The 144,179-nt window shown below is 39.4% G+C and overlaps 6 protein-coding genes across 13 annotated transcripts; 3 read left to right on the top strand and 3 right to left on the bottom strand.

Annotated features, from left to right (window-relative positions):
* Positions 1 to 38,972: 38,972 nt before the first annotated feature.
* On the top strand, positions 38,973 to 40,286 carry gpr101 (G protein-coupled receptor 101; the record flags this gene model as incomplete). Its single annotated transcript, XM_079839260.1, has 1 exon — positions 38,973 to 40,286. One exon carries the CDS (start codon positions 38,973 to 38,975, stop codon positions 40,284 to 40,286), a length of 1,314 nt encoding a protein of 437 aa, XP_079695386.1.
* Positions 40,287 to 42,374: 2,088 nt separating this feature from the next.
* Positions 42,375 to 57,759, bottom strand: tm9sf5 (transmembrane 9 superfamily protein member 5). 2 transcript variants are annotated; one of them, XM_079839061.1, is made up of 18 exons: positions 57,455 to 57,759; positions 57,150 to 57,217; positions 56,962 to 57,055; positions 55,475 to 55,602; positions 55,110 to 55,239; positions 54,597 to 54,724; positions 54,216 to 54,327; positions 54,057 to 54,136; positions 53,841 to 53,946; positions 53,496 to 53,537; positions 53,087 to 53,219; positions 52,682 to 52,801; positions 52,414 to 52,471; positions 52,159 to 52,318; positions 50,042 to 50,193; positions 49,838 to 49,949; positions 49,411 to 49,582; positions 42,375 to 43,761 (listed from the first exon to the last, which is right to left on the bottom strand). In XM_079839061.1, the coding sequence occupies exons 1-18, from the start codon at positions 57,590 to 57,592 to the stop codon at positions 43,694 to 43,696; spliced, it is 2,001 nt and encodes a 666-aa protein (XP_079695187.1). In that variant the 5' UTR covers positions 57,593 to 57,759; the 3' UTR covers positions 42,375 to 43,693. The 2 variants fall into 2 exon arrangements, with proteins under 2 accessions (XP_079695187.1, XP_079695188.1); XM_079839062.1 differs by lacking the exon at positions 53,496 to 53,537.
* Positions 57,760 to 58,190: 431 nt separating this feature from the next.
* Positions 58,191 to 64,957, top strand: rbmx (RNA binding motif protein X-linked). 3 transcript variants are annotated; one of them, XM_079838398.1, is made up of 11 exons: positions 58,191 to 58,280; positions 59,127 to 59,253; positions 61,047 to 61,153; positions 61,347 to 61,512; positions 61,673 to 61,789; positions 61,888 to 61,999; positions 62,255 to 62,389; positions 62,464 to 62,555; positions 63,091 to 64,025; positions 64,655 to 64,756; positions 64,831 to 64,957. In XM_079838398.1, exons 2-9 carry the CDS (start codon positions 59,145 to 59,147, stop codon positions 63,393 to 63,395), a joined length of 1,143 nt encoding a protein of 380 aa, XP_079694524.1. In that variant the 5' UTR covers positions 58,191 to 58,280; positions 59,127 to 59,144; the 3' UTR covers positions 63,396 to 64,025; positions 64,655 to 64,756; positions 64,831 to 64,957. The 3 variants fall into 3 exon arrangements, with proteins under 3 accessions (XP_079694524.1, XP_079694523.1, XP_079694522.1); XM_079838397.1 differs by having other exon boundaries at positions 64,188 to 64,756; XM_079838396.1 differs by having other exon boundaries at positions 63,091 to 64,756.
* Positions 64,958 to 65,179: 222 nt separating this feature from the next.
* On the top strand, positions 65,180 to 114,870 carry arhgef6 (Rac/Cdc42 guanine nucleotide exchange factor (GEF) 6). 4 transcript variants are annotated; one of them, XM_079839144.1, is made up of 22 exons: positions 65,205 to 65,481; positions 66,947 to 67,030; positions 71,048 to 71,132; positions 81,931 to 82,052; positions 90,110 to 90,314; positions 90,404 to 90,474; positions 90,578 to 90,672; positions 90,807 to 90,902; positions 91,142 to 91,264; positions 98,477 to 98,615; positions 98,719 to 98,778; positions 103,055 to 103,201; positions 104,034 to 104,120; positions 105,272 to 105,353; positions 106,376 to 106,491; positions 106,581 to 106,760; positions 107,216 to 107,236; positions 110,644 to 110,737; positions 110,927 to 111,013; positions 111,118 to 111,217; positions 111,310 to 111,364; positions 111,458 to 114,858. In XM_079839144.1, exons 1-22 carry the CDS (start codon positions 65,317 to 65,319, stop codon positions 111,578 to 111,580), a joined length of 2,337 nt encoding a protein of 778 aa, XP_079695270.1. In that variant the 5' UTR covers positions 65,205 to 65,316; the 3' UTR covers positions 111,581 to 114,858. The 4 variants fall into 4 exon arrangements, 3 of the variants coding, with proteins under 3 accessions (XP_079695270.1, XP_079695269.1, XP_079695271.1); XM_079839143.1 differs by having other exon boundaries at positions 107,216 to 107,248; XR_013818198.1 differs by lacking the exon at positions 107,216 to 107,236 and having other exon boundaries at positions 65,180 to 65,481; positions 110,631 to 110,737; positions 111,458 to 114,870.
* cd40lg (CD40 ligand) lies at positions 113,425 to 119,136 on the bottom strand. 2 transcript variants are annotated; one of them, XM_079839162.1, is made up of 5 exons: positions 118,874 to 119,136; positions 117,401 to 117,535; positions 117,238 to 117,259; positions 116,774 to 116,845; positions 113,425 to 116,625 (listed from the first exon to the last, which is right to left on the bottom strand). In XM_079839162.1, exons 1-5 carry the CDS (start codon positions 119,048 to 119,050, stop codon positions 116,240 to 116,242), a joined length of 792 nt encoding a protein of 263 aa, XP_079695288.1. In that variant the 5' UTR covers positions 119,051 to 119,136; the 3' UTR covers positions 113,425 to 116,239. The 2 variants fall into 2 exon arrangements, with proteins under 2 accessions (XP_079695288.1, XP_079695289.1); XM_079839163.1 differs by having other exon boundaries at positions 115,083 to 116,625; positions 117,401 to 117,538; positions 118,874 to 119,117.
* A 5,920-nt stretch (positions 119,137 to 125,056) lies between these two features.
* On the bottom strand, positions 125,057 to 138,766 carry tmtops3a (teleost multiple tissue opsin 3a; the record flags this gene model as incomplete). Its single annotated transcript, XM_079838181.1, has 4 exons — positions 125,057 to 125,251; positions 131,578 to 131,811; positions 134,172 to 134,500; positions 138,394 to 138,766. 4 exons carry the CDS (start codon positions 138,764 to 138,766, stop codon positions 125,057 to 125,059), a joined length of 1,131 nt encoding a protein of 376 aa, XP_079694307.1.
* Positions 138,767 to 144,179: the final 5,413 nt, after the last annotated feature.

Raw genomic sequence — 144,179 nt, 5'->3', positions numbered from 1 at the left:
TGTTTAGACTGCAGCGAGACAGACCCCCTAAAGAAGGGTTTAGCCGAGGCCTACAGGCACAGGCAGCAGGCAGACTCCTTTTAGCTCACGAAGTAGATTAATAATGAATTAAGGAATAAACCCTCCCCCCACCCCAACATACACATCCCCAAAAAGACACGCATGCTAATGCATTCATTATTTATAATGTGTGTGCACGACTGGGGCAAGATGGCCACATCTGAGCATGTGAGTGACAGAGAAAGATGAAGGGTGCACGATCACCCCCGGATGGAATTCCCAGGCTGGCGAGGAGACATCCGCCAATTGTGCAGCATCTCTGGGATTTCCTGGGTTGGGTTTGGGAGGCGGGGATGGAGTGGGCAGCCGAGTTGTCGGGGGGAGGGATGGATTAAACAAATAAATACATGATAAGAAATGATCATGCTGGGGTAGAAGGGTTAAATGGAGACAAAGAGGCTAAAGGAACAAGCAGGGGGTTAGAGAGGGTTAGACTGACCCAGATTTACTGTCTGGACTACAGACCAGGTCATGACATGTTTGTGTTTTTTTTTTTTTAAATATAGTTGAAGATAAACTTGATAAGCGTTACATTTCATTCATGTTAAAAACCCTTAAGTGCAATGCATAATGTTTCTTGATGTCTGTGTAAGGAAAACGTAAAGGAGACGGGCAGCCCTTATAGCAGCATCCCAGCTATGCTCCCATGCAGAGTATGATAAAGTGATAAGATAAAATCAGTGCCTAGACTTCAACAGAGCCTTTTGCCATCAATATTCGCATAGATATGGAGAGATCAGGCCTGCAGACCTCCATCATCTCCATAGATACCTGTGGGTCTTCAAATAACTGGAAGCAGCCGGCTTAATCTGGCAAAATGTCTTGAAAAATCAGTGGAATCTCTCAAAAGATAAGCATGAAAAGATCTGGAATGGGTGCTTGAAAAAGTAATGCTCTTCCAGTCAAACCGATCAATTCCAATTGCACTAATATTTTTTTACATTAGTCACTTTTAATGCACATACAATTGTTGTATGGAACATATGCATCTGCTGATGTTATAAATAAACAAATTAAATTGTGTTTGTTTGTTAACTATGGTTAAACAGCAATGTGACAAGGAAAGAAAAAGTTTATGACAAGTACAGGAAAAAACACAGTCAGCTTTTAATTTACAGTAGCTTAATAATGCAGTTCTCAGAAGTTACCACCTGAGGCCAGACCTCACACAAGGACACCGGCATTGTGCAAACATTGCAACATTTGTTTCACACAAGGTGTCCCACTAAAATCTTTTATACCCAATTTTACCACACAGGAAAATCCATAAACTGGAAGTGTGTCAAAATAACACAAGAGATTGGATTTTCCACTGTTCAAAGACAAATTTGGCCCTGCATCGTCCCTGGCCCTCTTATATATATATATATATATATAACAAATACAACAGCATCCTTATTATGTCGGTGACTACCACAGTGTGCACCATCTTGTTAGCTTGTAAATGCTAAGCCTATCTGAAAGTGCAAGAGAGGTGTTTTGCAATCTTCACTTTCTGCTTAGACTGCTGGACCTCTAATCAAGACCAGAACACGCTGATCTCTTTCATGCATGTAGCAACAGTGTTTACAAAATTGCCAGAAACTTTTTGAAAAATGATAGCCTAATGTTTTTTTTTTTCTTGTATCTTTTTATTTTTCAATGGATTAATAAACTGTGGAAGACGTTTTCCACCTTGGAGTAAAAAAAAGGTAAAGATTCAGCTACATTTTGAGATACAATTGTCACATTGTGGGATATAAAGTCTCATTTACATAAAACAAAGTCACATTTGCAGTATATACAAGTGATACTATGAGATATTACCAAGATATAATTGTGAGATATAAAATGATGAGAAATGAAGTCAGAATTTTAAAGGGATAATTCACCCAAAAATGAAAATTGTGTCATCATTTTTCCAAACATGTGTGAGTTTCTTTGTTCTGCTGAACACAAAAGAAGATATTTTGAAGAATGTTTGTAGCAAAGCAGATAGAGCAACTATTGACTACCATAGTATTTTTTCCCTACTATGGTAGTCAATGGTTGCTCTATCTGCTTGGTTACAAACATTCTTCAAAATATCTTCTTTTGTGTTCAGCAGAACAAAGAAACTCATACAGGTTTGGAACAACATGAGGGTGAGTAAATGATGACACAATTTTCATTTTTGGGTGAACTATCCCTTTAAGTTACATTTGTAGGAAATAAAGTCACAATTGTGAGTTATAAAATCGCAGTTGCCTTTGTTTTACTCTGAGGTGAAACTTCCATAATAAAATGTAACACAACAGCGATCATTGATGAAGTGTACAGACATAATTTAGTTGTTGTAATAAATTACAGATCAATCTATCCTGCACCTTTGGTTGGGATGAACGTCGAGCACTGGTCCCGTGGGCTGCTAACAAGAAGGCCAGTACTGTAGAACATACTGCCAGTACCGCAGCTGCAGAAGGTCCAAGCGGCCAAGTCTTTGACCTACCACAGGGAGTCTGAACAAAACACTCGGAGTGTCCTAGTGACGCAGGACCGCCAACCTTCTTCTCCAGAGGCTTTCATTAGGTTTCAAAGACTTCCTGGTTTTAGATTACTGCGAAAACACGCGACTTCACTGACCACACTCTACAGGGCACCGTGAAGCCTGGCCGGCTGAAGACACAAGCGCACAACCCCGCTGTGAATCAGGAGGATCCCATTTACGCCGCTATTTGAACAGAAACGCCACACAAAGACAGGTGTGATTTTCATTACGTAACCTCTGGTTGGAGCGAAACCTTCATGTTCAGGGGACCAAAGGGGAAGCTATTAAATGCCACAATGCTGCACGACGTCAGTCGCCAACCTGGCCGACCCATCCACCTTTACAGTGGCACCTTGTCAGTCTTGGGAAAAGCTCATAGCACCATTCATCAACCAAGATGTAAGTCGATGAGTAGGCCCAAAATTGACCCCTCTATCCAATTATACCCACATTGTCATGACAGAAGTTCCTTTAAGACTTCTAAAGACATGTTAAGAGAAAAAGGCCTGCCGTTTCTCTCTGAAATGAGACGTCCATTCTCGGCGGCCTTTAGCATGAGAAAGGCGCCTCCCTGCATGCATAATTCTGCTGAGTCATTGTGATGTCCTTTCTACTGGCTGATGACAAAAAGCGCCAGCACGGGGGCTATTGTCATGGACGCATCCATCTGCATCAAGACCATTAGAGGATATTTGCACTTCCTCAGTGCTGCAAGCCCAGTGGGGTTTTGACATTCGACAGAAGGCACTGAGCTATACCCACAATCTCTTCAGGTGCAGAATGGGGTAGAGCGAGGGGCAGCGCTCCTGTCAACCTCTGTGACGGACGCACGAGGAGAGGCAAAAGTGTAGGGGTGATTGATGTGTGAGGGATCTCGACCACTCTGTGTGGGATCCGCTCTCCTGTCTTTGTGTTTCTGCATGTTGGAGGGAGTTTCTTCTTGTTGAAGTCTGTGTATGTGGTGAAATGAATTGGCGAGTCAAAAGAGCAAAAGAAAGGCGAAGCATCCCACACACACACACACACAGACATACATGCAGCCAGACTGACAGATGGAAGAAGTGTGTCTGCACCAGAGACCGACCACATGAATTTTCAATTCATACAGTACTTGCATATGAATATAAAGGGTATCGATGCATATGGAAGACAGGTAGAGAGCAAGCCAACGTGCTAAGATTGAGTTAAAACTTAGAGTAAATGGATCAATGATGTACAAGAGTGTAATATTGAAATTGGAAAACTAGTTTAAAACATTTATCGAGTTCTTTGTATTCATGTTGGTTTCATTCATGGAAAAAAAATAGTGCCAGAATAATTCTGTAAAAAAACAGTACAAATGTGAACCTATTTACAGAAAAACGTGTTCATTTCAGTTTAAAACTCTAATTTACAACAAAAAAGGCCACACTGCTACAAAAATCGGTTTTATACCTTTAACATATACCCACACCATAACACAAGTGGTAAATAGAACACCACATGAAGAATCAAAGTTCATCACAAACAGCTTTTCCACAACCTGAGGTAAATACTAATATATAGAAGGTGGACAGCATCAAACACAAAACACCATTAACTAATACAAAAAACATTAATTAGACAACTAGTTGAAACATAAAACCCTGATAATACATAACTGACAACAAAAACTATTAAGAAACACAATTATTTCAATGTAAAATCATCAAATGTGAAGTGTCAGGGAGTTCTGGGAATGTCAGTTTATGGGTTTTTACTGTAAAACAGTTTAACAGTGTTTGAAATTTAAGGTTAGATCTTACCGTTTCAACCTTATGTTTAGGAAATGTACATTATCCAATTAACAGGTTTTTACAGTCTTTTTTTACAGCGTTGTTTTAGAGTCTTATTGTCCTGGAAACAAAGTCACAAGGACCTACAGGGGTCCTTCATTTCAAAGAAATTATAATGAAAGATTATGCTGAACTTCCTAGTTTTACATGAATTCGACATTCAAAACATCCTCATCAAAGAAGATGTGTGTAATTTTTGAACAAATAAGATAGGACAAAAAAAGTGTCATTGACTCAAATGCAGCTTTGAGACTCAAAGAACGTGAAAATGTGATAGTTCCACTCATGAGTCCCATGAAATTTTTGCTTGCACACTTGTTAAATTGTGATCCCCTGTACAAATATGGTCTGTCAATCCACAACTCGCTGCATGTAACTTATATCCCTATTGTTGTTTTTCCACTTTTGGAATTCTGGCAGCTGGAGATAAGAATCTTGATTGAATTAAGTGCTGCTCGAGAAGCTCTGTGCTGCGTTGTGCCAGTACGAGCGTGTCTGTGTGTGTGTGTGGTGATGCCAGCGGGCAGGGGGTACCTGTGGGCCGGCTCCTACTGGGACTCATTTGGAGCAGACAGCTCTCAATGTGTTCATTAGGACTGTGATTGGGCCTCACTCCTGTGGGGAGGACCAGCCTACCCAATGCTGAATAGTCCTGATTGTGCTCAGCATAAACTGCCATCTGTTTCAGTTGAGAAGGGAGAGAAAGAGAAAGACAGGGGAAAATAGGGAGAGGGGAAATAGAAGTAGAAAAAAACGTGGTAAATCTTATATGACTGAATTTTTAACAGTTTGATCAACTTATAAAATCACAAATCTCTAATTTAAAAGAAATAAAAGATTATAATTCGGTCATCATGTCACTCATTCTGTCAATCACCCTGTTCAAACCTGTATGCTATTTTATTTTTCCATGCAACACAAAAGAAGTCCCTTAGAAAAATAGAAAGGCTGTTCGTAGTGACGATCGCTTTCAAGACAAAAAAATGTCAAAAAAAGTCACACTTTTGTTTTGCAAAACACGTGCTGCTATTGAGGTAAGGTTATGGACAGGCTTAGTGGTATGGGTAGGTTTAAGGTCAACAGTGTAATTATAGCTGTAATTACAGAAATTAATTACAGATGTAATCACATGCAGGTAATTATTATAATATAAGTACATACAATATAAAAACATGTATATAATAAGTAGGCTACATTGTATCAAATTATTCATATAAATGTTAGCACATAGTAGTTAGACACCTATTGTACTATAAAGTGGGACCAAAAGACCTTTCTGAAGTCATACGATAGTTTTGTGTGAGGAACAGTCCAACATTTATTCATTGTTAATCTTCCTCTCCACCGAAGCTCTGAAAAAATAATTTTGTATCGGCAGTGGGATTCGAAATGGTTCAATGGACAGAATGCAAATTTCAGAAATTAAGGATTGGTTCTCTTTCAGTTCAAATGACCACGCCCTATGGGAAGTTAAAATTGAAATGACAGGAAGAGATCAGTGTGTTTTCAGTGCTATTTTTTTTTTTTGAAGAAACTCTTATTTTAATATGTAAACCTTGAGATTGTTCATCTAGTTTTTCTTACTCTTTCCTAGGTATAGATAATTTAACGTTTAAACATAGGCTATACTTACAAAATACGGATAAAAATATAGTACAATAAACTGAATGTCTGTGTGTCTGACAAGAGCAGTCCCCTCCCCTACGCATGTATGTACACAAACACATTCACAAAGATAAACCGTGCTTTCCGTTGTAGACTATAATTATCACATGATGCCTGTGATGGTACGCAATGTCACTCTGTCTTTGGATGAGACCCCCCTGAGAGAGGGTATGACAGGCCACATAGATTGATCGGGTAGAAAGTTACTGTAAAATAGAGGTTTGCTCTCTGTCCCACCAATCGATGCCAGCAGTGTAATGTAGGGTTCACTTACTCTATGAGTCCAGAATACAGGTCAGCCAAAGGGCAGCCAATTAACCATTCGCCCTGCTTTAAAGGCAGCCATGTTTTCCCAATTACCTTCTTTCAATAAAAAAAAAAAAAAAAGTTTATCATGGTGATGACTTATTTTTAATCCCTTACCCCTTTACATATAAAAAAAAACATTTTGTATGTTTATTAATGTGATATAACAGGTTCAACAAAAGTTAAGCTCAATTCCCAGCATTTTACTTTTATTATTTTATAACAGCCCTTGCACATTAATTCTTTATTTAAAACATGTATAATTTTAACTTTAGACCTGTTTAAAAAAATCTCTTGGTAACACTTTGGGTCCTATCATACACCCGGCGCAATACGATGCCAGGTGTGACGCGTGTTTTTTGCTAGTTTCAGACCGGCACACTTATCATTTTCACGGCCAGCGCCACGTTGTTTAAATAGCGAATGCACTCGTGCCCATCCATGGGCGTGCTGGTCTGTGTGTTCAGGTGCATTGTTGGCGCAGTATTGTCTGTGTTATTTAAAGGGTGAGTTAATAATGTTTACCTAAAGGCGGGTACACAACGCACATACTCTCTGTTTATTACACACACAGGGACGCACAACAGCACACAAACATTTTTAAATATTAAAAATAAAAGGATTCCTCTCTGGAGAAGCATTCCGTCTTTCCGCTTGCACATTCCGCCATATAAATAGCGAATCCGCCATGGTGCAAGCACAACTGGCCTTTAAAGCACTAGCGTAGCTACGGGTGGGCCTGTACATTGATAGCTTGCCCATCCTGTCAGATCCTGGGAAATCATTTTTTTTTAATAATACCATTTTCTAACGTTTAACAATTCTTCAATAATTATTTTAAATGTGATTTATTTTATAATGCATTAGAACTATATTCTAATATTTTAAAAAAATATGGTAATTTCGACTTTTTTGTTATAAAAAAAAATTCTAAACTGCCATTTATGACACATTTAAGAAAGAAACACGTCTTGACAAAGATGTCAGGACGACTTGTTTAGAACAGACATAAGCCATACAAGGTAAGCTACTATTGGCAGGTTTTTAGTCTGGCCCGCTGTAGCATGGCTATGCAATATTTGGATGTAATATTTGTGAGCAAGTGGTTTTCTGAAATGTACATAAGCCACATGTACTGCATTAGCAATGACAGGTTGTCGATACAGGACTCAGAAATTGTGATTTCTCAGTGATATAATTTAGTTATCATGACAGGGTTGGATCTCTCTCCTGCTTTGATTTTGTTTTCAATTTTTTCACGCTGCAGCTGCTCACACCTGATCGCATGGAGCTTAGTGTTTACAGGTGAAGTATTTTGTTTCTGCGACACTAGTAGCACCTAGCAGAATTTTAAAAATAAAGCAACCTTGTAAACGGTCCTTCCGCGCGTCGCGCTTAAACATCCCAAACACAGCTCGTATGGGGGCTTGAGAAGGCATCAAAATGTAGAAGTATAAGACAATAGACAATAAAAGGTCCAACATATGAGGAATACTTTTAACTGTGTTGCTATGTTTCAATCGGATTTAAAATTAAGGGGTAATGCGAATTATTCCGGCCTCATTAAGAGACATCATTAGGTACAACCCTTTTGGACCTTGTACCTGGCGTGCCGACCATTTTTTCCATTGTTAAACTAGCAAAAGTGGATTCGGACACGCCCTAAACCTGTTCCATGTGCTTCAGACCATGCGCTCAGATTCTTAAAATAGGGCCCTTTATTTTACAGTGTCATTGTTACATATCTGTTACATGTACTTACCATAGTAATAGCAGTAAATTATGCATAATTACAATTAAACCCTCAACCAAATCCTAATCCTACACTAACCTTATAGTAAGTACATGTAGTTAATTAATATTACTGAGTACTTAAATATATAAATTACACTGTAACAATGACACTTTAATATAAAGTGTAGCCAATCACTTTTACAATCGTTTTAGGGTTTATGGCACTATATGTTACAGTATAGCCCCGTTTCCACCAAAATTACTCGGAACAATTTGTCCCAGGAACTTTTTTCCCAGGAACTCTTCCCGACTCTTCCTAAACTCCATTGTTGATTTGAATAGCAAACAACTCTTACTGCTCGCACCGTAACAGACTTTTAGGTTGAAATAAAATGCTGCGTGAGCTCAACCAATCAGCATGTTCAGCGCCCAAGTCCCACCCCCGAAAGTTCCTGAACTTTGAAAAAGTACTACCTCGCGAGCAGGGCTTTCCCAGTTCCTGGGGAAAGTTTGTGCGGTGGAAACACAGCTTATAGCCGCGTTTCCACCGCAGGAACTTTCCCCAGGAACTAGGAACGTTGGGGTGGTACTCGGTGTGTTTCAACCACAGGAACCAGGGTCTAAATGAAGTTCTGGGTAAATATTTCCCCCTCCAAACGGCCCTGCTCGCGAGGTAGTACTTTTTCAAAGTTACGGAACAGCGCTGAACATGCTGATTGGTTGAACTCACGCAGAACTTTATTTCAACCGGCATTTTTAAAAGTCTTGTGAGTTTCGTTCTACATTCAGTAAATATCAGTCTTGTTCTTTCTGTCCGATGGCGTGCGTTGTCTCAACAAATCACACGGTCAATGTCCGTAATAGCTGATAATAACATACGTTGTCTTATTTTAAATCTAGCTTTACGAGCTTTCAGAATACGCTTTATTATCAGTGCTCTTTTCCGCCCGTTTAGTTAATGACCTCTTTAGTAAACCAATACATAACCAGCAAAAGCAGCGCTGCTTGCATCTCCTCCATACTTGTTATTGTTGCAGACAGTATCGCACAAAAATGATTATTGTCCGTCGCTGACTGGGAGGAGCAGCCGTGCGCAGTCCCACGTCTCTCGACTAATTTGCCTAATCTTCACGGTACTTTAGACCGCAGTGGAAACGCAGACAGTAGCAGGTCTGGGGGGAAAAAAGTTCCTGGTACAAATTGTTCCGGGTGATTTTGGTGGAAACGGGGCTTTAGTCATGACAACAAATTTAACTCTTTCCCCACCAAACACGGAATTTTCCGTGTTTTCACTGTTATACGGGGCGCTATGACACATGTTCTGAAAGAGTACTGAATCTCCTGATCAAAACAGAGGCAAGGAAGGTGCAGAAACAAGTGATCTCATATGTAATCATCCGATCCAGATGTAGTCTTTAACAAAAACTTAATTTTCTCAGCTTTTTGCTCAAAATGTTTTGCTATTTATTAAACTTACCCATTTTCAAGTGTTGATAAAAAAGAATGTATGAAGCTAGAATAAAACAGTTTTTTGTTTTGTTTTTGGTTCTTTCGTTTGATATATTGCAGGTTCAGATATTCATACAACAAAATATTCTGGGGGCCATGTCATTTTTGTGAAAACGATCAAAAATGTTGACAGTGACTGGCAACTTGTAAAAAAAAAAAAACGCTGGCGGGGAAAGAGTTTAAGTTGTGATGGAAGTAGTTACATCTTTTTTCCGTATTATGATGTACGTATCCACGTGTAAAAGAAACCATATAGGACAGGCACTTGGTTCTGTCCAGCTGTTGTTAAATGGATTTTGACATGTGGACGTTGCACGCCAAAATGAATGTGAGCTTGCAGACAATTTTGGAGGGGTGTGGTTTAAGTGGACTAAATGAAGTCTGGCATACATCACTACAGAAAGGTCTGACATTTCAAGATCGAGTTATGACATTTTGACTAAAAATTACAAGGTCAAAAAAAGTTAAAATATAAAACATATCACAGATGAATTGTTCAAAATACGATCAATAAGATGCATTTAGAAAATAGATAAGGTGAAGTTTTATTTCATGCCGACTTTAAAGCAAAAAGTTAAATATTCCTGGTTTTCCTTATGAACACTGACTGGCTAATATAGGTGATTTCAGGTTTTACTGTGCTCGTATGGAAAATTGATCCCTGCACACACACATGCATCAAATTCCCATGCTATCCCATTTTGCCACTATTCAACTCTATTTGCATTCAGATACGTGCCTATCAATATATGAAGACTGAAATTTGAATCTTTCTTTCTTTCTTTCTTTTTCTCTGGCACTGCAGGGTCTTGGGAAAAAAGAAAGAGAGGGAGAAGAAGAGGGCCATGGCTTCTCATGGCTCGACTTTTTGAAGCGTCTTTATCGGGCCTAGCAGTGGCGTCCTGCGTGTCCAAGCCTTGCCTCGCTTTTTATCCTTTGTGCTGGCCAAGGTGTGTCAAATGCACTGAGCTTTTGTGCGGCAAGGAAAGACGACACATCACATTCTGTCTTCTGTCTCCAATGGGTGGGAAGGGGGGGGGTTGAAAGGGGGATACGAGGGAGACAAAAAGCCAACTTACAGAGGGCCCGGGCGCTTCAAAGCATGGTCGCACAAAGGCTTATGAAGCGTTACTTCATGCAGAGTTGTGCCAGATGTAATTGCGGGGTTCCCGAAGATAGAGAATCACACCCAACGCAATGCCCCACCCCACAATATCTTGAAAGAGCCACCGCTAAAAGGCGGTAATGCCATAGAGAGTGAAAGTTTGCTGCACTTTGATTAACCATAAACAACTGAGTAAATAAGCTATCCTTCAGGGCTCCGTTACAAATTTCCCCACTTGCTGACTGCAAAAGGTGATTTCACGCATCGAGCTTGATAGATGCCGAGTGAATGGAGGCCTCCGCCGGAATTCATAAAGGGGCAAAGCTCTGCGAAGTGTCAAACTATTTCATAACTGCGTCACACGTTTCTAGTATCAGCAGGATCGGAGTCTCTGGCAGCCTCTTTCAAGTTTAAATTGAACTTTTGACAGGCAATGATGTTGATTCATCGTTGATAAGCTGGCTCTTTGCTTGCTGACTGTGTGTGTCATGCGGGGACATGTAGGCTCCACTGTTCGAGATAAGCCTTACTCGTCTTGATGTGTCTCACGGTGGCCTCCTGCTGAGACGTAAGCGCATGTAGCGTGCATGTCTAAATATGTTTCTGGGCACAAACAACCAAGAGGAGGCAGGTAACTCGGGGGCACCGCACCTTGTTGTGCCCGAATGTCGCGTAATTGGAGATGACCCAATGATTGGCTGAGGAGACGGGAAGGGGCTGAAAGCTTCCAGATGAAGCTCTCCAGGGAAAATAAGGTGTTCCTGTGCTTGTGGCGGCAGAACTTCCAGGTCCTCGAATATGGTGATTTATTTGAATGCCTCCATCCGGCTCGCCACGGGTGGGCTCACAGACACTTAGGGCATGTCAGGTTGTTGGCACCAGGTGTGGTTTGACTCCATTATGCCATTCAGAATAGATATGAATGAGGAGTGAAGAAAGGTAAAATGAAGAACTTTTGAAGTGCTGACTTTTTGACTCCGCAGAGTGGACCACTTTGATTGTGAATTGAAAAATCAAATGCATTGGGAACTTGGGATTGCATTATGCATCATAATAGTAGTCCTTTGGGGCATCAACTTCTCTGCATAGCCTATTTCTAATAAACTGAGTAAGCCTTGTTGTTTTTAAAAGTGGTTCTGGTTAATGTGCAATGCAATTCCCTCACTCAATCACTGAAGCTACTTGGTGAAACGTGCCCTAAAAGTGTTGCTAGTGAGCGGCTTAATTACTTTTTGTCTGTGCTGGAATGAAATCTTCCCCTGATTTAAGTGGATATGAAGAAGTCCTTGTACATCCAAGCGATGTTAAATGGCACCTGGCAGAGTGGGAAAGGTCTAGCTCTCCTTTGCATATTAATAATGAGATGGCTATGAAAGAGAATAATTCATTCTCCTCTATGGCAGCACACACATGTAATAGCGCTAGAGCACAATAAGTTATACCGCTGCATCTCGGTCCTACACACACAAAATGGCAGACGCACCAAAAGGTGACATTGTATTGAGGGTATGAAAACAACTTTTTGGAGTTGTGAAAAATCTTGACATTAAAGTCGAAATGTGCAGTTCATTCACAAAAAGTGTAGAGTAGACAAATCATACATGACTGATTAATTGTTTTTTTGGCATTCTTCTGCTGCCAGCAACAGCTGGACATAGTGTGCCATGATCAGTAGGGGGGTTTGCTTACAAAGCTAAAAATGAATTTATTGATGAGCCCCTCTACTGGTTTTGCAGAGTGAGCATATTTTCTTCTTTTGGGGGCAGACAGAAAGGTCTGATGACCAAGAAGTTTGGAACAGCATTTTACCAGAGAAATCAATCAATCAATCAGTCAATCTATCCATGGCTATAAATGTTTAAGGATTTTTATTTATTTGTCAAGTCCACATTACAGTTCAACTATTTTAATTTAATTCTATTTTCATACATTCTGCAATGCAATTCTGCATTATATTTGCTCAATTCCTCAATTGAAAGTCAGTAATATAAAAGGCCTTCTCAATCTAGTTATGAATAACGCAGTTATGAATTCCCTAATGTCTAAAAAGGAGAGGTGAAAAGAAAACTACACCAAGCAATATGGTCCATAGGCACCGATTTACGTTTCTGCCAGTGGGTGTCCACGCTTAATTTTAGAGTTAATTACTTCAAATGAAATGTATCATCCTGCAAACAACAAAAAAAGGAAAGCAAAAGCTTTTGTATCAGGTTATGTTGTAATGCTAAATATTATGGTAGAATTGTGTGTATTACAACCCATCGGGACCCGATGTAAGATCCACAAATCAAAGAGGTTCCCGAATCTCAATAGATTTGTTGTTGTTGTTGTTGATTGGATAAAGGTAATGGGGAATATCTTGTGTTTTTACATGGGTGCTCGGCCATCGGCGCCTATGCTATGGTGGATGACTGCCTGTCCTGGCTCTTCTAGGTCAAGGATGATGCTTTAAAGCTACGTTTCCCCAGAAGGTCGGGTCTCTCAAAGACAACCCATAACAGAAAGCCTGCTTATGAGATGCTCTAAATAATAGAAACATATTTGAAATAAGAAGACACAGCTACCTATCTGCATAGGCACACGAATGAATGGAGTCCTCCACCAGAATTCATAAATAGAGAAGCTCCAACAACTTTCAAACAATTTTGAACTACTTTACACATTTCTAGTTTCAGCCAGTTTGGAGTCTTTGGCAGCCTCTTTCAAGTTTAAATGTAACTTTTGACGGGTAATGATGTCTGCCCCGACTCAGCAAACTCTGAAAACACACCCTCACAGATCACTCTCATGGTTTAGGCCTAAACAGTTTAGTCCGGTAAACCATCTTCTGTCAGTTCTTCCCAGCATATTAGTTATACACACTTGAAAATAAAGGTTCCAAAAGGGGCTTTTCACAGCTTTGCCATTGAAGAAACATTTTAGGTTCTCCGTGAAGAACATTTTTATAATCTAAAGAAATTTCTACTATAAAGAATCTTCTGTACAATGGACACGGTCCTTCAATGTTAAAGTTTCTTCATGGAACCAACAATGCCAATAAAGAACCTTTATTTTTAAGAGTGTATGTTGAGCTTCAGCTGCTTAAATGGTTGGCTACTCTTTCACAAATGTATGACATAACCACAAATGGATAAATTGTATGGCTTATTTAGGCTGGCAATCGAGAACAACAACTCGAGTCCAATCCGAACATATAAACAGTAGAAAATTAAAATGTCTTCAGTGTGGAACACGGCAATTAAACATATGCATACATAACATGTTGGGGCTGAAGCCTCCTGCTGGGAGCAGGCACGACAAAGCCTCTCTAAAAGGAATACCTCTGGGATCGCTAATGATTAATTAGCTTGTGTCATTAAGTGAAGCAAATGTCACCCAAACTTCCTAGGGAAGCTGTCACACCACGTGCGCTCGCTAAAACTCCCCAAGGGGCAGCGAGTAGACCCGCCTCTGCCCTGAGCGAACCCTGACATCTAGTGGCCACATGTAGAACTGCCGCGTTATTAACTGGTATCGTCGAACAAATACCTTGCTATTTAATTAATATGACGTGTAGGAGGTCACCTAGAATTGTTTTAAATCTATCTTCGTATAATTCGTATAAAGTTTTGAATTTTGTCAGTCAGTGCATTAACCATTGATTTTAGGCCCAATTGTAGGGTAGGCTATCATTGGATCAATGCCTGAAAACTACATTAGGAGTTTAGGTAGGCTACCACTCAGGAAGCTAGGCTACATATTTCAACAGTAAAGCAAACAGATACTTATTCTTACCCACAGCTCTATCCAGCATACATCCAGTCGGGCTGATCGAGGCCTAGGGCCTAAACGGATACAAACTCCTTTAGTGCTTCCTGTAGCATGGTCACTATTCACAACTTCCTGCTTTCTGTCACGTTAGGCTCTCGTTCTTGCTCTCACACCATTTTTTCCTCCTTCTCTGCTCATTCTCTGACCTGTCTGTGGGGCTGAATGGTGACTAGCGCTGCCTGTCTGACTCATTAGAAGAGGTCCAGCCAACTGTGCAAGAGAGGCTTTCTCTTTTCAACCAGTTCCTGAGGGGATGGCGGAAGTAGACAGGAGGAGGAGAGGCAACAAAAAAAAAAAATCACTGGCGATAAACACATTAACAGCAGACACGAGACTCCCCTGGAACGGTCTTAACGCTCACACACCCTTACTCGTACAATGGCACACCTGTCAGAGCATTTCCACTCAGTAAGCACAAGCAAAGCGCCCGGGCCCTCCCTCTGGTGCGCTCTACGTGGTGCTGCGTCTTCAAGAAGACTCTATTCAGTCGCCTTGCTTTCTCGGCTACGACCGTGAGATAATGGCGTAATTTCACCTCAATGTGCACAGACATGCGTTCTTACTCGCCTATGAAGCGCTCCCTCCTTTCTCTCACTCTCAAACAGACACTATCACTATTGTGGTTTTATTGTGTGTGTGGGGTGTGTGCAGTGTTTTCTTTGAGGCCAGGGTGGTCGCGCACACCCTACAGGAGGTAGAGATGGACACAGCGAATAGGGCTTTGATGGACTTCTGAGTGCTGGCACAAAGCTCTCCATATAGTCTTTATGTGTATCGGGGTGAAGGGTGACCTGCACTAATCCTGCTGATCAACCCTTTGGTGCTCTTCTTCTGGTGCTCTCAACTACAACATCATTATCACCGGTCTTTTAAAGTGTATTAATGCAAATAGCTAAAGTGGGTTGATTGGTTTTGATGTTATGTAGCCAGAAATGGCATAGTTCCTTTAAATATGTTCTTTTATTATTGCAAAGTCCGTGTAAATCTTCTGTAATGCCGCTCTGTCTCCGTCTGCGCTCATTGTGCTCGATCTGTCGTATGTTTGGGGCCCAGACCGACAGCAAGTCAAACACCTCCTGCTAGACCAGCCATGTGATGTGTATGTTTCAGGGCCGCCTGTCAGATAGGGAGATTTAATTAAAGTCTACTTTGTTCCTTTATGCCGTCTTTCCTTACAACACCACTCCTCTGAAATTAATTAGACCGGTGGTATTTGCTTTCCTCAATGGCTAAGAAGACACTTTATTTTTACACACTTGAGGTTTGTTGTTTTTTGTGGTCATTACCCTATTCAGTCTTGGCTTTCATGCAGCTCTGGCCTTGGCTAAAAAATAAAGGCCTTTGTACTGGCTTCGTGAATACAAGCAATGGGTCCATGGCAGGTAGCCCTCATAGTAAGTTAATCTCCTGAAAGAGCCCCATACAAGTAGTTTTAATGTCTTCCTTTGGCCCACTGAGGACTGTCATCAATCGAGCACTTCGCTCCTTTGTGCCGGTGGTCCGGTTGCATGAATGGGAAGCACCAGACTGTGACAATGGCTGCCAAGAGTGGCAAAGTAATCACCTTCCAGGGAAAACATAAGTAATCACGTCTAAACTGTTTGAGCATCCATACAAACAGCATTTTGTGATCTGGGAATGTGAATGGGAGCTTTTCTAATGTGCTAGTGCTTGAAGGGCTTCTGTTTGTTTATATGTGAGCACCAGAATCTTTCTGTCTCCACTCTCTCTGTGCTGGAGAGGAAAATGGTCAGAAAGTGGCCATCACATTTCATTTAGGATGATGGTAAAAATGCAGGGTAGGAGTAGGACAGGCATTTTAAAGTGGGGAGTTTAAAAACCCCACCAGTATATGCTACCATAAAGTCTTTCCAAATGAATTCAATATTTTAATCAATATTTATGATTACTCTGGATATTAAAGGGTTACTTCAGCGATTTAGCATTAAGCTTTGTATCAGTAGAAACCCAGTAGTATATTTGAATTATCATACTTTCCCCCCTCATGTCCCCCTGAGACGAGAGAATTATGCATTTTATTTCTCAGATGGCGCAAATATCATCATTTTGCATCATCTGAGGATTTTTTGGCCAGAGGCTATAGACTACAGCCAGTAGAAGGAGCTAGTTCCGCATGTTATCAACCCGCCCATTGGGGTGGGATCTCACTCACAGAATGTAAATGCGCACGGCCGCTCGGGCATTAATAACGGAGCGGTATCCTATGAAAGTTAAGCTTCCATAGGCATGATCTGATAACACGCCAGACTGGACACGTGCCGAGAATGACTGACGCGCTTACCTCAGCTCTTCGCTCTTGTGATGAATGAAATCTGACTCCTGCTGCATTTGTGTCGTGACTTTCGTTCGGCTCACTCCCACTTTATTGAAAAGACACGTTCAGTTTTAAATTGTAGTGTCTGTTCTCTAACTGAAAGAAATTATTTTATTACTATGAATATCAAAACGACGGTGGGGGCGGTGTAATGGTGGGCAAGTGATATAACCAGTAGCCGTGGCTTTGGGAGTGGCCTCGTAGGGCAGCAAAGCAAGTGCATTCTGGGAGTTGTTGTCTTTCATCCACATGAGACAAAAATACTTCTCCGTCTAGAAGGCACCAAATTCAAAAATAATTTCACATTTCTACTACATAAATGACCCGGTTTAAATACACATTCATCTTCCCAGCGCTGAAGTACCCCTTTAATCTCTGCGAAAATAAATGAAAGCTTCTGAAGGGGCAATATTACCGAAACTTCCTGTCATAATTCTTGACTTAAGATTTGACAAAGTTCTACATCCTAAGTGAAATCACCATGGTTATTAAAGTGCCCCAATTATGACATTTGAAAGGTTCCTATTTTTGTTTTGGGAGTCCCCAACAACATGGTGTACGAGCATGCAAGGTCAAAAAACACTTTCATTGTCTTATAATATGCATTTATTTTTACCTTATTTGATCAATGACTCCCAAAAGATTTGCTCAACGATAAATTTTTCAAAACCCCTCCTTTGTGTGACGCTAATCTGTGGTGATTGGTCAGATGACCCAGTTAGTTGTGATTGGTATACTGCATGTCGGAAACGGAACACCTATCACCATTACTGGATTATGGCTTATCAAGTGTTGAAAATGTTATACAGTGTATGAACAGACATGGCATCAATTTTGCCTTAGCAATTCGAGCCAGAGTCAGACGAGGAAACGTCTAGAGTTTCCAGACCCGACTGGAGCAGGGCCTTTTTCAATGGTAAGTGTCAATGCAGTTTATGGTACTTCAGGCCAATTGAACATGCAGAATCGGAGTAAAAATACCAAGTGAGGCTGAAAATGCAGGCAATATGCTAATGTTTCGTCTTGACGTCACAACGAAACGGTTTGAGATTCGTTTGAAAAGTGATTTGTTTAATTGACTCAGAGTCGACTCTTACTTTTGAGAGACAATAACTTTATATGCTCTGCACTTTCAGATTCACATTCACTTAGAAAGCTATGTTACACACTACATGAAATGTAATTTTCAAAAATCCATAATAGGGGATCTTTAAACACATAGGATTCTGAGTTCTGTAATTACAGCCTGATCACCAGAGGTGGCTTCTTCAAGTAGGCCTAAAATGCAGTACAATAAGAAGTTATCTATTATTGTTCACAATACAGATTCCTACACAAACCTTTGTGTAATAAAATCCTCTTTGCATTATTCAGTAAATAAATCTCTCTGAGAATAGCAAGGAGAGGAATTTAGAGAAAATGAGAGATGGGATTTAGTATATCATGGCTATATCATTTAATTCCACATAATATAAGGACTTATGAAAAAGTCAATTGTAACTCAAATAATCCACGCTATATGATACAAATAAAAGTTTATATCTTAACATGAATTGCATAAATAAGAAGGATCAGGCTAGGATAAATATTATTATATAACATAACCATCTGCTGTCATAAACTTCAGTTGCAATTCCTCTCTTAATACACTAGATGGTGATAAACGTCAAAAGCATTGATAGCTCATATAAATTTGCTAATACTATCAGTTTAGTCATCTTGATGAAAACATTACCAGAGCCAAACCCGATCAGTACCTCTGACATTGGAAAACACTAATAATAGCTAATAAATATTAATAAGTTGTATGTATTAAGTAGCCTTGGGTACAGTGAATGTAAAACAATTATACATGTGGCCCTTTAATGGGGATCTATTAAGCAAAATTCACTTTTACATGGCATTTGAACATAAATGTGTTGGCAGCGTGTGTACACAACCACCTTATAATGGTAAAAATCCATTCATTCCTCTTTTTGTAATCCCCATAAATCATAAGCAGAACTTAGTTTAAAGGGGTCATAGAATTACATTTTTGTACAAGTTAATATGATTATTTAGTGTCTAAATGAAAAGTTTGTAATTTCAATACTTTAATTAAAAATTCTCATTAGTATTGTAAGAAAACACTCATTTTACCTGGTCAAAACCAGCTCAGTTTTCAGCAAGTCATTTCAGTGTATGTGACTTTAAATGATAATGAGCTTTGCTCACCCCGCCCCCTCTGCTCTGTGGGGCGTTCGGTTCGACCCGACACAACAACACACGTGGAGTGTTGCCTTGACAACATTTGAGGGTATATTTTCGAGAAATAATGGCAACGGGAGTATCTGAGGACACATCTGAGCAACCTTATCAATTTGAACCGGAGTCGGACCAGGAACAGATGACAAACCCATCGAAGTTCGAACAGGACGTTTCTGAATGGTTGGTTAACGTCATGTCACTTTGATCTATCTTTGTACTGGCAGAGTAGCGTAGTTGCTTTGTGTTTACTGATGTGTTAGTTCATTGACAGATTGATGTTATGTTATAAGATTTTTTTTTTACATTACTTCTTAATCAGTAACAGACACCGTTATAAACCATCTACAAAAGTAAGCTTAGTGTAGTGTTACCACGTTAACTTTATCACCCGAGTACACAGTTTGTAATAACAAACATAACGCGTTATTCATTATAAACGTGGGATTATGAATTATATTGAGAACGTCATACACAGAAAGCATGCCGTAATGTAACTTACCCTGTAAACTTTAGCCTCATTCATCGTGAAGCGTGCAAGCGATTTGCAAAGATTAATATAAAGGTTAATAAAACGTTACACTCACATCTTCCTGAGGTGCAGCAGAAACACGATCCTTTTTTCAAGAGCAGCTTATTAGCAAAACCTGCTTTATACTGACGCTCGTTTATAAAGCAGTCTGCTGAGAAATGATTCGCGCAAACATTGACGTTGATCGGGGGGAATATTCCCTTCTAAAACAAAACTCAGCAGCCACTGGGTCTTCAGCGGTTCGGATTTAGGAACATCAAAATGACTGCTGTGTTCGTTATTACACCCAACAACACAACACCACAATCGCTTAGACGCCATTCTGCTCCAGAGTATCAACAATGGCGGACTGATGACAGCTCGCTCAGGGCGGGTCTGTGTTGAAACGCTGCTGTCAATCAACAATCTTAGGAGGGGCGTACACCGTGTAACGTCACACGATCAGACGGCTCGATTTGAGACAGGGGAAAATATATAAGGAGATTAAAAAAAAACACTGGATATATTTTTATCATTATAGGATGGTTGTGTACAGGCACTGCCAACACACATTTCCGTATAATCAACTTGTAAAAGTGCATGTACCATTCTATGACCCCTTTAATACTCACAGGACGCACTGAAAAAAAACAGCGTTTTGAAAATGCGCTCCAAAGTGGATAAAACTGAAAACACAGGTTTCACGTTTTAGAAAGAATTACTGCCAGAAGATTTACGCGATAACTTGATTATGCCTTGTTCTGTCTGTATCATCTCAGTGAGCTTTTATGAGCCTTTACGCATGCGCAGTAAGGTGAATTTAGCGTTTTCCGACGTTTCAGTGTGGACGAGAAACTTTTGGAAAACACTTGAAAACTAGTGCTAGTGTGGACAGAGATCATTTGGAAACGAAAACGCTGTTTTCAAATGTATCCGGATTAATGTAGATGTAGATTAGGTTTTGGTAGAGTATAACTGTAAAGGCTCTGCCCTCTTCTGGAAAGTGGGGTGGGGAACTGTTGCTCATTTGCATTTAAAAATACATGCATGAAAACAACATGTTTTTCCTTCCACTCAAAAATTTGCATTTACAACATGGTATAATAAATGATATGTGTGGTATTTTGAGCTGAAACTTCAGACACATTCTGGGGACATCTGAGACCTATATTACATTTTGTAAAAAGGGGCATAATCGGTCCCCTTTAAAACAATGTGTTAAACACATTATCTATCTATCTGTGATATTTGCAATCTGTCTGTTTGTTTGTGCTGCCTGACTAAGTGCGACATAACATTGGCTCAACAAATGTTGAGTGTGAGTTTGAATGAAATGGAAGATGAAAACATGTTTGATATTTCATCACTGAAAACAGTCATTATTACATCTAGTACATTTTACAATTGTAGTATTCATCCATCTATAGAATAGTATACTAGTATGGACTAAATCTAGAATGCACTGGTATACAATTTCTTTTAAGACCCAGAAAGTAAAAAATTCTCCATTTATTAGAAACTATCTCAATATTTTGTAGTATGTACTAGTTTTCAAACCTGTCCTGGAGAACTCCAAGCACTCCACATTTTTCATGGCTGTGTTTGAAATGGCATAATATCACACTACTCTTACTATTTCTGCAGTACACTGTGCTTAGTATGCACATTTTCTGTATGCACGAATCACCTACTATATTTTCCAGCATCTGCTAAATACAACTCAAGAACACTGAAATCGGGATTGATGCTGTGTTCGGAATGGCATACTACTATACAACTACTACTATATTGCAGTAGGCCTATTCAATGTGTATACTATGAATAGAATGTGAATTGTCTGTATGCATGGAATTCCCGGATTAAATCTGATACTGTTTCCCACAACGCAACACGCTCCATATGACGTTTCAGCTTTGTGTCGAGTGTGGCGTGTGTGAACTGGAGGCGAGGAATAATTATAAATGTAACACTTTTATAAGTACACATATACATGTTACTGTAAAGTACAAACTAGCTTAGTAGCACATCGTTAGTAGTAGCACATAAATTGTACTTTAATCCCTATGGCACTTTTCAATCAAGTCAAATCAAGTCACCTTTATTTAGCGCTTTATACAATTTAGATTTCTAAGCAGCTTTACAGTGATTCGCAGGAAAATAATGATTCAGTGATGCAGACAGTGTTCAATGCTTCAATAGAGAAGTCTGTTTAGTGTTGATTCAAATCTGTTCAATATTTGTGTAAAGTTCATCAATTAGGAAATGAGTTCAATTCGGCTTTAAAGCATCGTTGTTTAGTAGTATGATCAATTGAACCCCCACCAGAGGGATATCATTGGGAAATGAACGGAAACGCATGCTGCGTCACAATTCGCCTACTTATACTACGACCTAAAAGTATGCACTCTTTTTGCAAAGAAAAAGTACATACTTTTGAGTGTGTAGCATAAGAGTATGCAAGCTTTGGGACATGCTACTTCGTCATCTTTAACAGACTCTGTTGCATAGTTACGTGCAGCCCATCACTGTTTAAACTGCCCTGTCAATCATCGTCACAGTTAAAATCCTCCACATTCAATTAAATTTCCTACCGTATCGGAGAGAAATGTAGTAGCACGTTGATCTGCCATTCGTGGGTCTTTAATGCAGAGACTCTCCTCATGTGTTTGCAGGTTAAATATAATGATGCATTTAAAAGTTAATGGCCAAACATATCATTACAAAAGTTCACAATGCTGCTGCAGGTGAAGTAGAATGTGGATAATATTGAATAAAAATATATTTTCGTCAGGTTAAATACTGATAATTGAACACTAAAAGCCCTTAATCTAATGCTGCGTTCCAGGCATGTTTTTGAGGCCATAAATTACAACTTCAAACCACGACTCACGACTTTGTAGTGTTCCAGGCAAAAGTCACGCCAAACTGCCTGAGCGCAAGGAAGTATGCGAATTGGGACGCAGCAGCAGTTTCCATTGTAAGCAGTGCATCGTAAAACTGCGTAGAAGACTGGCACATGCTAGAACAAAATTGTTAAATAAAGTCAGAACTTTATTTAACAGTGCACCAACGTTGGGATATTTTTAAAAGTTGATTAAGACACATTTATTTAAGACTGTTTTTCTGTAATTATTAATTGTTTGTATTGCTCTTGTTGTTTCGGTTCTATATTACTGTAGCGCATTGGGTTTAAGAAAAGAGCAATAAATAAAATGTATTAATATTATTATTATTAGAACGAAATTGTTAAATGAGTGGCAGAAGAGCTGCTGTATGACTGGAGTTAATAGGGGACGCAAGTAAAACAAACGATTATCAGTTTAAACTAAAGGTTGGACTCGATATAATGTTCCTCCAGATCCAGTGATCCATGGATATTGACATGCAGCCAGGAATCGTGTTTTCCTGACATTCATATGAGCCTGATTTCGACATAAATATTTATCCCTGTCAGTCATCACAATTTCGAGAATTAATCCTGCATGTACAGTATATGCGGATGGGCCTATGTATTGAAGCGTGTATGTGGCCGCTTGTCAAGAATGGAAAACAAAAGTTTTATTCAAATTATTTATATATATATATATATATATATATATATATATATATATATATATATATATATATACACTCACCTAAAGGATTATTACGAATACCTGTTCAATTTCTCATTAATGCAATTATCTAATCAACCAATCACATGGCAGTTGCTTCAATGCATTTAGGGGTGTGGTCCTGGTCAAGACAATCTCCTGAACTCCAAACTGAATGTCAGAATGGGAAAGAAAGGTGATTTAAGCAATTTTGAGCGTGGCATGGTTGTTGGTGCCAGACGGGCCGGTCTGAGTATTTCACAATCTGCTCAGTTACTGGGATTTTCACGCACAACCATTTCTAGGGTTTACAAAGAATGGTGTGAAAAGGGAAAAACATCCAGTATGCGGCAGTCCTGTGGGCGAAAATGCCTTAGCTAGAGGTCAGAGGAGAATGGGCCGACTGATTCAAGCTGATAGAAGAGCAACTTTGACTGAAATAACCACTCGTTACAACCGAGGTATGCAGCAAAGCATTTGTGAAGCCACAGCACGCACAACCTTGAGGCAGATGGGCTACAACAGCAGAAGACCCCACCGGGTACCACTCATCTCCACTACAAATAGGAAAAAGAGGCTACAATTTGCATGAGCTCACCAAAATTGGACAGTTGAAGACTGGAAAAATGTTGCCTGGTCTGATGAGTCTCGATTTCTGTTGAGATATTCAGATGGTAGAGTCAGAATTTGGCGTAAACAGAATGAGAACATGGATCCATCATGCCTTGTTACCACTGTGCAGGCTGCTGGTGGTGGTGTAATGGTGTGGGGGATGTTTTCTTGGCACACTTTAGGCCACTTAGTGCCAATTGGGCATCGTTTAAATGCCACGGCCTACCTGAGCATTGTTTCTGACCATGTCCATCCCTTTATGACCACCATGTACCCATCCTCTGATGGCTACTTCCAGCACGATAATGCACCATGTCACAAAGCTCGAATCATTTCAAATTGGTTTCTTGAACATGACAATGAGTTCACTGTACTAAAATGGCCCCCACAGTCACCAGATCTCAACCCAATAGAGCATATTTGGGATGTGGTGGAGCGGGAGCTTCGTGCCCTGGATGTGCATCCCACAAATCTCCATCAACTGCAAGATGCTATCCTATCAATATGGACCAACATTTCTAAAGAATGCTTTCAGCACCTTGTTGAATCAATGCCACGTAGAATTAAGGCAGTTCTGAGGGCGAAAGGGGGTCAAACACAGTATTAGTATGGTGTTTCTAATAATCCTTTAGGTGAGTGTATATCGCCTAGACAGCGTGGAAAGAGCACTCTCTTTATAATCACTGAAAGCTGTCACTCATTCAATGTGTAATGACGAAGTAGAGGCAAGCGGATCCATCTGCAGAACTTTATTAACTCAGATAATGAAACAGGGAATCTCTGATATAAACCACAAAGGAAACACGTAGCAACATGCAGCGTGGCAAAACAACACTTCACAAAGAACAAAGAACAAGGCAGTCCAGATAAAGGGTGGATAATGATAAACAGGTGGATGTGAGGATAATGAATAGACAACCAGACAGGGCTGGGAACTAATGATAGCAGAGGGGAATGATGGGAATTGCAGTTCTAGAACTCCGGTGACAAGGAGTGTGTGAGACCGGAGGGAGGTGAAGTGACAGGTGTGCTCTCCGTGACAGAGCCCCCTCCCTGCGAGCGGCTCCGGAAGCGAGGACCTGGACGACGACGGGGTCTACCACGGGGTCTGGGAGCAGGACGATCTGGGTGAGTGTGATGGTAAGTGGTAAGAACAGCAGGGTCCAGGACATCCTGAGATCTGACCCAGGAACGTTCCTCAGGACCGCAGCCCTCCCAGTCAATCAGATATTGTAGTACCCTGCCGCGGCGTCTGGAGTCCAGGATGTCTCGTATCCGGTACACCTCCTCGCCTCCGACTTCAATTGGGGGAGCCTGCACGGAACCGCCCCCCTCTTGGACCTCCTCTCTCCTGGGAGCGGCAGCGGGTCTGAGAAGAGACATATGAAAAGTGGGTGAGATTTTATAATGTGCTGGGAGAGCCAGACGAAACGAGACCGGAGTGATCTGCCAAAGGATCTTGAAGGGCCCAATGAAGCGAGGGGAGAGTTTCTTGCTGGGGAGCTTTAAACGTAGATCACGGGAGGAAAGCCACACCCACTGTCCGGACCTGTACCTAGGACCCTCACGTCTCCCTTGATCTGCATGTAAACGAAAGCGGCGGATGGCACGTTGCAGATGGACATGAGCGGTATTCCAAGTGGCCTCACTGCGTTGCAACCACGTATCCACCGCAGGGAGGTCTGACGGCTCTCCAGCCCACGGGAAGAGAGGGGGTTGAAAACCTAGGACACATTGGAAAGGTGTTAGACCTGTGGCTGGCTTTACCAGGGAATTCTGGGCATACTCAGCCCAAACCAGGAATCGGCTCCAGTCCTGTTGGTTATCATGACAGTATGTCCACAGAAAGCGAATGAGGTCCTGGTTCAACCTTTCAACCTGACCGTTAGACTGTGGGTGGTATCCGGAGGTGAGGCTGACGTTGATATTGAGCTTGGAGCAGAGTCCACTCCAAACACGTGAGGTGAACTGAGGACCACGGTCGGAGACGATGTCCTCGGGGATGCCGAAAAGACGAAACACATGATTGAGAAGCTCCTCCGCAGTCTGCATGGCAGTAGGTAGACCCTTAAGGGGGATGAACCGACAGGACTTGGAGAAGCGATCCACGACTGACAGAACTGTGGTAAATCCCTGAGACTGAGGTAAATCCGTTACGAAATCCACAGCGATGTGCGACCACGGGCGTTGAGGAACTGGAAGTGGCTGTAAGAGACCGGCAGGTTTAAGGTGGGAAGATTTAACTGTGTTACAGATGGGACATTGATGGATAAATTTGATAACATCAGCCCGGAGTGTGGACCACCAGAAGCGGTTGGAGACTAACTGTACTGTAGCCGAGATACCTGGATGTCCGGCGCTGGGAGTGCAGTGAACCCATTGAAGTACCCGCTCACGGAGCTCGAGTGGCACGAAAAGGCGATCCACAGGACACTCGGGCGGTACAGGAAGAGCTTGTTGAGCCTCAGTGACCTCCGAGATGATATCCCACTGCACAGGTGCCACGATCAGAGTGGGTGGTAAGATGGTTTCTGGTTGGCTGATTTCGTTGGAATCCTCGAACTGACGAGACAGGGCATCGGCTTTCCCATTTTTGGACCCAGGTCTGTATGTGATCCTGAAATTGAAACGAGAGAAAAATAGTGACCATCGAGCCTGACGAGCATTCAAACGCTTGGCGGACCTGATGTATTCGAGGTTTCGGTGGTCTGTGAGGACGGTGAAAGGTTGACGTGCCCCCTCCAGCCAGTGCCTCCACTCCTCCAGAGCAGCCTTCATGGCTAGAAGCTCCCGGTCACCCACATCATAATTGCATTCCGCCGAGGTTAACTTGCGGGAGTAAAAGGCACAGGGAAACATTCTCGCAGGATTACCGTGACGTTGGGACAGAATCGCACCCACTCCAGTGTTCGAGGCGTCCACTTCCACGATGAACTCCCTCTCCGAGTCTGGATGATGGAGGATGGGTGCGGCAGTGAATCTCTCCTTCAGCTGATTAAACGCTGCAGTGCACTCAGGAGACCACCGGAAGCGCTTTCCCCCGCCTCGGAGAAGAGATGTGAGGGGAGACACAATGAGACTGAAGTTACGGATAAATCTACGATAAAAGTTTGCAAACCCCAGGAATCGCTGTAATTCTTTCACAGAAGAAGGTTGAGACCAGTCCACCACGGCTTTGACCTTGCTGTCGTCCATGAGAACCCCCTCAGCGCTGATGACATATCCCAGGAAGGTGATCCGAGTCTGATGAAACTCGCATTTCTGAGTTTTGGCGTATAGCTGATTCTCAATCAAGCGCTTGAGAACTGCACGCACGTCCCGTACATGATCGTCGAGGGTCTCTGAAAAAATCAGAATATCATCAATATAAACAATCACATTCTGATTCAGCATGTCACGGAAGACCTCATTAACGAAAGACTGGAATACAGAAGGACTATTAGACAGCCCGAACGGCATAACTTGATATTCATAGTGGCCTGTGGTCGTAGAAAAGGCCGTCTTCCACTCGTCACCCCTCCGTATGCGAATGAGGTTATAGGCGTTCCTCAAATCTAGTTTGGTGAAGTAACGAGCTGAGCGAAGCATCTCCAGAGCTGCAGGGACTAAAGGCAGGGGATAACGATACTTCACAGTTACCTCATTGAGACCACGGAAATCGATGCAGGGCCGGAGACTCCCGTCCTTCTTTTTGACGAAGAAAAACCCCGCGGATGCCGGAGATGTGGAGGAGGTGATAAATCCCTTAGCAAGCTGTTCCTCGATATACACTCTCATAGCCTCTGTCTCCGGTCGTGAAAGTGGATACACACGGCTGTGCGGGGGAACGGCTCCAGGTAGAAGTTCAATAGCGCAGTCGCTGGGCCGGTGCGGAGGTAAAAGTGAAGCCTCTCTCTCGCTGAATGCCTGGGCTAGATCGTGATATACAGCAGGCACACCTTGCAGATTCACTCTCTCACGCAAACTGTGGCTAGATTCAGGACCATGGAGAGCAGGCAGACAGTGGTCATGACAGAAAGGGGACCATTCAGTGATTCTCCTGTCGCTCCAGGAAATTAGAGGGTTGTGTCTCTCCAGCCATGGCCATCCCAAAATCACTGGATGAAGGGGTGAGTTGATCGTGTACAACTGAATTCTCTCCGTGTGACGAGATCCGGAGTTGAGTGTGAGAGGCTGCGTGATGTATTGTACCTCCCCTGTCCCCAGGGGGCGTCCATCCAGAGCGGCCACTGCCACATGAGACTCACAAGGAATGAGAGAGATATTTTTAGACAAGGCAAACTCCAAATCGATAAAATTACCAGTGGCACCAGAATCAATTAGAGCTCTTGTTTCACAATTATTTCCATTAAAATAAAATGAAACTTCGAGGGTTAGAGAGTTGAGAGACTTAATCAAAGGACTCACCGCAGAACTATCACGGGATCGGGATCTCACAGGACATGAAGCTCTCTGATGACCGACCTGGCCACAGTACAGGCATAATTTATTCCGCATCCTTCTCTCACGTTCCTCCGTAGTGAGATGTGTGAAGCCGACCTGCATGGGCTCGTACTCCGTGCCCGAGGAAGGATAGGCGAGCAGACTGGATGAAAGAGGCGTGCGTCGAGAGCGAATGAGATTATCGAGACGAATGGCCAGCTCCATTAGTTCTCCAAGAGACATCCCCTCGTCACGACAAGCCAGTTCCCCCTGCAGATTAGTCTTTAGACCCCTTCGATACAGCAGTTTAAGAGGTTCCTCTGTCCACCCCGTCTGTACTGCCAGGGTGCAGAAGGAAAGCGTGTAATCAGCCGCGGTGGAATCTCCTTGACTTAGTGCGAGAAGCAGTTCCCCTGGTTCCTTGCCGCCCGCGGGATGTTCAAACACCTCTCTGAATTGAGACATAAACACGTTATAGGAGGGAAATGTATGATGACCAGCCGACCAGAGAGCCGTTGCCCACTCCAACGCCCTCCCGGTGAGTAAAGAGCAGATGAATGAAACGCGGGACGCGTCATTGGGGTACAGCTGGGGTTGCTGGCTGATGAATAATTCACACTGCAACAGAAATCCTCTACAGGCAGCCGGTGAACCATTAAACTTCTCAGGTAGAGATAATCTGGGATTGTTTGAAGCGGTACTCACGCTTGATGGGAGGTGCGCAGGTGCAGCGGGAGCTTGAACTGAGTGAGCGTCCGCGCTCTGTAGAGTGAGAGCATGAACTGACTTGACAAGTTCCTCGGTGAGATTCGTCAACTTGACCAGCTGTTGTTGGTGTGTGACTAACACAGATGCCTGGGCACGAACCTCGGAAACAAGACTCTGGAAGTCTGCTGGATCCTGTGGTGGTGAAGTGTTCTGTAATGACGAAGTAGAGGCAAGCGGATCCATCTGCAGAACTTTATTAACTCAGATAATGAAACAAGGAATCTCTGATATAAACCACAAAGGAAACACGTAGCAACATGCAGCGTGGCAAAACAACACTTCACAAAGAACAAAGAACAAGGCAGTCCAGATAAAGGGTGGATAATGATAAACAGGTGGATGTGAGGATAATGAATAGACAACCAGACAGGGCTGGGAACTAATGATAGCAGAGGGGAATGATGGGAATTGCAGTTCTAGAACTCCGGTGACAAGGAGCGTGTGAGACCGGAGGGAGGTGAAGACGCGCGCTCAGTGACAGGTGTGCGCTCCGTGACACAATGAATGCAATCTCACAAAGTTCCGTTATATTTATCAGTGAGGCTGACGACACAATGAATCTCTTATTTACATAATGTCTACACTTAGAGAGGATTAGTGCACGTCCAGAACTCAGCACTGGACAAAAACTCGAGCGGTGAGTGGATTCTAACTTCAACACCTGTGATTGGCCAATTGCGTTGTAGAAATCAACAAACATGTCTGTGATTGGCTACTCATTACTCACCAAATACAGATACGCACTGGATCTTTTGACAACTCTTTTTCGCTAATAATATGCTATTATTACGAATTCTTACAGAGGATTACAGGTCCTAGACCAGCAGTTATGGGCAGCTTTTCCCTCTAAAAGCAATCAGTAGCAGAAGCAGGCGGCAGTGATCTGAGTGAGAAAATTACACGCTATTATCAAGTCAGTCTCCCTCGGTCCATAGGAGGGCACAGGGATGTCCATGGCTGTTCTGTTAGACCAGTATGTTATTAGAACCATAGATATTTACAGTATGGTTAGAACGTCTCGCATAGAATGCGCCTCGTACTTGAGTGACAGGTGGATTGCCACTATGGTCGAGCTAGAGGGGCGCTGTTTCAGCAACCAGGCACCTCAACTCCACCCACGTCCCTCCTCTTTGCCCATTTTCAGTAATCAAGGAGTGACGCGCTGCCAAGATGGAAAACCTACGGGTGAAGCACTGTATTTTTTTACAGTCTATGGAATGGACACATACACACAAAATTGTAAAAATAGCCTCTAGGCAAGTATTCTCTCGGTTATGTCATAAGTGAACAGTTGAGAAAGAAACTGGATGTGTGTCAGTATATTAGGTCCATGCATTCAGTCTTAAAGTGACAGCATTCAATATTCCTGCTGGTGTCGGTGTCATTAATGTTAATAAAATATAGAAAAATACAGCTTTAACAAAGATGAACCATTATTTACTACCTTACTAACCAATATACTGCATACGAGAGGGGATTTTCATGTAGTCCTTCATCACCATGTGATGCTCTACCATGTTCAAGAGAAAGGAATATAGTTAGGAGAGCAGTCATGAGAAAAGTGATGAAGACAGCTTGTAGGGCAAGTGAGCTGCATAAAATGTGAGTACCAAGCAGCATCTCCAGGTTCTTCCTTAAGAACCAGACCAAAAAGTTATGTGCACCCCTGCTTATAATGATAAATTCCTGCAATGATTACATGTAATGATGACCAATCTGTTTTGGAAAAATGTGCGCTCCATAGTAACGTATTTGCTTTATCTAAAACTTTGAATTATAATTTCGATGTTAGCTGAGTTGAGTCAGTCATATGAAATATTCTCTTGACTAATAAAACCATATTTATTAGCATATCAATAACTTTTTTATGCTGACAAAATATAGCCTATTTACCTAATATGTAGAGCATAACCTACCATAAATCTTAAGAGAAATTATTTGTGATGTTTTGGAAAACCGTCTTATAATTAGTTATTTTTTACCAATGTATAAGTGAATTCTATTCACTTGGGCTGTGCGATATAGAAGAAAAATGTGAAATGCAACACCTTTATAAATAATGCGATATTCAATATGCGATATGATAGTGCTTTGAGTGTGTAAAATCTATTTAAATTATATATTAAAAATTATTTAAGAAATGAGAATGATACCATTTATGTGTTTCACATTCTTTCTGGAATGTGACCAGCAGTGTTTTAGCAAAAATTAATGTCACAAATCTGACAATATAATTTTAACATCAATGTAAACAAACAAAAAATTGAATGCCAATATTTAAATACCAAAAACTCTTTTGCTTGACTTCGTAATGTATAGTTATATCAACCGAAAGAACAAGAACATCCAGGTAAACAAACACACCTGAACTAGGGGTGAACGATTATTTTTGTTATTTTAATGTATCTTTCTTCACATTAATTAAATATACACTGATACATAATAAAGCTACAAAGGTTATTCAGCCAAGAGCACTGAGCGATTTTCTCTTTTTCTTTTGTTGTTTGACAGGCAACGGCAGGTTTGCTGTATTAGCAGGCTGTCACTTTAAGACCTAATGCACGGATCCCATTGACACGCATTCGGTTTCTTTCCCCAACAGATATCGTTCACTTAAAGCATAACCGACTGTGTTTACATGAATACACGCCAAGACAGCCATTTTGACATAACTGTGAGTGTATTTGACAGTTTGAGTGTGTAACAAGACAAGAAAGAGAATTTAAGGGATCACACGCTTTTAGAAAGGCGGCTTGTGCGCACGTTTCGGTGTGTGTGTCAGACAGCGCAAGACTGCAAAGGAGTTGTTTTTTGCAAGTTATTGCGTCTAATAACTCTTTTTAATGTCAAGCAAGTCACATAAGTAAGAGTCGTGTGCCCAGTCTATTCTCTGCTACATGTGTCGATCTACAACGTACACTTTTCACAATGTTGAAGTAGCCTATTAAACTCATTCAGATATTGCGTGCCCTTGCGATATGTACATTTGCGATATTTCGATATATTGCGTATCCCTACTACTCACTTAAAGTTAAAAGAGGCTGCAAATCCAGTATTTCCAAATGTTTATTTTGCCTCCTGGTAAGAAGGCTGAACCATCTTGCTACCCCTTTTGTATGGCAAAGGATGAAGGATATCTGACAGGTTTTTAATGCTGTAAGAGTCTCCAATAGTGTCTTTATATTAAACAGAAAGAACAACAGATTCATCTCCAAACAAGAAGGGAAAACAGCAGGTAGCAGTCTTTCATTTGGCTTCTTAGTGTTGTAACAATTGATTAATGCTTGTAATGTAATAATCTGATTGGCCGAGCTGTGTTACAAGAGTGGTGTTTGCATTATTACAGACAGGCTGTGAGTCTATGAATTAGGCTAAGCGTGGGGATTTTAAACTCTTTTTGTCATGCTACTAGTTGGCGAAAAATGAGTTGGGCAATGTGAGTAGTGTGAATCAATGATTTATTGAATGAAGTAAGTTCTGTATAAAAGCAATATCACATTCGTAATTGAGATTACCTGTGGCCTCATACTTGATTATATCACACTCTATGAGTCTAATGTCAAATTTACACTGCAGAGGTGGCACAGAGGCACTTCTAAAATGGCATTTAGGTGTCTGTACCTCACATGCTCAGAGGTGTGTAAATGCATTTACACATCAATCAAAACTGTATACTCTGATACTAGGGGCTGAGATTGGTCAAAGCAGGCATAATTTAGCCTGGCTTTTATACAGCATTGTAACTTTATGCAGGATTTTGAGCAGGCTCAAAGCAGCCTTTGCTCGGCTATGTAAATAAACTTTAACAGTATTCTTGCTTGTATGATAATGCTTATAATGTGTCTGTCTGTGTGCTTGTAAGTACATTATGTAAAATATACAACTTACCATGAAAACTGGAGAAACTTCAGAAGCATTTTTTTTTTTGCTCTGATCCAAAGCTCTCTTCTCTGCCTTGCAATATGCAAGTATTCGTTCTGATGCATGCCCCCAAACGTTTTTCTCTGGCATGTGGGAATAATTAACCGAAGTCCTGAGCAATCTAAAAAATAATGAAGAAATAGAAGAGTTAAAAATCACAGCATAATATTACCACCAACACATGCCCCAAAACATGTAAGAAAAAATACGCAGAGGACAGGAGTAGATCTCGTATAAGATTAAGTATTTTGTAGTGTAGCAGTAACATGAAGCACCGAGGGTTCAACAGAGTCAGAAGTCCTGTCCTGTTAAGTCCTGTTATGATACTTCGGAGTCCTTCCCCTTAAAAGCATGTGGCTGGATAGTGCAATAGAATCCAGCTACAGAGACCAGCAGTTTCAGAACAGCAGCCCCAGAACTGTGAGGGGCGGGGCTTAAACAGTCATAGTTGCACTACCCATACACGTAATTTTCTTTTGTTAAAGGTCCCATGGCATGGCATTTTTCTATTATTTTATAATGTTTCCTGAGGTGTACTTATATTGTTAGTATGACTTTTACATCATAAAATGTCATAATTTAGAAATAAAAGGCATTTTTTCTATACTGCTGTTTGCCCTGTGGCTGAATGCCCTGCTTCAAGAGGCATGTCTGCTGTGAGACTTCAGTAAAAACGCCCACTGTTGTGATTGGCAGACATCTTTGCATTTTAAATGAGCGGAGGGGGCGTGGTTTAACGAGGTCTACGAGGCACGAGCAGGCACAATCTGCTGCCAGAGAGACGGATGGACCTGGATTCACTTCACATCAGTTCTCAGCATGTCTGAACTGTTGTAGTTACAGCATATACTTCAGGTTATTAGTCTATTTCTAGTCGGAGGGACTGTCACTCATGTCAGAAAGTTAATAACTTTAGTAAATTATGGATCAGAGCTGACTGGAGACGCGAACCGTTTAGAACGATTCAGTCCGATTTGGTGAACTGATTCGGTTCACTAAAAAGAACTGGTTCAAAAGAAAGATCGTTCGGACATTCTAAATGTACCAGAGACGGAGCTCAGCGATTGCTAACAAAGTTATTTATAGTAACTACTGAGTTATGAGAGCGCTGTCAGTCAGCGCGAGTTTATTGTGCTTGTATTTGAGAGTTCTAAATAAACACGAGTCCCAGTCACGCCGAGTCCGTCTTCATCATTATTACCAACTTTGTAACACATGCAAAGTACCATTACAGCTGTCGAGATGAACGAGTTATGAGTAAGTGTTGATAATACCATTATTTTAAAAATAAAATAAAAGCGTCAGTGACGTGCGTTGAGTACACAGCGCAAACAAAGACACAACAGCAATCAAATGTAATCCAGTTTATTGTGGGGCTAGGCTGGCTAGCCCGTATACCCTCACGCTTACCCCCCTTCTGCTTAATCTCACGCCGCGTTTGGTGCCTCCGCTGTGGGCCAGATGCAGTACTGGGGGTCGGGGATGTTGAAGGCCACCGGCCAGTGCAGCCCGAGCTTCGGCGTGTGTGAGGCCGATGTTGAGCAGAAACTCATGACTGTATGCACATTTTAGAACCGATAGACGCGACGAGGACGTACAAAAACACTGACTCACAAGATAGAAAACACGAAAACACCGTTCTGTCGGGAGAGAGAGAAGCCGCTGCGTGTGCACGAATAATAAATAATTAGCTACACATCAGAAATCACTGATCACAGATCAGAAGGAACTGAAAAAAGACTTCTGTTTTCATTTGTACATCCAAACACTGAGAAACTGCCAGCGTTCACTCGTTCACAAGTAATGATCTCTCTAGCGCTTGCATGGGCGTGCCAGATTCTCTGGGTGGAGGAAAGGGAGGTAACCGTTCCTGCTTGGACGTCAAACCAGGAGACTTCAGGATTGGCTAGTCTGGCCTGTCATTTTCTCAAAGGCAGAGAGAGACAGCCAGAACTCGGGTTTACACCGATCAACATTTCTATCCACTTGGGGACAATATTCAGGCTAGGGGAACTCATATTAATGTTGAAAAACCTCATAAAATGAAAATTTCATGCCATGGGACCTTTAAATATAAGCTGTTTTGACATGAATTTTGGCCAACTAAGCCAACAAATTAGTTATTTGTTCTACATCTGGGGATGGAACGGTATGAAAATTTCATATCATGATTATAGTGGCCCAAATAATCATAATTTTTATATTATCGTGCTTTTGTTCAAATGAAATGAAAGTGTTCAAAAAGAGCAGATGCACACACTGAAAACATTTCAACAAGTTTTATATTTGAAAATCAACAAACAACAAATAAATTAAGCAGGTCTATGCACTTTTTTTAAGCAAGATTCTATTCTGTGGGATTTCCCATAGACAGTAAAAGATTTCCTTCCTTTATAATGGCCGTCGTCAATAGCAACGCATTATAACAGCGCACATCCATGTATCACAACGGACTTGCACTCTCGTTTCATTCAAATGCAACTTCATGTGTCTTGCGTCTCCGTTTGTGATAGTATTGAACATGAAATCAGAGGGCTTTACTATTAATACTACTAACGTTATAATTATAACTTATTGTGATCGTCTTGTCTGCACGATTTTGTACAATGTACAAAATGGATTTATAAACATTTAAGATTTAAAAACCTCAATTCAATGTCCCCGTAATTATTTATTTGATAAAGATCTGTGTAAAAAGTGAACAATGAATATACATTATTATCCCTTAAATGTTACCCTAGTCTCGTTCGTTCGTTCGTATTTGCCTCAAAGCCACTTGCTGCGAACTCTTCGTGGAAGCTTCACGTTCATTTCAAGTGAGTGAGATAACATATTTCAACTCAACACTTTGTGTCCAGTCATTTCCCAGACGTAGTTTTGATATTCAGGTCAAAGTCCACTTACCTTACGTTCGCTATACAACAGCGGGTGATGGTCACGAAAATGACTGCAGATTTAAAGTGTTTGCCCCTATAACAGTGCTGCCGTATAGCATGTTCTGCAGACAGGATTACCATACTCGATTAAGTTTCCCTCAGGACTTTTATAAAAGCCAAAATATGGCCAAACCTCAGATTTCACCTCAAATCTCCTGGCGCTGTCACTGCCTTCTGCCAATTCTTCTCATTCAAAAAACAACGTCACGCGCTGCTCCTGCGCCGGACAGGATTTACCGCTAGTTTTCAAAATCGTGATCATTTTAAACGATATAACTAACCGTCAGTACATTTTATCGTGAAACCGGTAATCGTTCCATCCTCAGTAAAAATGCTTTTTTTTTGTAAAACACCACTTTTAAAGAAAATTCATATTGTGATATAGTGTGAAGTCTGATGTTTGAGAAAATATAAGGGGTCACTAACTTGGTCCAGGGTGTGAGATAGAATATAGGGTGTCGCACCAAAGGACAACAGAAATTGACACTTTTATAGTGGTTCCAAAAAAGTTTAACACACAGTTTTTCAGCCAATCTCATGTTAATCTTGAGTAGGGCTGCACGATTTGGGGAAAATATCTAATTGCGATTATTCTGGATTATTCGTCTGAAAGTAGAATGTCATATACACCTGGCTTGAGGGTGAGTAAATCACAGGGTAATTTAAATTTTTGGGTGAACTATCCCTTTAATTACCCTTATGTCTCTCCAAAAGACTTTCGTTGTTCTTCGGAACACAATCTGAGAGATTTCTGTCCCTCTGTTAACGGCCTATGCAACTACCACTTTCAAAAATCCTTTCCTTATTTTCCTTCTATTTTCCTCTACTCCCTCCCTACCCTAGCGTATGATGCTCTGTGTAATGTCCAAAACTTAGTACTTCAGGCACTTTTTGTGTTTCGTTGCCTCTTCATGACGGATCGCTTCTTGTACTCCTCAGTTGTAAGTCGCCTTGGATAAAAGCGTCTGCTAAATGCATAAATGTAAATGTAAGGCCCAGCCAGAGAGGCAGTAAAGACATTATTAAAGTAAAATAATTAAAATAACCCACAGTTGGGTAGGTGCTATAACAACCCACAGTTGGGTTACTTGATGGTTATTTTTAACCCAACATTAAGTGATATTGCATGTTGTAACGTGATCCATTGTGCACTATGTAGTGTGCTTAATTAATGCATTTATTTTACCTTTAACTACAATCCTCGCTGATTGTATAGCCTACCCACTGGATGTGATAAGGGTGGTTATTTATTGTGGAAGCACCAACAGCCAGCTTACAGTCCAAATGAGCAGAACATGTAACCGCTGTGACACTGCTGTATGTGCGCCACCCCATGTTCACTAGCATAGACAACAGAAACCCATGGCGGTTTATTTTAACGATATCTGCTCTGACACGACAAGCGAGCGTTTGATTGATTATTCTCCATCTCTGAATGAAGTCCTGCTCACACCGAGCCTAGCAGAGGCGAGAGGACGCGACTGCCATTAATGACACTGAGGAGACTAAAATGGGAGAACATCACTGGAGCCCTGTCAGTGAAGAGAGAGGCACAAAGGCGACTGACAACCGACGGCCATTCGAAAAAAAGCCGAACGGATGCTTTTCAGTGATCGTCGTACGGTAAATGTCTTCCATTCACTGGTGATATGAGATTTGCACCGTGGAGAAACCAGCGCCACTTTTAGCCCGCGGTATACAATGGAATTATGACAGCGACGATTTCCAGCAGTTTCTCATTGTTCACATGAAAAGTAAATGCAAATAATGTGGCTCGTGCTTACCAACAATGACTCAAACCAAGGTAAGATACGATGCACACAGTCTCTAAGCCACGAAAATTGATAAAAAAGCTGTTGTCTCTGTCCACTGTTTTCTCTTAAAGTATTTTATTATAGCCTACACTGCTTACAATATACATACTGTTTTGTACATGCAAGCAACGAAAACTGTATTATGTAGTATGCATTGTGATATAGTAGGCACTAGTAGGCTATATCTTTTGTGTATAGGTATATAAAAATGCATGCATATACATTATAGCCTAGTGAGCACTGCTATAGTAGGATATCCAAGAAGGTCATTATATTAGGCATGCTCTTTACACTACAATATATACATGCATGTACAGTAGGCCTGCAGCATACATTTTATTACTGTGTACTGAGATTATTATTGGGTCTTGTTTGATAAAGTTGTATAACAGTGTTAGGGATGCACCGATATATTCTGGCCAATACAATACGTTTTTTGTATGCATAAATATCTTAAGGTATAGCTGATAAATGTTATATATAGTATTAATTTATTTAATATGTAATATTACCCATATTAATATAACTATTTTGAATAAAAACAATTATAATCGATAGTTTTAAATGCTTATTGTTAGTGTTATTGTATAGTGTTTTTAAAGATTAACTTTAAGTAAGTGTAGATGACAAAAAAAATAATCTAAACAAATCAGGGAAAGCATGCATAATTAGGATAATTAACCATTATTTATCAGCCAATACTAGTAAATTAATTGTTATTATTTGACAACCAATATGTTACTGATATAGTATATCTGTATCGTGCATTCCTTAAAAAAGATCTTGCATAAAGGCAAAATCCTGAAATAATTGTAAAGTTTGTGTATGTTGGACACGATAGACCTTATTCAGAGCAGTGCCATGACGGGTATGAAAGCGAGGCTTGCTGTGTTTTCAATATCATCCGCTCATGTTGTCTAGAGTTTTTTTTGTCTACTGAAACTTCTTGAAAATGTTTTTTTGCAGTGTTTCGTCAGCAGAACAATCCACAAACACATTAAATAACAGTACAACCCACTGAAGAGATGTATGCCTTGCTTTCATTCTTGTTAAAAATCAAAGATGGCGCTGATGTGAATGAGGCCTATAGTTCATTCGGATGTCTGTTTTACTGTGACTGAAATATCATTACAGAAGTGTGAACATTCATCTGAGAAGGATTAGGATGTGCTGAACATGTTTTCTTCTCCTGTTAAATCCTCTCTCAAGGTGTGAACAGTGACTAAACTGTCATCAGACCTTCAGGCTGGTGTTGATGATATCTGAAAGACTCCTAATGCGTGATCTCCCACATTGTCTCTGTCAACATGCCCACCTTTCCACCTCTGGGCAGTAACTCCAGCACAGTGCCATGGGACCCTGGCGCACCCCTGTCGGCATCTCTGGTGAACAGCGCGGTAAAGATGGTACTCATTTCGGCGATCGTGTGCACGTCACTTTTTGGAAACATCGTGGTGCTGCTGGTATTCCAGCGCAAGCCACAGCTTCTCCACGTCGCCAACCGGTTCGTGCTCAACCTGCTCCTGGCCGACCTTCTGCAGACGGTGCTGGTCATGCCCTTCGCCATCGCTGCCACCTTGCCCGAGGTCTGGCCGCTGGACGCCCGCCTGTGCCAGGCCCTTGTGGTGCTTATGCACCTGTTCGCATTCGCTGGCGTCAACACCATCATCGTGGTGTCCGTAGATCGCTACCTGGCCATCATCCACCCGCTGTCCTACCCCACCCGAATGACACCTCACCTGGGTACCAACCTAATCACCCTCACTTGGCTTCTCAGCGTGCTTCAGAGCACTCCGCCACTGTATGGATGGGGAACCATAGAATTCGACCGCCACCACAATGCCTGCACTGTTGTGTGGTCCTCGAGCTACTCGTATTCAGCCCTGGTGTCTGCACTTTCGTTCTGGCTGCCCGTGGTGATCATGCTTTGCTGCTACTGGATGGTGTTTAGAGCAGCAAGGCGGCAGAATGCTCTCGTTCACCCCATCCAATCCAACCCCCCTCCGGATTCCCAAGCGTCCTGTTCCAGCCCCCAAAGGCAGCAGCCTCAATTGGAGGGGCCTTTTTCAGCCACTTATCCCATCAGGACCCGCCACAGACGCTTCCACTATCACTGTAAGGCGGCGCGAGTGGTGTTTGTCATCATGGCATCTTACGTGCTCAGCATGGGCCCATACAGCGTCCTGAGCACAATATCTATTTACTCCAGCACAGCGGTGCCACCTTGGTTGGCCTCGATGGCACTCATTCTCTTTTTCCTTCAGTGCTGCTTACACCCCTACATTTATGGCTACATGCACCGCAGCGTTCGCAAAGAGTTCCTGGCGCTGCTCTGTGGGCCGCTGTGTGGGCAGGGCCGGATCAGTCAAGGCTCCAACGTGGACAGCTGCTTCACGGTGACGGACGGGCGTCTGGCGCACACCCACCTTTCAAGCCAGACTGCCCGTGTGTGCCCTCTCCGCACCTGGGAGGAAGGCACAATGTCTTCTTCCCCTATAGAGAGGAGGTCTAAAGACAGCCGAAAGGAGACCACCTCCATCAGTCTGAGCTCAGAAAAGGAGCTCACTGTACACAGCAACACTAACAAGCAACTTGAGGAAACACCAAAAGGCAAATTCTGAACACATTTCTATCAGTGTTGAGGTATATACAGCTTTTGGTTTCTGCATTGGGCACAATTTGGTACTTTCAAATCAAATACTGTGCCTTTAAACACAAGCTCACCGTACATGAATACACTGTAAACATGTGTTAGCTACGCTTTGCGGTTAGTATATACAAAAATAATATTATCGGCAACAGAAAAGCCTAGCAAACGGTTTCTTGGCAGGAACTATGGAGATGCATGTCAATGATGATAGACTGTTTCAGGGTTCCTCAAACTCGGTCCTGGAGGGCTGCTGTCCAGCAGAGTTTAGCTACAACCCTGATCAAACTCACCTGAGCAAACTAATCAAGGTATTCAGGATCACTAGAAAATCACATGAAGGTGTGTTTGATCAGGGTTGGAGCTAAACTCTGCAGGACAGCGGCCCTCCAGGACCGAGTTTGAAGAACCCTGGTTTAAATGAACTAAGAGTTACACTATCGTTACATTTTTTAAAAATAAATTAATACTTCTATTTAGCAAGGATGCATTAAAATTCCATTAAATCACGGTTTACACAAAAATATTAATTATCAACATTGATAATACCAAGAAATGTTTCTTGAGCACCAAATCATCATATAAGAATGATTTCTGAAGGATCATGTGACGCTGAAGAGTAAAGATGCTAAAAATTCAGCTTTGCATCACAGGACTAAATTACATTTTAAAATATATTCAAACAGAAAACAGTATATTTCACAATATGACTATTTTTACTACATTTCTGATCAAAACTGCATCATTGGTGAGCATAAGAAACTTAAAACAAAAAATCAAGTGACATCATGTCATGGTTCAACAGACTGGAACAAGGTCTGAAATTAAATACAAAAGTCTTGAATTTTCAACTCCTTTGTATGTAAAATGTAAAATAGTGGAGACATGGTATAAAGTGTTCCATAAAATACAGAATATTGATTTTCTTTTAGTGGTTTTAAAATAATACTGGAATATTAGGGAGTAAAATGTTGGAAACATACTTTTTGAGACAGTATATAGTAGTGTATAATATGTCTAAGAAAATGAATGTTATTTGTATACATAGATGTCAAATGTATTGCTACTTTACAATTTGAAGACAAAGTATTCTTTATGTTCTTTTGAAATGAATTTAGAATACATGTGGAGAGATTTAAGTCTATTTTTATAAGCATACAGTATCAACGTAATAATTGTCACTGGAGAAAAGTTCTCTTAAATGTGAAAGTAATTACAAGCAAAATGTATTATGAAATTGAAGAAACTCATTTATAGTTCATGCATCAATAATACTTAAGCGATGAATCTCATCAACAGTAGGGTATGGGTCAGTTATTCACTTTATTTCTGTTGGCATTTAACAGATGGAGGGTTTCAGTGTCAGTACTTTGAAGAGGGTGAGAATTACGCATCACCATCCAACCATTTCTCATAACCATAATGTAAAATATTAATTTAATTCAGTTTAATATTTATACATCATGGTAGTATTTGTTGAACTGCCCTCAATTCATGAAATGTACTTTATTTGTAATTTTTTTGGGTGAGCTATGACCTGGAGATTCACCCAAGAGCAGCTAATGAGCTAAGGATCTCAGGGTATTTATGATGTACCTCTTGACCAGTGTGGAAAGTCTGTTCTCTTAAAGAGTGCCTCCCTATATAAATTGTACATTGTCTCTGTGCGGTATATGTTCAATCCCCTGACACTGCCAAATGTATCATAACCACTAATATTATGTGGGATTAAAGAAGCTGGCTTCGCAACTGATGAAGCACTTTATGTTATCAGGAAGGCACGAATGTTAACCGTTCTTAAGCACTTAGCTTGACCTTGTACAAAAATGGGACAGCTAGTGCCTCATTTCGAATTTCTGAATGCTGTGTTTGGAAGTCAGCTGAATCTACCGTAAATCAAACCTGCAGTTTCTTCTGCTACATCAAGAATTATTTTGAAACCAGTGAGTGCAACAATACATATCACAGACAATATCCACCGTATGTCAGTTTGCACTGATATCTGCAGCATTTACAAAATTGTGGACAATCACTTTCAACAAATGTAACCACAGAGTCAGCTGAAGCAAGTCATCATTAGTTTACTCCAACTGTAACAACAGACTGTTGTATATATATATATTTAAAAAAAAAAATTTAGTAGACATTTTTGTAATGATGTACTTTGTGCTTTATTTTTCTTTTATTATAACATGGTGAAGAATGTTTATGTATACCTCATAAGACTTGATGAAGCTCAGTACATTCTGTGGGTTTTAAATTTAAATTATTGAAAAAAGATGTGTACGCCTGAAGTTCTTTAAGTAATGACAATCAAATAATTTACAAAGTACAAAATAACTAAACAGCTCCCATTATTTTAGATATTATGACTTGTATAAAAGTGTCCTATAGCAAAAAATGTGCTTCTTAACCATTCGATTTCCTTCACTCCATAAAAAACTATTTGTCAGCAAGATAAAACTATAAAAACATATGGAACCAAGTAGTTGTATGTTATTAACAACATAGTAACAATTATTAATAATATCCACCAATAGGTGACATTATAGAGGTTACTGTGGTGCGGTCACATTAGCGAAATTCACGGCCGAAAAGATTCATTGTTAATTGACTTTCAAACTTAGCTGCTTTTTTTTGTCAACATGTCGAATTTGCACAACTTCAACACGAGCTTAATCTGCATGGGGAACTTTTTTGCCCTCACTTGAAACTCCTGATTGCGTGGATTCCATTTGAAATTACTGGATATCGCCAGCGAAATTTTGCAGAGCAGCGGTTAATGTCAAACTAGTGCAGTTGAAAACAGCATAGATATGTATGAAGAACTATCATACAGAAGTCACTTTCATACCAAGCAGCTTTCTGTTGTGAACATATAAACATTTAAATGAACACGGCAAATTCCTGTGACAAACTTGAACATGAGCATTTAGCCCACAGAATTTCACCATACAAAGGTAAATGTGACCGCACCCTAAACCGTGACCCATTGGTCTTTCCAAACAAATTCTATATAAAACAAAACAAAAAAAGATCAACTAAAACAAAGCAGGCAAAACATACATTTGGGTCAATATAAAAGCATAACTTTAAGTTAAAAGGTATGAGCTTTTGCTCTTAGCATGGTGGGTTTAGTTGGAATAAAGTCATAGGCAACGCGAGACCAAGTAAAGCACTGAAAGGGGGTCTTTGGAGTTCACACGCACACCTACTGCAGGTCAGTGAATTACTGTTGAGCCACACACCAGCGGTTCAGGGAAAGAAAAAGAAAAAAAAGAGTATGGTCCGATTCTTCCCTTCATTTAAATGTCTCTTCAGACTTCCACATGAAAGCTGATCCGTAAAAAGTTGATGTTGTGTTCTCCAAAAGTCCCTCCCTTAGTCCACTTTCAGCACACTGTAGATTTTCTTTACAAACAAGAAGCAGGCGAAGAAGCCTATAGTACCTGGATGGAAGAAGAAATGTGTGAGAATTAACACAAGAAATGGAGAACAGGACAACAAAAATACCTTTTTAGCACATGTATGTCATAAAAACCTGCCAGACTAACTGATAGTGTACACATTAAGAAACAGCGCTTATATTGAATCCAAAATTGGATTAATTTTCCAAGAAAACCACCTATTAATAGTGGGGTTTTAATGCAGCAAATGATCTGACAGAGCCAAACTGAGTGGAGTGTAATGAAGCACAGGATTAAATCTAATCATCGCTGGGGCGGCAGTGACAGCCAATCAACAATAGGTCTGATTGAAATCTTTAGCTCGGAATCTATTTTCAGATGCATTTATATACACACGATTCTCAGTCCTCCTCCTCACCTTCCACACGCATTCGCTCTCACTGTTTGCTTTCAGGATCTAAAACATCCTGCTAGAAACAAGCCATTTCGGAGAACCGTTATTTTAAGATGGCGACCTCTTGTTTCTCTTGTGCCTTCCATTTTCACCCCTCAAGTGCGAGTAGAAGTTGCCATAACAGCCATTGCCAGGGATAAAGCATCTAGTAGAATCCATGGAAACAAATAGATTGTGGCTAATATCTGCTCAGAAAGCCAATGCAGTGGTTTCCCATCATTCAAAGAAAAGCAGTGAGAATTTCTGCAATTACACTGGATAATCTAGAGAGTTTTTGTGAAGGTTCAGTGTCTTCATGTCAAAGTACTGTCGCAGAGAAGCTTGGGGTATTTTACATAGTCGATCATTCACCTAAACGGATGTAAATCACTTTTCTTCACGCTGGGTGAGGAAAACACATGCTACAAAGCTAGAAAAAAATATTTACCTGCTGAGTGGACATAAGTAAGCATATGTAGAGGCTATCAACCCACAGCTGTTTATGGATGGCAGACAGCTGGCCATCGCTCGCCACCTCCGCCTCAGCATATCAATGAGGGGAAGCGACAGAGATTTGATTAAGGCCGGAGGGAGCGGCGCTATCTTTCAACAACAATGAAAGATGAGGAATATTTATTCGTGTCCCAATTACCCTCGGCCTAAACGCAGTATGACCCATCAGACAGAAACAAACCAACTAGCACTGGTCCCCTGCTAAACAAAAGGACCAGTAGGGTGATTTTCTGCCGCCTCAAAGCCACCAACATTATGACAATCTCTGAACATCTGAGATTATAGGTAAAGTAAAAAAGAAATAAAAAATTCACCTGGAGCCTATACCATGAAGCCGGTTTAGCTGGCTAGCCAGATATGTTTAAGCTTAGTTTGTGCTAAGGGCAGGTTCTGTTCTGGATAAGAGATATCAAACTGAAATTGGACCAATCAGCTGTGATGCAATAAAATCACTCCCCGTTTCTACTCCACATTAAAAGGTCACTACAGTGCAAATGGTTTTTAAAGACTAAAGCGTCTGGCTTTTAACTATGCTTATTTATAATAATAATTTGGAATGATTTTGATATCACTTATGTAATTATTAAACCCTTAATCAATTACACATGTATCATTTTAGTTAAATAATCATTAATAGGCACTTTGTTAAAATGAATATAAATAGCCTATATAAAGGTCACACAAATAAGCTTTAAAATCAATCAATAAAGCTATAAAAATGACTACGTGTGAGCTTAAATGTTCAATTCAATCTATATATATCAACTAAACTAACTTCATAACTTTTACTTGCATTGACGTATACAAAGTTGTCCTCTTTCATAGACAGCTCTTTTCTTCTTGCTGTGTAAATTTGTTTAAATTCCTAATATTTTTCAATCATGTAATATTCTGCAGAAGAGAGAAGTGAATCTCAGTTTCACTGATCCACAGCGTGTGATTGGCTGTTCACTACTGATGTCACAGCTAAACTCCAAAACTCACGATCAAAGCCTGAGTTGACAGAGAAAGCTGATGATCAGCATCATGGGACCAACAAAGCCTGAATAGATTGGTTTTGTCAACTCGATACTAATCCTGTAACCCTGATTTTGTTAAACTACCGTCATGGTACAGGCCCCTGGTTGCATCAGAAGTTGAAACATAACTATGTATAAACTAAATATTTATAGAGGCACCCGACCAGGAGTAACAGGTGGGAAAAAATGGCAGACTGGCTGAATTGAAAAAATAACCTGCATGTAATTACATCTGTAATTAATTTTAGTAGTTACATTTATAATTACACTTCCCTTACACCTAACCCTACCCTTAAACTTACCCATACCACCCACACTTGTCCCTAACTTTACCCGTATCCCACCTTAATATCAGTAAAAGTGTTTTTGCAATACAATATGAACACAGTAAGTACATCGTACTTATGATTATTATTTTTTTATGGGTGTTAAGGCCAAGTGGGACCAAAATACCATTTATGTTATTGAAAATTAAGCAGTTACATATTTCAAGTGGAAAGATTTTTTTATTAGTTATGTGAAGAATTAAGGATAAACTGAAATTCACAGCATTTCAACAACTTCTGCTCGCATATTTGAGGGCTGCTATAGGATCATTGAGGGTAAACGTCATATGCGACATTAATTTATGAAGAGCTTACGACCTAGTACCTACTAACTATGTTCTGCCTTAAGAACAAATGGTGCTAGTTAGTTACAAACTAGCTAGTAGCTACTAAGCCTCTAATGTGGATGTTATGTTCCAATTTTAATAAGAACTTACGAAAGGCTGGTGCAACCCAACCCTGTAGAGTAAATATGTTGAATGGAACACACTCAGCTCTGTGCTTAAAGATTACACATTGTTCTTGTGCTGTAGTCTCACTATATATCTTCCCATCGTTGCAAAGCTGCTAGAAAAAGTAGTTGCCTCTCAACTACAAGCTCATCTCTCTGCTAACAATCTTCCTGATCCCGGTCAGGCCACAGCACTGAAACAGCATTGGTAAAAATGACTAATGACCTGCTAATGTCTGCTGATTTTGGTTGTCTTACTGTTCTCATCATGCTTGACTTAACAGCTGCCTTTGACACTGTATCACATCACATACTTACCTCTCGGCCTAACAGCTATCGGCATCACAGGTAGTGCTTTATCTTGGTTTATATAATATCTCACTGATATAATTTTTTTATTACTATTCATAACTTCATCTTCTCCATGCTCTCTCTCTCTCTCTCTCTCTCTCTCAGGGTGTTCCTCAAGGCTCTGTTCTAGGACCACTTTAGTTCAATATTTATCTGTTACCCCTTGGTCACATCATTCGTAGTCATGGTCTCGGCAATCATTGTTATGCTGATGACTTGCACATTTACATATCAGCCCGCTCTGTCTCTGCTCTTCCCCTGGACTCTTTTAATACCTGTATTGCTGACATTAAAATCTGGTTACATAGAAAAGTCCTTAAATTTAATAATGATAAAACTGAGGTTACTGTTTTTGGTTCACCATCCATTTAAAAAAAGTCTAATTTGAGTCTATCTATTGATGGGGCCACATTAATTCCATCTCACACTGTTAAAAATCTGGGTGTAACATTTCAAGCTCATATAAGTTCTATAACCAAGACTGCATTCTAACACCTTCGTAATATTGCCCGACTGCGACCTGCTCTCAGCACTAAAAACACCGAAACGCTAATAAATGCATTGATAACCTCTCGTCTCGACTACTGTAATTCACTTCTTATTGGGCTGCCCACTAGAACAATCACTAGACTACAATATGTTCAAAATTCTGCTGCTGCATCATCAATCAAGTCAAGAAATCTGATCACATTACCCCTGTGTTCTATAATCTACATTGGCTACCTGTTTCTGTCCGCATTCAGTATAAAATTCTATTGTTAAATTTCAAATGTCTTCATGGACTTGCTCCCCATTATTTATCTGAACTTCTGAACTATTATTCTCCTCCTTGTTCTCTCCGGTCATCTGACTTACATCTGCTTACTGTACCTCGTTTTCATCTTTAAACATATGGGTGGTAGATCATTCAGTGCTGTGGCTCCGAAACTCTGGAATTCTCTTCCTCTTACTCTGCGTGACACTGCTACTATAGCCTCATTCAAACCTCAACTAAAACATTTTCTTACAGTATTTCCAACCCTCTTTTGTTTAGTGTTCTGCTGTGTTGTTGCTGTATAGTTGTGTATATCTATATCTTTATTCTATATTGATGCTTATTTTTGATGCGGTGTGCGTGTTATTTTCTTATACAGCGAACTTGAGCTTGGGTAAGGCGCTATATAAATAAAACATATTATTTTATTATTATTAAAATATCTCAAAAATAATGTTAACATTTTGCGATGATTACATCATTTGAAGCCCAAGTCTGCATAGTAATAATCCTGACGTGGAGCTGCACAGCAAAGCGCAACTGTCAATCATGATGTTACATCCCATTTTTATAGTATCAAATAACTAACTAAAACCAAACTTATTAGAAAGACGAAGACTTCTTTGTGTAAAAGTGTAAAAAAAAAATATCCTGGCTCTTCCAAGCTTTAAAATGGGAGTGAATGGTACCAAAGATTTTGAAGCCCAAAAAACTCATCCAGCCATCATAAAAGTAATCTATACGGCTCCATTGGGTTAATAAAGCTCTTCTGAAGCGAAGTGATGTGTTTTTATAAGAAAAATATCTATATTTATAACATTATAAACTATAAATCACTGGCTTCCGGTCAGGGCTGTACACAAGTAGAGTTCCAGTGGAAGAGTGACCTCTGACCCGATGCATGACATAGGATGTAGGACTGGAGTAGCGTAAGCTTAGGTGAGGGTATACGCTTCTCACGGTTCAAACAAATAGGGTTAGGCAACCAACTCAGGCTCCTCTGACATTTATCTTTAAAATTCTAATTCGTGGCCAGTGTTTTGTACTTTCGTCAATACGTCATGCGTCGGGTCAGAGGTCACTCTTCCAGAGGAACTACACTTGCATGCGGCCGTCACCGGAAGCCGGTGATTATAGTTTGTAAAGTTATAAAAAATTATATTTTTCTTACAAAAACGCATCGCTTCAGAAGGCCTTTATTAACCGCCTGGAGTACTTTTATGATGGACAGATGTGGTAGGATATTTTTTTAATATAACTTGTGTTTGGCTGAAAGAAGAAAGTCATATACACCTAGGATGGCTTGAGGGTGAGTAAATTATGGGATAGTTTTCATTTTTGGGTGAACTATCTCTTTAACTACATGTCATATGAACATTAACCAACATCAGAGAACTTTAAACATGTGCATGTTTTGCTAAATTATTGAAAAATTTATTTAAAATCTCAGGGGTACTTCAAGTAAATATCATATATTAAAAGAATTTGGCTGACTAGAAAGTTTGGGAATGTATGGGTATAACGAGACACAAAAATGACGTTTTGGGACATGCCTAGGTTTTGAAGTCACAGTTTGATGTTTTCATGGGAGAAATAAAACTTTTTCTTTTTAAACATGGTTTACTAAACAAACTATGGCTCTGTATTTAAATTAAAACAGTTTGTCAATATTGCTGCAACACACTCTTTGCATTTTGCATTTTATGCTGCTGTTGTAAATGGAGAAAGAGATTTGAAGTGCCTCCACTTTTGGATGAAAAATAATTTAGCAAGGGGTATATTTTACTGTTATAAAAAACGGATGTTTTTCAAGACTAAAGGGAAATGGACCATCTCTCACATACCTGTGAAAATGAAGAAAATGAGCACCATGATCGTGGTGTAGCCAAAGTAGAGGATGGTGCTCGCTGCCCCTATAATTTGTAGTTTTGAGAAGAAGTAATGCACTGCGTAGACAAACAGATACACTGCTGTGAAACCGCTGGTCAGGAATGATCGCCACCACCAATGATAATCCTGTCAAACACAAACAATAGGCTTTAAACAAAAAGTTAAAAATACATGCATTTATTAAATAAAAAAAATTATAATAGCACTTTAGACTATGAGACTGATTCATACCAATGACTTAGAAATACTAGACCACACCATTAAATGTCAGAAGTCCAAGACTGTCATATAAGTTGTTTATGAAGATGAATAAGAACCAGCCAAACATAAACCAAAAAAACATTTAATATTAAAGATGCCATGGTCAGTGTTCAATCTCACCTCTGCACATAAATGGAAGTAGCAGAGCAGAACAGTTGCCTCAGAGCAGGTAATGAGCAGGATGATGAAGACCAGGAAGAGGAAGCCAAACATGTAATACATCTGATGAGACCTGCAGAGAAACATTTCAATTAGTTAATGTTAGGGCCAAAACATCAGTTCTCACATCAACTCATTTCAGCATGATATGATTTCAAACTATACCAAATGCTGTTGAGGATGAAGAAGAGCTGGATAAAGATGCAGCCGAAGGGCAGAATGCCACCCATGATGATGCCCGGCACAGGTTTTGTGAAGAATGACTGCTGAGGAATTTGGCGTGGGATCTGGTTTGTTCTCACCGGTGGCTCAATGCCCTGGTAAAACAGGAAAATAAAAACACCCACATTCATGATATCGTGCATGACAGTTTGCCAAAAGAAAAGCTAACACAGATGGGAACTGCAAAAGCAGCTGATTCAAATGTTTAGAAATACATAAATAGGCAGGAATAAGAATTCTGTAATATCAAAATCTGAGCCTATTATTAAATGTTATTAGTTTTGTATCCACAAGTGTGGAATTAGCACCTGTCGGAATGCCAGGAATTAGAATTGTACTTTTTCGTAAAGCCCTTGCGCCTTAGGTGACCCGTTTGCAGAGCGTATTTTAGTATGTATGCGGTGCAAAAGCAGCATGTGCACGTTGTGCTTTCACATAAGATGTGTTTGCAGTACACTACTGATCCGTGGCTTTAAACACAAATAAATACAACCAACGTTATATTCAATTCATTATTTCTGTATAGATTCAAATATTATCATGCTTAAGCAAGTCCCAAGCGCAGCAACCCGTTGATGCCGCTGTCGCTGCGGTTTTAAAAGATTTCAAAGGCAAGTTTTCTTGGACCCACTTTATATCAGGTGGCCTTAACTACTTTGTACTAACATTTTAATTAATCATTTGATACAATGCACTTATTGTCTACATACATGTTTTTACATTGTACTTACATTTTAAAAAATACCTGCATGTAATTACGTCTGTAATTAATTTCTGTAATTACATTTGTAATTACACAGTTGACATTTCCCTTACACCTAACCCTACCCTTAAACTTATCCAAACCACCACACCTGTCCCTAACCCTACCTGTATCATACCTCAATATCAGCAAAGGTGTTTTGCAATACAATTTGAACACAGTAAGTACATTGTACTTATTTTTTGATGTAAGTACATAGTACTTAAGGCCATCTAATATAAAGTGGGGCCGGTTTCTTTGAAAACGGAACAGAAACTTGCCCTAGAACAATTCCTACAAAAGAAGGATGTGTTTGCCTTACTACAGAGCACTCTGCAAAGTACGTCACCCTGATCGTTGGTCTGATGGGTGAAGGACTATCCAATTGCGTACAGAGTCATTTGAACTATGCCCTTTGATCACGCCTCTTGTGCAGTAGAAAATACAGAGCAGACTCCCCAGACTAGTGTTTAATCTTAAAAGATTGAGCTTGGTCTGGTGATAGCCAGACAACGTTAGAAGCACAGGTGGGTACACCTGCAAGGCATTCTTGCCAGACGCACATCTGCCAATGCCAGCATGCAGGCTGCAATGTCATCAGTCGGGATCTACCCTTCACTAATGTTTTGCTCCTTTTATCCCAGAACATCTCGAGGTGGTGGAGCAGTGGCAGGGACATCTCCTTACCGCCCCCTTTTGCCCACATCTTACCAGTAGGGCTTGCTGCATTCTGCGGTTGGCATCCAACCCTGCTTACATCCAAAACATCGCCTTGTGACTCGCCATCCCCGCTCTCCCCAGAAACCTGATTTGTTGTATGTAGGTTTCCGATTGAAAGGGTTTTAATCGAGCAGACTAGCCCTGTTTGCCTCCAGCCTGCATACTTCCAGGATTTTGGCCAGCTTGTGAAGGACCCAGTCGTGACGCCATCTATAGCGGCCCTGCGTCAATGCTGCTTTACAGGAAGATAGTATCATGTGCCTCAGGCTTGGATTCTTGTGTTTAAAAGTTGACAGCATGGCGTACATGGCCTGGATGGTGAAGCTCAATCTTGCTTGGGGTATTCTCCACATATCCATCCATGTTATGGTCCTGTCTACGACGGCCTACCAGGTTGTCCAATTGCCCTGACATTTCAGGCTCACTGCTTTGATCTTGTAAGTCTCCTCCTCCATCGTAATAACCTCTGAGATCACCAAATTTCTATTCTCCTTTTTTTCTCCTTTAATTCAGCAAATGTTCCGTGTACGCATTGCAAGCAGGTCATATGTGAAACAGGCATTAAGAACAATTGGTCTGTTCAAAAAGGCATACTCACTGGTTTTTTGAAGCCGAAGTATGCACCCACAAAAGTGAGAGGAACAGAGATGCCAAACCACAGTGCCAGGATGGCCACGAGTGTACCAAAGGGAACAGCAGCAGAGGAGCCCTCTACCCACAAGATCAGATTCATCAGGAAGAAGTCCACAAACACAATCCTGCAAAAACACAAGCCACGTCTTTGAAACTGCATACTGGCATAAATCATATTATTTCTGTTCTCAGGAAATGAAGAAGAAAATAATATTCATACCCAGGACACAAAAAGGCTGTGAGAAGGACATTGGTTTTCCAGTTTTCACCACCGAAAGCTGATGCAGAGGAAATTGATTGGAAAAGAAAGCAATTCAAATTAATATATATAGAATATTTAAGGTGGACTCAACTCACTAAAATACAGAAATTAATAAACACAAAAAAGATAATACTTTGAATAAACAAAACAAAAACTAATGTCACCACTTTAGATCTTCATAATGACTTCCAGACGAAAATAAGAGGAAACTGCAATAATTCCTTACTCTTATAAAGTCTAGAAGACACGTATCCAGCAGGTGTGCCAAGTAAAACCCACAACACCACCGCACAGGTCATGAGAGCCCCTCTGTTGGCTGGAGACAGGAAGCCCAGACAGGCCAAGACTAAAGGGAAAAATCGAATTGTCAGTTTTGTTCATTTAATGCTATTATAACAGAAATAACATGCTACCAAAAATTTGTAAAACCAATTGTTCACAATGTCTATTGAGCTTAAATAAACTAATTAAAATTGGAGAAAATTGAGAAAAGTTCACATTGCTGGCATTTACATGATGCACTCAAATATTCAACTGTTCTCACGGATCTAGAGAAGCAACCACTAAAGTTAATTTGTACAATACCACAACTGCAGTACTTTTAATTTATTTCTGTTCCAGATGCACTTACAAAGGGTGATTAAGGCCATGATGAAGATCTGAGTGCCCTGTCCGAGGAAGACAGACAGAAGCATGCCCATCCTGGGTGGCCTAAACACATCACCATGAACCTGCTTCCAACCAGACTCCTCCTGGGAATCCTCCTGCAGGAGATATGACATAACTCAATTTGAACTCACATGAGTATCATCAGATAAACCATAATGGCCAGAACACTGTCATTTAAATTCTGCAACCACTTGTAAAGAAACAGCATATGGTATATGTCACACATGTATTTTAGGCATTATTATCTATTCATTGCAAAACAGCTTCCTTCATTTTTTTTTACCTTGATTGATTAATGGGGTAATGTATAATTACACTGTTTATAATCACCAAATCATAAAATCACCAGTGACATAAGCTAATAAGCTTACATAGGTAATGTTTGCAGCTGGAGGGATCTTAACGCAGTCTGCCTGTGAATGTTACAACAGAGGATTCATTCACTAGAGGTATTCTTTTGGTTATTAATATGAGAAAAAAAAATAACACACTGAAACTAAGAGGAATATTATGTCAATATGTGCTTTAGGATTAGGATCTATGACCCATAAAGATGTGACAACTTTAACTCAAATCAAACACAATAATTAAGAGGAAGTTTGATGTGGGAGTGTCAGCTCTGTTGACACAAAAGACTGTAGTGACGCAACGGAGTCATTCATTTCTTTTGTTGAGTAGATAACAGTTGAAATGAGAACAATGTAAACTCAAGGTACCTGGTCCATCTGGTTGTACCGGGCAATGTCCTTGTGCAATGTTCTAAGCATGATCATGGCCACCATGCCAGACAGGAAGAGCACAATAACCAAAGAGTTCATGATGCTGAAAAAATGTACATGAAGACCATTAATATGTATGGAAATATACATTCAAGAGCCTTCTTATTCTTGACGTTATGGTTTTTTTCAACCAGCTTGGCTTTCTGTGCTCACCTGAACCACTGGATGTTGCTGTGAGGCATGGAAACCAAAATGTAATCCCATCGAGAAGCCCACTTAATATCATTATTTTGCTAAAAAAGAAGAAATAAGCTCTATCACACAAAGTTCTTTCCAACCATCTCCATATACTGATTCTATAAACAACCTTACCTTAAATGTAATCGAATAAGTGTAGGTCACTTTAAGATTACTGCTGAATTCTGCTGGTATGTCCATGGGAATGCCTTCACATGTTGGTTTTTCGTCATCACCATGCTTGATGCTGTTCAACATACAATATATAAACTATTTTGTAGATTAGATCATGTTCTAATCCATGTGCATTACAGTACATTTTATTTGGTTTTCTCATTGAGGTCACGTGTTGCTATGCCTAACTTTCAATTCTAATAAGAAATAATAAAGCATTAAGTAAGAAAGCATTTTTGCTGAAACTGGTCACATGGTCCCACAGAATATGGAGAAAGACCTAAAATCAGGTTAAGGATACTTAAAGTAAAGTTAGTTAGACAGTTAGTTGCAAAATCAGACCTCCTAGGTTCCAATGTAGCCGTCACAAGGCGAGCACCCATCCCGGTCGTTTCATCTTCACTGTGGTAAAAGATGGTTATATCCACATGGTTGAAAACATAATAGGTGTTCTTCTTGTTGAAATCAGCCTAAAAAAAGTGGATAAAAATCATAATTTTAGCAGCTAGTCAGCTTCAAAACAGCATCTCTCTACCTATCTTGCTCAATCTTTTGGTTACTTATAAAGTTATTCTGAAGTTGTTTATATTTCTTTAATCATCTAAATATTTCCACTTTGTCAGTTTTCTATTCCTGGTAACATTTTCTAATGTTAAGATTTAACATATAGTTGAAAGCTTTTAAACTATACATAATATAATTAATATAATATCATATAATATATAATGTAATTAAAACAATATATAATATTAAATTAATTGTAGTAAAAACTATTGTCAATGACATTTTCAATCTTTTTATCCCATCACAGACCGCTAGCTCACAACTCAAGTGGTAATAAACAGTCTCTCTCACACTAATAACACAGGCATCCTTTGGGTTTCCGTCTTGGTTTACTAGACATCCAATGGGAAATCCTGGGTTGCAGACTTTCTGATTGTCCTCCACAAGATAACACCAGGTTACAGGCATGTTGTCAACAATCCTGCAAAACAAGCGTAAGAATAAATCAAGTCCACTAATCTGTTTTATCATATGCAACCATTATATATTCAGTAAAGGATTATATACCAAACCCTACAATGACAGATAGGTATTGTCTCTTTTCTAAAAGGTTTTGAGCATTGCATCTTGCTTATGCTAGTAACTGATAAAGGAAGATGACAACTTCCAAGGTGTTTCAACGCCTACAGTAGGCAAGGCATCCCATTTAGACTTACCAGTGGTGCTGGTAATTCAGCTCCATTCCTCTCTTTAGAAAGTCCAACTTTAACTTGTCTTCTTTTGAAGTTGTATCATATGATTTGGTGCAGACCTTCACACATGTCTGGTCAGCCTTAAAGGAAAACTAAGAGGAACGTTTCTCAAATTAATATCTGAAGGATTCATCCATTATGAGAGAAGCATAAAGTACTGAAGTTAATAATGACAGGCACATTACTGCAGAATATTAACAAACAGGAATACACACTGTCTAAATTCCAACTACATAATTATATGACAATAATATAAGTAACACAAAGGGAGTAAAGTGCATGTGTGTCAGTTACAGCTACATCTAGTAAAACTTGACAAACAAGATGCCACGTTTCTAAAAGCGGGGTGTACTGCTACATGGCATGAAATGGAACTTGCGATAGCCTTTTCTTCCATGTTGTGTCGTATATAGATGTTTGCCCTGGGATCAAATAAAATGGGTTTGGATACTCTGTTGGCTTGTCTAGCGGGTAGCGGACAGTATAGTGGATGTCCCTAAATTTTCTTCACCTCAATGAAGGCAAAACTGAGATGATAGTTTTTTTAATCTTTAGAACATGCTAGCTCCGCTTTCTTAATATTTGGCCATTTGTCTTTGTGTGTGAAACCACTAGTGAAGAATGTGGGTGTGTTTTTCAATAGTGCAAGCAGTCAAAACCAGTTTTCTTTTCATCTCAGAGTCCTAGCTAAAGTAAAATTATTTCTTTCTTTAAAAGACTTTGAACAGGTGATCCATGCTTTTATCTCAACAAGGCTTGGACATTGGGCTCTGCATTGGCTCCCAATTCATTACAGAATTGATTTTAAAGTTGTGTTGCTGGTTTTTAAATCCTTGAATGAATTAGCTCCTGTATATATTTCTGATTTACTATTCATTCACAAACCTGGAAGGTCTCTTAGGTCATCCAACCAGAGACTGTTCCTCGGGCTAGACTGAAATTGAGAGGAGATTGTGCTTTTGTCGTTGCTGAACCGAAACTGTACCGCTTTTAATTGTAGCTGATTTGAGCTGGGTCTGGTTTTGTTTGTTGCGTAATTTATGTTGTACATGGAGTTAATGTTGATGGTATTTGATACAAAGTACAGCACCTTGGTCAACAATTGTAGTTTTTAGTGGTGCTATATAAATAAAATTGAGTTGAGTTGAGTTAAGATATCGGAGTGAAATGGCTTCTCAAACAAGAAAAAAATGCAGGGCAGAACTTGATTTTGTCCATCAGGAACTGATTGGATTGTTGTGGTTTGCTGTTGATATAATCTCATGCGAATGACAGATTGTCCTGTCCTTGCACCGAAAAACACGCCAACAGAGAAGAGATGTCGTTGCAAGTGGGAGGGGGAAGTGATTTCGATTAAAGATTACAAGGGCAAATTACTTATAATAAATACTGCAATATTCCATTAAAAAAATAAGAAATGTACATTTTGATTATATATATGTATTTTTTACCTTGTAAGGTGATGTCTCTATTCTTTCTCCAAACAACACCTGCCCAAGGTTCTCTGAGGGCCTTTTTTCATTTGTGTCTTTGCAAAAGTCAAACCTAAAGCAAAAAGTATGCCCTCACTGATCAGTCCTTGTATCGAAATGCAAGTAGATATAATGAAGCTTATATTGTGAAGGTCAAGCATACTTACGCATCATATTCATAAGGCAGCACTGATTCCACAGAGTCCAGTCTATTCACAAACAGCTGTATCTCGGTCTGTGGGGATGACAGCAGGGGAATGGGGTCAATGGGACAGCGGACTATTGTCATAGTATACATATACTGTATATATGTTTATTAACTGTGTGTGTGTGTATATATATATAACGTTATATACACACACACATGCTGTTACTTGTATATATGGTTATTATTAACTGTCTAAACATTTGTTATGTGCCAACTGTCTGTACATAATCATACAATAACAAGTATAGGACAGTAAACGCTCACCAGACATTCCCCCGCATCTTTATTTGGGTTTTTCTCGCAAAAATTGACTGGCGCTAAACCCGGAAGGTAGAATCCAACGCTTGAGCTGACTAGAGTTAAACTCAACAAAAAAATAAAACGCAGATTTAAAGACTTCATTTTTCAAAGCAGCGTCCTGCAAGGTTTCCGGTTTACTCTGCTGAAGCAAACCATAAAACTAACCGGCCACAGTTCACAGAAAATCACTAAGACAACAAGCTGGCAGCTACTACTGACTCGAGAAAGATTTGTATTAGTGTCACTTGACTCACTTCCTTACTGTGCACAAAACCCCGCCCCCTCGTGGCTCCTCCTCCTCCAATCCCTCTACAAGAAAGATCGAAGAAAACTTCTGGATTAATGACAGCTGATTTTTTATTCATTTATTTATACAATCAATATATTTGAATTACTTAAATAGTTTTTTATTGTAATTTTGTTTGTTTTTATTTAATTATAAATATTGTATAATATTTGTATCTATTTGTTCATGCTCGGATGGTTATTCACGTAAACAACATGTGTTATTTAGATACAGATATGATTACAATCTTACACCATTTTTCAAATATATATTTAGCGCTATTAATTTCTGTGTGAAATTCATCAGTAAGAGGAGAAAGAGCATCGTTTAAAAATAAGTACAGTTTGCAAACATGACAATAGAGGGCGTGAGAGACTTTTATAACGTTAAGTTCCTCCCTCCTAGGCTCCTACCATAGAGTAAGTGACTGCACTGGGCGGGTCGAAACCACATTAGACACATATAAACCAGCAGGCGCTTTTGTTTCTGCCTATTGATCCTGAGGTAAGTAAATGGATCATTCAAACATATTCATCGTGCTTAGATTTTGTATTTATTGTTAGATGGTTAGTTTTTACGTGCGCGTTCTTTCAAACGCACGTAGCCCTGTAACGTTAGTTATGTATATTTAGCAGATGTGATGGTAACTGAAAATGGCCTCATGTAGAAGTCAGACGACAAGATGTTTTTCTAAACGCATATTTCAATCGCCATTTTGATCTTGTGAAAAGCAGCGTTATTATCTTATATATATTTTAATCGAAAAGCTGTTTATTAGTGAGTGTAGTTCATGACTATACGAGCTTCTTAATCAAACATGTGTTGCAAGTTAGCCATATGGCCTGAAGAGGTCTCAGGCTGCTGTATCTGCCAGTAACGTTAGCCTTGTAATTTTAAGCGTCCGCCATTTTGTGAAGCATGCTTTAAAATGTGTATGTAAATACCATGCAAAATGTTTGACAGAAACGTTTAGTATTTTCTGAAGCTCGATGGTTCGTATTGTTCGCACGTGATCAGCTAAGTTAGCCAGACAGGGCCTATCAGCTAACGAGTTAACCATCTGACTTACTCCAGAGAATGGTTACATTAGTCCCAAATGACCTAATCTGCAGACCAACACGTGCTGACATGTGTGCATTGTTTTCTGCGTTCTTGCGTGTAATATTCTTGATGATAAACTGTTTAAACTAGAGTTTCTGGTCTCCCACATGGTGAGGTTGGTCTGTTTACTGGTTTTGGGAATTTTTTTTTGTTAGACTGGGAGACCAGCTTATGCTGGTTTAAGCTGTTATGTTTCAAACGAGATGCACTGGACTGTTCTCTTTTAATGCAGAAATGTCTCCTCTGTAGTGGCAACAGTGGGGAAATATGGCAGAGGCAGACCGACCAGGAAAGCTGTTCATCGGTGGCCTGAACACTGAAACTAGTGAGAAGGTCCTTGAAGCGTACTTCAGCAAATTTGGCAGAATAGCCGAAGGTAATGGTAGTATTGTGTGATCTAAATTACTTGATAACGTAATTTTGCCATGCAAGTTATTATTGAATTTGTAATTTGGGCTGTAGAGAGATGAGCTAAAATGTTAAAGGGATAGTTCACCCAAAAATGAAAGTTGTCTCATACTCACCCTCAAGTCATTCCAAAGCCATAACTTTCAGACAGGGGATTAAACCACTAGGGGTGTAACGATACATCAATACCTCAGTTCATATCACGGTTTTGATGCCATTGTTTCGGTTCTGTTTGCTGTGGGGACAGGGTTCATGGCAGGGCACCAGCAATAATAACACTAGATTCACTTTTAACTTAATAATAATAATTTAACAACTTAACTTTATACATTGGCTTCACGGTTTCTTTAAAGCAGTTGGCATACCTGAGTAAACTAAAATAAATGCCTCCATTGTGGAGTGGTCTAGACTTTTTTTTTATAGCAAATTTATTCCACAAATCAATGACCAACACACAAATTGTACGAATATGACTACTTCTAATGAATACATAGGCCTGTAAGGTAAAGCAAAATAAAATCGCATTAATACACAATACCAACAGTAACTGTTAATGAAACATGAAAACGGCTCCTGATGAACAGAGTGATCAAAACTGCATGCAAATCCTTCCCAGCTAACACACTGCGTACCAGTTATGTGATTTATTGGTACTTTTATTTCATGACGTACTAATTTAAAACGTAACGTTGCATGATCGAAGTTTCTTGCGCATATATGAATGTATACAGTGCACACCGCCGCATTTGTAGCGGCACAGTATAGCGACTGGCAGGACATGAAGGTTCGGTTTTCTAAGGTGAGAGACTTTATTTCGTAACAAGCTACGAAAATAACACTGACATATAGCCTTACAACATATCATATGACTGCAGATACTGAATTGGAACAACACGTTTTTCTCAGGTACTCTGCGACCCACTCAGAACCATAGATATGTATATATGCTCAGAACGGTGTGACCAAACCAGCTGAGAAGAAACATTGCTGTAGAGAAAACGTCAAGGTAGCATTTAGCCAACCTGGCTAAATGGGGAAACTGCCTTTGTCCTTCCACCATGCAACTTGAGCACTCAATCACCAAGTCACATGACATGCACTTGGAAGACAAAAGTTGGGGTATATTTAGTAAAAATATGATTATAGTTAAACTATACTAATTACTATTTAATTAAATTTCAAGGAAGAGAAAATAGTTCTGTGGCATAAAGTGAAGTGAGAGCTGGGCTGGGGCAGCAGGGGGCAGGGCACGTTCGGTTCTAAATGAGTATCGCGGTTCGTACCGTGGGTGTGTATCGTGGCTTTTCGGTTTGAATATCGTTACACTCCTATAAACCACTGTATTCATGAGCTTCTTACGATCTCTTTATGAGAACTCTGAACTGTCAGTTTTGGGTGACTGGCTTTTCAATGGTGGGACAGATACCTCGGATTGCACTAAAAACTATTTTGGTGGTTTGGTATTTGAATTTTTTCCATTTTTGGATTCAAATAGCCTTTTTTTTTGCTAACCTGGCACCCCCTGAGATTTCTGCCTTTATTAGAGAAGAATGTTCAGCCCCTTCCCTCCGACGCTTAGAATATTCGGGTTTGATTACTACCTAAGCTCAAAGTGGTATTTGGACTAGCCCAAGAAGATTTGATGGGTTTGGAATGACATTATTAATTGAGGTTTTTTTTTTTTTTGGTGAACTATTGCTTCAATAAAGCATTTGGTGTTTCAAGTGTGACCGTATGTTTCCTCCCCCTTGTCTTTTGTAGTTCTGTTGATGAAGGATCGTGAGACAAACAAATCTAGAGGTTTCGCGTTTGTAACTTATGAAAATCCTGGTGATGCAAAAGATGCTGCAAGAGAAATGAATGGAAAGGTAAGTAATGGTATGAGCTTCACATTTGTAAGCTATGATGATTTGTGGCGTTGATCTTCTTGAACTGATGTAGTCCACAATTGTCCTCTAAGAAGTTCTGAGCTTACATAATGGATGTGCACATTTGCTTTTCAGTGAGCATGTATATTTAAAAGCAACATTTTCCTAAACTTCTGTTCCCTGTGTTTCCAAGCCCCTTGACGGAAAACCTATTAAAGTGGAACAGGCCACAAAACCTCAGTTTGAGTCTTCAGGACGCCGTGGTCCACCACTAGTTCATTCACGGAGTCGTGGCCCTGCCAGAGGTCCGCGAGGGTCCAGAGGAGCACCAAGTGGAATGCGGGGACCACCAAGCAGAGGTACTATTCAGAACATCATCCACTTTTTTTTGTGTTTGTGCAGTGATGACACTCTATTTTGATGATCTTTTTGAACTGATTGTCCTCTAAGAAGTTCTGAGCTTAGATTTAACACATGCTTGCTGTCAAAAAGATTACCAGGGTAACGTAGGGATTGTAGAACCCTTTTTTAAAGGCATATCCTCAAGAGGGCCGCCACCACTGAAGAGAGGTCCCCCAGTGCGGAACGGAGGACCCCCACCCAAGAGATCTGCACACTCTGGGCCAATGGGCAGACGTGAGTTTGCCGAACACACCAGTTTTGTGCGTTTTTAAAAAAAAAAAATTATATCGTTTTAATCATACAATCATTTGTTTTCTCAATGTATTTAACAGCGCCAGTGTCCAGAGACAGAGACCCATACGGCCCTCCTCGCAGAGATTCTCTGATGTCACGGCGGGATGACGGTCCTCCACCTCGTGATGACCACTACAGTAGTAAAGACAGGTGAGATGTGTAAAAGTGTGACTAATTCAGGAATGCTGAGTGGCTAGATGCATAAACTGCTTAAGCTATTCCTACAAGTTAGTCTTTTTCTCTCACTTAGAAAATTAGAGATGGTGCCTTGGTCATTAAGTGAAATTATTTATTAAATCTGAATAAAAAATCAGAAGTACATTGTTACAAAAAAGCTAATTCAAAATATGAATTGCTAACATAGTTTACTAAAATAATATTGGTGATGGTCTGTTCATTTTACAGTTATTCCAGCCGTGACTACATGAGCTCACGGGACAGTCGAGACTATGCTCCGGCACCACGAGATTACCCATACCGGGAATATTCAAGCCATTCTAGTTCTAGAGATGAATATGGCTCAGGATCCAGAGGTTACAGGTGTGTTAACATCCTACGTCATTTGTATGTGATGGCAGTTTGAGAATCCGGCCTAATGTTTAATTGTTTCTTAGTGATCGTGATGGCTATGGTGGAGGACGAGAGCCCCGGGGTTACATGGAGCGGCCCAGTACAGGCTCCTATAGAGACCCATACGACGGTTACGGTAAGTGAACCTTAAGTGTGGTGAAAAGGGTTAAGGGGCTCCACTCAAACCGCCTGGAAAGGGCTGCCTCGTGTGATTGCCAAAAAGTGGAAACATCAAACGCGGCGTCTTTTCATCCTGAGTGTTCCAACCAAAATCGCACCAACAAGGAATCTCTTGCAAGCTGTTTTTTGCCCCCCAAAAGTTTGAGTCGTTCCGGTAGCTCTGTCCGAACAACCAAGAGATGCAGTACCCAAACAACAATCTATCTGGAATTCAATCCAAACCAAGGAAAGTGCATTTACTCAACAATGACGTGTCAAAGGGCTCTGAGTGGTCAATTGTCAACACTTCAGTTGGGTAGTTCAGTTATCTTAGGCTGAAGTAGTCCCACCCAGAATCTGAGATCCAAATTTGTTCTATCCCCATTTGGAAAGTTTCTAACGTTTGAGCTAGACGTGACGCAGATTTAAGGAAATGGGCACTTGACAACGCAGTATCATGCAAAGAATGTTTAAGTAAATTTTGCCAATTACATGACCCATTGACCCTGCAGGTAACTCACGCAGCGCCCCACCCTCAAGGGGTCCCCCTCCATCCTACAGTGGGAGTGGTGGAAGCAGTCGTTATGACGACTATGGAAGCAGTTCCCGGGATGGATATGGCAGTCGCGACAGTTATCCCAGCAGTCGGAGTGACCCGTACTCCGCTAATCGTGGTGACCGACCGGGTAGGCAGGAGCGGGGACCACCTCCACTTGAGAGGGGCTATCCTCGTGAATACAGCAGCTCGAGCCGTGGGGCACCTCGGGGTGGTGGCCGTGGTCGGGCAGATAGAGGAATGGCTCGGAGCCGATACTAAGAGGAAAAAAGGGGGGGGAATGAGATGGAGAATCTGTGGTTTCTCGTTGAGACCTTCAAAAGACTGAGATTCAAAAGAGCGCCCTTTTAAACTCTGGACTTCAAGCTTCAGTTTCAAGCTGTACATAAACTTGTGGAGGTTTTTTTTTTTGTCCTTTTTAAATGCAAAGTTTATTTTACCATGCCCACATCCCATTTAATGGTACCGTTGCAAATCTAAGTGTGTTTTTGTATACTAGTGATTTGTTTAAACCTGCAATGCCCTAGCGTATGGCTTTCATTTACCAATAAAGTGTTTTTAATCAAAGATCTTGAGCAACACTCTATTCAAGAGAATGAAAACTATGAAGCGTAAATATCTATTCACCTCTTCAGTTTTCCATGGTGAGCACCCCCAAATGCCACTTAACATAGATGCAATGCAGAATATTCATGTAGGCATGATTGTTCACATTGTTGAGGAATGGACAAATGTCACCTTTTTCCAAACTCTCTATGGGTATAGTTTTCCTCAGTGCAAATGGATCCTTCATCACAAAGCCTAAACATTGACGTCTTTCATCGACCAATCCAAAGACAACCAAAATGCAAGAAACAATTCAGCACCACAGATAAAACCTGTCAACAGCTGGTAAGCAAAGCAAACCCTTTTGTTCTGGTATAAGTCAAGTCTCAGTGGTGTTATTTTGCAACCTGAAGGTTAGTGTAATTTAGTCAAACATCGTCTTGATTGCCCTGGCTTTTTCAAATGCAGTCAAACATTATTAACACAACCTCCTCTCTGCCTTCAAAGGAGTCTGATCCCTCCCCCCCAACCACTGGATCACTGAGTTTAGGAGGTCTTAGTCTCAGAAAAATCTATCAATTCTGTTGCACTAAAGGAGAATGTCTGGATTTTTTTTTTTTTGCCCCTTTCAAATGAGAAATGGCCTTTTTTTTAAAAAAAGGATATTAAGATGAATCTCCTCAATGGATCTATCCCTACAGTCAAATGTAAACCACATAGCTGCAAAACCTCTTGACACTTCCCAGTGGAATCCTTTTGAAATTGTAAATTCACTTAGTGTTAACAAAAAGCCAGAACCGCTCGCAAGCATGCCGATTCTAACAAAGGACACCACGTGGAGAAAAGACAGCACCCTATCAACAAGCCTGGAAAACATTTCAGATTGGGGTTTTTTTCTGTAAAATTCATTTTTAAAATATCTGTCCCTTATGCTGAGCTACAACAGTTTGCTTATGGGAGCTCTCTTTTTGCAGGCTGAATGGAGGAAAGGGAGTTTGATGGTAATGCATACATGAATACTTCATTGCTGGTCAGGACCTGTTGTGGATGATCCACAAGTCTTCTGTAAGACGCAGGTATGTTTAGGTCCTTAAACCTGTACAATATTATATTTTGCTTCTCCATATAACTAGTTTCTATTTTCATCTAGATCCAGAATCTGTGTTCTTTGGAGGCTGCTGTTCATCGAGGCTGATGACGTTAGAGGGGATCATACAGATGAATTGCATTGACTTTTCTTTTTCTTTTTCTCCAATAAACAATAATTTGAGTTGAAATGAACTTGTTTCTTGTCTGTGTATCTTAATAAATTACCACTATATTTGAGGTGTCTCGGCATAATGTTAGTGTTCACCCATACTACATATACAGGCTAATTTAAAAGTTGAACCATATGGAAAATGCTTGCTGCTTTTTTAAAGCAATAACAGTTCCCTCTGTCACTGAAATGTCAACGAGGCCTCTGTTGGTTATATGGCAGACGTCCACTGGAGAACTAAGTCGCGGTGCTAAATGGTCGTTGTTACATACAGAAAAAGCAGAAGCGCGACGGATGTGGGTAGCATCTCAACACAAATAGTGAGAGCCGGCGCACCAAGGGTGCAGCGAAATCTGAAAGGCCCATTGAGCCTAAACTATGAACCCCGAGGAGCAGACTGTTACGTGGCTAATAACATTAGGCGTGCTTAATTCACCCAAAAAGAATATCGCTGATCCTGAGGAATTTCTGAAAACATCTCTCAGAGATGGGGTCGTCCTGTGTAAGCTTATGGAGCGACTGCTACCTGGAGCCATCTTAAAGGTAAACGATAATATGCGCATGTATGTTTCTTTGATCAAACAGTCGTAAATGGTAGTGATTTGTATTTCAATTTAATGCAACCCCAGCTAACAGCCATGCGGAACTGGCGGTGCACGATGCCTAATGACAACATACTGTTACAAGTGACACTTTTAGATGCACTACATTTTGCATAGATACAATATGTTAAAAGAAAAAGTGCGCGATGAATGTGTATTTAACTGGGTTTATTCAGGGCGCACAATTTAAGAGATACAATCTGACTTCCTGTTACATGAGAAATTGTTCCGCATTATCACAGTCTCAAACACTAAATTACTTGTCGATGTCCACTTTTGTATAAAATGGCAAGAACATTTGTAACTCGTTTGTAAAAGTCGTCAGTCTGATCTCAGATTATTGAATGTCTGTCTGTATCTGCTGCTATCTAGTAATTTACCAATTCAACTCCCCTTTTTACTCGTTTGCACTTAGGATCGTTATTAATACGATAGCCTACGGTAGGCTATATATTTTAATTTATGCTAATTAAAGTTCGTTTTAATTTAAACGCTTTGAAATCGTGCTTCGATGCAGGGGCATTATAACGAATGTGCTGATCAATACAACATGACAAAAGTTTCTCTTTTTTATATAAAGGGCCCATTAAAAGTTTATTTTTTTTGGTTCTTGTCTTCCTCCCTTCCTCTCGTTTTAGCACATTTCTGTGATATACCGCTTTACTGATGTTACACAACGCTTTCAAATAGATATTTTCTTTTTGAATTTACCCATATGTTCGTCGTGAACGAATTGTTCTTTGGAGTCGGATCTTTTTAATGAATCGGATTAGCCTGTTCGCGAAACGGGACTGAACCTGAACGATTCGTTAAAACAAAACTTTTCAAATAAAAAAAAAAATGTTTTATTGTTGTTTGATGTTAAATAATGCAAATTATATTTCTGTTTAATTCTGTTTAAAAAGATGAATCATTGTTGCCACCACATTAATCTACAATACAAATGTAGCCCATGTGATATGCTACACCGGTTAGTTCGCAAAAGAATTGGACTTGGAGTCGGATCTTTTAAACAAATTGTTTGAAAGAATCGATTCGAAGAAATGAGTCGGATTTGCCATCACTAGTAAGCGGTCCAAGTAGAATCTTGCTGAGCAAACTTCGTCACTTCCTCCAAAATGTATTTTCCTGGTTCGACAGGGCCCGATGAGATCTAGCATAGATACGGGCTGTGTGTGTAACATGACGAAGCTCACGCAAAGAAATAGTAATTTAGTATACTGAACGCCAAAGAAATGTAGCATGCGATACTGGACAGCAGTGGCTGGGTACAATGTGGCTCATAGGCTAGGCTGACATTCACTTCCAAAAACGAGATCTTGTTGATCTCAGGTGGTTCTTTGCTTTGCAGTGTGTTCGAAGCAAAGTTGAGATTATTTACATCCTCATTCTTTCTTTGGTTACAGTATTCAACTGAACCCAAATGCGAAGCGGCATGCATTGCAAACATTCGGGAGTTTCTAAAAGGATGCCAGTCTCTAAAGGTTGAGGTAAGATCATCTTTCTCTACAGTTTCTGTACTTGAATGTGTTGTATCACCGACTGCCTTTGGGAAGTACAGCGGAGTGTGTATAAAACATCGCTCTCTCGGTAGATCACAAATAAACAAAATCAGTTCTGTAAATTAGTGTATGTGCATGAACATGCATTTCAGATTAAAGCTATGCCTATAAGCATTGCTTTTATGAAGGAATGATTTTCTTAACAGAGTAATCACTTATAGTAAATAATAGGCTTATATTTAATAATGTATATTGGTTTCTGCAGAGTACTCTTCTGCCCATCTAATTTAGTTTAGCTCTCCCTGAGGACAGATAAACTGCAGAGTTTTGTTTTGGTTTTGCACATGTGATCTTAAAATAGGCCAGTAAACAAGATTGCTCATAATACTAGCTCTTTTGCATGTGCATTTCATTTATTACGGTTATTATGGTCTTGAGCTGCAGCAACATTACAGGCGTCTCAGGAAGATGGTCAGGAATTATACCTATCACAAGTAAACATGGTCAATCTGCAATGTCTATTATTGACACAAACACATAGCCAGACTTTCATGCCACACCCTCTGCATTTGACAGGGTTCCTGTACTAAAACTACGAACAAGATGTGGTTATTGACTGATAAACTTTGCACATGTGGTGAACATGATTCATTAGTGCCATGTTACTTGTTTATGTAATGCTTTTGTTTAGATTTGTTAAATTACCCCAATGCAGTCAATAATTGTCTTCCTTAATATTCATCTTTTAATAGTCAAAATGGCATATTTAAAGTATTTTTCCTGTAAAAAAAAAAAGTTCTTTATGTCTTAAAATAGCTTGAATGTAACTACCAGACTCGCTGTAAAAAAAAAAGAGGGACTGCTTCCTTCAACTGTAGAGAAATGAAGCCAAAATATCCCAGTAACAGTCGTTGCAGACTCCGAATATGTCTGCGCAGTATTTATCCTGAGATGGAGCCGCAGCATCAAGGTCCCGCTCATAGACTGCATCCGAAATTGCATACATTCCTACTATATAGTAGGTGAAAAACAGTATGTGACAAAAGTCACAAAAATGTCCGAATTCACTGTAGGCCTACTCATAAAAGAGTAGGTAAATAGTACCTGGATGACATGCTTCTTCTGGGGAGATTCTGACATGTGCATACGATGGATACTTTACTATCCCATGAGGCCACGGGAGAGGTTTTGTGAATGGCAGTGATGCAATGCAACTGCCGCGGTAGGTTATGTGATAAGGGCAACATGGCAAATGTCCAGATTATATTCATACTACACACATTGATGCTATAGCCTATAGAACATCATTTTTTATTGGTTGTAAAGTAATTACTGATTTGAAAATAATTACCTACTCAAGAGAGTATGTGATTTGGGATGCAGCCATAGACCTTATTCACAGCAGCGCCATCTTTGATTTTTATCGGGAGTGAAAGCGAGGCTGTGAGGGATAGACATACATCTCTTAAGATACACTAATTAAAATTAAAACAAACACTTTTTTGCACAATATTTGCTTACAGAAATTGTGGGCTATGCATGGACAATTTTGTGACCGATACCAGGCAGAGTGAACATTATATTAACGGGCCAATCAGGCTCAATTAGTGGCCAATGCTCATCTCAAACTCTCCAAATATCAGCTGACGAATGAACAATATCTATCCAAGTCTGCTAAAGACAATTGAATCAATTCAACTTGATACTATAAAAGTGTGATGTTGTGATCTTTGGCTAAAGTAAGGCCTAGTTCAGACTGCACTATTTTCAAACTCGTCGGATCACACTTTTCACACTGCATGACTATCTGAGCCAGCATTCAGTCACTGCTGTGTTCACACTGCACGATGGATCGGCGACAGGGGGTTTCACATTGCATGACTGTACAAGAGGAATAATAGCCGACAGCTCTGTCCCGTTTGCAAATTACGTTTCACAACAATGCACACGCGAGAAGCGAGAAGGACCGGAGATCAGACCGGAGTTCTCGCGCAAGACTGGAATTGTTATTAAAAATATAGACTGCAGTGCAGAAACTTGCGGTCCAAATTGTCTGTGCGCTGATTTGCAGCAAAAAGGAGAAAAAGAAAAAATCTTATGGAGGAGGAAATGCTTGGGGAGACACAAGGAGCAAAGATTGTGTTTTGCAAAGGGAGTTGGAGGTACATAAATAATTTTGCAATGTGCTACTGTTGCGGCTGGTCGAGTAAATGTTTTTGCTTTGTTTCTGTTTAATATAATTGTAAATAATTGTCTATTAAAATACTGATATTCTATAACTCCTCCCTGAACCTCCGCTGCCCTGTATCTCACTCTCTCATTGGCTGTAGTTCATCGCCAATGTGTTTTTCAGTCAGAACACATTTCACACAGCAGGAGTTTGAATCGCAGACAGGTCCAGATATTTAGCATGCCAAATATCTTGCGGGCGTCGGCGACTCATCGGCGAGTCTCTCTGATCGCGTCTTTGATCATTCACACTGCGTGATTGTCACTCACGTGCACGAGCACCGATTTGCCTATGATTTCGGGCATTTGTCGGCGATTTCGCAAAACCTGTCGGCGAGTCAAAATCGGGGCTAAAATTGGGCAGTCTGAACTTGGCATTAGTCTCTCAGCAGCACAAATGATTGCCCCCCCCCCCTATAATTAATGGTGATGTTGTGAAGCTGGACAAGGAGGGAGGGTGAGAGTAGCTGGGAATGGGGTGTTTATACTGGTTAAAATGGAAGGAAAAAACGGTAGAAGTATATTGCTTTCTGTCGCAGTCATGCTAGTGTTGTAATTCTGCAGCCTGAATTGATGAGACTGTGCATGTTTTTCTTATACCAAGTGTCCTTTCCTTGAGAACTGCACACAAAATCAAAATCTCAATGGTGATGTAGTCCGATTCATTAACAGACTCATTTGAACAACTTTTAATGATTCATTTTCACTCAGGAACTGGCCCTCCTCTAAGCCCTAATGTCACTTTTAGATATGGCCTGATTAATCAAATTGTTCATAGGTCGAGACTTACTTTCGAAATGATCACAAGGACCATTTAATTTCATTATTTTTTTAATCACATTTTCATTAAAATAAGTATATTTTGATCGGGTGAATTATATATAACGTTATTTGGTGAAAATGTTTTTTTTTATATCGTCATATCTGTTTTGAAGACAGCTCCAGTTTCATGCTCTTTTAAAGGCCCAGTGGGCATATAGTTGATGAAAGTCATGTGACTGGACAAACAAGCCAGGCGCATAACTTTCACTTCTGCTTTTAAAGGAGCTGAAAACAAGAAGTATCGTAGCACAAGCTTAAGCTTGATATGAGCCACTTTTAACTATTAACGAGAGACAAATGCAAACTACAATCAAATGTTCTAAAGTAAATGGTAAAGTGTAATCTATAAACTGAACTTGTTGCAGCCTCCATATCGAAATAGCACTTAGCAAATACAAGGACAGACGCTTCTTGCATTGCTGTGTAAACGCTATTATGTTTTATTTAACATGTGAAACCGTACCCATAGCAAGAAAGGGGATAGCTGTCTGTGCCCAGCGACTGACAGGGCCTGTAGACAGAACATCTTAAAACACTAAAGATGTTTTCCACAACCAAATTTCTTTCTTTCTATTTCTTAATTTCTTTCTTTTTCTATATTATTAACAAAATAGTGTAGTGTATTTTTTGTTATGGATGACCCAAATGGTATACAGGATTTAAAAAATTTGAGAGTTCAATTAAATGTTCATGTTATATTTCAGTTGCATTTGTGAGTTTATGAAAAATCTAACTGGTTGTGTAAAATAGGCATAAGCCATAATAGGCTAAGAGAATCAATGTCAGATTGTATTCTGATGAAACGTCCTATGTACACCCCTGGTTATTTATTTGTAGACAAAAGCCGATTCTCCTCTGATTTCTGACCTACTTCTGCTGCTTCTAGCATGATCTCATTCATAATCGCTGTCATTGGACAGATTTTCTGATCTTTGACTTGTCTCTTTCTCTTAGGGCTTTGATCCAGAGAGCTTATATACTGGGGAGAACTTCAACAAGGTTTTGTCAACACTCTCAGCAATAAACATCGCCACTCAAGGTAATTCATAATGTTATAGATGTTGATATTCTTTCTTTTCTTTTCTTGAGTACTGTAGACATCAGCTTTGTCTTCTCTTTGGTGAGTTTCTTCTTCCGCCTCAAGTGAGAGTCGTGTTAACTAGGGATGCTCTAATCAGGATTTTTGCAGCCGATACTGAGTACCGATTTCTTGTCATGGTGATCGGTATATACCGATCCCGATTCCAATGCTTCACTAGCTGCGATATTTTCTAAAAGTCGATTAAAAAAATACTGCGAAATGACAGCGTTTCCATTAAGTGGTGCTATTTTTTTCCTTTCGTGATAAGTCATTCCAAAAATTATGCCACGTATGTTGTTAGGTTTATGTCCTAGCCACCACACGCCATTATTTTTTATGGAAGGAGAAGTGTGTGTTATCTAAGCAATGATGGCAAGGAAAGCACCCTATACTTTCGCGGCACAAATGAGGTGTTTGTGGGTGTTTATCTCTCTTATCGGCTTTGAGGTCTTGATAAATTGTGGCATTTTCTATTCTATTGTCTTTTATGAGTTTAATAAAGAACTCTGTCTTGTCTTCTGTCCAAATATACTGCGGCATCTGTAACAAATGATAGACTTTTACGTATGCCAGGTTATTGTGACGCATTGCAGCCACATACAGAAGAGCGAAATGTTTGAATTTACATGGTGGTAAGTTTTTTTACCACTTCGTTATTTTGGCTTGGAATTTCGTTTGTTGGAAATATAAACTGAATTTAGAAATGCTTTTGAAATTAAAAACTTTGCGTTTAATAAACTAAATATATTTTTTAAAATTAAGACAGCGTTTGGAGTGGAGTGCATGCAAAATAATCTGTTCTTTGAATCCACGGCCTTTGTTGTTATTGTGAGTGTACACAAATAAAAGTAGACAGTTTACTGTTTATAAATATATCTTGTACTTATCTGTATGGCTACATTTTGAGCACTTAAAGGGGGGGTGAAATGCTGTTTCATGCATACTGATCTTTTTGCACTGTTAAAGACTTGGATTCCCATGCTAAACATGGACACAGTTCCAAAAGCTAAGGTGGACGTTTGATGGGAGTATTTCTTTGCCAAAATTAGTACTTCCTGTTAGTCATAAGTTTCGGAAAGTTTTTTTCGATCATGGGTCCGCTTGACTTCAACAGGGCGGAATTTCCTTGTATGGGCCGTACGGACAATTCTACCGGAAGAGCGCGCGCGCGCGAGAGAGAGAGCGAGAGAGAGAGCGAGAGAGAGAGCGAGAGAGAGAGCGAGAGAGAGAGCGAGAGCGAGAGAGAGAGCGAGAGAGAGAGCGAGAGAGAGAGCGAGAGAGAGAGAGAGCGAGAGAGAGAGCGAGAGAGAGAGCGAGAGAGAGAGCGAGAGCGAGAGCGAGAGAGAGAGCGAGAGAGAGAGCGAGAGCGAGAGAGAGAGCGAGAGAGAGAGAGAGAGCGAGAGAGAGAGCGAGAGAGAGAGAGCGAGAGAGAGAGAGAGAGAGAGAGAGAGCGAGAGAGAGAGAGAGAGAGAGAAATAGGCTACGCCCATCAAAGCGCTGGCTCGTACAGATGGAATTTGCTTTCCCGGAGTTGCGCAAATATTTATGTCTGTTCCCTGCATTTCGGTGCCGATTGTTTTATAAACAAGGCCCAGTTCGACGCCGGATTTTCAGATCGCCTAATACTGAAGGATGGAGCGGTCCCAGCGATAAAGGTCCCAACGTTGGAACCGCAGGTTTGACTGCTTCAAATGTCTGTTTTTGCCTATGCCCATCAAGTAGCCCAAACATGATCACGTATTGATCAATGGAGCATGCGATGTATAGTGTGTGTACATTTGTTTAGCTGGCCACTATATGTGTATGTTTGTGTATTGTAAAAGCACTCCAAACAACAATACACAAAGAGTGGGGAAATATGTTGAACTAAATAAGCGCGCTTCTTCATTCAAATGCGCTACTATTCCATGTCTTTCTATGTAAACACTAGCCTGACGCGCAAAACCAGTCCGCTTACTACAAATCACGTCTACACAAACCACGCGTAAATACACACACACATACACACACACACACACACACACACACACACACACACACATTGTAACACTCGCGCTTGATATGGTGTTCTAAATAACACAAGCCGCTAAACATATTATATAGTTAGTGTAACTTATACCACATAGTCGACGTCCTGCTCTAGTCGTTTTTGCTGCTGCTCCTGTTCAACTTCAACCTCTGGGTCTGATTCCGGATCATAGATGTATGGCTGTATCTGATTAAAAGCCATTTTTTATGTTGAATAAAGTTTTTCCCCGCTTTTAGGGATGACGCAGCTTTCAGACGCACTCAACTCAGTAACAGCGGCGCGCGCTCGACATTCTTTAGCTCCGCCCACACGATACGCCCCCAGCCGCACGGCTTTTTTCGGAAAGACTCGGAACAGCGCATCTTTCTTTTATAATTATAATAAAAATAAAGACTTTTCTGAGATATGCAGGATGCAATGCTACTCTATAGGTACTCAAGATTGACATGAGACTGACTGAAACTGAGTGTTTCCCCACCCCTTTAATTAAATTTTGTTTTCTAGAAAGTCTTTCTTTAAAATAAATTTTGTTTTGTATAAATTGTATTATAATTTTGATCAATGTTTAATCAACTATTTGCCTGTATATTTAATAAATAAGAAACAAACCAAAATCGTCGGGAATGGATTGACGTGCGTTAACTGGCCTGTTTCCTCTGCCTTTGACTAAGGCTGAAACTATAGCGTCTTTCTGTTTTAATACATTTCTTGAATATATGCCTTAATTACAATAGGCCTAAAGGTAGTTATGATATTTGTGGCTGCACCGGGGTCCGTCATTACTAGGTTAAAGTTACGCCACTGTCCTTATAAGGGGAAAATATGTGTTATTTTAACGACATAAGATCTCGTTATTAGGGCTGCCACTACCTACTTTTTATATCGATTAATCTATCGACTAATTTATCAATTAGGGTGCTTTCACACTAGCAGTTTTGGTGCGCACCCGGGTTCGATTGACGTCAGAGTTCGGTACGTTTGGATGATGTGAACACGGTCTTCCGAACTCGGGTGTGCACCCGTGAACCGTACCAGAGTCCGTTTAAAAAGGGTGGTCTGGGGTACGGTTCATGTGAACCCCGGTACGGTTCGCTGCTGATGTGAATGCAATAGTACTAAATCGCGGAAGTGAAGCGCTATTAATGACGTATGATTTGATAAAAATGTGTGTTTGTGTGTGTTTCACTCATTTTCCTGACAAGCATGACTGACATACTGCAAACAGAGAGCTGTTGATCTCATTTCTGCTCGTCTTCAGCGCTCTTTAGAGCATTGCAGTACATTTGCGGCATATAGACGCAAGTGCCATTACGTACTGAAGCTTTAAAACAAAACCAACGGTTAAAAAACTAAAATATAAAAGTGAGGTGAACAACGCTATGCATTTTGCCGCCTTCACGCTCGCTGTCGTTACTATGCAACCGGGTAAACAGCTGCTGATTTGATGACGCAAACGCACCCCGGTTCGGACTCAAATAATATAATATGAACACAGGGGGAGTGGGGGCACGGGGTGGGGGGAGCAATCGAACTCGGGTTCGGTCCAGGCAATCAAACCAAGTGTGAAAGCACCCTTAATCTTTCGACTAATTCATCACAATAATTTTCAACAATTTTACTTAAAAACATTTAATTTAACTTTTAACGTTGGCCTTCGGTAGTGTAAAAAAAGTATAAATGTAAACAAGCCCTAGACAAAATGTAAAACTAAAAGAGTAAAAATGTAAAAAGGTACAAATTTGTAAACCAACAATTTTTTTTTAAATAGAATATTGTTGTCACAATACTAAAATTATGACTTTGATACGATACCAGACTAAAATACCTCAATACCGATACTGAATCAATACTATGGCAAAAAACTGTAAAAGTAATTGAATAATATGACAGAACTTACTATTCATTGTTTTATCATTGTTTTAGGGTTGAAAAACCCTAAAAACTCACTTGGCCCTGCCCTGCTTCACACAGAATATTAGGTCCGGCCCTTTAAGAGCGGCACGGACCAAATTCATTGTAACACCCGATTTCTCATTCAACTCTGTATACGTTCACTAAAGACATATCCGACTGCATTTACCCGAATACTCGCCTAGGACGTGCATTTTTACAGTTTTTTTACCATTAAAACCCAATAATCGTCGCGATCTGTGAAAGGCATGTGCGCACGAGCACGTCCCGGCCGCGCCGCACTTTTCTGTTGCATTCTTTTTCCTGGGCTGCGTGTATATATTTGACTGTTCTGCTTCCATTGTTTAGTGAACGGTGGAAGTAGAGCTCACACACACGTCCTGCTTTCACACATCGATGCACATTAAGAAATACTGCTCTTATTAGAGTGCTGTCATTTTTAAAGTACCGGTACTAATACAATTTCATATCGTACCCATTGACAAATTTTTTTGACATTGACTAATTAACAGCGTCGACGCAGTTGATTGTATCGACCAATCGCGACAGGCCTACACGTTATATGACATACTTGAGTGGAGAAAAAAAAAAATTTAGGCCCTATGTGGCAGCAATGCGTCACCGTACCAGGTGACCTGTAAATGAGAAAAAACTGTTTCCATTGCAGTTTTGTGAAAATTTCCATTTTCGAATTGCCTTCAAAACCACCTCATGCAAGCGTAAAAACTTTTTTGCGATATATGGGAGTTTTTGCGAAATTGACGCATTTCCATTGGGCGTATTTTCAATTTGTGCAATTTGAAGGGTAATGGAAACGCGGCTACTGATTTGTAAGCTCTCTGATCACTGTTAACCTTTTTTTCAGATAAAAAAAAATATATAGATGTTGCCTTTATTATATATTTTGTTACATTTTATGGTAATTATGTAATGTAATGTAACTATTGTTTTAACAGGGTACTAAATAATCACAAAAATTATTCATTATACAGTGAACATTTTAATATGCCTTTAAAATGGGGTTTCTGCATAACACTATGCATATCAGGATACTTTATAGGGCTGGGCGATATGGCCAAAAAATCATATCTCTGTATTTTTTGGTTGAATGGTGACACGGTATATATCCCGGTATTTTTCTAGGTTTTTTCTATTTGGATTAAAAAAAAAAAACTGTATTTTGTTTTAATAATAAGTTAATCACATCCTGCCCAATGATATCCTAAAAACAATGTTGATATTGAAGGCTATAAACAAATACAGTGAATGTAATGTAGGCATGAATTAATCATTTAGTTTTTTTAATTCACTAAACTAAAAATTTAAATTAAAAAAGCATATTAGCCTATATTTGATTACCCAATTATAATGGTCACTTTCATAGAAATAAACATACTTTTAGTTTTAAAATTTCACATATGGCACATTTATTGTCCGACAACAAATATTTTAGAAATATGTATTAGTCAGAATTATTGCGTTCTATTGCGCTCCGTCTGTTTGCCACGCGTGCACGCGGCGGCGCTCATTCACGGAAGCCTGAATTTTAGCGGAGATTCACATGCAGAAGGCTCGTCCTCTCCTGACTGCAAAATGGACATATTTGCATGACTTTCTAACATTTACAGATGGAGAATATCCCTGTGAAATGTAAGCTATGCACTGAGGAAAGCACCACATTTCAAACACATTAAACACAGCAAGTATGTACGTTAGGCTATCTCTCTGTCAGCACAAGTAGCCTATCTCTCAGAGCATCTGACAGGGCAAGCTGCTTTAAACTATACATGTTAACTATATTTTACAAGTTATTTTAAAGCCCCTAATATAAAGCATGTGTCATTTTTAGGACAAATTGTATCATGCACTTTCCCTGCATCAGCTCATTCTGCGTATTCCGCTATTTTTCAGATGCGCTCGTATCAAACTACTGTATATCGATACTTCCGAACGGTGTTCGCCCATCCCTTAGGACCGACTGACGCATGATTGCTCAACTGCTGTTCACATGGAACCCTTCTCCACTTCGGCCTTCAAAGCTCTCGTTTGAATATTCGCTACTACCCCATGCGTCATGTACGTTCTCACGTGCTGACGTCATCAAATTGCGATCAGTTCCTAAGATCGGCCAGGTTTAGTGAGTACCGATCGAGTCATAACATATGATTATCGGCCGATGCCGATCGAAGCATCCCTAGTGTTAACACTTATGAGGGTTTTGCTAGGCAGAGCAGACAGTCTAACAGAAGGCATTGTGTGCAAGCCTTGTGTTAAAGACATTTTTAGAAAATGATCTCCTGCTGGTCACTTATAAACTACAAAGAATGTCTCTGTTTACAAGCAGGATTGCAGGCACTCCATAATCACTGCTTGTGGAAATGAGCACAATTCCGGTTTGCATGTTCCCTTAGGACCTGTTGCAACAACTATCTTCCTTTATCCCACTAGCATCAGCGGCTTTAGTTTTTTTTGAAGTAGATATAATGATTTGTTTCTAAACATATTTCAATTCCATTATCAGTGCAAGTTCATTTTTAGAAGCCTGAGAAAATGATTGTGATAGATATCACATCACATGCCCGTGCAAGTTTATCTTGTTGAAATGCACGGTAGGCCATTTCATTCAGTTGAAGAGTGCAGTAAACATGAGGTACAAATCACATTTTTTTCAGGATGAGGATGACTGATCTCTTGTATTAGCTCTGTGAACCGTCAAGAGGTGATTTGTCTGGGGTCGTGCCCGCATTTGTGTCTTTCAGCTGCAGCTGCTCTCAACTACTGGAGGCAGCAGACAGTTGCTTTTTGTAGGGCCTGTCCGGGCGGCTGACAGTATCTGCATAAGCATGCGGAATTCATGAGACATGTAGTTATTCTGAGTTTTTGCTTCCTTGTCAAATGTTTCCCACTGTTCCCTGTGGCTGTTGAACTTTATAGGAGAGGGTGTCCTCCTTGTAATTGCAAAAATGTTCCTCATGTCTCACAGGACTGCTTCACAAAACAGTCAGGTTCTTTAAAGGCATAGTTCACCAAAAAATCTAGATAGAGAGAGCGAGAGCTATAGAGCGAGATTTTGTGGGGGCCACTAAGATAAAAAAAATTAAAAAACGTTTTTGAATTAAGTTTGCTCACTAAAGGCATCTTTACACAGCAAACGTGGCACAGAAACCAAATCTGAAGCGGCATAAAATCACAAAAAGAAGCACAAATACCGTTTAATGCTTCTCTGAAATTTTAAATTAATTTCCTTTGCGTGCTATATATAGGCGCTTTGATGTTTGCCATAATTCTGTAACGTTACTGATAGGCTATTAGGCTACGGTATAGTTATTTTAAATTGTTTTATTAAATTGTAACCGATGGAATAAATGCTTTAAAGAAATTATGAATTATTACACCGGGTAGATCACCACAGGATTAAAAGTGGTCGAAAGTTTTTTTAAAGAGCCAGATAGTCACTTTGGAACAAATGAACAATGATACGTTTCAGGTAGGACAGCAGATATATCAGCAAATATCGTTCTCAAAGAGATTATTTTTGGAATATAATATAACAATGCACAATCACAGTGACTGCGACTGGGTTAAGCATTTACGTTACCGTATCTGAGGGAAATGTTGCTGTGCGTTGATCTGCCAATCTCTTCAAAGGAAGATTACACACGACGACTCTGTTATTTTGGTGGTTTGTTATGCGAGTACAGGACTCTTTTACTTTAATGATAGACATTTTTTTTTATTTGCCTAAAACATATGGAGCTATTCCTATATGTTTTGTCTCGCGCTTCTTGATTCGCACGCCGCCTGAGCTGACTCTGACAGGCGGTTGTCATGACAATGACGTAGTTTAGGGCGGCACAAGTTTGCGTTAATTTACACTAAATCAAAACCGTTTCAGCATCGCCTTTGATACTAGGGGCTGAGGTGGGTCAGACCCGGCATATTTTAAGTCTGCTTTTATGCGGCCTTGCGTCTTTATTCAGAATTTTAAGCAGACACAGAGCTGCTTTAAAGCCGCCTTAACTCGGCTGTGTAAAGATGCCTTAAGACTGCATTTATTTGATTAAAAAAATACAGTTGAAACCGTTATATTGTGAAATATTATTACAAATTAAAATAACTTTTCTATTTTAAAATGGATTTTATTTCTGTGATGGAAAACTGAATATTCAGCATCATTACTCTAGTCTTCAGTGTCACATGATCCTTCAGCAATCATCAGTTTTGAGGAAAGTTGCTTTGACAAGTAATCCCTTAAAAAGTAACTAATTGCGTTACTTGTTTACTTTTTAAGAAAAGTACTGTTACGTTACATTTTCTCACCTGGGCTGGGCTTGTTTATTTTATAACAAAAAGGTTCTATTTTTGGGCAAATGTAAAGACCCTTTCACACCAAAATTGAAATAATAAGGCTGAAGGAAATGCAAATTCACACATGTACAGTAGAGGGCGCAGCTTAAACAAACCTTTCAGCTCTGCTGCCATTCTGGATCACAGAAAAATAGGACGCAGGAGAAAAAAAAACTTAACACTTAAATTGAGATGGTCCTCACTGCAGAACACCAGATCCAGGGGGCAAGGTTGGCTCCAGTTCCAACTCTTCCCAATTTACATATCCCTAAACCTACTCATCTCCGCCCCCTGGACCCTAAACCTAAACCTGATTACACGAAAAGTCATTCCTGTTTGAATCAATGTTACAGTGAGCCGTTTTTAAGAATTTTCATTTTGAGTAATAAGCCCTAGTTATCCGTTTAACAAGCCGGAGTCAATTATTATTCCAAACAACTCTTATTTATTAATAGAATATTAAAATGTAATCTTGTTTACACATGACCCACCTTTAAATACTTTCAAATAGCTTTTCAAACTCTATATTAAAATAAGATTAAAGAGATGTGTTAGTTCTTAGGAATGACTCACTAATGAGGGTAGATTAAATGGAGGCAGATCGATTTGACTGGATTTGTGTTAAAATGATCTCTATGAAACAGCGAGGATTTCACTCTAAAGTGTGCTCGAGGCATAGAGAAGACGTTCCCTGGCCTGGCTTTATCTGGATTCTCTGTTGTGTTTGCTGTGGAACGATTGGAGCAGGTTCACACACACTGTTTGTACGCCGTGGGTGTTCGGAAAGAGCCTGCCGTGAAATCCAGCAGACATGCTGAGCTTTTATTGTGTAGATGAAGCAGGCGAGAACAGCGATGTATGAGTCAGTGAAGAACCCCAGAGGCCCCTGCAGCGCTGGAGATCTGTCAGGGCCCAGAGTGCAGCAAACAGGGCACCTGGCGGTTTGCTTCTGTCACACCATACTGCATGCCTCCTCATCCCTAATCGTCCTCTATTTATGAACAACATATTGCTCATAGCAAATTAATATGTGTCAATCATGGTCTGCAAACATTTGGCGTGAATATGCAATGTTTGTTTTATGACTAAATACCATGTTTCATGCCTTGCTTTGAGTATACTGGAACACACATTATGTCTGTAACTTTTAATTTGTCTTTGATACTTGTCATCTTACACTAGAAAGTATGTTTCTGGCTGCTTTCAGCAGTTGCTTGTTGTTACCCATATGCAAGTACATTGAGCTGTGCACTATTGATGGTTTAACGTCACAGAGACGACAGAATTATGAATGGGTGAGTGAGTGATTGCACTTAATTTAAAGATGACCGAGTGACCTGGCATGACTTTTTTCTACATTTAGAGGGTCTGACAGGCCTTTTGACATGTTCTCCGGATGTAATGCAAAAAAAGGTTTAAAAAAACAATAATAAATGGCATATTTATATTTTTGTCAATTTATCCAACCTAGAAAAGTGTTTTTGTCAGATGCACTGAATTGTACAAAAAATTTGGGTTGACCATCATGTTGTGTTTTATAAGTTTAAAAACATACAAGCATAGCATACACTAGATTTCTTTTTTTGTAATTGCGCCTTTGAACGATTACATAATTGAGGCATCCGTAATTGTAATCCCTATTACAAATTTTATTAAATGTGCAGCCCTATCACCAAGGCTGCTTTTTTTTTTTTTTACCAAAAATACAGTACAAACCGTAATATTGTGAAATATTAAAATAACTCTGTTACTCCAGTTTTCAATGTCAAACTATCCTTCAAGAAGAAGAGAAATTCTCAACATTATCAATGTTTAAAACATTTGTGCTGCTTGATTTAAGTGGAACTTGAAACATTTTTTTAGGTTACTTTGATGTTAAAAAGTTCAAAACAACAGCATTTATCTGAAATATAAATCTTTTGTTGCATAACTGTCTTTACTATCACTTTTGATTAATTGAATGCATCCTTGCTGAGAAACATTCATTAAAAAAATCTTAATGACCACAAACTTTACACAGTGGTGTATGTTTATGTTAACTGTGGTTAAACAAATTTGGACGTATAAAGTTAATATGATGTGATGTGACAATATATCATACACATCATAATATGGTGTGAATTTAAATCATGGCTTGAAGTCATTTTAATGTCAGACATTATGAAAAATGAAAGCTGCTACTTATTTTATGCATGTCATTCACTTACGTCCCAAGTGTTATAAGTTTAACAGACCATGCTGAACTGAAATGTAGAGTATACCGGTACAGTATCATTGAAATATAGACTGTAAGCATGTCTCACCCTTGTTCAGGACTTTCTGTATATCCAAATCAGTAGACCTATAATCCAGTGACCACCCACATATGTACTGCTCTCTCTTCTTCAAGTGAGAAATGCTATCAGACACAGACTGGTGTTGTTCTAAACTTTATTCCCTGTTTTCTTTTTGTTTTCTCCTTGTATCCAGACCGTACCCCTAATAGATCATGTCCACAGTCCAGTGCCTCTCCTCCTAGCCTGTCAATTCCTTCACAAGCTGTTCCCACCTTGAAGCCCAGCAGATCCTTACGGAGGCAGTCAAAAGCAGTGGCAAGTATCTGAACAGTCCATAAATGCTGATAAGAGTTGGTCTTTTATAACAAAAAGATATTTTGTTTTAATTAAAAAATAAAATAAAAAAATCAGTTAATGACAGGAACATAACATAGATGAGTTTAATCTTCAAATTCATACCTAGTTTATTAGAGGGCTATTCAGATATCAGTAAGAAAATAAAGATGTGGGTGAGCTTATTAAGGTCACTTCTACTATATTGCAAAGAAACACAACAAATTATTAAGGATGCAGTTAACCCCAATATGATGACCAATTAAAGCACATTCTGCATTATATTTATATTTAAAGGTTCAGTGTGTAGTTTTTATGAGGATCGATTGACAGAAATGCAATATAATATACATAACTATGTTTTCAGTGATGTATAAAAAAGACCTTACATAATAAACCGTTATGTTTTTATTATCTTAGAATGAGCCATTTCTATCTACATACACCGCGGGTCCTCTTACAGTGAAATCACCATTTTGCACCACCGTGTTTCTACAGGAGCCTTAAACGGACAAACTTCTCTACAGAGCGCTAGCTACTCTCTGCTCTCTCAGACAACGACATCTTTGTCCTGTGTCGGCCACCGTAGTTTCTCTATGTGCTTCGAAAGGGAGGGATGAGCGGTGGACGGTTGCAATTTGCAACCTCAATGCTAGATGCCTCTAAAATGTACACAGTGCACATTTAAAGCCAGTTATTTATATATTTTGCTGTAGCGTGTCAGTAGGAAATATCATTTTAGATTTCCAAACATTACTTTTGCCATTAATTGTAATAATCCAGTGAGATTTTTGTATGCACAAGAAGTCTGACAACAGCCGGTATGCTCCACACAGAGATCTGATCTCACCATCATCGAGTCTGTCTGGGATTACATGAAGAAACTTAAAGGGGTCATGAATTGAGAAATCAACTTTCCCTTGAGCTTTTGATATATAAAACGTCATCTTAATATAAGTATATCCTGTAAGTTTCAGAGCTGAAAACTTCAGGATCAGTTTTGGACATGTATGGGCCAGGGCTCGCACTATCTTAAATAGTGAAATAACATTCTTTTCTTGATGTGCATTGTTCACTTTCTTGACTGGTAATTTGAAGGAAAAATAAAATCGCGGAATGCTGAGTGCTGATGCACGTACTTGGCGGTTCGCGGTTATATCGTAATGTGACGCATTGCTGCCACATGCATATCATTTTTTTCCACTCAATTATGTCGTAATAACGAGATGTTATGTCGTTTTAACGACATCTTTTCTCGTAATAACGAGATTGTATGTCATTAAAACGACATATTTTCTTGTTAAAACTACATATATTTTCTAATTTTCTAATAAGGACGTGTTGTATAGTGATGTGTATGTATATCCACATTAGAGAATTTATTTAGCCCATGCCTTTGTCACAAGACAAGCTCAGCGTAAAATAGGCTCATCCGCTGCCTGTATCAATGGCAGTGCCCATAGCACGAAATTGTTTTAAGTTATTGATGTAGCCTACAGTTCAGATATGGTAACAGGTGCCATGGGTCACTCAAGATTAGCCTCAGTGGCGTAACTTTAACCTAGTAATGACGGACCCCGGTGCAGTCACAAATATCATAACTATCTATAGGCCTACTGTAATTAAGACATATATTCAAGAAATGTATTAAAAACAGAAAGACGCTAGTTTCAGCCTTCTGTTGCGTTGACACCGAACGCGAATATCGTCTAGGTGGACGCTTGAACATTTTGAATCCATTAATAAACAAAATACATTTTTTGAAATTTAGACAGCATGCCAAATAATCTGTTCCCACGGCATTTGTCTATTTCGCCTCAAACGCTCGATTTATACGCGCGTCCAATTCAATGTGGACGCGCGTATAAATCGAGCATTTGAAGCGAAATAGACTCGAGTTCAAGGCGCTCCAGGAGAAATGTCATAACACCACTCTGCCTCTTTTAATTTTCACAAAAAATATAGGATATTTAACATTAATAGCCACACAAATGTGGTCATTATCTTCACTGCATGTATTTAAATATCTTAAAAAATAGTTATGAAACTTCTCTTTGCCCTGGAGTCAAAACGATTTGGCAGACATCAAATTATAGATTCAAAATGTTCAAGCGTCCAACTAGACGCGGTAGACGCGATTTTGACGCTCAATTTGCATTTGGTGTTAACGCAGCATTACTCAAAGGCCATTCCTGGCGTTATTGGTTTGCTTCTTATTTATTAAATATACAGGCAATTAGATGAAACCTTGATCAAAATTAAAATACAATTTATAGAAAACAAATTTCACTTAAAATGTTCTTTAACCCTCTGTCCGATGAAAGCACTGGCATTTTTTCCTTTATGACAATGGAATAATATCACAATACATTTTTAGCCATACAGATAAGTTCAAGACATAATTATAAACTATAAACGGTCTACTTTTATTTGTGTAAACTCACAATAACAACAAATGCCGTGGATAAAGGGAACATATTATTTTGCATGCTGTCTTCATTTCAAAAAAATTATTTTGTTTATTAAATGCAAAGGTTTTAATTTCAAAAGCATTTCGAAAAATTAATTTCATATTTCCAACAAACGAAATTCCAAGCCAAAATAACGAAGTGGTAAAAAAAACGTGTAAGCTGTTTCAGCTGTCATAAAGGAAAAAATGCGGGCACTTTCGTCTGCATGAGTAAGATAGGCTATAAGACGCGCAATATATCTGGAGACATGGAGTGGGGTCAGACATGATTTTTATTGAGTTTTGTTTTATTGAGTGAATTTCGTTTTCTATAAATTGTATTTTAATTTTGATCAAGGTTTCATCAACTAATTGCCTGTATATTTAATAAATAAGAAGCAAACCAAGAACGCCGGGAATTAACTGACGTGCGTAAAGAACCCACTGGCCATGTTTCCGCGGCCTTTGAGTAAGGCTGAAACTATAGCATCTTTCTGTTTTTTATACATTTCTTGAATATATGTCTTAATTACAGTAGGCCTATAGATAGTTATGATATTTGTGGCTGCACCGGGGTCCGTCATTACTAGGTTAAAGTTACGCCACTGAGGCTAATCATGAGTGATCCATGGCACCTGTTACCATATCTGAACTGTAGGCTATATCAATAAATTACAACAATTTAGTGCTATGGGCACTGCCATTGATACAGGCAGTGGATGAGCCTATTTTACGCTGAGCTTGCTTCTGCTTTTCAAACAAGTGTGACAAAGGCATGGGCAAAATAAATTCTCTAATGTGGATATACACATATACACTATACAACACATGACCTTATTAGGAGAAAATATGTAATTTTAACAAGAAAAATGTTGTTTTAACGACATAATTGAGTGAAAAAATATGTATGTGGCAGCAATGTGTCACCGTAATATCGGGCCGGCCAAGTAATAAAAAATAACCTTCCAATTAATTGCGGGTGGATGAGAGATAAATCATTGTGGTTGTTTGAAAAAGACATTTTGCGAGCCCTGTGGCCAAATCATTCCAGTTGCCGGTTTTCTACATTGGAAGTTTTCAAAACAATTCCTCACGTGTAATGACTGGGGAGCCGAAGCTCATTATGATATGCAAAACTCTTATCCAATCATAGCAGGGGGCGTTTACTTCTAAATCTTCATTGTGGCACGCCCATAAAAACCGAGCGTTCCAGGAGCTAGGCTCAAAACCAGGGTAGAAAATAGCTTATTACTTATTCATTATGATGTTTTTAAATGTAAAAACCATGCAAACGTCAAAAGTTGACCTCAGACAACAGTATAACGTTTAAAAAAAAAAGATGTTTTAAGTTTCTTCATGTATTCCCTGACAGACTCGATGATGGTGAGATCAGATCTCTGTGTGGTGCATACCGCTGTTGTCAGACTCCTTGTCCATACAAAAATCTCACTGGATTATTACAATTAATGGCAATGGGAATGTTTGGAAATGTTAACTGATATTTCCTACTGACACACTACAGCAAAATATATAAATAATAAGGTCTGCAAAGTTACAAAGGCCAATTGGGCATCGTTTAAATGCCACGGCCTACCTGAGCATTGTTTCTGACCATGTCCATCCCTTTATGACCACCATGTACCCATCCTCTGATGGCTACTTCCAGCACGATAATGCACCATGTCACAAAGCTCAAATCATTTCAAATTGGTTTCTTGAACATGACAATGAGTTCACTGTACTAAAATGGCCACAGTCACCAGATCTCAACCCAATAGAGCATTTTTGGGATGTGGTGGAACGGGAGCTTCGTGCCCTGGATGTGCATCCCACAAATCTCCATCAACTGCAAGATGCTATCCTATCAATATGGGCCAACATTTCTAAAGAATGCTTTCAGCACCTTGTTGAATCAATGCCACGTAGAATTAAAGGGTTAGTTCACCCAAAAATGAAAATTCTGTCATTAATTACTCACCCTCATGTCGTTGGACACCCGTAAGACCTCCGTTCATATTCGGAACACAAATGAAGATATTTTAGTTGAAAGCTGATGGCTGAGAAAGGCTTCAGACAGGCCTCCATTGGCATTCAGTACATTGACACTTCCAAGATCCATGAAAGGCACTTAAAACGTCGTTACAAAGTCTATCTCACCACAGTGGCTCTACAATAATCTTACAATGCGACGACAATAGTTTTTGTGCACAAAAAAAAATCAAAATAACACCTTTTTCCAACTTGTTCTCGACTTCCGTGTATGCCTCCACGACGCATGCGCGAGAATATGACGTAGCGCCGGTGTTCGGGAATCCATGAAATACACACTTAAGCCCCATTTTGAGCACTACGCCGAGACCTAAAGCACGATCAATGTAGAATCCAACAGCTTAGACACGCGCGTCTTCCTCTGCTCGTAAACAAATCGCTTCTGGGTCATGTGTCCGAACGCCGGATCTGCGTCATATTCTCGCGCATGCATCGTGGAGGCATACACGGAAGTCGAGAACAAGTTGGATAAAGGTGTTATTTTGATTATTTTTGCACACAAAAACTATTGTCGTCGCATCATAAGATTATTGTAGAGCCACTGTGGTGAGATAGACTTTGTAACGACGTTTTAAGTGCCTTTCATGGATCTTGGAAGTGTCAATGTACTGAATGCCAATGGAGGCCTGTCTGAAGCCTTTCTCAGCCATCAGCTTTCAACTAAAATATCTTCATTTGTGTTCCGAATATGAACGGAGGACTTACGGGTGTCCAACGACATGAGGGTGAGTAATTAATGACATAATTTTCATTTTTGGGTGAACTAACCCTTTAAGGCAGTTCTGAAGGCGAAAGGGGGTCAAACACAGTATTAGTATGGTGTTCCTAATAATCCTTTAGGTGAGTGTACGGTGTAAAAATGTCTGAGTGCTGCCCTCTTAAGGTTGAACGGTGGCTAGCGCAGAAGAATTTTCCTATTGGACGCTGTCTCACTACCCACACCCCTGGCACGAGCTCACCACGCCCTAAGAAATGTTTTCCCCAATCACAACATATGATGAGAACGACTTCACCCCAGTATGAACTCTCATGTTACAAGAAGTAGAAACATTATGAATAAAACTTAATTGACACTTGCTATTAACATTCTAATGAAGAAAATGCGGGTTTAAATAATGCAGTTGTCAGTACACGTCAGGCTTTTCTTGCAATATGTTTGCCGCCCAACATGTGTACAGATACTTTTCATACATGAGACGTGTTTTCAAACCCTGACATGCAAGTGGTTGCTGTAGTAACAAACAACGTAAATTATATATACCGTAATACCGTAACTTGCTGGCGTATAGTCTAACTTTATTTGAGGAAATCTGTTTATAATAAGCTATTAGGTTTGAACTTATTGGTCCTGCACTGCCTATTGATTCAGTTAATTTGAATAAAAATACATCACATGTGTCTGGTCTATTTTTAGTGGCATTCAGTATAAGGATTTGACTGTTCATAGATTAGGTCAGTGGTTCCATTCTCTCTTGCGCTGCTGCTTCGCTAGCATCGTCGGGAAAAGATAGATCTTCCAAGCAATAAACATTTCATTGAAGATTACAAATAGTGTGCAGTGCCTGTTTGTGGAAGAACACACTCGCTGCATAAGCTTCATTCGGATTCCAATATAATACGGTTGAACTTTATTTTTAATGAAGATCCAGCTCATGTGGCTAAGATATTGCATTGAAGTTTGTTCGCTTCATTTCACTGTGGATTCGTTTGTAAACAAGAGACTGGATTTGCAGACGGGATGAGATTAAAAAACGATGCGATGGGTCGTTGCCCGTTGATCACGCCACTTGTGGTCTGATTGGTTGAAGGACTATCCAATTGCATACGGAGTCATTTCAATTATGCTCGTTTATCACGCCTTTTGTGCATTAGAAAATACATGGCTGACTCCCCAGACCAATGTTCAATCTTAAACTGAGCTTGGTCTGGTGATAGCCAGACAAGCGGTACGCGGTTATATCCACCGATCAGATTAGGTCAGTGGTTCCATTCTCTCTTGCGCTGCTGCTTCGCTAGCATTGTCGGGAGTTAAGACGGCTGTCAATCAATCCGTCACTGCGGGTCTCCGGTGCAAGCCCCCCGCCCTCGGTTTGTCCCCTCTGAGCTCGGCCCACTTTTCCAGCATTTTTTAAATATTGCCAGTGGGTGGAGTTGGGCTGTAAAGTTGAACAGGGGTTTAGTTACCCTTTAAAGAAACCTAAACTAAAACCTTTGTTTTTTTAATTAGTTTTATTGATCATTAAATTATGTAAATGTAAAGGTTCTAGTAGACCCCATAAATACAATTATAAACATGTAAATGAGCATAATAGGACACCTTTTAAAATGGTGTAATTTAAAATAATAGTAAGCATGTAGGGGTGCAGCGATACAATTCACAATAGTGAAGTCTCAATACAGTACTATCTTGTGCAAAATGTACTGGTGATTTAAAATGCTAAATTTGCTATTACAAAATCGGTGGACCTAAATAGGCTTAGACTTGTTTCTGGTTTCCAATGCACAGGGCACAGGAATAAAAATATGCATGATTCTGAAGCTAAAAATACAAAATTATGTTATTACACATATGCTTGCACTCTGTTACTGATTGATGTATGGTTAATCTGGTGCAACTTCACAAAATCAACTAGGTGCATGGAAGGTGCAAAACCAGCAACACTTGTGAAGATGAGAGGTCAAAATAAGCACAGTGTGACTGAAGAAATGCTATTTATTTCACCAACGCATTTTTGCACACAGGCCTTCATCAGGGCTAAAAAAGTGTCAATGACTACATGTATTTAAAATGATGTTGGCCCTTTTGACTGGTAAAATCAGACATTTGGCATTATCAGGACCCAAAAATATCCCCCATTACGTTATTATACATGCACCTCAGATGATCAATGCAATCAATCACCATGCTAATAGCAAAGTGTGTTAAAACAATCATTCCCGAACTTTAAAATGTAATGTTATGACTTAATTTACTCACTCTCATGTCGTTCTTATTTGAACGTCTATGTCATACTACAAAATGTGCATTGATCAGTAAATCTGTTGATCATATAAAGTGATCGTGTTTCTTCAGATGACTTGGATTAAACCGCTCGATTATTTTTAATTTGCCTTTTTTGGGATCTTTGGGATGCCTTTTTGGGATTAAGTTTTAAGGGAATGGACTTTAAATGGAGACAGAAATCAAGAAATCTCAGGTTTCATAAAAAAATCTTAGATTATTGTTCATCTTACAAACAAAAAATATGTTTCAAGCGACATGAGTGTGAGTACATGGCATAATTATAATTTTTAGGTGAACTATACCATATAAATACAGTCTTGGATAAAACACTATATTGCACTACCTATCTGTTTACATCACTGATGCATATAGAGTTTTTATATTGCGATATATCAATATAACGATATAGCGTTACACCCCTATATGTATGAGTATGTATAGTTTGTAAACCATCAGTGTAAAATTTGGGATGAATAAATAGTTTGTGCCCCAGTGGACTGCATACTGAAATTTTTCACCTGTTGCTCTTGTGTCCAGGATATGTCGGAGAATGGAGGCGGCGGGCAGCTGGTGGTAAAGGCACGCTTCAATTTCAAGCAGAACAATGAGGACGAGCTGTCTTTCAACAAGGGCGAGCTGATCCATGTTACACGCCAAGAGGAAGGTGGATGGTGGGAGGGAAACCTTAATGGCAAAACTGGCTGGTTCCCTAGCAACTATGTCCGAGAGATCAAGCCATGTGGTGAGTCCAAGATATTCTCTTATATCTTAGCATTGTTAGAAACAATTTGTCCTAGCAACATAATTGAACAAAACTCTATTTTTCCCTAGAGAAACCAACATCTCCGAAATCTATAAAGGGATTTGACATTCCTCAGCTGACTAAAAATTATTACAATGTGGTGAGTTCTTTTTAATGTACGAATAAATGCCAAATGGGCATGTAAATTCTTAATAAAGTAATAAAATAAAAGTTCTTATTTGAATGCTTTGTTTGTTTCTTAGGTGGTGCAAGACATCTTGGAGCATGAGAGAGAGTTTGTCAAAGAACTGCAGACGGTACTTGGCTGCTACCTGCGGCCTTTACAGGCCAGCGACAAGTAAGAGCAAAACACAGACGTTACCATGGCATCGGGGACCCTTTTGATATCAAAGTCGATTGACATTTTAGGGAGCTGGGTCAGTCAATGAAAACCCATGCACACAATGACTCTTCTGTGTGCTCTCTCTGCAGGCTCTCTAGTGTGGACTGCTCCAGTCTGAATGGGAATTTAGAAGATGTCCTCTCTTTCCAACAGGGACTGTGTCTTGCCTTAGAGGAGTGCTCCAAGTAAGAGCTGTATTTCAGTGTTTATAGAGCATATTGAAAACTCAAATTCTCTGCTTTCTATAGAAGTCATAACCTGATTGTTACAGTGCCATCTTGTGGTGGCTTTATGTCTATGTATTTATAATGTGTCCACATCTGTGATTTCAAAACCATGGGTATTTGACATTAAATAAAAGTTTATGTATAATGTGTGTAAGAAAATAATTATCCAGGCTGAAATATTTATTTTTGCCTTATAGGATGCCAGAGGGCCAGCAGCGGATTGGCGGCTGTTACCTAAACCTGATGTGTCAGATCAGAACACTGTACTTGTCCTATTGCTCCAGCCATCCCTCTGCAGTGTGTGTGCTGACTGATCACAGGTCAGTGTCCACTCAGTGACTCATAATTGTCATCAGTGTTTGTGTTTTTTGTTGAAGAGTTAGTTTAGGTCTTTCTAAACCCCATAAGACTTTTGTTAATCTTTGAAACGTATATTTTTTCCTGCCTTGAAAGTCCATTACACCAAAACTTGAGAAAGTTCATGAAGAATTTGTAAAATAAGTTGAAGTGAATATTGATTAATTTATATGATGAACAGATTTAAATGGGTCATGACAAGGATTTATTATTAATTTAATATTTTTCTGGAGGTTCACTTATCTTAATAATGTATTATATATTTGCAAAAATTATTATTTATATAACCTGTGAACTGTTTTTAAGGTGCGGCTTCTTTAATACTCAGTAAACAGCCACTGTTATGATTGGCTAACGTCATTGCATAGAAAAAAGTGTCAATGCCCCCTCACTTTTGCACATGAGTCTTTTGAAAACATTATAAAACAGTTATTTACAGACAAAGCATTCTGAAATTGTTTATTTTGCGCTTTGCAATGTAGCTGCTGTCAGATCTAATACAGCTACAGTTTCTTTTCAAACTCTCCATTACACACGGTTACAAAACTAGATCTTAAAAGATAAGATAGATAGAAAAGATAGATCTTCCAAGCAATAAACATTTCATTGAAGATTACAAATAGTGTGCAGTGCCTGTTTGTGGAAGAACACAGTCGCTGCATAAGCTTAATTCGGATTCCAATATAATGCGGTTGAACTTTATTTTTAATGAAGATCCAGCTCACGTGGCTAAGATATTACATTGAAGTTTGTTCGCTTCATTTCACTGTGGATTCGTTTGTAAACAAGAGACTGGATTTGCAGACAGGATGAGATTAAAAAACGATGCGATGGGTCGTTGCCCGTTGATCACGCCTCTTGTGGTCTGATTGGTTGAAGGACTATCCAATTGCATACAGAGTCATTTGAATTATGCTCGTTTATCACGCCTCTTGTGCATTAGAAAATACATGGCTGACTCCCCAGACCAATGTTCAATCTTAAATTGAGCTTGGTCTGGTGATAGCCAGACAAGCGGTTCGCGGTTATATCCACCGATCAGGCCGGCCAAGTAATAAAAATAACATTGCAGGTGGATGAGAGATAAATCACTTGTGTTTGTTTGATAAAGACATTTTGCGAGCCCCTTGGGCGAATCATTCTGGTTGCCATTTTTCCAACAATTCCCCATGTGTACTGAACGGGGAGTCGAAGCTCATTATAATATGCAAAACTGTTATCCAATCATAGCAGTGGGCGTTTACTTCCAAGTCTTCAATGCGGCACGCCCATAAAAACCGAGCGTTCCAAGAGCTAGTCTCAAAACCAGGGTAGAAAATAGCCTACTACTTATTCATTATGATGTTTTTGAATGTAAAAACCAAGTAAGTTGACCTCAGACAACAGTATAACAATTTTTCATGACCCCTTTAATGGTACAGAATTTGATTTCTCATGTCATGACCCTAATAATTTAGGCTTTTATACATATATAAACATTAATCAATTAGGGGTGTCGAAATTAATCGTTTCTTCGATGCATCGCAATGCAGACGAGGACGATTCGGTATCGGTTCAGTAATAGACCATAACCGATTATATACTGTATGTACTGACACTTTTCTGCCGTCATTTGTCATGTACGTGCGTTGTCGCGGTAGCACACAAAAGCAGGGGGAGGCGAGACGCGAGTGCGAGTAATTAAAATTTGGGCACATTTCGGCTTTTATGAACAACCTGGTAAGCACGACCTGGAGAAGACACGCGCTGTGTGTAAATCATGTCACGCACAAATAAAATGTGCACCACGTCAGCCGCTTTCATCGTGAGCTGTTAACACCTGTCAGTGCCAAGGTGGACCCAGCTCAGCCAAAAATGGATCAAATTAAATCAATGGTAGATTTCTTAAAGGGCCTGTTTACACCTGGTCACTTCATGTGTTTTTACAGATTTATCAAAACGATTTAATTTACATTTGGTCTCACAAATGTATCTCTCCGCAAAACGGACCTAAATCCAATCTCCAATTCCCGCACTATATGCAGATTTAATGGAGTTAACGTCACCGTAAACAACAGATATGAGCTGCATTTTATTTATCAAATTTCAAAATCAAAGGCCATAATATGAGCGAGCGCGCCAACAGCACTGGTAAGATCATTCAGTTTCTTTACTTTTAATGAATATGATTGTATGCTGAGCACCTGCGACTTGCTTTCGGTTTTATTTGCGGTAATTTGTGTGCTGGCTTGATGAAGAGATACAGCTGCTCGTCTGCATTGATGCGTGCTTCAGTAGCGCTGTCATATCTGGTTATAACATGTCATATTGCCCATAACGCTCTCAGACGTTTCTTTTTTAGCATTGTTGGGAGGAGTAAAATGTTTCAACAACCAGATGCATTTAGACTTTAGCTTTCACTGTAATGCGGCCCAGACCACTTCTTTTTAGTATATTGTGTATTTGTCCTAATTGCTCCTGTTGTCTTCTGTGCCCAGACTTGAGTTTTGTTTGATACGTTCAAGAAGCGTGTTTTCTTTGAGCAGGTACAATTAAAGGTTCAGTTCATATAACTGACTGACAAAATTATATACATGAGGATGCAGTGCATCGTGATATCCAACCGAACCGAACTGCTTGTTTGACACACAAGATCTAATGAGATGTGTTCTTGTTATTTTTATATGTTGATTGACTTTTCAACACATAAAATTATTGATACTGAAAAAAGCTGCAAAATATTTTGTCTCCAATCAGAATTTCACATGTATATTTATTCATCTCAAGTGTGTAATTGTTTTTTTTTTCTTTTTTTTGTTTAAATACTTCCACCTATCACAGATTAAAACTCTGGCTCTATGGCACTTACCAAATAATTCTCTGTTTGATGCTTGTGTCACAGAAATTACACTGCTTTTATTTGTCGGTACACAGTACAATGTTTTCCGAAGTATAAAGATGAACCACCAGGTGTCACTACAAGGCTTTGATTCTCCTACATCTCATTGAGCTGAGTGACTAAACAAGCAAATCTCCCTTCTGCCTTTACATTTAACACTGCTGGCCTATTTCCATTTCGAGGTGTTTTTTATTGGTTTGTACTTGTAAACTTCACAAGTATTCAGAAATGCCTGAGCCACATTTTACACACTTCCTGTATGATGAACTACAATAAGGTTTCTGTCAGTTTTCTTCTTCCATCTTCGAATGCTCCACGACAGAAGGAGAGAGTGAAACGGCATGCCTCATACACACAGGAAACAGCACTAACCCAACAGGATATCTATAGCTGTGGTTATGCTGATGGAGGCAGAAGACACTTTTGATTGTTTGCTCACTCGCATATCACTCTGCAGCATTGTTGCAGCATTTTCCATTGTTTGATCATGTACTCAAGGCATGTGTTCAGATGATTCGCACACATTGTCACCTTCTCCAAAACATTTGTTTTATGTTTATATGAGAATGCATTGACATGATTGCAAATCGATTAAACCTCAATTATTTGACAGTGTTATTTTATCATGCAAAAACATACATTTTAAAACTAAGTTAAAGTCGAAGTTTTAAAATGACTTTTTAGAGCATATTGAAATGATTCAACCCCCTTGACCTGCGAGACATTTTACTGCCAAGAACAAAGTTTTATGAAAACAGTTTAACAAAGGCATCAGTAAACTATTGTAGAAAGTTTATTAATACACATTTGAGTGATTCTGATGAGAAGTTGATGAGAAATGAGAAATCTTATTGGCTCTAAACATTCGTGTTCAAAATTATTCAACCCCCAAAAGTCACATTTGGTGCAGAATCCTCCAATAAATGTTTTCTGTTAAGTGCTTAGCAGTTTCTGTTGCCTCTGCAATCTCGGCCCATTCCTCGCTTGAAAAAGCTTCCAGACCACTGATAATCTTTGGTTTTCACATTACCACTACTTTCTTCAAATTCCACCAGAGATTTAAATCTGAAGACTGTACAGGCCACTCAAGAACATTCAATGACTGATCCCTCAACCAAGCTTAAGTAGATTTGGATGTATACTTTGGGATGGCTATCCTTCAGGAAAGTCCATTGTTCATCAAGCTTCAGTCTCTGCACAGAAGACATCACTATCTTTACCAAAATGTCTTGATACTTCAAAGAATTCATGATATCCTTCATACAGTCAAGATTTCCACTTCCTCCAACTGCAAAGCATCCTCATAACAACACTGGACCGCCTTCATGTTTGACCAGCTTTGCCTTTTTTGCACCAGACATACCGATTACATATTAATCCAGGGGTCCAAAAAGTCCAAGTTTGGTCATATCACTTTAGAAAACAATCTTCCAGAACTCCACAGGTCTATCCAAATTAAAAGTGACTTATTTGCATGGTCTGGTACAAAACTGGGTAACACTTTAGAATAATGGTCATTAGTTAACATTAGTTAATGTATTAACTAACATGAACTAACCATGAGCAGTACATTTGCTACTGTATTTGTTCTTCTTTGTTAACGTTAGTTAATAAAAATCCAGCTGTTCATGGTTTGTTCATGTTAGTTCACAGTTCATTAACTAATGTTAGCAAGATTTTAATAATGTATTATTAAATGTTGAAATTAACATGAACAAAGATATATAAATGCTTTATAAGTGCAGTTCATTATTAGTTCATGTTAACTAATGTAGTTAACTAATGTTAACTAATGACCATTATTCTAAAGTGTTACCCAATTTTGTACCAGACCATGCAAATAAGTCACTTTTAATTTGCGCCTACACTGTTATAGATACAATACAACAACAAAAAACCTTTTAAAAAAAAAATAAAAAAAATAAAAAGATTCCAGACTCCAGGGGGTTAAATAATTTTGATTGTAACTTTGTGGATATATATATTTTCAGCATCATTACTCCAGTCTTCAGTGTCACATGATCCTTTAGAAATCATTCTAATATGATGATTTGCTGCTCAAGAAACATTTCTTCTTATCAATGTTGAAAACAGTTGGGCTGCTTAATATTTTTGTGGAGAGTGATACATCTTTTCAGAAGTTTACAAATCAGCATTCATTTGCTATAGAAATCTTTTGTAATATTATACATATCTTTACTGTAACTTTTTTATCAATTGAATGCATCCTTGCTGAAAAAAAAAAAAATTATATATATATATATATATATATATATATATATATATATATATATATATATATATATATATATATATATATATGTATTTGTATTTGTATTTATATATATATATGTATATATGTGTATATGTGTGTATATGTATACAGGGAGTGCAGAATTATTAGGCACGTTGATTTTCTGATCATTTTTTTTTTCCAGGCACATTTGACCAATTCCAAACCACAGTAATCCTAATAACTACTATTGATTTAGTATTTAATAATGTATAAGTGATATATAATTGTTCATGAAGGCTGGAAATGAAAATCACCTTATATTCAGGTGTGCAGAATTATTAGGCATGTTTTCTTTTACAGATAAATTGAGCCAAAAAAGAGATTTAACTCAGACTGAAAAGTAAAAAAGTATTAAATGCCCATGAGAAGGATGCAATACTAATGCAATACTAGACATTGCAGTTAAGGCATGACCATTGGACAGTGAAATGCTCGTTGGGTCAGCAGGATCTGACAAAAACAGGTGGTGAAGAAAAGACACCTGTTAACTGCAAAAGAATTAAGAATTAAGGTGAAGAATTAAGGGTGAAACCATCAGGAACCCTTTAGTCTCCAGCGCCACCATTTTCCAAAGCTGCAACCTACCTGGAGTCTCCAGAAGTGCAAGGTGTCAGGATCTCAGAGACTTCAGTTAGGTAAAGAATCCTAAAAAATGACCCCCACTAGATAAGAATCACAAGCTGAAGTGTTGTAAAATACATGAAGGTTTTTTTATAGGCTTTATGGACAGATAGGTTGAGAATGACTCTTGAAGGACCAGCACCACATCCTCTAGTACCACTGTTTGAAGAATTCATCTTCCAGAATCTGGCAGTACGTTTTGGGAGTTCATTTTAGTCCATCCTGAAGTCCGTTTTGCAGAGATGGACTAAAAATGAACTCCCAAAACGTACTGCCAGATTCTGGAAGATGAATTCTTCAAACAGTGGTACTAGAGGATGTGGTGCTGGTCCTTCAAGAGTCATTCTCAACCTATCTGTCCATAAAGCCTATAAAAAAACCTTCATGTATTTTACAACACTTCAGCTTGTGATTCTTATCTAGTGGGGGTCATTTTTTAGGATTCTTTACCTAACTGAAGTCTCTGAGATCCTGACACCTTGCACTTCTGGAGACTCCAGGTAGGTTGCAGCTCTGGAAAATGGTGGCGCTGGAGACTAAAGGGTTCCTGATGGTTTCACCCTTAATTCTTCACCTTAATTCTTAATTCTTTTGCGGTTAATAGGTGTCTTTTCTCCGCCACATGTTTTTGTCTGACCCTGCTGACCCAACGAGCATTTCACTGTCCAATGGTCACGCCTTAACTGCAATGTCTAGTATTGCATTAGTATTGCATCCTTCTCATGGGCATTTAATACTTTTTGACTTTTCAGTCTGAGTTAAATCTCTGTTTTGGCTCAATTTATCTGTAAAAGAAAACATGCCTAATAATTCTGCACACCTGAATATAAGGTGTTTTTCATTTCCAGCCTTCATGAACAATTATATATCACTTATACATTAAATACTAAATCAATAGTAGTTATTAGGATTACTGTGGTTTGGAATTGGTCAAATGTGCCTGGAAAAAAAATATGATCAGAAAATCAACGTGCCTAATAATTCTGCACTCCCTGTGTATATATATATATGTGTGTATATATATATATATATATATATATATATATATGTATATATATGTGTATATATATGTGTATATATATATGTATGTATGTATATATATGTGTATATATATGTGTATATATATATGTATGTATGTATGTATGTATGTATGTATATATATATCTATGTATATGTATATGTGTGTGTGTGTGTGTGTTTGTATTTATATGTAATAAGTTGTGATGAGTTGAGCCATTTTTAAAATGATGAGTTATTAAAATAGATATTCAATTAAAGGGGTAGACTGTTTTGATGACACAGATGTGCTGATCATAATTGTCTAGAAAAGACAAATAAATCATTTTCAAATAAAAAAAACACTGTGTTTTCCATGAACAGTGAGGAGCTGGACAAGTTCATGGAGAGTCAGGGTGCCAGTGCTCCTGGTATTCTGACCCTGACCACCAGCCTGAGCAAACCCTTCATGAGGCTCGACAAGTATCCCACCCTCCTGCAGGAACTTGAGCGACATGTGGAGGTAACGACAAATTGCTAAGGTCATGGATGGCCATGAGTGTTTTCATAAGTTATAATATAATATTTACAGATTCTCTTTTTCTTTTTCTTTTTTTTTCTTGTAGGAAGCGCATCCAGATTACAGTGACATTCTCAAAGCAACAGTTGCTTTTAAAAATCTTGTGGTATGTGTCAGTTCTGTCATATTTGCCATTTAATCTTGGTGCTTGTTTGGCATGTAAAGCCATTTTGACTTTTGACTTCTCTTGGTTTTGACCAATGTGAGGTGTTTCCTGTCATGGTGCAAAACAGTCTTTTTCTCTCCAATTCCCTCTTACCCTCATCTCTAAACCGCACAGCAGGTTCACTGCACTTTACAGGTTGGAAGAGATGTTGCTGTTACATGAAATGTAAAGGTCAAGGTTTATGAGAGTGTCTCCATAAGATAAAAAAAGACAAAAGATGAGTCATACCTTAGGTAAGGCAGAGGTCTCGGTATAGAAAATTATAGTAGTAGGTGATTTCTTTAGTCGTTGAGTTCTGTGGAACAGTTTCGTGTGTTTTCTCAGTTTCTTTTTTTTCTTCTGACAGGTAAGGGAGAGTCCCATGTTCATAGTTTAGATCTCACTAGTGGAGGTGTCAAGGAGATTTGGTCTTCCCCCCATACCCATGTTTTCTCAGTTGTCTATGTTTGTAAATGCTGACGAGTTAATTTGCATATTTTATTGTAAGCTGCTTTGATGATAAAGCATCAGTTAGGAACAAGAATGGAATGTAAAGCCTTGAAATGTGGAAAAATGGCCGCAGACTCCAAAATTACCATTTAAGATAATATATTTTCATGTTCTAGTTGTGTTAAAAAAAAAATCAGTTTCTGAATATACCTATACATTAGACATAAAAAATCATTTGTCATTAAACTTTGACATTGTAACCCACTATTTATCAGCGTTTAAGTCATTAGATGCTTATCAGAGACACTTATCGGCACTAAAACATAAGAAAGTTTAGGTTTTTTTTAAATACTTGTTTTCGGCAAGAATAAATTACATTAAATGCATTACATTTATGTTTTTAAATTTGATTATACGAATTGTTTCTTGAGCACCAAATCAGCATATTAGAATGATTTCTGAAGAATTATGCGACACTGAAGACTGTATTAAAGGGCACCTCTTATGCCCTCTTTTTAACAAGATGTAAAATAAGTCTCTGATGTCCCCAGAGTGTGTATGTAAAGCTTTAGCTCAAAATACCCCATTGATAATTTTTATAACATGTTAAAATTGGCATGATCTTAGATTGTTTGGTTCTTCGAAGCGCATCCTGGACTTGCTGTCATAGCAACAGGTCCGTAAGATCAAACCTGCTCGGGAGCAGCTTATTTCATATAAACAGGATTAGATTGCATCTTGAGGTGATCTGTCCCAACCACTGCTACTTTATTACAAGAATTCCTTACTGAATCAGGGGCAATAATAATTTTAAATAATAATAATAATATAAAAATGTGTTTGATAATAATAGTATAATGTTGTGTATAATGCTATAGACACAGACACTTGATTGAGACATTTATTTGTGATGGAAAAATTACTTTATAATTTTATTGGAGGTTTACACACATGTTGTACAGTTACTCTGAGCCGTGTATTAAATTGAGTGGTGACAGATATTATGGGAGTGGATTGATGCAGCGCAAGAGTTGCAGATAATTTGATCTTGACCCTTAAGAGACCCTTTAATACTGTCACGTAACAAATCTGCTTCAAATTGAATAAAAAAAATTAATGAATTGCTAATTACAACATTGAACTAAAAATGTAAAGCCTGTACAAACTACTATAAAATCGGTAATATAAATAATAGTGCACATTTCATTGATCTATTATAACTTCTATGTTGGTTTGGTCGTTTCCTTATAAAGGTCCAGAAATTCATGTTTTGTTTTGTTTTAATTTGTCAAGTTTTTTGCCAGGTGGCTTTTTTAATTATATGATGTCATTACTTTGCTGTCTTGCCGCCAGCCAATCGCTGCATTACTGATCGTGGTTTCGAGTATCGATGCATCTGCCCTCTTCAGGGAACACAAGAATGCACAGTAATCGTAGACAACTTAATCCAGACATTTTAATCCAATCCGCAAATTCGTTTGAAGAACCAAATTAGCCAGAGATCAGATATCACGAATAAAAGATCTGGGATCTGTCAATTAATCTCAGCTGTATTAATCGAGGTACGAAGAACAGACCCCAGGAGTACATGGAGACTGTTATGTTCACTCTTACGTTCAACAACAAAACACCTAAATTGCTTAGGGGACATTATTGTCGCTACAGCTGCTCCAGCCTAGAGAAAATGGGGGACTGTGTACAACCATAGACTGTAAAAAAATATGGACGTAGTGTCCGTGACGTCACCCATAGGATTCTGAAGAGCAGATTTGAAGCGTAAAGTAGGGTGAGCTGGCCGTTGCCATCTTGGCATCGCGCGTCACTCCCGGATAATAGAAAATGGGCAAAAAGGCGGGACGTGGGCGGAGCTGAAGTGACACGATTACTAACAGACAGCAGATAAATGGCTATCCACCTGTCACTCGAAGTGGCCACGCCCTTAATTATGCAGGACTTTAATGATTTATATAACGTAAACGAATGAGTTATAAAAAAATTCACCCCCCTCACAGTTGTCATGAAGGGCAAAATTAGCTGTATAGACCAAAACCACAATTTGTACCAGGCTGTAAACATGTTTTATTCTGCTGTAAAGTTGGGCATTTTAACATGGGGCTCAATGAGATTCTGCTCCCTTCTGGAGCCTGTAAAATTGCGGTTTATGTCACTTCCGTATTGGCTTCAAAACTGCGGGAGGTTGCTGCTTGTGTACAACTCGCTCAGGGCGGCATCTTTGCGGGGCCTGTAAAAAGTGATGTCACTTTGCCAGGAATCTGCAAACAGCTTGTTCTGAGACACTGCTTATGATTTATAGGAATTTAAAAAAAGGAGATTCATTCAAAAGGAGAGGATTTTCATCATTATAGGGTTTGTTTCAACTTCTGAACGGGTGTGTGTTTGTATTCTAGATTAGGGCTGGGCGATAAAAAGATAACGATATGTATCGTGATAGACACGTAATCGATATCAATAAAAAATGCGTTCGATATAAGGTTCGATAATTTTTTTTTTCTTCGTCGGAAGAAACCAGAGGTTGTGAAGCAAGTTTGGTTGCATGAACAAAGGCACTCGCTCTCTGGTAACCAAGCAAAGTAGGGAGTGACAGGCTAACAGCCAATCAGGTAACTGTATCATTTTGGTTGTGCCATATCGTTGTCTCGTGGTGGATTCATTCTTCAGTAAACAGAACCGGCGTGGAGTGATAAGTGGAAAATGAGTGCCGCAGCGAGCGAGGAAATTGTTGAGTCAGACCAATGTCGTCTGCAAATTATGCAAGACTTATCTTGTTTATACTTTCGTCTGGCTCCGCAGCGCGAGCCTCTGCTGACAGCGCGTACGCCTCGTTCGGTTGGGGACGTGTTTATACTCGACGCGCTCGCCGTTGTGCTATTCTTGACTTGGGCTGAATCCGAAATCGCCCCCTAAACCCTCAATCACTATTCCCTACTTTACTCCACTGATACAGTTCACTTGAAGGAGTGAATGAAAACAAGTGAGCGACTTCGGACAGGCGCTGTGTGTACATCAGCTGTACACTCGTTATTGCGGTGCAAAGTGGAATAGAATGAGTGCCCTCAATAACGTCCACTATCGTTTTGGACACTACAAATGGCTGTCCTTTCAAATAGTGCCCTATTTAAGGGTATAGGGGGCGATTTCGGATTCAGCCTTTGAAACTACATGGAGAGGTAACGTTACTCTGCATCAGTGCCTTATGACAAAGCATCTAAACGGTAACAGTTACAAAGAAATAACAGAGGCACTGCACCTTAATCTTAAGAGATAATTGGTAAGTGTTCATTGTGATTTTAGAATTGTGTTTATATTTTAATTATTTGAGTGTTTTCCATGGTTGTGTTGACATTTCTGCCTTTATAACTCGGGGGATTATAATCAGAGGAAGGTTACGTTTAAAATAAATGTTTTAATGTAAAATATTTTTCTCCTGGTCCTTATTTTAAATAAGTCATAAAAATATCAATAATTATCGATATCGACCGATATAAAACACTTATATCGTGATACAGTTTTCAGCCCTATCGCCCAGCCCTATTCTAGATGTCAACCAATTCATTCAATTGAGACATTTTTTTCAGAGAATTATTAACATTTTGTAAGTGTTTTATGCTTTAGTGATATTTAATTGCAGATGGTAACTCATTTTAGACTTGTGAATCAGTCTTAATACTTGACTATTACACAATGCTTTTTCGAATCAGTTACATTTTGAGTGTGTTTTTCCCCGTTAATTCTTGTTTCACTGAATTCATGTGTTTGTGTATTTCAGACTCAGTGTCAAGATCTGCGAAAAAGAAAGAACTTGGAATTGCAGATCTTGTCAGAGCCAGTGCGGGGCTGGGACGGGGACAGCATGAAGTCACTGGGCCAGGTGGTCTACATGTCACAGGTCCACATGCAGAGCAGTTCAAATGAGGTGAGTAAGAGGGTGAGAACTAGGAAATAACAGTGTGGCATCTAAACCTGACATGTTGTTTTCACAGCAGCGTGGCTATACCACTGTTTATTTTGTGCGAAATGCACGTTAGGTGTTTTGGTTATGTTGGCACAATGTTGAAATAAACTATGCAGGGGCTGGAATTATTTTTTTGTCAAGATTAACTGAAATGTGCAAAACATGGATATTTTGCATAGAAGTGCTGATCAGGGCATTTTAAACATAATGGCCAGAGTACATATTTTTTGGTTTATGTGACTTGTTTTTGCTAATGAATGGAAAATGTTTAAGTGACAGCAGCTCAAACTCCCTTGCAAAGTTTTGCATCTGTGGTCACTAAAGCCGTTATCAACTTGAACCTCAACCCCCTCTGAATTTGGTTAATGGAAACAATGGTGTGTGAGGGGTCTGATAGACCCCTAGATAAAAATAGTAGGATGATGAAAGTATTTTACTTACTAAAGTCATTAGAAATGATTTCCCTCCAATTCTGTTCAATGTATTTCCTTTCTCTTTCTCTCTTTTGCTTAGCTGAAATTTATCTTGGTTTGCTAGAAATAAGGTATGATATCTGTTGATCGTGATTCATGAGTAATCAATGTAGCAAAAAATAAAGCCGTTCACCAATCCAAAAACATGTGTAACATAGAAACATTTGATGTTTGTGTTTGTTTGCTGTAAAGGTGCTGTAATGCCATACACCTGCATCTGTGCCATGAACAATGTGATTGTTTTAAGTAGTGGTGATTCATGTCAATTGTGCAGAAGTACTGAAGGAAATCTAATGTGTATTTATATGCATTTTTTCTAGGAGAAAGAAGAGCGATACTTAATGCTGTTTCCCAATGTGGTAGTCATACTGTCTGCCAGCCCAAGAATGAGTGGTTTCATTTACCAGGTGAGGGTTTTTTTCTCTTTTTTTCCTGATGTGTTCATGCAGGTACACAATCATCTGTTATTAATGAAAAAGTAGGGATGCACCGAAATTCAAATTCTTGGCCGTAGCCGAATAATAATAGAACACATGGCTGAAGGCCGAAGACTGAAACATGGTTTTGCGAATTTTTTTTTGTCATTTATTTTGCCAATTCTTTCACCATTGCATAAATTAAATAGTAAAAAATACCTTTTTTTTTAACACTGAACATTTTTTAGCATTCCAGCAGACATGCAAACAAAGCACAATATAACTTTTAAAAAAAAAATATATATATATATATATATATATATATATATATATACAGTGAGACGTTTAAGATCATTTAGAATTTAATTTTTTTTTACAATTAATACTTTTCTATTAATCTATTAGTCTGCCTTTACATTGCTTTAATGCGTTACTATTTCACTATGTCACTTCCAATACTTTGCAGCGTGCAATTGGCCATTAATCCTTTTTGCAACATGAAAAACAATACTTTTATTCAATGGATTATTTAGACTGTAGACTCGAAAGCGTACCAAGGCCGCTCCATTTACGATCACTAAACACTGTCGCTTTGTCAGTTCATCACGATCTCACAAAGTTGAATGAAGCTGCTAACAATGCACAATAAATATCTTACTTGCGTCGATTCGTTTCTACACTTTGTTTGTTTGTTCATGAGAGGTTTTGCGAGCCTGTCACCGCTGTAGAAACACGTTGTAAATGGATACATTTGACGTTCTACAGACACAAATATGCACTGGAGCATTTGCCAATATACAGTATCAACCGAGGGTGCTCTTGCTTGCATATGAGGGTGCTTAGACAGTGTCTGCAAACGGCCATTTTTGCGTCTATCTCGGGCACTTTAATGCTTCCACACTTCCGACATGTTTGCTGCGTTTAGAAGCGTGACCGCCTCTCTCTCGCACGTGCTGGTTGCTATATTTCACGTGTCATCGCGTCATCAAAAACAACATTGTTCGGTTAAATTTATTCAGTCTTCTCCCTTATTCGAACACCGAAAGTGCAATTTTTGCTATATTTCGGTTGTCGAACATTCGGTGCATCCCTATGAAAAAGTCAAATGCAGTGCTCTCATTTGTCACACTCTCATCTCATAGGGACGTCTGCCACTGACAGGAACCACTGTAACCAAACAGGCAGAAGATGCAGACACAGGCCATTATGCCTTTGAGATCACAGGTTTGTTTCAGTCCATGCAAACATATTTTTAGTGTCTTTTTGAGATGTCACAGAGCAATATACACTCAACTGTCATTTATAGCTGCTTTTTTCATTGCTGTTGCTTTTGACCTGTTTTTATAACAACAGGCAGCAATATAGTTTAGTCTAACAAGTAGAGAGCATGTGCAGGTGATTTTTATTATTGGAATAGTTCATCCAAAAAAAAGTCATCATTTGTTCAATTTCATGTCTTTTCAAACGTTCCCCGGTGGAACACGAAACAAGGAATTTGGAATAATTTTTTTTCAATAATATTTTGAAGATTTTTAATGAAATTAATACAACAAGGATGCATTCAATTGATCAAAAGTAAATGCATATAAGCCACGTTTGCACAGCAGCAGAATACGGTTGTCAATCCTGCACAAAGGCGTGTCTACCGTGTGATGCAGGTTCTCATGTGTGGTTTCAGTAACTTACAGCGACAGAGATATGAGCTGTGTGTCGTCTGAAACTTTTAGATCAAAAGCGATAAGACTTTTCCATCTTTGATATTATTTCGGTCATTGTCACTATGGTTATTGAATATGGGTTTGACTCCTATTGCACATTCATACAGACAGAAGTTTCGAGACTCACACCTGTAAGTAAATGCTAATCCCAAATTCTGACAGTGTGAACGTAGCCATATAATGTTACAAATGAATGCATTTCCATATAAAATAAGTGCTTTGTTCATAAAAGACTCTTGAAAAAAGTTATCGCAGTTTCCAAAATAATATTAACTATGATAAAAATAATAAATATTTCTTGAGCACTAAATCCAGCAAAATAGAATGATTTCTGAAGGATCATGTGACTAAAACTGGCGTAATGGTTGCTGTAAATTCAGCTTTGCCATCAGAGGAATAAATTACATATTTAAATATTTTAAGATAAGAAAAGTTTTTGTACAAGTTTTCTTTCCAAACAAAACTTAGTTTATCTTGTTCTCATTGTATCTTCCCTTTGGCAGATGATGTTTTGGTTGTGTTTTTTAGGGGGAACAATAGACCGCACCATGGTCTTCTGCGGTAATTCACAGGAGCAGCTTGAGTGGTTAGAACATCTTCATGCTTACACCAAGGAAGGAAGTCCAGTCGGAACAATATTGAAGGTAATGGAGCCCATTGTCCAATTTTTTTTGCATTAGTCCCAATGATGCACGCCTACAGGTGTATCGTTATTTTCTTGTGTGTTTTGCAGAGTGTTGAGGGTAAGACTATAACCATGACTGCTACATCGTCCCACCACTTGCACGGTTTCGGTACTCCTGTGGCTAACCGAGGCCCTCTCGAACCCCCCAAGGTCACCAAGCCCTGGTCTTTAAGCTGCCTGAGACCAGCACCACCCCTCAAGCCCTCCGCTGCACTAGGCTATAAAGAGGTATGCTGTCTGGAAAATAGTCATAAGAAATCTTGAGTGGGAGCGTAATTTACCTCTGTGCATTCTTGGTGGTCCTAGCAGGAAACCGATGCTTACAAAGCTACTCTGACTGTAAGTTTGCAAGCCACCTTCCTTCTCTTTACCACAAGTTGCGGTGGAGGTGTTATCTCAGATTTAAGTGGAATGTTTAGTGGTCTTAGAGATGCATATTAGCTAACACTACCCAAAGCCCACTCAAACTTCTCTTTAATGTGCACTGCATCTCTACAAGATTGGGCCAAGGGTGTTAGCGACTCATGAAGATGTTCTCTGACTCGTGAAATGCATGTGAAATCTTCTGTTTCTCTGCAACGATTAATGTTCACCTCTCACTGATCTTTCCATCATATTCCTATCAGGCTGTTCTTGTATTCTTATACACATCTTCATTCTCTCTCCATTTTCTGCTTCTTTAGAGGATGTCTTATATCCTGAAGGTAAGAGTAGATGTGAGTCTGTGCGTTTTGTTTGTGTGTGTGTACACGTGTGTGTGGTCTTGTCTGTGTGCTTGGCTAGCACTGGTGTTGCACGCTGTATCCATGCTTTTCTGTTTTATTCTCTTTCGTTCTGTGGCGAGCCACTCATTTCCGGTGTCTTTTTGTTTGCCTTGTATCTTCTCCACCCTCTGCAATGATCTTTGCTCAAGTTGCATTTATTTATTATTCGTGGTCTTTGCTATGTTGTATTTAATTATTAGTTGGAAGGAAGTTCAGCTACAACGGCAAATTGTTGGCAGGCAGTAAACACTGTTTATTAAAACACATCCTGCCTTTCAGCTATCAAAGCTCATCTTCTTTAATCAATATACCCACAAACCCAACCAGCCCTTTTCCTGCATGAATAAACTGCCTATGTTGTGATTGTCCATTTTTTTAAACACATTAATTGCATAAAACGTAATTAATCTAATTAATAAAAAGACACTCAAAGAAATTACTTTATTATGGCAGAGAATTACGTACTGAATAGACAAAATTGCCTTTAGAAGTCAATAGATTACTTGTTTCATTTCCATTCCATGCAATGCTTTTTTATTTTTTTTTATTTTTTTTATTGTTGGTCTATGTTAACATTCACCAGATACACTACATTGCCAAAAGTTTTGGGACACCTCCCTTTACATGCACATGAACTTTAATGGCATCCCATTCTTAATCCGTAGGGTTTAAAGGATTAGTTCACTTTTAAATAAACTTTTGCTGATAATTTACTTACCCCCATGTCATCCAAGATGTCCATGTCTTTCTTTCTGCAGTCGAAAAGAAATTAAGGTTTTGGATGAAAACATTCCAGGGTTTTTCTCCATATAATAGACTTCAATGGGCCCCAAACGGTTTAAGGTCCAAATGACAGTTTCAGTACAGCTTCAAAGGGCTTTAAACGATTTTTGGAGGTCTGTAGCTAGCTATTGACTGGATACGCTGACCCCGCTCTGTGGTTTTACACAGCCTACCACTTTGTGGCGGAGTTGCTTTTGTTCCCAATTGCTTCCACTTTGTTATAATACCACTTATTGTTAACCATGGAATATTTAGTAGTGAGGAAATTTCACGAATGGACTTATTGCACAGGTGGCAACCTATCACGGTACCACGCTTGAATTCACTGAATTCACTCCTGAGAGCGACCCGTTTCTTCACAGATGTTTGTAGAAGCGTCTGCATGCCTAGGTGCTTGATTTTATACACCTGTGGCCATGGAAGTGATTGGAACACCTGAATTCAATGATTTAGAGGGGTGTCCCAATACTTTTGGCAATATAGTGTATATGTGTCTTTGACCGTTGCTTATTATACCATGTTATAATTGTAATTGTAGTTCAGGATTAGTTCAATTAGGGCATTTAATTAGCTTTTATAAAAGTGCCTTAGAAAAAACTACTGGTGTGCATCTTGAGACAAAACAATGGCAGTGACATATTTAAAGATATGCAAGTTGCTTTCAGTTAAAACAGCTCAAAGATGCATTTTAGTCTGGGACTTGTCTGTGAAGCTGGGGTACAGTGTTTTATAGAAATCAATCAAAATGACTATTATATAACTTTTTTTACCAGTTTAATATGGAGATGTTAAGAACGTGGCATGACTTACAGTATAATGTGAAGATCTTTCCCATTATAAATTCTAACTAGATTTGCTGCTAAATATTAATCAATTAAAGGTTTATAGAAAAAGGGTAGAGATTTGTATTGGAAAAACATAACGGCACATTTAAATTGGTTCTATATTTGGTGATAATCTAATAACCTGTGGCAATGTTCCAGGGAAAAAATAAACAATCGGGATAGTGAATTGTCTTGCGGACTATCTGGAGTGATTCTGGGGGGGATTAGCTGTTGCCACGGTTACCGAAGGGTTGGAAAACATCACTTTATCCATGTCAATAAAATATTGACCTAAGCCTATACATTTTATTGCCTCCCTCAAATATGACAATTCAAGTTGATTAAAAGCTTTCTCAGCGATGATAATACATATGAAGGATCCAGGAGTATAATGGAAGAATAAAAAAAGTAACCTGTGTACCTGTGCAATAAATATGTGAAGTGCAGTTTGATAAGTGACTGGTGTAATTTCTTGAGTGATCAAAGCCTCAAGAGAATTTATGTTGACGGCAAGCTGAATTTAGATGTTCAAAAGAATCCGTGTCTGCCATTTAGTTGTTCATAGAAATGGTAAAATGACTCATAATGCCTAGTTACGGTGAGGTTTAAGGGCACTGCTCTTGTCACAATAAGAAGGATTAAAATTTTCCAATCATGCTGCATGATTCTGTTTTATGTCCCGGTAATCTGAGCAACAAGTACCGCATTGCATAATGGCATTTTGCTGGGTGTAGTGGACTTTTCCTAAACCAGGTCTTGCTGCTAGTTGTCATGTCATTTTCCAGACTAAATATGTTTCGTAATATTTTATCTAGGTTAGGGTTAACATCCTTCGAAAATCATTCAAGAGACCGAGCACTTCATTCACCTTTCTCTATATATCAGGAGGGGCCATATTGTATCGTATAAGCAATTGTATACAAGTTTGCTAATATTTTCCACTTTCACTTCTGTTGGTATTGATTCATCAGTAATGAACAGTACTGCAAACTGTGAACATGCCCATGCTTGTCTTTAGTTATTTCCACCTTTTACTTTCACTTTGATGTAATGAGTAAAACATACAAACTGAAAACGCATGCCAAGTGTATACTATATATTTCATAATAGAAAAGCAATACAGTCTTGGTCCATCAACTGTCAAAAACTTTTATAATTGTTTATACTTCTGCTGCTTGACGGCTTCTTGCTAATAAACCTGTGACTCGTTGACTTGTTGTCAGTGACAAATTAAAAATGTTTTTAAACCCATTCATCGAGACGTTCATATCATCATATTTATTAAAGCTGTCATCATAACCATGGCAGACAATAAAAAAAGGTTAGTCTTTAAATAAACGATCCTTTAAACAATTTAATGAAGTTAGTTAAAATGACTTCCGGAGGAGTCCAATTTGGATGACTCACTCTGCGGTGTTAGCATTTGAGAAAAAGGTGGCGGCAGCTCTGTGACATTGCTGTAACAAAGTCAACAAATGACTCAGACTAAAATAATTAGTTCACAAACAGACAAGAGTCTCTCAACTGCAAATTGTTTTTATTCATGAGTCCCTGATAATTTGCTGTTAAATTATCCTGAATGGCGTCATAACTTATGTAAGCTACCATTTATTGGTCTAATTTCTTAGCATCTTCGCTTGGGATTTGCACACAAATTAGGGTCTGCTAGCTGCAGTTTTGTGGTTTTATTTAGAGCTCAGCAGATGCTGTTTCTTCATTAACACCAGACTGTCTCCTCAGGACTCTAGTAAAAGCCCCAGACCAATCAAGAAGTTCCTCCCAAAGAGAAAAACTGAGAGAAAGCCATCAGATGATGAGTTCCTGATTAGAAAAAGTAGGTATATTAAAATAATAATGACAAATGATTTTAATTCCAAAAATGGTCCCCGTAGTGGTAGAATTAAGGGTTTTGAAATCAAACAAGCAGCTTTGCCAACTTATCTTTTTGCATATACAAACAAATAGAAATCCATAATGTTTTAGTGGTTCATCTCTCTGAAATTGTTGTTCCTGTGACTGACAGGCACAGCAGCTCTAGAGGAGGATGCCCAGATCCTCAAAGTGATTGAGGCCTATTGCACGGGAGCCAGTCTCCACCAATCCACCACAGGTTAGACCTGCCTGTCATATGCACTGGATAATAAAGATACTGATATTTTAGTAACGTTAATATAATCTAATAGTTCGATTAAAAGCTTTGATTTGTTTGCGCAGCTGTGCGTAAGGAGTGCGTCCCCCAGGTCCTGCTTCCTGAAGAAGAGAAGATCATTGTTGAGGAGCTCAAGAGCAATGGCCAGACGATCATTGAGGAGAAGTATGCTCAGTCATCTAATAACAGATGCAGAATTGAGTGTTAAAAGAATAAACTTTTAACCCTACATTTTTCAATCTTGACTTGTTTTGCAGAAGTCTTGTTGATGCTGTTTATGCTTTGAAAGATGAAGTCCATGAATTAAAAAAGGTCAGATTTTTTAGTTATTGTAACTTTTTTTTTTTTTTTTTTGGCCTGAACTATAACGGGCGTAATATTCTGATGCTGTGTTTGTGAATGTAGGAGAATAAATGGATGAAGCAGTGTCTGGAAGAGGAACAGAAGTCCCGTAAGGAGCTGGAGCGTGCAGTCAAGAAGTTGGCCAAGCAAAAGAATGACTGTTCCTGGGAAGAAGGAGGTCACTAAAGAACACTCTGGACGCTCGCCTGTTTCCCCTCGCCATGCGCATGTATGTCTTTCTGTGTCTGTGTTTGTCCTCACAAATATGTTTTTGTTCCATCACATTACACTGAACATTGCTTTTGGAAAGTCACCTTGTTGGGGATTTTTAGTCATTTTTCATCAAAAGGACAAGATCTGATGAGAATATCGACTTTTCTCGCCATATGGAAGAATATTACTGTGTGGTTTGCGTCACGCTCCTGTGATGTGACATTCTAAGAACAAAATGGCAACTGTTCGGGAAAACCAAGTGAACTGCTTATTTAGGAAGTATTTGGAAAACTTAAGATAACTGTCGGAGTCCAGTCATCAACCTTTCAATTTTTTTTAACTTCTGGTTGACCCAAGCACTCCAAGAAGAAACATCACAGAAAAGATGGTGGAAATCTGTTGTTTTTGAACTGAACAAATATCTGCCTCACTTTGACTGTTACTGGTCATGGACAAGAGAAATCCAATGACGTCCAGCCCATTAACAGTATTCCGACTCAAGCCGCTATTGCACAAGTGAATATATTCTGTTAATGGCGTTGGAAAAGATATTTGTGGTTGAACCTTACAGTAATCCACCCTATCCACAAGTATTGGGTTTTTTTTTTTTTTTTTCAGCCCTATTTCTGCTTTTATAATGTGAAAATGGTTGTGTTGCTTGAGGTAGTTTTTAGGTCACAAATGATCAAGATTTAGATTTGTGGTTTGCACCTGTTAGACATGAGATGCCCTACTTGCCATCTTGAAATGAGTTCGGTTTTTCCTTTTAGTTTGATGGTTTTGAATTAATTTCCTCCTGTAATATGTCATTGGACTGTAGGTGTAGATTCAGTGTATTCCAAACGTGTCCCCAGACAGTCACTCACATCAGCATGGGTGCACAGTATTTCTAAAACAGCCTTTATATATTACATAATCATGCTTCTGATAATCATCACTAGTGTAAAGCTATCAGGGATATAGTTGTCAGAAATAGTCAGGTTCATAATACTATACTTAACAATACATCATATAATGTATGTATATCATATATACTTGTAAACAGTATAAATATGTATATATCATAGATACTATGGCAAAAAGAACCATTTAAACTTTTTTATGATCAAAAATACAGTAGGAGATTTGGTTACACTTTGCAATAAGGTTTCATTTATTTACATATTAATTACATCAGTTAACATGGACTAAGAATGAACAATACTTCTACAGCATTTATTAATCTAATATTTTAGTTAATGTTTTAACATTTACTAATACATTATTCAAATCAAAAGTTGTATCTGTTAACATTAGTTAACACACTGTGAAATAACATGGACAAACAATGAACAGTTGGATTTATTATCTTAAAAAAAGATTAGTAAATGCTGTAAGAAATGTATTGCGAATGATTTAATGTTAGCTAATACGTTAACAAATAAAGACCTTATTGTAAAGTGTTACTAGAAATGTGTATCTCTTTTCAGAGGCTTAAAACTATTTCATATCCATCTTAAACCAAAAAAAACAAAATCCAGTATGTTTGCGGATTTGATACCAGGGGCCCTTTTAGGACTTGAAAACCAGGTGTACGTAGAAACATATGGTACTTTAGGCGCTGATATTTGTTCCTCGCTTACCATATCTTGGAGGCTCATATTTGAATGAGAAACAAATGCGGTTGGAACCCGATTTATTCGATTTCTCCCCTCCCCCAGGAAACTGCTCCCTGTCAGCAAATGCACTGGAGGTGCAGTGCAATACATTTTCTTACTCATTCCTACTCTGCCATACTCTTGCGTGGCATTCACGGTACAGCTTTTTTTTCTTTTCTTGAACTCTTGCAGATTAACTGTAACAAGTTGAACTTTGAATGAATGAGTAATTACATGGCCGGTTACACAAATGACACTGTCTGGAGTGCTAAACCTTTCAACGAATCATAACCGTAACTAATGCTTTCTATCGCTGTGGATCGGAGATGTATGCAAAGAGCTGTAAAGATGAGCAAAACCTTTTTCTTTTCTTTTTTTAAACCCACCAGCGGTCACCTCCGGAGCATTGCTGTGGCAATTCAATGCAATAAGCGACTGGTTACAATTGCTGTGCATTCATTCAAGAGCCAGTTTTTCTCTTGGAAGGAGTATTCTGTATAATATATTCTTCCAATTAGGCAATAAGATGTGCTCTGAGGTGCACAAATATAATTGTTACTGTGGTACTGTGTAAATCTGTTTCATGTTTGTGTGCGTGATTGTTTTCCAGCAATTAACCTTGCATGCCATGTCTTACACATAGCCTTAAATATTATTTTAAAGTGTTAACCCGGATTGTATTGTTGTTGTTGTTGTTGTTGTTATGGAAACTCCTGATGTTTTGAAATATCTGTCTAGAATTATGACATCCGCAGTTGTAAATGTGATATCCATGTGTGTATTATGTGGAAGAGATTGAAGTGGTCAGTAGGTTATGTGAGTATGCATAATACAATGTGGAAACATGCTATTTGCTAGAGGTGCCTACTGATATCAATGAATAGAACTTCACTTTGTCCTTGTGATGTCAAGAATGTGTCAGGAAAAAAAAGAATAGCACTTTCAGGAGATCATAAATGAGGGTTGAAGAATGTCCACGTCAGTTTCCTCTCTTAAAAGTGCCCATGTCTGCAGAACACAAGTTCTATTTTTTTTTGCGGAGCTGATCTATGCAATATAAATGCTTATATATCTATAATTTGTTTGTGCTTATGTTTTTATTTTGTCATCATTTCAATAAGGAATTGTTTTAATAAAAATAACATCATGTTAATAAGCTATATATTTGATTTTTTTTTCAGTCCTTTTTAAACATGAAGAAATTCCACCTTGTAAAATGTGGATGACTACATGTCGTTTTTGCTATAGCAACAGGGAAAATGTACAAGCTGGAGGGAGTGTAGTAGGCTGACAACTTCCTGTAAGCAGAGGCTTCAGCGTGGCTCTGAAATGAGCACACGTTTGTCACCTAAAACTCACTGTTTCCATGGAGGAGGATGGAATGCTATAAAATAGGCACAGCAGTAGTCAGTTCATAGTCGTGTTATCAAATTTAAGTTAAAAACAGAACTGGTAGGCTTGCTGTCCTTTCTCTTCAATCTCTTCCTACACATTAGTTTCCAAACTCTAAGATTATTACTTCTCTCAACCTGAAGACATAGATACCTATTATATTAGGAAACACTTGCACAGCTCATGACCTATTGGAAACATTGATGATAATATTAAAAATCTATGGGGAATTGTTTTGGTAGTGGAATTTAAAGGCTTTTTTAAAAAATGTATACTGTTGTCTGAGGTCAACTTATGACGTTTGTGTGGTTTTTACATTCAAAAACATCATAATGAATAAGTAATAGGCTATTTTCTGCCTTGGTTTTGAGTCTCTCATAAAAACACTCGGATTTGATGGGCGTGCCGCACTGAACACTTGGAAGTAAACGCCCACGGCTAGGATTGGATAAGATTTGCATATTTAATGAGCTTCAGCTACCGTCTGTCCCAGGAATCGTCTGGGGAAAATGCTCAGAGGACTCGCAAAATATCAAACAAACACAATGATTAAATCACACGGACACACACACACTCACTAGCGCGGGCGGACACTCACACTCACGCGCCTGGCCCAAACGTTACAAGTCCGATCAGGAGTGAACCAATTCAATAACCCCTTCTCCACCCTGTGACAGTGTGCTAAGGTATGTAATCAATAGATTTCAAACGATCTGTAATGTTATGCAAAACCAACACATTAAAAAACATGTTTTAGCCTAATCACATAAGTGTGTGTTCAGAAGGAAGCTTATGCAGGGACGATCCTTAGCTCACGAGTCGGTGGGCGGGGCTACAGAAGCATATTTATCTGTAGAGGCGGCGTCTAGGTCCTATTACGTAAGAGATCCGCATATTCTGAGATTTCTCGTTTTCTGGGCCTGGTGTCAATAAAAGCTTTTCTTTGACTAACAAGGAAGTTTTCAGCTCTGAAACTTGCAGGATATTCTTATATTACCATGACCTTATATATATCAAAAGCTCAAGGGAATGTTGATTTCTCAGTTCATCACCCCTTTAAATATATACGTTTCCAATCGCAATTTTTCAACAACTAAAAAAACAGTATAAAATTGTTCACTACAGCTATGTTTTATAATATGTAGTGTCAGCAGGAACAGATTATTTTAGGTAAGAATCGAACATCAAGTATAATTTTGTCAAGCGTATACCTAAATAAATATCTTTATTATTAATTCAATAGTTTATTATTGTTATAAAAAAAAGAGCAAATAGTAAAAAGGGAAACGAAATAAGCAATAAATAATTTCATACTAACACTGCACTAGTGGTTTGAAAACATCCATGGTATTCTTATCGAATTCTGTTTGCAATGAACAATATAGTTGAAAGGAAATTCCAACATGTTCCTATATTCAGACAGATTTACGTGATTTCCTTGTTTGTCCTGAACTTGGATTGTGGTTTGAAGTCATGGAGAAGAGGTGGTGCATGCAATGACTTTCCCTGGAGTTGAAGATCTTCAGAAGCCTTGTACATCACTGTATAAGTATCCATTTAATTATAGTGCCTTGATCCAGTCCATCCCCTGACTGAGTGTTCTTTACCGTAATTTGTATAATCCAAAACTGCAAAAGTCCCTGTTCACCAAGGATGTGTTTGTCACTGTAACATAGATCGGTTGGTCTTTCTGTAGTTGGAACAACCCCACCATGGAGGCTGTACACAAATTTGGTGTGCTTTGATTCAAGCTGCAAAAAGACTTGAGTAGGACCTGTTCTTTCTTTTTCTCGGGTTCTAGGGTCCTCACGGCTTGCATTAATGCATTTTTAGAATGTTTGGAGAAGGTGACTTGGGAATAGATTAAATAGATTCCAGGATTTTGAATGGTCAACATGTTCCTTTTGCTGCTAAGCCCGACGTCCTGTAGCAGTGAATCCTCTGGATCCCAGAGAAGATCTTTTGACTTTAGGAAATCTGAATTTAGATCTGTTGGTGGTAAAACAAGGACAATTCCATTATCGTCACACATTGGCTTGTCTTAAACCCTAATTTCATGTTTTGATTTTATAGCAACAGAATGAGTCTTAAATATATTGTATAATAGGCTGAAAAGGTAATGTCTTCTTATATTCACCTCTATGTTGGCTCAGAACAACCATGTGTGCAGCCGGTCCATTGAAAGACGGTCCACCAGTTAATCTAGAAACTGCAGAACACAACACCAGTAAGGTCTCAAGAAATGTATACAAAATAGCATATCAAAATTAGAATGACACCAAAGTGCGTGCATGCGTGTGTGTGGGTGAGAAAATGTAAAAATGCAGAACGTTTTCTGTGATGGTAGGTTTAGGGGTAGGGTTAGAGTAGGGGGATAGAATATACAGTTAGTTTGTACAGAATAAAAACCATTACGTCTATGGAGAGTTCTCACAAAGATAGAAAACCACATGGTGTGTGTGTGTGTGTGTGTGTGTGTGTGTGTGTGTGTGTGTGTGTGTGTGTGTGTGTGCATGTGTGCGCATGCAGGCACCAACATAGTACAGAAACCCATGCTAACACAAATAGCAAGTCTTTTAGTATTTTATAGATACTACTTACCTTTTTCATTTGCTTGTAAAACCTTTGAGATGAAGAAAAAGGATATTATTGTAACATAAAAAGTAATGATACTTTAGTTGTACACAATATTTTCATGTGATCACTTTTATGTTATGTCTCGGATGATCAAAGCATGACTTAAACGGGTGACGTAAATGTATACCTTTGCTATGACCGCTTTATAATTTTCTATCAGTTTGCCACATTCTGCTACTGAGTCTTCTCCCAATTTGTCATTCACACAGTCCTGTAGTCTCAGAAGGTTTGACATGTCTTCGTGATTTCTCCCATGGAGCTCCTGCTGATCAAAGAAAAGCCATTTATACATTACACAAGACATATATTCCAACGTTGACTGCTTTAAAGACAAACCATTTGTTTCCCTTAATGCTTGAAGAATTTTTGGTAAATATGAACAGCGCCAAAAAGAAACGTCTTATCACAGTGTTATATTACATTAAAACCACTGTGTGGATAATACAATGATTTTTAGGGGGTTGAGAATGTTAACTGAATTTAGACGTCAGCTAAATTATGTTAAATTGCCTAAATTATACACTATAATCCGGATCATTATTAAATGCGATTAATGTAATGCCACAAGCAGTTAGATAAACATCAGCTGTCAGCAATTGAAAGGAAAAACTGTATATGACTACCTTCTGTATTTATGGATTTCAAACTTTTTTTGCTGATGTTCAGATCTAAAAATGTCTTCTTAGACCCTTGTTTGGAGTTTCTATTCAATTGAATTCAGTTGATGTTTATTGTTGATGCTTACTATGTGGTTATAATCATGTGAATTGTTATTGAGTCACTCCTTTGGCATATAACACATAGAATGAGATTGCATAATTTGTCGAATTTGTTGAGTAATTTGGTTTTAGCTTCCTCTTGACACAGAAATGCTGGGTTTTGTTGCCTTTTTTTTTCTTTGATGCACAGCATGCTACCATGCTCATAAAACCACACAACCCAGGAAATACACCATTGAGAACAGGCCTTTTAGTCTTTTCAGTCTGTTTCTGTTTATTCTGAGAAAAAATAATCAAGATTTCACCTAAGTGTTTCTCTTATGGTCGTACATAATTAGAGGCTTCATAATATATTTTTGTAAATTAGTTTAGTTCCATTCTGACAATATTCTCATACATTTTTCTCTTTGAGTGAATGAGCTAAAATGTCCAAATGCATTTGTAAACTTGATGTTTATGTTTATTGTCTCCAAAAATGAATGAGCTTAAATCCATAAATTTTAAGTAAAAAATCTGATGTGGGGCCACTTTTACATCTCTTCTAACACAATATGCATTATCACTCATCCTAAAAAAAAATAAAACTATTAATCTATCTGGTATATTGACTATAATATGTTCTACACTGGAAAAAAAAAAATTGGTGTAGTATTTACTTTGAAACATTTTCCACTGAGAAATTGCTAGTAAATTTATAAATAATTACAAAGAAATTGCAAGTAACACCTTGAAGTAAATGTGAATGTTTTACGTAAAAAGACCGAAGCAGTATTTTCTTGCTAAATAAAGTCTGTTAACTTCTGCTAATTGAATGTTGCGAAACATTTGAAATGTTAAAATGTTAATACAAATGTGAGTGCAAAAAGTAGAAGAGTTCATACCATGTTGAGTTTCTGGAACAGGTAGAGGAAGCCTCCGAAGGTCAGTATCATTAACAGCAGTAGCATCACTGACAAAAACTTGACCAAAGGTGTATTTCTCATTGGCAGGGGTTTGCTGTATCCTGCCCGTGGAGGCACCGGTGGGGGATTGTAGCTAGTGTGAAAGGTGTTTATCATGATGAAGAGCGGACGAGTTGACAAGAGAAGAGACGTGTACTCCAGTGGCACCCATGCAGTTCTGAAGAGATGCTCTGAATGCAACTGAGCTCATTTGAATGCGACTTCCTGATAGATGTCACCTTTTCAGATGGGCTGAGACAAACGGTGGATGTTAGTACGCAATTTGGCGTAAACAAGCAAGGCCGGATTCCATGAGGCCACAGATTTTTTTGATCAAAGGTCATTGTCTTTGCAGATTTAAAATCTGCAGATTCAACATTCTGTCTTTGGCCTAACAGCTTTTTTGTCAGTAAATGGTTCTTAAGACAGGGTTTTAAATCAATTGAGAACATTGCATTATATACAATTATAAAAACCAAGTGACATCTCGCAAACAAATGATCAGAACAACTTCACCTTTCTGAACCAGTTTGCATTTACTTTGAACTAATTGATTTGAAGCAACAGAGGTTTAATGCATGTATGAAGTAACTCTATTCACTCTTAAACATAAAGGTTATTTATTGGCATCAATGGTTCCATGAAGAGCCTTTTCAACTGCACAAAAGGCTCTCTAGATGATAAAAAAGGGTTACTTTAAGAACTGTTCACTGAAAGGTTCTTTGGGAAACCAAAAATGGTTCTTCTAGGGCATCTCTGCACACACACAAAAACAGAAACACCTTGAGTGTAGGTGTAGTGCAACACATTAACTGTGAACATTTTGACAACCAGAAAGTGTCCAAATGCCAGATCAAATGTCAAATGTAATGATATTTTGGGGGCCTCTGTGTTTTTATTTCCTTCTGTTTGTCCAAACCGCATAGGAAATAAAGTCACATGATGTATGTGTATATCTACACGACACCTATTTAAAAAAAATCTGACCACAGTGAAGAACAGAAGCAGTGAATAACAAACAATAGACAGTCTGCACAGCTGTGAATACAAACACGGGAGAAACGCATATGAAACCTGTTATTTAATTTAGTTCATTGATTGGCAAGTTCGATAAAATACTAGTTTACCACATCTATAAAAGATCCTCGAAAATACATGAAAGACATGTTCGGTTTTTTCTTTTAGAAGCTACCAACTTCTGACCTCATTTTAACCACTAAGTGGTGGTCTCTGCTACTTATTCTCGGAACTGAATATGATCTTCCTTGACGTCTGTTTAAAGAATAAATTGCTTTGGCTGTAAATGAGTGAGTAGCTAATATAGATATGTGTAACTTTCAGTTAAACATTTTCTTTTAATTGTCGGACCATATTGTCATAAGCCATCCTTTACATCAAAACAAAACAGCTTCATTTAAATATTGTTGTAGACTGTCTACAGCAGAAACTGCTGATTATTTAGTATTGCTAAACTTTTTGCCAAGCAAAAAAACACCAGGTTTCACAGGAACTGCAGCGTCTCAGTTCAACTCCCACTGACTTTTATTCAGTCCCTCTGTCAGGGCTCACATTTTCCAAAGTCATCAGTAGGCTATAATTTGAAACGTGTGTTTTATAAATTAGGAAATGATCTCCACCCACAAAAGGCATGAAAGGGTAAATGGGGCTCAGTAATCAGATCTTTGACCTTTATTAACAGAAACACATACGATGTGTTTTATGTGTAGTGTGAATAGATGTGGGTGGAAGTGCATATAGGTGATCCATTTCAGTGCTTTGAATATGCTGTTCTCATGAGGTCATATACAATGAATTATATTGGCACTAATCAAAAACAAAAGCTTGCAAAAGGCATGTGGGAAAAAAAAACTTTTCTTTAAAATCTAGATCTACTTTTAGATGCCCCTTAAAAATCAAATCTGTATGATTTATATTATGGTATAGAAGTTAATATACTGAGAAAGTATTGCAAGCAGTGTAACTATACAACAGGCACGTGCAGAGGGGGGGGCTTTGGGTGCTCGAGCCCCTGCCCTTTTTCAAAATGAATCAAAAGTGCCCCTCTCAGACAAATATCAAGGATAATATCGTGGTCAATAAAACTAAATAAATGTGATTATTATAACATGACAATGTATACAATAGTAACGAACGGCTCAAAAGTCGGATAATTTCTGTTGAGGCGTTGCCATAACGCATTGCTATGGGTCGCGTACGTTTTGATTGACAGCTGATTTTCCACTGCTCGGAAACGGCTCTCGAGCCAAATATGGTCCTTTCAGAGAGTGTGTGGCCTCACGGGAAAAAAGTAAGCCAATATTTTTTTTTTCATCCATAATCAGAGCTAATGTGTTGATTTAACTACAAATCTATATATTAGCTATATATTTTAAAGTATTACACAATTCACCAATGCCGTTTGTCATGTATACACCAACCAATCGTGATCTGGCAAAGCAAGTTCAAATTCCATTGGGCGATGTGAAACGGTAATTTTCTGTTCTTATTTATAAATCGGTTGAAAATTACATGGACAGACGAACTAACGTTTGTGGAACGATTTCCTGCGGGTTGTCTCATTTTATAAATTGCATCACTGACAAAATGGATTTTAACAGACAACAAACAAATCCCTGCACAAAACCACAGCAGCAAAAGTCGCATTAATGGTAAATAGTGTTCAATTCACTTGTATTTATGTATATTGATACACCGTTTACTATTTCATGAAACTATCAAAGTTAACAAAACCCAAGTGCCACCGGCACCTACAGGCCTATTAAGTGAAGTGTAGGCAGGCGAAATGGTTACATGAAAGGACTTATTACCATTTTTGAATATTATGTAGCATTATGAAAGGAGTCTCTTATGTTCATCAAGCCTGCATTTATTTGATAAAAAACAGCAATATTGCGAAATATATAAAAATAATGGTTTTCTATTTTAAAATAATTTAAAATATAATTTATTCCTGTGATCATAGCTGTATTTTCAGCATCATTACTCCACTCTTCAGTGTCACATGATCATTCAGAAATCATTCTAATATGAGGATTTAATGTCAATGATAGAAACTGTGATACTCTTTTCAAGATTCTTTGATTAATAAAAAGTTAAAAAGAACACAATGTAATAATATTTCACAATATTAGGCTACTGTTTTTTCTGTATTTTTGATTTAATAAATGCAGGCTTGATGAGCATAAGGATATATATACATTTATTTATATATATATATATATATATATATATATATATATATATATATATATATATATATATATATATATATATATATATATATATATATATATATATATATATATATATATATATATATATATATATATATCCTTATGCTCATCAAGCCTGCATTTATTAAATCAATATTTTTTATTTATATTTATATATTGCCCCTTTTTTACATTTGAGCCCCTGCCCCTGACGAACTCTCTGCACGGCCCTGCTATACAATCATGATGCTGTTACTTTATTTGATTTTATAGGATGTCAGGAAAAATGAAAAAGGTAATTTAGGAGCATAATATTTACTATTTGATTACTGTGAAATTGTTAACTATTTTAACTGTTTGATTCAATCACGGAAAGTGTCTCCACGCAATGGTAACAAGTTTTCTCTACTCAAATGGGAACTGAATAGAGTAAACTCAACTTAACTTACATATCCAAGTAACGTAATTTAATCAACTTTAGACACTATTCAATATTCTATATATTGCATTACAAGAGACATTGTGGGTGTTGTGTGAACATCGATGGTTATTGTTGTTCTAGACTAAATGTGAGCGTGCATTTACTCATCTCACAAAAACAGAATCAGTATTCCTCAAAATGCTAAATCAGAATACTACACAAACATCCAATAATTAAATGTTAAAGTCGGCGTGAAACAGAAGTTGAGATCGTCCTTTTCTCCTTATTGTGACGTATATTCGAGTGAAACGGCTTCTGAAATGAGAAAAAATGTAGGGCGGGGCTTGATTTTGTCCTTCGGGAATTGATTGGATCGTTGGAAGTTGGATGTTGCTAATAAAATGGAGGCAGATTTGAATGCCAGTTTGCACTCAGTTGTGGAGGATTACTCTCCACCGGACCCTCCCATGCAGAATTTCTTTATTGAGGAGCCTGATGATGAGAGCGAGAAAAACTTGATCTATCTCTTAAATAAATGTATTTTCTCTCTAAATCTTTTCTACATATGAACAAATATTTTTTTATACTTTATTGACAATTTACTTCTAGCTGACCTTCGATGATTTAGTTAAACCATAAACAAAACTGACTTTAGATTTTTTGTTTTTATTGGTGAAGAACTTGCATTTTCTTCAGCCATTTTATTTACATTTTGGTGTGAAAAGGCCTTTACATATGCCCAAAAAATACAACTTTTTTTGTTATAAAAAAACAAAACAAAAAACAAGCCCAGTCCAGGTGAGAAAAAGTAATGCAAAAGTAACGTTACATTACTTTTCTTAAAAAGTAACTAAGTAACACAATTAGTTACTTTTTAAGGGAGTAACGCAATATTGTAATGCATTACTTTTCAAAGTAACATTCCCCAACATTGTCCATATAGGCTAACATTCCCACAATTGTTGCTTTTTTATTAAAACAAGAATGCATAGCAGGTCCTCAACCCAAACACACAATGGTGGAAACTCTTTTAAATACTAACATAATAAAATATTAAACATTAACAAGTAAAAAAATGCATAATTAAACAATTTATTTCAACCTGTGTAAAGCATGATGGGAAGTAGAAATCCTGTCCCTAGTCTCTATAATGCTGTAATCCCAATTTGAATGGATTAAGTAACCGGGATGAACAATTAATTTGTTAAATTAACTGAACAAAAATAATTTGCCTTGATTGCACCATGCTCTTTCAAAATGAAAACATTGAGTTAAACCAATGAGTAACCAATTCAACATTAACATCATGTTTGAACAAGAAACCTACATTGGTGCTAAATCAAAATGAGTTGTTTAAATGAAGTAAACAGCATTAAAGTTGCATTAGTATTAATGTGTTCATATTGCAGTGAACATTAATATGCAAAAACACATTAAAAGCTCAAAAAACATTCCAGGGAGAAATAATGCAACACATATATTGCAGACTTTGTATCTTTTTCCAGGGATGGGAATAATGACTTTGTGACATATGACTCAGTGTGGGTTCTATGTGTGTTGGTTAAAGGGAGAGAGACTGGGCCCATGGAATTAACTATGCAAATGGCACATATTCAAATGTTAACACTTTCTGAAAAATGTGCATGATGCATGACTGAAGTCCCAAGTGACATAACTGTGATATGACATGACTCACAGTTATGTACATTTTATACTGTTTTATGAAATTACTTGATATGATAATGGAGATATAAATTAAGCAGATACAGTCTTAAACATATTGTGCTACATACACAGAAACTATCAAGAGATTAATATCTGCATTAAAGGAAAATCTATCAAGCAGCACATATTGAATTAACTTTCCCCAGTGCTATGTGCATAAGTATGAGAGTGTTCATAGGAACAGACTTCGGTATGACATGGGCAGTGGCTCCAACTGTTGGCAAAAAGTGGCACTACACTACATACAGCACAGACACTTACACTAGCTGCTGCACTGCACTGTAAGCAATGTATTGTCTTCATTCAGAAGTTCCTTATATAGTTCAGCATATATTCGTATGTTCTAGAGCAGGGGTGTCCAAACTCGGTCCTGAAGGGCCACTGTCCTGCAGAGTTCAGCTCCAACTTGCCTCAACACACCTGCCTAGAAGTTTCTAGTATCCCTAAAAAGACCTTGATTATCTGGTTCAGGTGTGTTTAATTGGGGTTGGAGCTAAACTTTGCAGGACAGTGGCCCTCCTTCGAGTATGTTAATTTCAAGCATAGAGTACTTCCAATGCATGGAGCTCATAAAAAAAAAAAACAAGCACACAAAGAAATAAATGAGATTCTGGTTTGGTTCCTACTCAGAGATTCTGATACTGGTCCTATGGAACTAACATCACAATCATCACACTGTCAGTTTTCCATCCTGGCACATTATAAACGCTGACCTGTACAGAGCATGATAAGTCTTTGAGACTATCAGGGTGTGTAGTGAACCACTAAGGACCGAGTGGGCTGCTCTTTATTCTGGGGGCCCTTGATGTTGCGATGCAATGAGTGCCCATCACTGGGCCTGAGAGCATGAGGATCTTCTTTGCTGCTGTGCTGAGGGTTCTGACCGCGAATTGATGGTTCTCCTTCACACTTCAGAAATGCTAAGAAACACCTGTAGAACTGAAGGGGAAATGAATGAGACAGTATGCAGGTATGCCTTTCATTTCACTAATATACACCATTTAGAGGTAGATAAGGTACAAAGTTGTCCTTTTAGGTGTACTGCCCCATGCGACAAGCTATTGTACCCCTAAAGCTGAAAGTAAAGTTCCACTCCGGCTCACGGACAGTGTGCGCAACCATATACCTTGGCCTTAAAGGTACAATTAAAAAAAAATTCTGACACTGTATACACTAAAATATAAAAATATATATTTATATATACCTAAATATAAATGCTGATATTATGTGAGCTATTGTAATGCTTTATTAATTTTGTGATGCTGAAAAGATTTTGGCTAGATTTAAATGTAGTATTTTTTTATTTTTAAAATATGCATCTCCAACATCATCCCCTATTATTCCATTAAAAATGTCCACACTTGAAATAGATTATCATTGTGGTATTTGGAAAATATGACAATATCCATCCATCCATCTTCTTCCGCTTATCCGGGGCCGGGTCGCGGGGGCAGCAGTCTAAGCAGAGATGCCCAGACTTCCCTCTCCCTAGACACTTCCTCTAGCTCTTCCGGGGGGACACCGAGGCGTTCCAAGGCCAGCCGGGAGACATAGTCCCTCCAGCGTGTCCTCGGTCTTCCCCGGGGCCTCCTCCCGGTTGGACATGCCCGAAACACCTTCCCGGGAAGGCGTTCAGGAGGCATCCGGAACAGATGCCCGAGCCACCTCAGCTGTCCCCTCTCGATGTGGAGGAGCAGCGGCTCTACTCCGAGTTCCTCCCGAGTGACTGAGCTTCTCACCCTATCTCTAAGGGAGCGCCCAGCCACCCTGCGGAGAAAGCTCATTTCGGCCGCCTGTATCCGGGATCTTGTCCTTTCGGTCATGACCCAAAGCTCATGACCATAGGTGAGAGTAGGAACGTAGATTGACCGGTAAATCGAGAGCTTCGCCTTACGGCTTAGCTCTTTCTTCACCACGACAGACCGGTACATCGACCGCATTACTGCAGAAGCTGCACCGATCCGTCTGTCAATCTCCCGTTCCATCCTCCCCTCACTCGTGAACAAGACCCCTAGATACTTGAACTCCTCCACTTGGGGCAGGAACTCTCCACCAACCTGAAGTGGGCAAGCCACCCTTTTCCGACTGAGGACCATGGCCTCGGATTTGGAGGTGCTGATCCCCATCCCAGCCGCTTCACACTCGGCTGCAAACCGTCCCAGTGCATGCTGAAGGTCCTGGTTAGAAGGGGCCAACACGACAACGTCATCCGCAAAGAGCAGAGACGAAACCGTGTGGTCCCCAAACCTGACACCCTCCGGCCCTTGGCTGCGCCTAGAAATTCTGTCCATAAAAATTATGAACAGAACCGGCGACAAAGGGCAGCCCTGCCGGAGTCCAACATGCACCGGGAACAAGTCTGACTTACTGCCGGCAATGCGGACCAAACTCCTGCTTCGGTCATACAGGGACCGGACAGCCCTCAGCAAAGGACCCCGGACCCCATATTCCCTCAGCACCCTCCACAGGACGCTGCGAGGGACACAGTCGAATGCCTTCTCCAAATCCACAAAACAAATGTGGACTGGTTGGGCAAACTCCCATGAACCCTCCAGCACCCTGTAGAGGGTATAGAGCTGGTCCAGTGTTCCACGACCAGGACGAAAACCACACTGTTCCTCCTGAATCCGAGGTTCCACTATCGGCCGAATTCTCCTCTCCAGTACCCTGGCATAGACTTTCCCGGGGAGGCTGAGAAGTGTGATCCCCCTATAGTTGGAACACACCCTCCGGTCCCCCTTCTTAAAAAGAGGGACCACCACCCCGGTCTGCCATACCAGAGGCACTGTCCCCGACCGCCATGCGATGCTGCAGAGGCGTGTCAGCCAAGACAGCCCCACAACATCCAGAGACTTGAGGTACTCAGGGCGGATCTCATCCACCCCCGGTGCCTTGCCACCGAGGAGTTTCTTGACCACCTCGGTGCCTTCAGCTTGGGTGATGGACGAGTCCTCCTCTGAGCCCCCAGCCTCTGCTTCCCCAATGGAAGACGTGACGGCGGGATTGAGGAGATCCTCGAAGTATTCCTTCCACCGTCCAACAACATCCCCAGTTGAGGTCAACAGCCGCCCATCGCCACTGTAAACAGCGTTGGTAGGGCACTGCTTCCCCCTCCTGAGGCGCCGGACGGTTTGCCAGAATCTCTTTGAGGCCAGCCGATAGTCCTTTTCCATGGCCTCACCGAACTCCTCCCAGGCCCGAGTTTTTGCCTCCACAACCACCCGGGCTGCAGTCCGTTTAGCCTGCCGGTACCTGTCAGCTGCCTCAGGAGTCCCACAAGCCAGCCAGGCCCGATAGGACTCCTTCTTCAGCTGACGGCATCCCTTACTTCCGGTGTCCACCACCGGGTTCGGGGATTGCCGCCTCGACAGGCACCGGAGACCTTGCGTCCACAGCTCCGAGCAGCCGCTTTGACAATGGAGGTGGAGAACATGGTCCACTCGGACTCAATATCTCCAGCCTCCCTCGGGATCTGGTCGAAGCTCTGCCGGAGGCAGGAGTTGAAGATCTCTCTGACAGGAGACTCGGCCAAACGTTCCCAGCAGACCCTCACAGTACGTTTGGGTCTACCGAGTCTATCCAGCTTCCTCCCCCGCCATCGGATCCAACTCACCACCAGGTGGTGATCAGTTGACAGCTCCGCCCCTCTCTTCACCCGAGTGTCCAAGACATACGGCCGCAGGTCAGATGAAACGACCACAAAGTCGATCATTGACCTACGACCTAGGGTGTCCTGGTGCCATGTGCACTGATGGACACCCTTATGCTTGAACATGGTGTTCGTTATGGACAAACTGTAACTAGCACAGAAGTCCAATAACTGAACACCACTCGGGTTCAGATCAGGGGGGCCGTTCCTCCCAATCACGCCCCTCCAGGTTTCACTGTCATTGCCCACGTGGGCGTTGAAGTCCCCCAGTAGAACGACGGAGTCCCCAGTTGGAGCACTCTCCAGCACCCCTCCCAGGGACACCAAGAAGGTCGGGTACTCTGCACTGCTGTTCGGCCCGTAGGCACACACAACAGTGAGAGACCTATCCCCGAGCCGAAGCCGCAGGGAAACGACCCTCTCGTTCACCGGGGTAAACTCCAACACATGGCGGCAGAGCTGGGGGGCTATAAGCAAACCCACACCAGCCCGCCGCCTCTCACCATGGGCAACTCCAGAGTGGTGAAGAGTCCATCCCCTCTCGAGGAGTGTGGTTCCAGAGCCCAAGCCGTGCGTGGAGGTGATTCCGACTATCTCTAGTCGGAACCTCTCAACCTCACGCACAATCTCAGGCTCTTTCCCCGCCAGTGAGGTGACATTCCATGTCCCAAGAGCCAGATTCTGTGTCCAGGGATCGGGTCGTCTAGGCCTCCTCCTTCGACTGCCGCCCGATTCGCTTTGCACCGGCCCCTTATGGTCCCTCCCGTGAGTGGTGGGCCCACGGGAAGGTGTCCCCACGTCGCTCCTTTGGGCTGAGCCCGGCCGGACCCCGTGGGGGAAGGCCCGGCCACCAGGCGCTCGCATACGAGCCCCAACCCCAGGCCTGGCTCCAGGGTGGGGCCCCGGCTGCGCCGTACCGGGCGACGTCACGGTCCTCGTTTTATTTGTCATCATAAGGGTTTTTGAACCCTTGTCATAATATGACAATATATGTATTTTAAATGAACGCATTTATGTTATTGTAGTTTAATATAGAAGTATTACATTCCATAATGCATGCAAATTATATTGTCAAATCAAGGCACTCTGAATTTCTCAGTGTGTCCACTGATATTCTCTGATACCCTACTAAAAATCCAGAATGCAACCAGAGATGGTCTTATTTTTGGGAGATATGAGGGTCTGTGGTAGCCTGGCTCCACCCTCCTACATACTTCTGCTCAATTTTCATTTTCCTTCAGTACTCTGTCTGGGACTGCGTATATTCTCCATAGACCGTAAAAGAAATGGACACAGCGACCCCATAGGCTTCGACAGGGAAAAGTGAAGTCAATTAGAAGCACTCACTTCCTGATGGCTGAGCGTATTGTGCAGCCTCAGACTGAGCTTGACGACGCAGATGTAGACGTGAGCAACCAGTCTGACAGTTGTAAGTCTTCTAGTAGTTGTGCAAAGTGAAATCTGAATCACGTTGTTGAAATATTTTGTCCCGTTGCTTTTGGCTCTCTATGGGCTTCTCCCAATGCTTCTCCCTTGACTTTATCGGACTTAAAGGGTTAGTTCACCCAAAAATGAAAATTCTGTCATTAATTACTCACCCTCATGTCGTTCGACACCCGTCAGACCTCCGTTCATATTCGGAACACAAATGAAGATATTTTTGTTGAAAGCTGATGGCTGAGAAAGGCTTCAGATAGACCTCCATTGGCATTCAGTACATTTACACTCATAAAGACCCATAAAAGGCACTTAAAACGTCTTTACAAAGTCCATCTCACCACAGTGACTACAATAATTTTACGATGCGACAACAATAGTTTTTGTGCGCAAAAAAAAATCGAAATAACACCTTTATCCAACTTGTTCTTGTCTTCCGTGTGTGCCTCCACGACGCATGCGCGAGAATATAACGCAGATCCGGCGTTCGGACACATGACCCAGAAGCGATTTGTTTACAAGCAGAGGAAGACGCGCGTATCTAAGCTGTTGAATTCTACATTGATCGTGCTTTAGGTCTCGGCGTAGTTCTCAAAATTGGGCTAAAGTGTGCATTTCATGGATTCCCGAACCCTGGCGCTACATCATATTCTCGCGCATGCGTCGTGGAGGTACACACGGAAGACAAGAACAAGTTGGATAAAGGTGTTATTTTGATTTTTTTTTTGCGCACAAAAACTATTGTCGTCGCATCGTAAAATTATTGTAGAGCCACTGTGGTGAGATGGACTTTGTAACGACGTTTTAAGTGCCTTTTATGGGTCTTGGGAGTGTAAATGTACTGAATGCCAATGGAGGCCTATCTGAAGCCTTTCTCAGCCATCAGCTTTCAACAAAAATATCTTCATTTGTGTTCCGAATATGAACGGAGGTCTTACGGGTGTCGAACGACATGAGGGTGAGTAATTAATGACAGAATTTTCATTTTTAGGTGAACTAACCCTTTAATGCCTCCACGTCCCCCCGATTGCCTCATAGACAGTAAAAGATTGCCTGTGAGCTTCTCCTCCTGTCTATACGGTAATTTCTCTACTATGCGACAGGGAGTCGCGTGGTTATGACGCAATCGTTAGCCTATTTTTACAAAAACAGCTTCTACGGGGCGATAGTGTAAGATAAAAGGTAATCGAGCCTTTTATACATTGTCGTGTTTCTTTAGAAATAAACAATGGACAAATGGAGTCTTTAAACGCCTCAGATGTAAAGTTATTCACTGTCAAAGTGACACCAAAATGAATGGGAGTCAATGGGATGCTAACAGCAGGTGATGGCTTGGTTAGCAATGGCTGCCCCTATGGAAGGTATGCTTTCCGGGTGCTGGTTTACCCCCTTAATATTCTCTGGTTTTCTCCAGTCAAATTTTAACCAGTCCAATCAGCGAACAGAGGGAGTGGCTGAGAATGATGACGTTGATGTCGTGCGCTAATTTGAGATGACATATGTCACGACCAATGCGATTGGTTATGGCAGATCCAGAGTGGCTCTGGGCAGATCTAATAGTTTTAAACTTTAACAGAGTACCCGACTTCAAGGAAGTTAACGCTTGTCAATGGAGAGTGGCCAGACTCTCTGTACAAATTAAATGTTTGAAAGTCTGGTAGGACCAGGCTAGGTCCGTGGTTTTACAATTGGAAAAAGCGCTACAGCTAATTTGGATCACATGTGCATTAATAACCATTTACATTACAGCAGAGTTGTGTGACAGTCGATCACTGTTTGTGGAGGATACCATAGAAATGAATGAGAAGTGCCATAAACCGAATCATACCTGTCGCGCAATTGTCTGTGACTTCTCTTATAAAACAATTTTTTTTTGGTGTAAACTCTATAAATACAGTAGATCGGTCCAAAACGAATGTTTAACGGCAAACATGGAATTGAATTGGATTGAAGATTAGCTGATGGGCTGTCGATTAATTAAATGATGAGCTATTTCCTCACAAAAGCGGTTTACTCAGCATAGTGAAGCATCTCCTCCCTTGACATCCATTCCAAAAAACAGCCTCTTGTCTTCTTCCTTGTATACCTCAGCGTTAGCTAGCATTAGCCTGCGCTTTTGTCGGCTAAGGTTGCAGGCTTGCCTTCAATTGGCTTTGATGCAATCCCTCTGTGGACTCACCTGGTTGTTGAAAAGCACATAGATTACTGGGTTGACCACAGTGCTGCTCTTGGCCAGGACTGAGGGCACCACACTGGTTACAGGAGTGATCAGACCCTTCCTGCCAAACGCGGCTAGCAGGGCTACCACCCCATAAGGCATCCAACACAGCAGATAGCAGGATACCATGGTGAAAACCATTAGAAGAATATGGTTCTCTCTCCTCTGTGCGGTCAGCAGGTTGATTTTAGTTACCTGAGCCGAAAAAGACACACTTACAGTTACTGTTGCAATAGTCTTTTATTCCCTATTGTGACATATATCATATTTCTCCAACAAGAAAATATGTAGGGCAGGCCTTGATTTTGTTATTTTTTGCTATTGCTGTGATGTCATGTGAGGTTTCCAGTAAGCACGTCATCAGAGAAATGTCATTGCAAGAGGGAAGGGAAGCTTAGAAGGGAGGTAGATTTAGAATTATAAAACATTATCGGATAAATCATTAATAATAAATATTGCAATATTCCATAAAAATAATTGTTAATTGTGATTTCATTGTGACTTTAAAGGCATGTGTTTCTTGATTAGTGCATGAACATGCAACATCTCATCTCTGGTATAAAATACCCTTTTTAGCCATCTAAATCAAACTAAAAGCTTCTATCTTGTTGCAGAGAACATGGGCTATCCCACAGCAAACAGTTCGTGATGTGAACGTACTTAGTGTGAATTAGCTTGCTATGAGTGCAAGCAGTTCGCGAATCAGAGGAAGACTGGCAGATGGCTCCTTCATGTGTCAAATCTGAGTGTCGTGACTTCTGTCTTCCGGAGTCTGTTAACCTTCCCTATCCCCTTCCCATCATTAAGTTATCTCTCTGTATAAAGATCTCCTGCTGGTCGGGGCACAGAATAGGAACTTCCAATCAGCACTGCTGACCAATGAGAGCTGATCGGTGGAGCTGAGCTCCCTGCACCGGCTCATGTCGTCATTCACACTTTTTACATGCTCCATTTGTCCTATACAAGATGATTGTGATTGTATTGACAGCTCCAGCTCCAGGCTAAGTGTTTTCTCACTTGTGTAATCCCTTTGCCTCTGGAAGTGTCCTTCAGCTATTTGTAGGATCAATGCAATTTTAACAAAAAATATTATTTTAAAGTGACATAAACAAAAATGCTGTACAATTCTTTCCAAAAAAAATATTGTATCTGAGTGCAATTCCCATTAGTATTTCTATTAAATAGTGTAATGGAAATCAATTTTATACCGCATGTCTAGAGTGACTATTTTAGGAATGCAATTACATTCTCAGACATGTCATCCTCTGATTTTCACTGTGCTCTCTTCTTGTAATTTCCCCTTTTGAATCCCATCAGAATTCCATTTTGTGTTTCTATAAAAAAGCCCGTGGGCTGTAGAGACTGGCCCACTCAAATGTGGTGTTGGCAATGGATAAAGATATCTCTGTTTGTCAGATACACAATGTGATATCTGACAAATAGAGCAACTGAACAGAGCAAATCCTTGAGGAAATACGTTTTTTTTACATAACAGCTCGTCACCAATAGTAACAGGCTCTGTGTTCTAAAAATACCTACGATGGTTATTCATTCATAGAATCGGCGACTAGAGGCTTGCTGCCTTAATACCCGCTGGAAACGCTCATTACATATTCCTTCACACTGTGGTGTGTTTATGAAATCCGCTTCAGGCACAGATGAGTCATAAAAACCTAAAGACTGCTTCTAACCTGATGCCCCAAAGCGCTTTGTTCTTTTTCTCTAGCTGGACAAAACAATATCAAATGGATAAATAAAGAATCCAAGAGATCTATAGCTCGTCGGGGTTGAAATGTTAATTGGACACTGACTATGACACATCACTGTGGATTTCTGGAAACAACTGCTTTTTTTAAGGGAAATGAATACGGAAAGAGGAGACTAATTGTCAGCAATTGGTGTTATACAAAAGCACTGAGACTGACAGTCTGTTCATTAGTGATGGAGATTTTACAGTGACTCTTTCTGCAGGTTACATTGATGCGCCAGTAGGCGGCTGCAAGTGATGAGCCATTGAATCATTCATTCAATCAATCAATCTCATATCAAAAGAAACAAGTGACTTGCTTAATTCGGAACTGCATACTAGTATACTACTTTTTGGCTGCATTCCAATAAATAGTATAGTATAGGTGAAAAACAGTATCCCTGTGAAAAGAGTATGTTGAAATGCAAATGTACATGGTACATGAAGATTTTGAAGTCCTCATCCGATGGACACTCCCATTAGTGAATGGCAGTGAACCAAAACTGATGACGGTAGGTTACATCACTAGAACAAAATGATGAATATTGTAGCTATGTCTTGATGACATTCATACTACACTCCCACAAAGTGCCTACTTGGAGAGTATACAATTCCAGTAGCAGCCTTACTATTTCTGCCATAGAAAGATATGATAAAATTAGTAAGGGTAGTATGCAAGTATGCGACAAGGCGAGTGTAAAAATATACAGTAGGTTTAATTGATAATAACATACTGTAATAACATAACACCTATTCAGAGGAGAAAGAGTGTCAAATTGAGTTTCCTCATAAAGCCTCTCTCACTCACCCCTTTGATAATGAACAGGATTTTGCCATAGCAGAAGATCATGAGCATCAGTGGTAAAAGCAGACAGAAGATGAACAGGCACATCACGTATGACATGCTGTTGGTTGAGCGTAGGTGCCACTGCACTGAGCATGTAGTCCCGGGTCCTTCAGGTCCATAGCTACTCCAGCCAAGGAATGGTGGGAGAGTCCATACCAGCGAATAGAGCCAGGATCCAGCCACACAGAGCCAGGCCCTGCGGAAGTCAGACACGTCTGCCTTGGTGGGGCGCAGCAGGGCGGCATAACGCTCGTATGATAGTATGGACAGAGACATCAGAGACACAATTCCTGTTTGGGATAAAGAAAGCTGATATGGAAAGGAAATAGTGGTCACAAAACAACTAACTGTTTTAAATCCAGGACTGCGCTAGAGAATAAGGTAACACAACTACTAATAACATAGACAAGACCGGACAATGGACCACAGGAAACCGAGGACTTAAATACACAGGGAATGATTGACTGAAACAGGTGTGTAAGATAAGGTGACCAGATTTCTGAAATGGAAACATTCCCTATTTTGATATTTTTGATTGGTGAAAATATCACTGAAATCTCATTTGTTATTATCTTTTAAATAAAAAATGGGGACAATACATTTTTTTAATGTTTTTGTATTTTTAATTGTTGTGGGTTCCCTATATTATATTATTAATTAATAGTAACCGTTGTAAATAGCAAGCAGTTCAAAACAATATTATAACAAAATTAAAACTTTACAACAACACATTACAAAAATAAAACAACATAAATATGATATGTGACCCTGGACCACAAAACCAGTCATAAGGGTCAGCTTTTTAAAAGTAAGATTTATACATCATCTGAAATAAATAAGCTTTCCAGGTTTGTTTGTTAGGATAGGACAATATGTGGCCGAGACACAACTATTTGAAAATCTGGTGCAAAAAAAATTTTATATTGAGAAAATCACCCAAAGGAAGTTGTCCAAATGAGGTCCTTAGCAATGCATATTACTACTAAATAATAAATGTTTGATATATTTACGGTAGGAAATTTACAAAATATCTTCATGGATCTTCATGATGATCCTAATGATTTTTGGCATAAAAGAAAAATCGATCATTTTGACCCATACAATGTATTGTTGGCTATTGCCACAAATATACCTGTGCGACTTAATAAATAAAACTATTTAACAAATATTTTAACAAATTATAATTATATTTAATATTTTCATTTTCATAAACTGTTTATACTGTATACTTTTAAAATTGTGCAATGTATTTGCAGGTTTTTTTGCACGAGCTGTAAAATGGGGACATTTCCGGGGACAGCTCCTGTCGGGGACAGAATACAAAAAAACGGGACTCACGAGGAAACTAACTTGCTACCCTTGATTGTGTAAATACAGACACAGATTCTTTCCTCAAAGAAATTGCTTAAATTAGATTCCTCAACTCATTCCTTATTTATAATTACTACTAAAACAGAAAGTAAAATATATTAAAACTGCACTTTAAGAATCACAGCTGGAACCAACTATAACTAAAAAGAAATGTAGAATGACATAACATGTCATGTGACATAATGGCATAATGTGGCAGCCACAGAATAAAGATGCTCATTAAGCTATTGATCGTGTTTTCCAGACAGTGTCAAGAGGTATAATGTCACATTATACGCATATGTATCAACTCACTTGCATCGGTTGTTAAGTGACACAAGATTACGGAGCTACAACAACCCGATGACAATTTATATGAATTATTTTAAATGTCCAGTTGTCAGAAATATTTGGGTAACCACAGAGGAAAAACTGAGCATTAATGAATATGGGTAATGTCAACAAAGGAACATGTTCATTAAAAATGAATGTGAAAATGATGTGAATGATGTATCATATGTACACAGACATTCTCCTTGGGTTTGCAGGTCTGCACTCTTCCCTGCAGTTCCTCTTCACATCACAGAAAGAGAGACACAACACTCCCACTACAGTAATTAATGGCCTTAAATGAGCTCTCCGTTCAAATGTCAGATCACTGGGGGATAATTGTGACATCTGAGACAACTCCTGAATACGATAAAATTACAGTGATACTGGCTTGTTATAACTATTTTGAGCATATGTGGAACATTTCTGGCAGAATGGAATCATTTAACGTGAACTTGACATAATCCAGATAAAGATCCATTTGATTTAAGGCCTGTTCACACCGGGACGATTTTCGCGCGCGTTTACCAGAGGTGGACAAAGTACACAACTCCATTACTTGAGTAAAAGTAAAAGTACTACTGGTCAAATATTACTCCGTTACAAGTGAAAGTTCTAAAAACAGATTTTTACTTAAGTAAAAGTACAGAAGTATTTGTTTTTAAAAGTACTTAAGTATCAAAAGTACATTTCCTTTTGTATGTCAATGCATTATTTTATTACTGTTGCATTGTTGTATAAATGCACTCTATGTCATCATGGTGGTTTAAGCCAGTCAGTGATGCTCCATCCGACATGCTAGCATACGACCACCTTAAACTAATTTCAATACTTGTATAAAAGTTACAACGCTCTTTACAAAGCTGCTGTCACTTTAAGGCAGAATGCATGGACCCTATACTCTGATACACATCCAATATTCTCCCAACTGTTTTCTCTTCTCTTTCTCCCAGACATTTAATTTTTTTTTTCATTTTTATGAAACATGCATCAAGTATATGCCAACTAAACTAATCTTTAATCTTTTGAGAAAACTGAAACACACTTTTAGTATGGCATGGTGCACACACTGTGCCAAGAAACCGTCTTTTTCCATTTTGCTATAAACTGATCAGTGTTCAAAAAATTGTTTGGAAACTTCAGAAGAAAAAATCATCCACTTACTTTCAAAGCTGCTACAGAAACGACTTTCGACTTTGAGGACTTTGATAGAAATGTAGTGGAGTAAAAAGTATGATATTTGTCTTTCAAATGTAGTGAAGTTAAAGTAAAAGTATCCCTAAAAAATAATACTCCAGTAAAGTACAGATACTCAAAAAGTGTACTTAAGTACAGTACTCAAGTAAATGTACTTAGTTACTGTCCACCTCTGGCGTTTACCGCCGACGTTTAACGCCTCATGACTAAACAAAGGGCGCCAATGTGAGTGTGTACACCGACGCGCAAAAAACGGCTCAGGTTCGTTTTTTTTATTTTGAAGCGGCGGGTTAAAAACTGGCCGACCAATGATTTCAGCGCAAAAAAAAAATTCAGACATCTCCAGTTAAAAAATTTCTGGTGACTGGTCACATTTAAATTTTTCAGTTGGCCAAATTGAATTTCTGTGAATTGATACAATTGAATCCACAGAAATTAAATTTGGCCAACTAAAAAAACTAGATGTGACAAGTCACTAGATTTTTTTTAATTGGAGACCTGAAATTGTTTACAGTGTAGAAAGACTTACAAAAGTGCATAATGAAGTGTGCCATTTGGGACAGCGCTCCACCTATGGCTCCCCACTAAACCCCCAGCGCACTAGAGGGTCTATTAAAACTCATATGGGCTCTGGGGAGGCACGAGAGCGCGGACTCCCGCTGTAGACCTGCCGGTGTCGCTGTTGGACATTGTAACTTTAGAAAAATGAGCAGTTTATAAAATGTTTAATGTCACATTTTATAATATTTGCGTTGTTAAATTTTTTCTAAGGATTATTTCATCCAATTATTTGAGGAGGCATTGCCTCCCTTAATTGCTATCTCGGAGGAAACGCTTACTGTGGAGAGACACACACACACAAACATTTTATAAAATACTTGAATAGAATTGGAAACAAGTAAACAATATACTTCCTTCAGAACAAAAGTCCTTTCCACATTATCTATTTCCGAGTTTTTTAATCAATTAGGCCTACACATCTTAATAGAAATGTATAATTTTCAATCAGCCTATATAATTTTTCTCTGTCATGCTCAAAGCCAATAACTCTTAAAATAGTAAGATAATCAAGCACTTGAACACACTATTAATATGAAGTTATTAAATATACTGACTGTGTAGCCTATATTGTTAAAAACGGAATTTATCCATCAGCAAACCAGACACACCTACTACGCCAGAAATGCATGCAACACACTACAAAGAAAGTTCGACTGTAAGATATAGCCTACACTTCACCACCGAAAACTCTGGGAACCTGTTACTCATATAACTTTCCTGTTGAACCAACTTTAGCAAAACTTACCAAAAAGCGAATTGGCAAAACCGTACCATTTGCAGCCGTGACGTCCCAACAGCCATTTCCCATAGAGACTGGAAGCAAAACTGAAGGGAGTCCCAAATAAACAAACTAGTATGTCACTCAGGCTGATGTTCAGCAGAATGAGGTTTATAGGTGTCCACAGTGAGCGAAACCTCGCAAAGATGAGCAGGACAAAGAGGTTGTTCAGGCATCCTAACACCAGAATGATTCCGAGGCAGACGGCAGTCACCGTGTGGCCAGTCCGGCTCAGGCCAGGTGAGATGTCGTGGGGCTCTCCTGAACTGACATTTGCACTTTGGTTGAGCGCAGAAATGTCTTTGTGGCTAATGTTCAAACTCCAGATGTAGACGACCATAGCAGCCTCAATGCACGGGTAAATGGTGACTTTACTTACGGATGGATTCACTGTTCACATTTCTCCCCCTCACTGACGCGCAGCCCACCAATTACCAATCTACCTCTGCTGGTGCTGCTGCTGCTACTGTTGACCTCCGTGTGTCTGAGAGCCGCTGTATGATCTCCTGACCAGGGTGCGAATTGTGGGGGGGGGGGGGGGGGGGATGCTAACTCAAAAGGGGAAGAGGTTTCTATATGAAAGTCGGCTACCTACATATTATTTTTTATATGTCGTTTCAGTATTGATTATGCTATATCTCAAGCCAGAGCGTGTAGCCTATTTCGAGGGGAACCATAGCAACTACGCTGCTGCTTCCCAAAAACGTTCCCACAACTTGTGTTAAACGTTACTTAACTAACATTTAGGCTTATAGAACTTTTTATAACATTAGCCTACTCATATTTGATATTTAGAAAATCGTAGTATTTTTGGAACATCCTTGATGTTGCCTACTCGTTGAATTTTAACGTTAAAGGAACTGTATGTAAGAAATGTATTTCAATTAATCATAAAATGGCCCTGATATGTCACTAGACATTAAGAAATCATGTTAATTTCAAATACTAATATCTCGCTTGACGTCACCCATAGGAATAAAGTGGAGTGCGGCGCGACAGAAGTGTTGCACGGACAAGTGGATCAGCCCCCTGACGATACAGATCCACTTTTCCTATGGGTGACGTCAAGTGACTTTAACGCGCACGCAAAGCATTCCGGGAAGGCGGCGCTGCATTTGAACAAATGCCGCGCGTCAAAAAAGCTGGCCGAAGCTCAACTTTATGCAAATGAATCCGTTGAACGCAACGCGACTATCCAATAGAAGTAGAGCACATGGAGACGGAGGGAAGTCTCTCGCCGGTCCTTTGTTTTTCATTCCCCGCTGGCTCAAACACACTAGCCTGGCTCCGCCCTCCTACGTACTTCCGCTCAATTTTCAGTTTCCTTCAGTACTACGTCTGGGACTGCGGTGTATGCTTAGGTTTTCCCCCGAACAATTTTTTACCGGTCCAATCAGCGAACAGAGGGAGTGGCTGAGAGCGATGACGTTGATGTCGTGCGCTAGTTTGAGTTGTAGTTCAGTAATGGCGGCGGTGAAAGATGCGAGTGTGTGGCAGCGCTGACGAATGTCCAGAAGTTAAAACCGGAGTGTGGCGAGGTGGACGAGCGAGTGACACCGGTGTACGTGATTGAGACACACCGGTCTCGAGTCCTCTCATGAGGGAGCACGGAGGCATATAAGGACGAGCGACACCGGTGAAGGACGAGAGAGGACCAGGCCTGGATTTTAAGTTGTGTTTTGTTATGTTTGTGCGCGGCAGTCGTCCGTGAGGGGCTGCCGCTTTTACTTTCATTTTGTGTTTATTATTTGATTAAAAGTTGTTAAACGTTCGCCGGTTCCCGCCTCCTTCTTCTCTGAACAAACGAACTCCCGTTACACGGAGCAAGAACAATCACTGCTGTACTGCTGATTTTGTGGTCCGGGAAATGTATTAAAGGTCCCATGGCATGGCATTTTTCTATTATTTTATAGTGTTTCCTGAGGTGTACTTATATTGTTAGTATGATTTTTACATCATAAAATGTCATAATTTAGAAATAAAAGGCATTTTTTCTATACTGCTGTTTGCCCTGTGGCTGACTGCCCTGCTTCAAGAGGCGTGTCTGCTGTGAGACTTCAGGAAAAACGCCCACTGTTGTGATTGGCTGACATCTTTGCATTTTAAATGAGCGGAGGGGGCGTGGTTTAACGAGGCACGAGCAGGCACGAGTCTGCCAGAGACAGATGGACCTGTGTTCACTTCTCATCAGTTCTCTCAGCATGTCTCAGTTCAGGGTGAACTGTTGTAGTTACTAGAATATACTTCAGGTTATTAGTTTATTTCTAGTCAGAGGGGCTGTCACTCATGTCAGAAAGTTAGTAAATTATGGATCAGCGCTGACTCGAGACGCGAACCGTTTAGAACGATTCAGTCCGATTTGGTGAACTGGTTCGGTTCACTAAAAAGAACCGATTCAAAAGAATGATTCGTTCGCGAACAGGACATCACGGAGACGGAGCGATTGCTAACAAAGTTATTTATAGTAACTACTGAGTTATGAGAGCGTTGTCTGTCAGCGCGAGTTTATTGTGTTTGTATCTGAGAGTTCTGAATAAACACGAGTCCCAGTCACACCGAGTCCTCTTCATCATTATTCTACCAACTTTGTAACACATGCAATGTACCATTACAGCGAGATGAACGAGTTAGTAAGTTTGATTAAAGCATTATTTCTAGATATGTTCCAATCATATGAATAGCGTCAGTGATGCGCATTGAGTAACTTACACAGCGCAAACAAAGACACAACAGCAGTAATCGAATGTAATCCAGTTTATTGTGGGGAAAGCTGGCTAGCCTAGCCCAGATACCCTCACGCTTACCCCCCTTCTGCTTAATCTCACGCCGCGTTTGGTGCCTCCGCTGTGGGCCAGATGCAGTACTGGGGGTCGGGGATGTTGAAGGCCGAGCTTCGGCGTGTGTGAGGTTTATCTCTAAAGATGTTACTGCTGATGTTAAACAGAAAAGACTGTATGCACATTTTAGAACAGATAGACGCGAGAGGACGTACAAAACACTGACTCACAAGATAGAAAACACGAAAACACCGTTCTGTCGGGAGAGAGAGAGAAGCCACAGCGTGTGCACGAATAATAAATAATTAGCTACACATCAGAAATCAATGATCACAGATCAGAAGGAACTGAAGAAAGACTTCTATTTTCATTTGTACATCCAAACACTGAGAAACTGCCAGTTCACTCGTTCACAAGTAACGTTAATGATCTCTCGAGCGTTTGCATGGGCGTGCCAGATTCTCTGGGCGGAGGAAAGGGAGGAAACCGTTCCTGCTTGGACGTCAAACCAGGAGGCTTCAGGATTGGCTCGTCTGGCCTGTCATTTTCTCAAAGGCAGAGAGAGACAGCCAGAACTCGGGTTTACACCGATCAACATTTCTATCCACTTGGGGACAATATTCAGGCTAGGGGAACTCATATTAATGTTGAAATACCTCATAAAATGAAAATTTCATGCCATGGGACCTTTAAGTTCGCTCCGTTAGTGGTGAAGGAGTTGCTGAAGCCGTCCGTCTCCCACCACCCGCGAGAAAAACCCCAGGCTGAATTATCGACTGCTTTTGACAAACACCAAGGTCGTGTGGTAATGTAATTGCTGTCCGAATCCACATCTCTGAGTTTTCAAGAATATATCACTTCAAAACTCACTGTTTATATCCTTTATAGACCCCTGCAGAGCACCGTACGGTTGCGTGTGCTGTAATTTGCATTTCTAGACTTGTATTTCTTTAAATACTGGCAAGTGTTTACAAGAGCAAAATATTTCATCACCGCTCAAAAAATAAAAGAAGAAAAGCACGTAAACATTTGAATTGGGCTGTTATTCACGGCACGGCAGCATTTATTCTAATCATACCAAGCATATGACATTTTATTGACAGCATCAACAATCATGTTATGATTGCACGAGATATGCACCACGAGAGCAGCGCGTTCCGAACACAAAACTCTCCTCTCCACCGTGAATAAATAACAATCCGAATGCACGAGGTTTTATCACTGACACTGAGGTGGTGTGCTCAGTTAATGTGAGAATCAAAGGCGAACGGCGCGTGACATACGTCACGAGTCTCACGACCAAACGTTAGTGATTGGTTAGGCAGATCCAGAGTGACTCTTGGCAGATCCAATAGTTTTAAACTTCAACAGAGAACCCGCCTTCAAGGAAGTAAACGCTTGTCAATGGAGAGTGGCCAGACTCTATGTACAAATGAAATGTACGAGAGTCTGGTAAAACCAGGCTACAAACACACACCCATAGCGGTAAACTTGAGGAACGCCCATCAACATACACATGAGGGGAAGCGTCACAACACCACGCTTCAGTCGTGCCGCAAAAGTGGATCTGTATCGTAAGACCTCTACACCTAGGGTTGCCACCTTTGGTGTGGCAAAATAAGGGACACCCATTCACGAACCAACCGCCCCCCCCCCGCCCCCACCAAAAAAAAAAAAAAACACGTCATGAAATGATTATTTCTACATTGACAACTTAACAGCTCAAGAATAAACCATAAGAAAACATGAGATCAAGTATGTGAACTTGCAACAGAATACATTTTATATTATTTTACATTTGATTATTTTATTTATTTCTAAAGAACTCTTTAGTAGCCTATTTGGTGCACTTTAAAGGGACAGTTCAGCCCAAAATGAAAATTCTGTCATCATTTACTCGCCCTCATGATGTTCCAGACCTGTATGAGTTTCTTTGTTCTGCTTTTTCATTTTTGGGTGAACTGTCCCTTTAAGCAGTCATTCTGAACCAGTAATCACTTTTTTGAATTTCAAAAAGTCCCATTTTTATCTAAAACATGTTTTAAATGTCAAACTTTATATGACAGGATTATTGGTTATGTATGATTACCAATTATTTAAATTAATAATTACATTTATTTGGCTATAATCTATTAATTAACCTGTCTAAAAAATAATAATTCTGTCTGCCAAGCTCTGATAATGTATGGAATATTATATTAATATATTATCCATAAAAAAAACCTACAGGCTACCTTTAGAAGCACAGATGTGTCTGTCACCGCTGTTGCTTTAAGTCAGTCAGTCTGAGACACTGAAATGCTTCTCATAAAGTGTGCAGTTGGCCTGAGGTTCATCAGGAGTTACTGGACAGACCCATTGATGCCTGTTTGATATTCAGCTCTATATCTGGAGAGCCTCTTGCGTTTAAACGGTGGACGCACGCGACGCGAGCTCGACATGTTTTTTTAAAAAACGCGCAAGTTTACAGACACACTCTGGCACAGCTCATGTTCTCGAGACTCCGCCGCTATGACAACAAAGCCGCTAAAAGCAATCACGCACAATGAGCTCCTGTACTACTTATTGTGAAATTGATTTGTTTATATTTGCTATCAGTATTCTCCACACTGCAAAACCCTTGTGTGTTTATTAAACTATGTGTGGACCTATGTAAAATACGGAACAAATCGCGTCCCGTATTGGTTTGATACGGAACGCGTCATTTTGCTTGTAAATACGGGACGATTCCGTATTTTACGGGACGGGTGGCAACCCTATCTACACCACTAGCGTAGCTACGGCCCACCCACATTGACAGCTTGCCCATCCTGTCAGATCCAGGGAAATAATTTTTTTTTTTAAATAATACTATTTTCTAACGTTTAACAATTCTTCAGTAATTATTTTAAATGTGATTTATTTTGTCATGTATTAGAACATTCTATTCTAATATTAATATAAATATGCTAATTAGTCTCTTCAGTTACGTCACGC

Source organism: Gobio gobio (genome assembly GCF_949357685.1).
Source record: "Gobio gobio genome assembly, chromosome: 16".
Classification (NCBI taxonomy): Eukaryota; Metazoa; Chordata; class Actinopteri; order Cypriniformes; family Gobionidae; genus Gobio; species Gobio gobio.
The sequence above is the reverse complement of the archived record's forward strand: the minus strand, read 5'-3'. Positions and strand labels throughout refer to the sequence as shown.

Coding starts and splice junctions, on each gene's coding strand:
- tm9sf5 (XM_079839061.1), bottom strand. CDS start 57,592: ATGAAGTCTTTAAATCTGCGTTTTATTTTTTTGTTGAGTTTAACTCTA. Junction 52,319..52,413: donor ACAGCCTTTTTGTGTCCTGG/GTATGAATATTA, acceptor GTGTTTTTGCAG/GATTGTGTTTGTGGACTTCT. Junction 43,762..49,410: donor CATTTTCTTCATTTTCACAG/GTATGTGAGAGA, acceptor TCTTCCATCCAG/GTACTATAGGCTTCTTCGCC.
- rbmx (XM_079838398.1), top strand. CDS start 59,145: ATGGCAGAGGCAGACCGACCAGGAAAGCTGTTCATCGGTGGCCTGAAC. Junction 59,254..61,046: donor ATTTGGCAGAATAGCCGAAG/GTAATGGTAGTA, acceptor TGTCTTTTGTAG/TTCTGTTGATGAAGGATCGT. Junction 62,556..63,090: donor AGACCCATACGACGGTTACG/GTAAGTGAACCT, acceptor TTGACCCTGCAG/GTAACTCACGCAGCGCCCCA.
- arhgef6 (XM_079839143.1), top strand. CDS start 65,317: ATGAACCCCGAGGAGCAGACTGTTACGTGGCTAATAACATTAGGCGTG. Junction 90,315..90,403: donor CCGAGAGATCAAGCCATGTG/GTGAGTCCAAGA, acceptor ATTTTTCCCTAG/AGAAACCAACATCTCCGAAA. Junction 111,365..111,457: donor AAGTCCATGAATTAAAAAAG/GTCAGATTTTTT, acceptor TTGTGAATGTAG/GAGAATAAATGGATGAAGCA.
- cd40lg (XM_079839163.1), bottom strand. CDS start 119,050: ATGATAAACACCTTTCACACTAGCTACAATCCCCCACCGGTGCCTCCA. Junction 117,260..117,400: donor ATAAAGCGGTCATAGCAAAG/GTATACATTTAC, acceptor TTCATCTCAAAG/GTTTTACAAGCAAATGAAAA. Junction 116,846..117,237: donor TTTACAAGCAAATGAAAAAG/GTAAGTAGTATC, acceptor TGTGTTCTGCAG/TTTCTAGATTAACTGGTGGA.